This window comes from Haliaeetus leucocephalus, unplaced genomic scaffold (assembly GCF_000737465.1).
Source record: "Haliaeetus leucocephalus isolate CR32 unplaced genomic scaffold, Haliaeetus_leucocephalus-4.0 Scaffold339, whole genome shotgun sequence".
NCBI lineage: Eukaryota > Metazoa > Chordata > Aves > Accipitriformes > Accipitridae > Haliaeetus > Haliaeetus leucocephalus.
The window spans coordinates 22743757-22887559 of record NW_010972775.1 but is presented as its reverse complement, the minus strand read 5'-3'; the positions used below and the strand labels follow the sequence as shown (position 1 = coordinate 22887559).

The window sequence follows — 143803 nt, the reverse complement described above, 5'->3', positions numbered from 1 at the left end:
TGCGCAGCAACTTCTTAAATCTGTTCTCCCAGAGGCGCTACCGCTGTCGCTGATGGGCTCGGCCTCGGCCGGTGGCGGGTCGGTCTTAAAGCCGGCTGGTACCAGCTCTGTCGGACACAGGGGAAGCTTCCAACAGCTTCTCACAGAAGCCATCCCTGTAGCCCTCCGCTACCAAAACCTTGCCACAGAAACCCAATACAGTCTGCTAAACTGAGTCAATCCAGAACCGAAGTCGTCACAGCCCGGTCCTCTCCATCAGTGCACGGTTCAAGGGAGGCTCCTGCCCTGCGAAGGGCTGGGGTGCCGGGGGTCCTTTTGGATGGTGCCTTGGGGTCCCTCCGTTGCAGAGGCCTGACATGGTGGCCCCAGCATCCTCTCACTTGTGAATTTACTGGAGCTGGGTGAGCTGGGCCATGTGCAAATGAAAGACATTTGCTCTGAGCTGAGCTCAGTCGAGGGAGGGGAGATCACTCCTGCACCCAAGCCCTTCGGATGCTGCAGAAGGAGTGAAGGCGTTGCACACTCCTTTGCTCTTATATTCCACTTTGCACTTCAGCCCCCCGGGCAGCCAAACGTGCCAAGTTTGTTTTCACAAAACTTCCCAGACAGCTTTTATCATTCCCCAGGGCCGCGCAGCTCAGGCGAGCTCAGCAGAAAGGGCCAAATCCTGGCCCCTTACCTGACCTGTGTCTCCCGGCACCGAGGTCCGTCCTGCAATATTTTCGGGTATGCTTTCACATCCCCCGCTCTGGGATGAGGCAGCGCAGCCGAGCTGCAATGTTTTCTCCACAACCTCCACAAAGCACGGCAGCAGCTTCATTTCCATGTGCACGAACCTGCTGAGGAGCAAAACAGGCTGAATGCAAAGGCAGGAAGCAGATGCAGTGATGGCAGGATGTTGCCACAGTAAATTAATATTTTTTGATGAAATTAGCACTCTGTCTGGGGAACCATTGGTACTTCAGTGGGGAATCACTAACCAGGAGGATGACCTATGCCTCCAGGACATGATGGAGGCTGGACATTGAAACAACCTCCTGCTCCAGATGTCCTCATTTGTCAAAGAAGGCAGACACCTCCCTTTCTGGGTAGAAAAAAAGGAGAAAAAAAACAGCTGGGCAGTAAGTGACTCATAAAAGCATTCATTTATTAACAAACGCAGGAGAATAGCAGGTATCTGGTTTTATGAAACCATGTTTGCAGCTGTTTGTGTCCTGGGACAAGGCCCAGGGTAACTTCGGTGGCTGTACATGAGCCCTGAGCAGGACTGTGTCAGGGTTTGGAGAGCAATTTTGGTATTATTATATGATATTATTTTAAACCAGTATGCAGACTGAAGCTCTCTGCTCTGTATTAGCCTGCTCGGGGCGTGCCTGGGCCTCAGGTCTGCTCAGTGACAAATAACAGCCTATTATTAATGTCATTATTATTATACATGCATTTCTATAGAGCCCATCACACAGGCTCTCAATTATGCTTTGTGCTTATGTAGCACCTTTCGTTTCGGGTCTCATGCTGCTTTACAAACATTAAACTAATGTTGGAATTTTTGCCAAAGGCAAAAAAAAAATATTAAGGGGGGAGGGGGAAAGAGGAAATCCCAGCCTTGATGCCTCCAGTCCCTGCCTACCACAAAGGCAGCGATTGTATGCAGGAAAATACGCAAAGTGCTTTAATTTGGGGGTTCTCTGGTGTTTTTAATAAACACATTTGCCGGGGTGAAGTGAAGGCATATGGGCAGAGGGGAGGATTTGGTCTGCAAGGAGCGGCTGGCTGGGTGGACTGATGGGTGTTGGGGCTGGACCTGTCTTTCCTCCCACTACACTCCCATTGTATTTTGCACCATTGCCTTTAACAATCGGAGCAATTAAAGTCTCCCACTCCCAGCCCAGAGTGTTTTCTCTCTGCACCATCACAGGGGAAAATTTTGGTGCCTGCTGCAGGTTTTTAATCTGCCTGAAGATGAAAACACCGAGCGCTCCTATGGGGTTCATTCTCGGCGACCTTTTGTACCCAGATATTGGCAGGAGCCCCTGCTGCTCCCAGGTCCTGCCCCTCTGCCCGGCATGTGGGGGGATGCAGGAGGGATACTGTGTCCCTCCTTATTATTCAGGTCAAAGCACTGTGCCGTGTTCAAACAATTACATTTCATAATTAGTTACAATTAGCCTGCTGTGGTTTGGAAGCCTCAGCAAGGGTTTTATCTACAAGAGCCTGCTGGCAATGCTCCACTGGGAGAGATCGTGTGGCCTTCACCTTGCCTTCTCTGGGTGCCTGGGTTTCCCCCTGCCCACTCCCCATCCCCACAAATCCCCCCTCTCCCAGGGGGTTGCTCCAGCACAGCCTGAGGTTGCTCTTCACCTTCTGCTCCCGGCCAGCTCAGCCCTTTCTGCTCCCATAGCGTTGGCTGGTGGGGACCATCCTCAACCTCCAGCACTTCAAACTGACAGCCATCACCTCTGAATTCTGGTGCCTTCCCTGTTTCTGAGCTCAGTTCACCTACACAAGAGCAACCAGCTCCTATCATTAACTACCAGGGTTTTCTTCCCATCATCACACACGTCCCTGCTGGCATGTCCTCACCCGCCTGCACCGGCTGCCTTCGCTCTTTGGCCACGCAAGGGCTGGCTCCTATGGGAAGCCCCTGTGACATTTGGGTCAGCGTTGCATTCTAAATAAATAGCAATAATGCAGATTGCCTTGAAGGGGCATTTAAAGGCTTAGAAATCTCATGGCTGCCTGTGCAGTCTTATAGCATAATCCAGGGCAAATGGGGACAGATATCCCCAAACTGGATGGGGCAGGAGGGTCACAAGCACTTGTGGGCATGGCTGTGCACTGCAACGTGGGTTCGTGGTAATGGCCCTTTCTACTCCAGCCTTCCCCACCAACCTTTTGTGTCCCATTTATGAAACCCAAAGCCTTTCCCTGCCACTTTTCCTCCAGGCTGGCTGAAGAGGAGTAACCAAATGTCCTCTCCATCACAAGCGGTTGCTCATCGTGCTCCCCGGTCCATGGAACAGGGAGTCATCCCAGCGGAGCAGCGGTGTTTGGAGTACCGAGTCTGTCGGGATATCATACATCATCTCTTGGGAGTTTGCTGCAAATTGTGTGAGGCAAACAACATGCAAGTCTGCTCACGGAGGCCAGGGAGAGCATCAGGAAAATAGTTTTATGCTTATCTCCTTAATCCACAGAAACCTTTGAGAGATGCTGTGTGATGATAACCCAGCTCCTCCTGCGCTGAGCCTCTGGTCAGTGAGAAGGGGATGGTGGCACATATGTCCCCATCCCTGTCTCCCCTGGGAGACAAAGAGCATCTCCGCTGCCTGCACGAGGTCACCCCACACAGGCCGTGCTTGGGGAGGTAACTCCACACGGCAGCGACTTCGTGTACTCTGACACCAGCACCCACCATTGCGAGAGCTGGTGTGGGGTTTTCCAGGCAGACAGAAACAAGGTTTCAACATATTTAAAAGTCAAAATAGAACTGAAACTTTTTTGACTGGCCATCTCCAGAAAAAGGACAAAATATTTAGTGCTGGCTGTGCAGTCTGTGGACATTTCTCAGTGAACTAGTTTGGATATGGGGTGGGGAAGAGTTCTGGAGCAGCAAAATTGCTCATGGGTTAGAAGAAGCATCCCAGCTGGTGGGAGCTGTCTGTCACCCCCATAGCCAATATTTCCAAACTGTGCATTTTTGAAGATTTTCATATGTATTAAAGCAGAAAAATACATTTTAATGAAGAATTCAGATTAACTTTGTTTTCCAAATCATCTCTGGGCATCCCCAAGATACAATTTCAAAGTTTAAAGAACAAACGAGCATATTTCACACACCGGCATTTACACCACCATCCACCCAAACCGCTCCCATCCCCGCAGCTGACAGAGGCAAACAGAGGCCATGACTCCAGGAATCGGCTCCTCCACAGCATCCCCTTCCCGCTGCAGCGGAGGTCACACGAGATAACGTACCTCTGTTTTTCTGGTCCTGACCTCAGTGCAAGCACCGGTCTGGGCGAATACATCAGACATAAGCAGGACCAGGGCTGCAGGCTCCGGCCCTGCCTGGGCTGCTCTGGAGCCCATCCTGGCACAGCCACAAGCTCGCTGGCCAGCGTGTCAGGGCACGGCAGGGAGCAGCAGGGCAGGGCAAAAATCTCAGTCCAGCTCGCTTAATTAAGGAGTTTCACAACCGACTTCAACAGGGCCGGGGTTTCGCCGTGAAGACAGTGGGACAGCAGCTGGCGCTCGCCTTGAGAGCTTCAGCCGGCAGCTAATTAGCAGCCGCCGCTCTGTTGTGCAACCTTCCGAACGAGCACGTTTGGGCAACACCGATGCACCTCGCCTGGTGAACGCAACCTGGATGTGAAGCCATTCCTGCTGGATGCAAGAGGTTGAGGGAGGATGGCAGGAGGGCTGCAGCTCCTGCAGGGTCTTCCAGCTGCTCTCGAGGCGAGCGGAGTCACCTCTCGTCCTCTTGTGCAAGTTGCAGCCTGGCCAAATTGCAAAGCTCAGGGAAGAAATCAATGGGTGGCTTACTGCCCAAGGCCTCCCTTCTGCCCACACAGGCACAACAAGGAGACCTGCTTTGCTCTTACAGGTGCCTGATGGCCTCCCTGCTCCCGCCTGCTGCATTTTCTCATGATTGATGGATGCTCAGCAGCTCCTAACCCAGAGCATCCAGGTTAATTGCTCAATAGTAAAACACCCTTAATGTTCTTCAGGAAATATATTCTGGATGGTATGAAATGAGATGCGATGCTCTGATTCATCTCGGTGTCTACGAAAATATCGCAGTAATAAGCTGGTACAGAAAATCAAGTCCAATGCAGCTAATTCTCAACTTGCAAATTAGAGCAGCCTAGATATTAAACTATAACAAAGTTCTAATTAGCACGTCTGGATCTCAGGTCAGGGGTCCCATTTCTCCACAGATGAGTATTTCTTCCAGGCCCTTCTGCGTTTCAAGGCACTGTATGCGACTGTCGACACATGCTGCAGCCTCAGGCGCTGCTTTTCGCTCCTCCCTGGGACCTCAGTGCCAGCAAGGACCTGCCATGTGGGAGCACAGGGCATCACCTCGGCTTCCAAAGCAGCTGAAGGCCAGCCCAAACATCCCTCCATCCACCATACGCACGGTGTTGGAGCCAGCCCAGACATGCTCCATGGAGCCAAACCTTGGCCATGGGGGCCACAGGGTGGGCTCAGCAGCCATCGAAACGATTCCCATCTCTCAGCCCCATGGCTGGGGCTGAATTTCAAAGCCACAAGCTATGCTGTTACATGCAAATCCTTCCACCTGACATTAAACAAAAAGGAGAGAGTTCATTTCAGGTCCCCAAAGCCCCAAATCTCGCCACTCTCTGAGCACTTAATATGTTAATCAGCTGCCAGGGGCTGTCCGGACAGGCAGCGACACGGTGCCACTGCCATCTGCTGCCACGCGCTGCGCTGGCTGCGGCTTCTCCGGAGCTTTGGCTCCTTGAAACTTTTTGAGTTTTGAATCCCTACACATGCACTTCTGCCACGCACAGCATGCGCGTGTCTGCACGTGGCAACTCTCCACGTACGTGCTGGCACGTCTCTTGCCCGGACTAACACCCAGCAGCAGAAGGGCTGTTTCGAAGGCAGGGATGCTCGGGGCTCACAGCCGTGCTGAGCACACGGTCCCACAGAGGAAGGCAAGCGGCCGCAGGTCTGGCATGCAGGGGGCCGAAAGCTCAGCTTGAACCCATGTGATTTCTGCAGGGGGAAGGGGACGGGCTCGGAAACATGAATGCACCGAGGGTACTTCAACACAGCGCTCACCAACGGTGCTGCAACAGCAGCGAGCTGGGACGTGGTGCTCGCACCCTCACGCATCTGCTGAAGAGCAGTGCAGGGGCTCATCCCACCACAGGGCTGTCACAGTCTGTTCGGATCTCTCAAATTTACAGGACAATGCACTCTGTGATTTCAACTTTATTTCATGAGCTCAGTAAGAAATACAATAAAAAAACATGACAGGGGCTCAATTCCCTTCTCCCAGACTCGTCTATCACGTGAATTCACTCCTTCACCAGTCAAGTCATAAGGTTTCGTAACTTATAATCTGTAACTCTTAATATCGTGCACCTATGAGCAAATAAAAAAAAAGAAATCATTTCCTAGCCAAGGGTGAGAGGGCTCACTCTTCCTCCTCCGTCACGGTGTGGGCATCCCCTGTATCACACCGGGAAGCACAAAAGCCTCAGTAGTCCACCTGCCGCTGGATCCGCTTCAAAAGCTTTTTGGGTAAGCTGATGTTTTACAGCTTCCACATTGGAGGTTTGACCTATACTATTTCGCCAAGTTACCAGATTCTGACAAAACTGCCAGACAAAAGATGCTGGCTGCAGGAGATGGCAAGCTGCAGGTGATCGTGATGTGTCATGGCCCTGCATCGCATCATGGCCACCCATCCTGCCCACCTGGTGCTCTCACTTTGACCGAACGGCACTGCTTCCAGCACACCTCAGGCCTTAGCGTGAGCTGGGTTAGCCAAAACCTGAGCAAGAGTTGAGGGAACAATCACAGGGACTCAGGGCAGGAGCACTGGGAGCTGCTTGTAAACCCAAACTGGGGTGGATTTGCTGCCTTGCTCAACCCGAGCGGGCACGAGGGTTGCCAGCGCCAGCTCACACCCATTAACATGCATCGGGGACCATCATCCCCATCACCTGCGGTGTGATCGCCTCTCCACGCCGGGCAGCAAGCCTCCTTTCTCCTTCAGTTGTTTTCCCCTACAAAAAGTGTTCTCTAACTACCATTATCTAATATTTAGCAGCGCGCTGCAATAAACAAAGCGTTAGAGATGCGACTACACGTCGCACAGATTGTTACTCTGTGCATTCAGAATGAAAAGGCTGTTACCTGGATAAAATATTGTTCTCTGCATCTTTTAGGTATTTTCTGCTCTTGATCAGAGCCCAATTAGGTTCCTCTTCTGGGGAAAATGACTCTTTGAGGCAGCGGAGCTGGAGCACCTTACCTGCAAAGAGAAGCTTTTAGAATAATTGTCACTTATCACAAGGATATATTTGGTTACCCAAAAGGAAAACTGTGCAGATCGTTATCTGTCCCACTTATTTTCCTTCCACAAGATGATGAATTAAAGATGAACTGCACCGTTACAGTCTGCCTCCCAACCAGCACCAACGAAAGGAGCCACCTGGGTAGGAGGGGTGGTGTCACTTTTTGGGGACCCCTTACCAAGAACCAGGGTCTGGCACAAAGGTGTTTCCACCCCCGTGAACAGCATGGTACCCGGTTGAGTCCCCGGCTCCCCACCGTGGGCTGGATCCGGCCTGTGGCCCACAGCCCCGCTCACGTCTGGGGTGTCGATGCTGGCCTAGCTCTGATTTCCTTCAGCTGCAGATGAAAAACATCTCCTGGTTTTATGGAAGAGACTCGCGCCAATTTTTGGCTGGCCATCCCAGCCTGGCAGTCACTCCAGAGAAACATTTGGCCTCTATTGTTCCTTTTTGGTCTAAGCAGGAATTCAGATTTGCCTGGAGTCCTCCCAGTACTTTTTCTTTTTTTTTTCTGTTTTTTTTTCAGTTGTTTTCGAGTCAGGTGTTTTCCACCCCGATAACATCACCCTGTTTGCTCCAAGGTCACCTGCACAAACACGCTCTCAGCCCAAGGGGCAAGGTTCAAGAGTTGAAATCTGCACCGCTGTGCGCCTGTGTGCGAGTTTCAGCCAAACCCTGATTTGGTCCCTTCTAATTATCCTTCGCCATATTAACAGATAATAGCTGTACATTTAAGCAAATTATCTCAAATAAAAAGGGGACAATAATTACACTGTTTGTTTTTGCTCCTTTCATTGCTGGAATTATTCTCTGTTTGCCCAGAGTTAAATATTAGCGAGAACCTTTCTGCACTAATGTCTGCTCAGTTGCCTTTTACTGTTTAAAACCAGCAAGAGTCAGTAAAAGTTTGGGCAAATATTAGATTTGGCAGAGTTTGCTGTTTGTATCAGGAAACCGATTGGTGTTATTGATTGACAGATGTGACCAAATGTTTAGAAAGTCTGTCCTCTATTGGATTCTGCTAGGTGTTTCAGCAAACAGCCCTAATACAAGGCAAACAGAGTTATTGGAAGAAGTACCAGCCTGTGTTAGCACAGTAAACTGAGGGCTATGCAAACAGCTTAAAAGAATCTGGCCACCTTCATATAACCTTTGATGTAGGTATTGATCCTTCTGAAGGTGGCAAAAAGTTTGAACAGGGAGCAGATTGAGTGGGATCAGATATATATAAACACCGTCAGAATGTAAATGTTATCTTTAAGCTACACTGTCGGTTTGGTAATGGATGTCTGTTTGGAATTTATCTTCTTCCAAATCTCTAAATCCATGCAGCAATAAAAATTAATAATAACTTTTAGATAGACTGCCTCCCAAGTCTCTCTCTCCTCCCCTGGTAAGTACAGCATCAGGCATCTTTAATTCTTCTAAGCCGAGGATGGTGGCTGGCAGCGAGCAGGAGCCGTGGCCTCAAGAGCTGCTGGCCCATGGGTGTGCTAATGGGGCGGCACGGGGGTGCGCTAACGGGGCGGCACAGGGACGCTCTAATGGGGTGGCACAACATGGGGCAAACCCCACCTCTCAGAGGCTTTTCGCACGACCCCCGGTACAGCGGCGCTCCCCAGGGCAAGCCAGGGCTGTGCCTTCTCATGGGGCCCGCGGGGTCGTGGCGCTCGGCAGCCATCCTGCGCGCTCTGCAGAGGAAACTGCCCTGGAAAAGGCGTTTGAAGGTGGATTTGTCATGTGGAAAAGGGCAGATGGGGTGGTGCCCCATCAGCACCAGCGAGGGCACAAAAGACAGCACCAGCCCAGCACCCACTTGCTGGCAGCTGCCCGTGGCATTTCCCAGCCGGGACACGCGGCCGGGTGGCGGTGCCTTACGGACCCCCCTGCAGCCTCCTTCCATCTCTCCGCGGTATTTGCCAAAGTGCCTGAAACGGCCACCCCGGCCGCGAGTGGAGCCGGCTCCCGGAGGCCAGGCACAGGTTTGGCACGGCCGCCCGCGGTGGCAGCCCCGGCTCCAGCGCTGCGTGCCACGCTCTGCAGCGCAGGTTGCGCGAGATATACATTCAATTTGCATGTGCAATTACCCTGGTGTGGTATGCGGCGCGGTTTTGCATGCACAAGTGACCATTCATGCATCCAAATACCATCTGTGGTGACAATTACCACAAGCACACATGTAATCAAGGTAATTACGCACACAAATTGGGCGTGTGATTGCATGGGCATTTCTATGATTTTTTTTTCTTTTTTTTAAGTTAGGCCTCTAAAAACTAAAATAGATTCTAAGTTATGTTTTAAATTATCTGCCCATCTGGCTATGCTTGCAAATAACGACTGTTTATAGTGAGAGATATTAAACAGACACTGTTGATAGATGGGTTAATCATTGTAAGAGAAGAAAAGGGATTGTTCTATGCCTGTGTATTGACCCACGCTACATAGTAACTAATGATGGGTTTGAATACAAACAGGTAACAACCAGCTTTTTGCTTAAGAAGTACCTTCTAATAAAAATTACAATGTACACATTATAAGAACATATCTGATGAATCATTACTGCAGTACAGTGTAGTGATGGACTTAAATAAAGCCCCGATTAATTATTAAACCCGAGTAGTGTACGTTTCCAATTGCACAGAACCCACCAGGAAGAGCTGGCAGAGCTCACAGCCTGCCAAACCCTCGCGTTTTGAAAGAGTTTCCATGCTCAGAGCTTTGCCCACCCTCTGCTCCCAGGAGCTCTGCTCCTCGTCGTGCACCGTCGTGGGTCGCACCCAGCTCCCTGAAATCACTGGGAAACTTTCCAGTGACCTCAGGGAAAAAACAAGATAGGCCCAGTTTGATGAGCACGCTGTGCAAGTGAGATTTATGGCACTGTTTGAGTAGGGGGACCCATCCTTGCCATCTGAAAATGCCATGCCACCGTAGCCACCACAGAGCGATGGGCGAGGGCATCCCTGCCCCTTCCTTTCCTCCCCTCGAAGTGTTGCACGTTCACTTGGGAAGTGTCTGTTCTTCGCTGGCCAAGCAGAAGAACAAAGCACGCAGTGTAATCAAAAAAGCCATTAGCACTGCCAACTCCTAAGAAAAATTAGCATTATTCTTTAATGCTGGGCCCTACTTAGGTAGCACTCAGCAACACAGTGGGCTGCTCCAGTCACACCAGCTTATGAAGCCAACCATAAAGCAAAATGTCTCTGGAAGGAAATCCGATAATGCATCTCCCCCACTATCCCCTTCAGCAGTAGGAGCTAAGAACAAGATGATCTGCTGTTAAGGCATCTGTAAGGTATTTTGTTGTGTGCTAAAGCCCTAGCTGGGTTATCCAGGCCAGCCCCTGCACTGATGGGATCTAAACCATGCAAGCTTTGTTCCTCTCAGGAAATCACTTTCTGGGAGTTTCAAACCAAAGATGATAAAAGTTTTGAGCCAAACTGCTCAAAACGGGTGAGCATTTTGCAAAACCAGAAGCTGGGAAGAGAAGCGTGGAGCAATGGCCAGGAGCACATGTTCCTCAGAGCCACATCATGGGGACACCTCCTTCCCAATGTCCCTGTGAAATCCTACAGCAAGACAAAGAGTTTTGTCAGCATGAAACAGCCAAGAGAGGTCTGGGATGTGTCACTCCCCATGGAAATGAGCTCAGCAGAGCGCAGACACCACAAATAAGCAATGGAAAAATGAGGAGCCATCAAACTGCAGCTCCAGCTGTGGGAAAAGTCTAGTGGAATTGCAACACGCGTGGTCTTCCTTGCTCTCGCCACGTCCCGATGTATGGGGGGAGTTCCCAGGGCTGCCTGTGCTTTGGCTGGTGTCTAAGGATGCGGGTGCTGGGAGCCATCCTTCGGGTGCTAAGGAAGGACTTCGCAGAGCTGCAGCTCCTGGAGAGGAAAAGAAGGGGAATTTCCATGATTTGGAGTGAGTGCGAGCTGGGGACACCCCGGGAGGCGAGTCAGGGAGCTTGGGGTACCTGCCAGGGCAGGGTGTGTTTTCATAAAGGGCTGCTGGGTTTTTAAAACACTCACCTTAGTGGGGATGTCAGGTAAAGTGCAGCACCCAATTGCTGCTGGGAGAGATGAGAGCGAGGAGGGAAGGAAGGAGGGAAGAAAAGATGCACTACAAATACACTGCAGCAGCAGCCAGTAGCAAAACAGGAGCAAAGGTTGTCCCAGCATTTCTATTATAAATCCAATTTCCATGGATTTAGTGTATAACTAAGATAGACAGAAAAAGAATGTGTGCTGCAGTGGATGATGCTCTTATGTTTCCTAATCTGGAGCAATTTTAAATCTCTCTGGCCATTTCTGGAGCAGCCATACGGCAACAAAAATAAATAGAAGTAAGATTATTTAAATGCTTACTTGGAGCATTAAAGCCTCCAGAAAGTTCAGGCCACTTCCAGTGCTGCTGTCATGTACAACTGTCTCCCTCAGCTCTGCTCCATCTGTCCGTACCCCCCTGGCTGCTGGGATGGTTGCTGCTGTGCTGCTCCCATCCTGGCCCGACGTCCCTTGTGCAGCCAGAGAAAGCCAAGGGCAGCATTGCCGGCAGGACCTGGGAAGGTTGCCGGCCTCGCTGGCCATTCCTGAGACACATGGACGGCCACGCTTGTCTGTCTGGTGCCTTCCTGGACGGCCAGAGCTGCTGGAGCAGCACCTGCCCTGCTGCAAAACCCAGGCGTGCACAGAGCTGCAGCTAATGCACGTACCAAAATTAGGCTATTGCCTGCAAATGGTGAATCATGATAAGCTTTTCCACGCGGTTACCTGATTTACGTATGTGATTTTGGTACTTGGATATGCAGATTAGCCAGCCAATTGCGCATGTATGTGGCTAGCAGAGTTTGCATGGTTAATTCCCAGTGAATTTGAGGCAAGAGTGGTCCCAGGTGCCCGTGCCCAGTGCCGTGGACAGTGCTTCCCCCCACGCTGTCCCTTGCTCCTGCCCCGGCCCAGCCTGACTCCAGGCTCTTACCAGAAGCCCTCACTTTTGGAGATACCAAAGGGCAAAAAGAAGAGAAAAAACTTATCCAGGTGCCAAAGCTGGTGTCGGACGCAGCCTGATGAGCATCGTCTGTGCCCAGGGATGGTGAGTTCCCAGCCACACACAGAGCATGTGCAAGTCACGAAATAGATGAGATGCTCAATTCTGAAGCTTCACTTTCTTAACAAAGCCCGGAACGAATAGAAAATGGTAGGAGCTGCAGGAACCTATTTACCCTGAGAGAGATTGGAAAAGAAACAAAATGGCAGAAAATGAATTCAATCTGCTATATAGTCTGCAATTCTTGCTTATGGTTGCCTTCCAAAAGGTAGCTGGTAATTATCCTGTTTTATCATATAACAACAACTTATTACTGGAATAATGAGTGAAAATAAGCAGCAGGAACATGCTGCAGGTTCCACATCACGCTGCACTTAGTCGGCGTTGTGCCATGTTGTCAGGTTGAACCTACAGCACTTCACTTATAATAGAACAATAATTTATTAATGCGTGCGCTTTATGTTCTCAAAATATCATACATACATTGATTAAGTCATGTCTCATCTTGTCTGGCAACTAAATAAGTCTTTTAAATCTTGATTTTGCAGGTAAGTAGAGAGAGAGAAAGAGGGAAGCAACCTTCTGGTTCAGCAAAAGCCACTGGAGAGGCCAGTCCTTAGGAATACAAGGACTAAACTCTGCAAATTTTACCAGCAGGAGGACGGGGGTTTAAAGACATTCATGGCATTATCCAGCCATGCGTATTTTTTATGTGAAAGCTGGCTTCCAATGTCACACCAGGAGCAGACAGAGGCGCACATCACCCTGAAATGACAGGGCGTTTTGGGGGCAAAAGTACTTCTCTCACCACTAACAGCGCAAAGGTCAGCAGGCAGACTGAAATGCAAGAGCGGCTTCCGTATTTCCCAGGTAAAGCAGTAACCATGGATCGCTTTCTTCCAGTGACACTCTTCATTTGACAGGCTAATTCTCCCAGAGCCATAAATAAAACCATAGGGGACAACTAAGTTAGGTTTTTACAGTGTAAGCTCCAAACTGCACATGCTAGCAACTTCTATTGGTTTAGTCTTAAAGCGCGACGTTCCAGCAAAGCTTGGAGCGCAGGTAGCACTTATCACCTCCAGGGGGGAAAAGAGAAGCAAAATTTACCTTTCTGTCTTTATTCACATTCTCAATGCTTTCATTTCTAGCATCACTGATTGATGCAGTACTGGCCCCTCCGGCTGCAAGGTGAGGTGAAATCCCTCCTGAAAAATATTTCCCTTCAAAAGCAGCTGCTCCGTTTCACCGGAGGGACCTGCCATCATCCTCACACACAGAACCTGCACTCTCTTGCCGGGAATATAACGCCCTTTATATTTTCTCTTAAAATGTTTTTTTCTGTTAAAAAAAAAAAAAAAAAAGCAACGTCTGATTAGTTCCTGCTCATCCTAATTGTCACATGGGGATGCTTTAGAGGGAGTTGGGGACCACCTTCATTTTGCTGTTGTGCCAGGCGTGGCAAACTTAGGCACAACTGTGAAATTAAGACTGTTTCAAACTTTCCCACTTTAAGTAATTTATCGCGCACTCTCTGTTGGGTTATAAAATCAGGAAATTGTTTGAGTGAGCAGGAAGCCACGGAGCCACACTTTCCCGGAGCAATGAGGGTGGTTTTCCCCCCCTACCCCTCCCCAAGCCAATTAATCAGATTGCGGGGACCCCGCAGTGACTGCCTCGTAGCTCCGCTGGCTTAAACAAACCCATGTTCCTCATTTCCACCCCACGGCCAGGTTTTCAACAGTAGTATTTGCCAACATTTATCATGTATTTCTCCAGGATACCAGGGTTCAGCTAGGATGCTCACAATGGACAGTAAGCGTTGGGAAATAGCAGGTTTTCTTTTTTTTCCCCAAGGCGGCCTCTCTGTATGTATTAGGGTCAAAAGCTGCTCGTGAGGTGCAAGGTTGAGTCTCCAGTTCAGTACAGAAAACACAGGCATGGGACTGCAGAGCAGGAACCCTGCAGCCGGCCCCACGGTGGGTCAGGCAAGAAAAACCCCACAACTTTGGCCTAAATTTACCATAAACTGCTGCTCCTGGGCTTCTCACTGTAACCGTGGACATCCCGGCCGGGGCAAAGGGACACGTGCCACAGCAGCCGCTACTTTGGGTGCAGCGGGGGCTTCACTCCTGCTCCCGCTTGCTGCGGCTGCGAGGCATCCCAGCCACGCAGGACGGGGTCCAGGCACAGCATCCCCCCCGCCTTCCCATGCATCCCTTGGGAAAGGCTCCACTACTGTTAATTGCATTTTTAATGTAAGAATATCCTCAAGTGTGCTCTTGAGAAAATGCTACAGACTGGAGGAGTCCTGAACAGCTCTGCAAGGTCAAAACCTTTTAAGAGACGAAAATACTCCAACCACTCCCAGCCCCCTGACCCCCCCTTCCCAGGGGAGGACAGCAAAGGCCATGGGAACACAAAGCCACCATCAGCCACCACCCCCGAGCAGCCCGGCAGCTGGCTCTCCCCCCACCCAACCCGGCTGCTAATTGCACGCTAATTGAATATTCAGGCTCAGGACTAAACCTTTACTCTGGCTCAAAGCTGGGCTGAAAAGCCTCAGCCCAAGAAGTTTTGAGCGAGGATGCTAACAGAGGTCACCGGCCTTGACGCTGGGGTGGGATGCAGGCAAGGACAGCACAGGGGATCCCGACTGCTGTTGGGTGACCACAACCATGCAGCGATGTGCCAAGAGAAGCCCAAGCGAAGCCCAGAAGTCAAAGCCCAGCGGTCCCTTACCTGCAATACACAGGGGTGATTCCTGGTGCTGATCCAGGTCCCGGGTACCGCCGGGTCCATCCAGCACAGCTTGGTGAGGGCTTCTGGAGTGGTGCAGGATCCATCCCTTCCACCACTGGCCCACATGATCTCGCCTCCCAAGGCTCGTTTCATTCAGCACCAGGCACGCCACGATGCCTGGGCACGCCAGGGGACAGCTAAGTGCCAGGCTGAGATTTTTAAGTCAAATCTCTTTGCTTTTGTTACTTTTTTTGTTTTGTTTAATGTCATAAATTCAAACACTTAGCATACTTTTTGTGCTCTTTATTAATGGGAACATGTTTTTTTTAAAGGATTATATAATAATGCATATTTATGAGACAACTGTGGATCAAGAATACTGATATTTAAAAGACACATTTATCTTTAAAAAGTTTGGCTTTATTTTCATTCTAATGAATACAATGTTTTAAAGCAAGCTAATTGGCTTGCCAGTCACTTAGTTCAGTTGCCTGCTCATTACAACTCTTATATTTCCTTATAAGCAAATTTAAAAGCAGTCTGTTACTCCAGCTTTAAGTATTGGGCCTCCAAGGAATTTTTTTTTTTTTTTTTTTTTTGTACCATACAATAAAAATAATGCTTCCTAAACACTAGTGGCATCCTCATTAGATGAAACACCCTTTTGTTTTGATTGGAAAATCCTGAATGTGAGATTAAAAGTAAAAGGGGGAGAAAAGCAGAGAAAGTCTTTTATAGAAGCTGCTGCCACAGAAGATAACGCATAATAAGTTCTAGTCTGAAACGCAGGCTTGCTAATTAATATTGTGAATTCAGCTAGAAACTGGACTGTTCCTAATATAAATTTCACTGTAACGGGGCAAGTAGGGGATATGCAGAACTGTGCTTTGAGCAGCAGCTCCATGCTCTGGCCCCGCACACCCCGAGCCCCATCCCATGGGCAAGGAGATCTCTATAAGTACAAGCCAAACCACTATTTTGGCTAGTCTGTTTGGAAGCAGGATTGGATTTAGCTTTATCAGTGCAGATTTGATTATTTAAGAGATTTTTTTTTTCCCATTGAGTAATTATGTTCTGCTGAATTAGATTTCATTAAACAATGCAGTCTTGATGACAGAAACACATACATTATTAATTTTAAAATCTGCTAGTTATTTCATTCAATTTGCAATATCAATAAAGAGGTTTGTGGTGGAAAACCAAACACAGACAGACAGAGCCTAGGTCTGGAGACCCCCGCAGCAGGAGTGATGGGTGCTGGAGCCACTGCAGGTGGGTGACACCGAGACACTCAAGTGCCATGGTCATCGGATGCATCTGGGGGACACTGGTCTGCTACTTGGAGGTGTTGCTGATGTTAGAGCTGGCTCAGCTAACTGATTCTCTCTCCCAAATTGACTGATGGATTGCATGATTGTCCTGTTGTTCTTTCTAGAAATAGAGAAGCACAAATCATTGCTGCTATTTGCTTGGGCAAATGATTTTGCCATCGCTTGAAGCCTTTAAATCACAGCTGGGTGTCTCCATCAATGGTCCCTGCCTGAGCGCTGGCTTGAAGGGAGGAAGGTACAGGTGAGGTTTTTCTTTACTCTGCAGGTTGGATGGGACGTGCAAAAGGGACCCTGAGAGCACAGTGCTCGCCAGCTGGAAATCGTTATGCTCCGTGATTCCCATCAGCTGAGGCAGAGATCTCAAAGCCACTCACGCTCCCAACCAGCCCTTGTCCCTCTCGGGTGGGGGGTGGCTTCAGAGTCCTCCCATGCCCAGACCCCCTGGTCCTACCAGATCCAGTGGGATGCTCGGCGAGGGGTTGGTGTGGACAGGCAGCCCCCCAAGGCAGGTTGCAGGCAAGAATGCAGGCAGGAACAGCCCCCGGCACAGCCTACTGCCTTCGGTCGGGGGCAAGATGGATTTGCTGGACTAAATGAAAAGTTGTCAGCTTTTAGCAAGAGTCCAACTCTTGAATTTGGCCCATCCGAAAGGCTAGCCATCAGGGATATGAGATTCATCCCCAAGAGCCTCGAACATTAACAGATGCTGAGTGACGCCCAGCGCTCCCCCGTGCTCGCACACGCGCGTGCACACAGCTTGGCAGCCCGCTGCTGGCTTTCACCCAGCTGCAGCTCACCCGTCACCTCTTTCGTACAAATATTTACACCTTTTGGACTGGCGTCAGCAACAGAGGATAAATGGAGACTGCTCAAGAGCCCACACATCTGACAGAGGGCTGAAGGCGTTTCTGGAAGGGGAATGTCCCCTGGTGTGAGCCAGGAACCCCGTTCCTGTGCCAGGCAGATGGGAAGAAATGCTCGGGCTGGTTGCGTTTAGGTGAACATCCCGAACCTATTAATTACCGCAGCCCACGTGTGAGGTGCGTGTGCCTGCCTGCTTGCACTTGGCTCGGGTCAACATTGCACTGTATCAATCAACGTGCCTTCGTGCGATTAGAAAGAGGCAGAAAAAGCAGCAGGGGTTTGCTGCTGCTGCTGGTGACAGGCTGAGCTGCCCCCAGCCCCGGGGAGGGTGAGGGTTTCCCAAGCACGCAGCTTGTTCCTGAGCAGGGCTCTAAATCAAGGCAAGGTCACTCATCCACGGGCATCCAGCGCCGATCGTGTACCTTGAGACCCAACCTCTCCACCCTACCTATGGACATCGGCATTCCTGGTAAAAACACTATTAAAAAAAAACAAAACAAGATACTTAAATTACATATTAATTTGATTTTCCAGAAGGTTTCTAGGAAATGTTTTCAATCAAGAAGTAAATTCAGATTGTAATAAAATATTACATAAATATTTACATCAGCCCTGGCTTCACTTTAAAAGGAGGGATTTTTTCCTCTTGTACACGCTGCCAAAGTAGTTAGCTGGCAAGCCAGTGAAAAAACAAGGTCTGAGAGTCACTTTTTCCCCTAGCAGATCCATCACCAAGCGATCAGAAGGTTTATTTTTCCCATGTCTCCCCCAAATTCCATCATTTCCCTTCCTAAAAGATTCCATGTGTATCCCGAGCGCGTGGTCGCCCAGGTAAGGCAGCGACATCAGCTATTTATACAAATTAGATGGGGGGGAGGAGGGGAGGGAAAACGTCTTCAAAGCTGCAGCACATTAAAAGGAATTTATTAGATGTGTTGTGTGGGCAGGATGCCAGCTAAATTTAATATGGATCTATATACAAAGAAACTGTCTAGTTACACAGAATGAATATTTAATCATGCATGGATCAAGCAATTTCACAGAAGTAATTAAAAGCAGGCTTTGTTTATTGCCAAAAATTATAGCTACCCTATTGACCTGGTGCTGGAGTTCTTTTGCCATATTGAACATGTTACCTGCTGATATTATGTTATTAAATGGGGATTAAGACTATTTTTTTTTTTCCTTTACAGATAAGAGCTCTTAAGCTATCTTGTCTGTTTGTGCACAGAGGAGGGGAAAAAAAAAGCCCCACAGTGGAAAAAACAAGCCTGCATGAATTAGAAGGTTAGGAAAACACTCGTACCTATAATGGGAAGGCAGAAAATGATGAATCAATTAAATACTCAATGGATTAGTTTGCTCCCAGGGGAGCAGCCGGGGAGGGGAGCAGAGCATCCCAAGGGACAAGCCTGATGCTGCTCAGCTGCTGGGGGGTGCCCAGGGGTCACGGCTTGGGACTAAAGCTGGGGCAGAGCCAGGCAGAAGGATGCTCAACCAGGACATCCATCAGAGGGAAATGGTGGAAAAACATTTATGCTGGATTTAGAGGTCTGTATCCCAGCCTCTCCGCCACGCCGCAGGGAAGCTGGGGCTGTCGCTGCTGTTTCTTATGGCTCGTTGGACGTTAAATCCCACTTCCACATGCCGATGGCTCTGCATATCAAGCACACGCTGTAGATTTGCTTTGAAGCAAACTGACAACCGGGGATTCGCTGTGTGGCCTTAAACGCTCCTGTATTGTCAGGAACGTACGCTCCCAGACCCAAGTGTCCCCAAAACCCGGGTCACTCTGACCTTGAGACCAGCAAGAGGAGCCCAAATCCTCCTCCAGTTTTGCTGAGCACCCATGGGCACATGGCAGGATCAGGTGGGCGGTGGGTGAGGTGGGTTCCTTGCACAAGCAAAGGCCACTTTTGCTGGTACTCTTCAAACAAGCACATTAGCATCACCCGTAGCGGATCCCTGGGGCAACGGCGAGCCAGAGGAAATAGTCATCTGCTAATCCTGGACAGAAGCAAATAATACTTACCTGGAAGAAACCCTCAGGGGGGAGGAGGGATCAGAGCCAGAACAGGCTGGAAACAGCCAGACCTAGCCTGTGTGGTGCCTGTGTTCCCTGGGGGAGTAGCTCAGAGGAATAAGTAAGAAATTCAGTGTAAGCCACCCATTCCTGGGCGCCTGGTCCTCCCCGCGCGCAGGGTGGCATCGCCAGCCCACACTAACACCGCCAACGGAGCAAACCCCTCGTTACTTAATGAGCCACTTACTGAAGAGCAGTGTTCTGTGAGGGAGGCCACCGGTGCTTGGCTGCCCGGTAATTAGCTGATGAACAGGATCTGTTACATCTCAAAATCCTCACTGGTATAGAAAGCGTCCCCTTACCTCCTCCAGCATCTCTGCCTTGCAGGGCGTGAGCGCCAGTGGAAGAGGCTCGGGGACATGGGTCCTGTGCCAGCTGGATGCTGTGGCTTTGGGGTACATGTGTTTGAGAGCAGACTGGTGACCCCGAGGGCTCCTGCAGGAAAAAAAAAAAACTTCAACATTTACGTGTTAAGCACCCCAAGCATTTTTGCAAAGCTGATAGCTATGGACAAAATACCTGTTAAAGCAAAGCAGCTTTACCAAGCTTTAATAGAAAACTATCCCTTGGAATAATAAGTTCACTTAAGAGTGTAAGAAAAATTAGGAGCCTGGGGTGCAAAGGGCTGGAAAAACAAATGAAAGAGGATGGGGAAACACAAGCAGCAAGGAAACGTGCCCGAGTGAAGAAGTCTTAAAAGCTGATCAGCTGTCAGAGCCCATGGTGCCAGACACAAGGAGTTTCCAGGCTTCTTGCTGACCCACGCACCCCTCCCCGGCTCTGCACAGCCATTTCCCCTCTGACGAGCCGCTTGTAAGCTATTAGCAGATGAGGATATTACTATTTTACCCTTACTTTGCATAACTATAAATGACAGAGCAAATTGCCACTCTGTGAGAAAACAAGCCTGATGTATTTAAGCTGACAGCGTCTCTTTACATTATGATTATTTATAGTGCATTAGCACCGGGGCGGCTTCACCAGGCGCTACCCGGGGCCGGCAGCTCCCGACCCGCAGAGCGGCTCCTTATAACAATAAACCGCTGCCGCTTCCCAGAGTCTGCAAGAGTTCATGGAACAAAATAAAAGCCAGGGGTGATGACATTTATAAGCACTAAGATCTTAAAGACAGAAAAAATACTACCGTGGATGAAGGCTTTGAATCAAATTTTAATAAAAAGCTGGAATTCCGGCCAAGAGCTGCTCGGCTGGAATATTAAGAAAATTCACGCTCTTTACTAGCTCCATTTTTGTTATGGGACACTTAAAGACACTTCTAATTACACGTATGCATACATGCACAAATGTGCATATACATATATATGCACACACACACAAAGGCAGAGCATGTACATATCTATATTCACATGCATACGTGAAGGGAGAGGTTTACTCTGTATTCAACCAGTATCTATCTCAACATTAACGCAGGACGTAGAGCGATCCAGCTGACCCAGTGCTTTCCCAATAAATACTTCTGGCCTCTCAGACTAAGTGCTTAGCAGCGTTGTCAAATAAAACCGCGATGCCATGCCTAACAGGTGACCGTTCACCAGTCGCCCGTGTGCCACCAGCCTTGTCCTCTCCGCAGCATCCCCTCGTGTGCAAACGAAGGTGGGCTCGTTGCAGCCTGCCTGGCTCTCCCCGGCTGCATTGCCATGGCAGTGCTGGAGGAGGTTGCTCCGAGGGGTGCAGGTGAGGCATGGCCATGGGGCCATGCCGAGCTGCACCCCAGGCATGCGCCACAGCTCAAACCTAAATAAAGCACCATTAAAAGTCCCTTGTGCCTGCTACCCTCCTTCACTCCCCTCTGTTCGGGAATACAATTATCCTAACTACTATAAATAATATTAATAGCATCCCTGAGCCCTGCCACATCAGCTCCCGGCTCCCAGCTCCCAGCCCAGGCTCCCCTGCACAAGCTAACGCGGTACCACGGGCTGACGCGCCGACACCTTCCCCATCACCACCCCCGAGCGATGGCTCTCAGGTAAGCAGGAGGTGATGTCCGCAGCCTCTGCAGGGTGCTGGGGACCTGCTCAGGATAGCGGGTGCTGCCAGCCAGCACCCTGCCGTGCCCAGACCTGCAATAGGTAAATGCCACCGAAAATCCCCGGTGGGTGCAATACTGCTGAGTTAGTTAATGTGGCCTCATGAGGCAACTCCGAGCTGGTGGAAGGAGGAGCTGGTGATGGTTCCATCTCCCTGGGGCAGTGGGACTATCCTGCACGAGGATCCTTCCAGGGCGAGAGTTAGCTGACCTGCAGGTAGTTATCTTGTCTATCCCATGTGTTAACATTTGCTAATCTGTGCGTATGAAAGGGAACTCAAATCACAGAGCGTAATTAAGATGTGAATTCTGATGTGTAGGAAGAAGGGGGGGAGGGGAACATGGCCTCTCAAGGTCAAGAAACAAACGTAGACAAAAGTGTTATCTCCAGCGTAGCACAGATGATTGCATCATCTGCATATGAAATGAAATATAATTAATATTTGTCATGCACAGACTGTTGCTGAACTCCCCTCACCCCCGCCTTCCCTTCTTCATTAATCTCCTAGTAACATCCAGAAAGTTGCATGTGGTAATAAAATACCAGGAACCCTCTCTAGTGATCTGAATTGGAGATAAATCTATTCTCTTGTCAGCAAGCCTAGAAGGCAGAAACTGTAACTTCCCCAGGAGTCAGCGACCTAGCTTGCAACAATTTGCTTAATTAGGAGAAAACAATATTTTTCACTAAATTGGGTGGCTAATGTATATCATTATAATCTGCCAAGGAAGTGGATTTGCCCTTATCCGCCACGCCAAGACAGCTGAATGTTCTATTTACCTAGAAAGTATCCCTCAGCCCTATGTTAAAGAGGATGAGAGACAAATTATACCTTCATGTTAATGGTTGATGATTCTCTCACTGCGTGTCTGGAGGCCTCTTAGGTCTTACTTCTCTAAGACATAAAACAATGATTTGTCCCAGATATATTTTTCATCAACCCCATAAAAACTTCCAGTTGATGTTAATGGAGGAAGAGTTTATCTCCAATAGGTCCCAGACAGACTTATACCAAGGATATGCCAAGTACCCATTAAAGAATAAGACATAACAGGGCATGTGTTAGAGTGCAATAAAGACACACCTAGTTGAGTTAGAATGATTACGCTGCTGATGAGAAAAGCTCCTTTCAAGCAGCTTTATCCTGAAGATGGGTTTGGGGAGGGGGTCGGTCCTGCACGGGTACACACAAGAGTTCCCCAAACCCCAGTTCTGCACGCACCAAAGCTCTTATTTACAGTAACATCTCCCGCGAAGAAAACTCCAGCCCAGCTCGGCACTGCCAGCCTCAGCTCCTCCAGGAGGGGGGAAGCTGCACCCCAAGTGCTCCAACGTCCATAAACCTGCCGGCTCACACTTCAGACACACACGACCCCGACAGCCAGCACAAGTGCTGAGCACACGAGAAAGGCAGGACTGGGACCGGGTTATTTTAAAGCCCGAACTTCAATACACCACAGTGACCAAATGCCCATGCAGCTTTTCACATAGACCATCCGGCTGCTGGAGGGCTGCCGGGCACCGTGCTGGAGCACGGCCGATGCTCCCACGAGGGACCGTCCTGCCATGTCACGAACCGCTCTCCCCATCCACGGAGCTGAGCAGGAGCAGAGCAGAAGGCACCGGGGCTAGAGGAGGGAGCATTGCTCAGCGAGTTTTTTTCAGCACAAAAACCTGAATTTCTTCAGGGGTTTGTCTTAAGGTGAAGTTTAGCAGATCACATCAACATTCCCTTGCTGTCTCAAACCCGAGCACTGACGATTTCTACCTTTCATGCGGTAGTCCCTGGTGTGGTGACTCTGCACTAATTAGCAACCTTCCCCAGATGTATGCAAAAGCCAATTTTTTCCCAGACTATGATTTTTCCACCTCCTCTGCCTTTGCTTCACCACCACAACCCGCCCTCCGCTTACACCTCCCTGAGCACATGCTGGTGCACCTTCTCTCAAAGCAAAAAACAAATTAAAACCAGACCCATACCCGAAAATATTTAAAGACCTTGTGGGAAATTGGCAGGGGATGGAGCTACCCGGGGTCTGCCAGCTTCGCACACCCCCAGACCTCATGGCTTACATTGGTGTTTGCTGCACTGCATCTTGCCCATGTCTGGAGCCACAAGCTGGATTTTGGTCTGGTTTATTTAAAGCTGGGCCCAGATCTGAAGTTTCAGCTCAGGTCCTGGCTCTCACATAGCCCAATTCCACTACGTCTTTTCCTTTGCTTCTTATAACTTTTATTAGCCCAGCAAAAACAGTTGAGGCTTGGAAAGCACCACCGCATTCACCATGGCGCAGACCTCAGAGGAGACCACACTTTCTGAAAGTTTACTTTTGACTGTAGCTTATGGCTCAGAAAACAGCCCAGTCTTTTCCAGCTCATTTGCTAACTTCTCACTAAACCAGTGAAAACCCCATTTGCTGTCCTGTTTATACCAATGCCTTTTTTTATGCTGCTTTTCTGCATTTACAGCCTGTACTGGTCTGATTTCACAGTGTGCAAATTGGGTGCATTGCTCTGGGGAAGCTGGTGTTTAACCAGCGTTTTGCCAGCTGCCGGCTATTACCAAACCCCACCCTGGTGCATCACTTTTGGTGCTTGTTTTTGGGCAGCATGCAAAAGTAGGGCTGGTTGTCCGTAAAAAAAAAAAAAAATTCCCATGCTGGATATTCAAGGCCAAATTTGCACCTAGCCCTTCTCCAGCCTCAGTTTTTTAAACCCCCACCTTGCAGACAGTGGCAAGAGGAGTGGCACAGCTTGGACAGACCCAGCCCATCACCAGTGGTACTTACCAGCTGCAGTCACCCCCAGGATGGAGCAAATGGGGCCAAGCAGAGGACGTCTCCCTGAAACATGGCACATGGGCTGGCGTCAAATCTCTGCTGGGAGAGGAAAAAGAGGGGAAGGGAGGTCTGTCTGGGGAACGTGCTTTGGGGTCCGATAGGAAGCTGCTGAGCACTTGCAGGAAAGAATCTGGGGTTATGATGGAGACCAGCTGAACCTGAGTCATCAAGTGGCTTGTGGGTGCAAAAGCAAGAAAATATCATACGGGGATATGTCAACAGGCACCCATCCTGCAGGACATGAGAAGTCGCCTGCCCACCCACCCACATCCACCCTGCACCCTGAGTTGGGGCTGGGGAGGGAGCAGTCCCAGTACACGAGGGCTGCAGCACGGGGGGATGCTCTGTTCCTTATGCACACAGCATTTTGGAGGAGAAATAGCAGATGTGCAGCTGCCGGCAGAAAGACAGAGGTGGCACAGCCATGGCAAGCTGTCGGGCTGAACACAAGGTGAGCAGCGCTGCGCTGGGTGCAGGCAGGTCCTGCTGCTGTGCAGGAAAAGGCGAGCAAGCTCACACACCTCTCCGTGCACACATGCAGGGGAGCTTGCTTGAAGCAAGGACAACCCTCCCCAAGACTTTCCCCACGTTCCCACAGTTAAGAAAACCACCCCATGCAGACCCATCCTCTCAAAGCCTAGTTGCTGTCACACTGAGCCACTTAAAAACAGCACAATGATCTTCAGAGGCTTGGCAGAGACAGAAATTAAGGACTTTCCATCACAGACTGGAGAGCGTATCTCTCTCATCCCATCTGAAGTGGCTCAGAGAAGCTGCAACAAAAAGTCTCTCAAGAAAAGTGAGCACCATGCGGGCGCCATATCTTTGTAGGACTCTGCATTAAAGACAAATCAGCCCCCGAAAGGCTCCCCTGACCCATGTACCCCATGGCCCATCTTCCAGCACGTCCCAGAAGAGGCACCCGACCACCCCACACAGACCTGCTCCCCACCAGCACGGACCTTGCAGGCTCCCCAGCTCCAGCACAATTGCCAAAATAGGATGAAGTGAAAAGAAAACACACAAGTTCAGGAGAGTTAGTGCGGAGATAAACCAAAGGGAGACCAGGGGAGGGTTCATGCTTGGGGATAAGTGGTATAATCGGGAAGGAAATTGAAAAGGAATTCCTTGGAATACAGCGTGCTGCTAATGGGTTCCCTCTGCACTGCCGGAGCAGAGCCTCTCCCCATCTGGATCCAATGCCAGTGTTATCCCAGCACGGGTATGTGTCAGAGACAGCAAACTGCGCCGAACCGCTTTGTTTTACCGAGAGAAGTGAGCTGCACCAGCAAAAATTCAATTGGAAATTAATGAAACTGCTGGATCCCTCCAGGTTTAACCGCAGCTTGTGGGCGGACGTGCCGAGCCGGCCGAGCAGCGCGGGTCAGCGGCGGGACACTGGCAGCAGGGGCTTCCAGCCGCTCTCACGCTCCTGGAGCCCGGCCTCGCCATGCACCGGCTGCGCCTTGGGAGCTGCCGGGGTCCCCGCTGAAAAGGCACCCGAAGGGGATGCCTGTGGCCCGACAGGTGGTGCGGGGATGGCCTGGGTGCTGGAGTCACCCCCAAAACCGCAGCACGGTGCGATACCTGCTGCCTGCAACGCCCAGGCTGGCAGGGACCGGCACGCTGCCACGTTGACATTCACGATCTGGGCAAAGCCGTGCCTCTGCCAGAGGTAGAGCCTTGGCATTTGCACAAGAGCAGCGTTTCTAGCAGCGAAATGGCCATTTTCCAGCATGCCATTATTTCTATTTTATAACGTTGCACAGCGGCCAAAGAATGGATCCACGGAGTCTCTTTGGCACCAGGGAGGTTAACATTTTCCTCTTGGCACTTGTGCATTGATAGCTGTTAAGTGCAGGCTGCTCCTAGGCCAGAGATATGCCTTTCAATAATCTCTTCCTTTACCATTTCAAAGCCTCGACAATAAGTATTACTTCCTGGCAATTCCCGTTAGCGGCGCAGTACGTGCTCTGCCTGTGAGACAATACTCTCTGAGCAGGAGAAGGCTCGTTGCTGGAGTCTTGTTGTCGTTGCTGCTTTTGTGGTAAAGGAGGAATTCATCTGCTATTATATTTTCATCTCTTTGTCATCTGTTGGTATTGGAAAGCGAACTCCCCAGGCTTGCTGGACACCACATGAGCTAGTTAATGTTAATAAAAGATTAAATTAACTACGGGATCAGCAAGGCTTTCAAGAAACATATAACATTATATTAATCCCAGACATGCAGATTATTACACATATTACTGGATTTAAATATCGAATTGAAACTAGAGAAGGAAAAGGACTATGCAATATCTGAACTATTCAAGCGTGCCCATTACCCGGAGAGGAAATAAATCCCCTCGGCCCCCAAAGTCCTTACCATTGGAAGAGCGGGGGCCGGACTGCTGCGCTTACAGCCAGCGTTGCGCAGGGAGAGCCCTTTGTCTGCCATTAGGCATCGATCCAGCCCTTAATGAGGTCAACAGGAGGCTTTCCATGGGCTTCAGCAGCCTTTGGAGCTGCTCCTTCCTAGCAAATCCCAAACTAAGAACTCTTAGACAAGCACAGCTTCGTCAACGGGGCAATTAAGCCCACGCCAGGAGTGGAGAAGCTGCTGCTGCTACCAGCCCACCTGCCTGCAGATGGCCAAGCCAGGGAGGACAATCATCCTTTCTCCCTTTGCCCCAGGGCTGGCAGCCATGGCTGGTGGAGAGCATCATGGTGAGCATCACGGCAAACATCATGGCAGCTCTGCGGGAGGACGGGGCCGGGGCAAGCAGGAGGAGCTGGCGCGGGGCTCTAGCTACAAAGCTTGGTCCCACATTAGGAGCCAAATCTTGGTACTGAAAAACTTCTAGTGCAAAACCAGCACGATGCAGCCCCGAGTTAAATAAAACTCCCTGCTGCGTTAGAGCCGCGGTCTTGCGGGGTTGTGCCTTGCATTTCATGCCTTGGAGCCCTGGCTGTTTTCCTCGTTTGCTGTAAAACTGTATTTCTCCTAATAAGTCTTATTTCTTCCTCTGGGCTCAGCAAAGGCTCAGCCAGTGAAGCTCCTGGCTCCAAGCACAAGGCTGGCCCAATGCAAGGTCACCTCGAGCTCTCCCCACACATTGGCTTCTGGGGGGAGAATATCCCATGAAAAGGTCAGAGAAAACATTGCCCAAATTTCCACATTTGCCCATGTTTATGGAGTCCTGCCTTCCCTTCCTTATGGACCACTAAAGTCATACGGTAACCAAAAGTATCACTAAGGGGGGTGGGAAGTGGGGTGGGTTTGCTCCCTATTTCGGTTACATCTAGTGTATAAAAGACATCCAGAACTTTATTAATACCCCAGAATTTTTTCCTGCTTATTGTTTCAAGTGCACAGAATGGAGAAAAGAGCATTCGAGGCTGGATTTTTGGGGGCGAGAAAGAAATCCAAGGGAGTCAGTAGGATGAAAGTGCCCGTCAAAGGCAAGGGGAGAGACCTGGGCTGGCCAGGCACATCTGGCACTGATCTTAACACTGGAGGTGAGCGATCGTCTTTTCATGGCACTAGATCAGCGCAGCAATTCCTCCACCAATGAAAAAATTAATGCTGTGAGCTGTAAATGAGCTGAAACTTGGTGGCGGTCCAGAAGATGGCTTTCCTTCGTTTGCCTGTGATGGATTACTCGCACAACTAACAAACAAGCATCTAAACTCCTGTGCCATACTGACATCTTATGGAAAAAGCATTTGTTACAATTGCAGAGCTGCAGAAGCTGGAGAGGCACTTAAAGGGCAGATTTTCATCACAAAGGCCCGAATTTTGTCACCCACCTTGTCCTAACAAAACTGTTTCTGTTTGCCATGGTATTAGCTGTACAAAAAATCAATGACATTTCTTTGCAATTAATCTAAGTGAGACCATGAGTCCCCTCGCTGCTTGGCACAACCTGGAGGAGGTCTTGTAGCTGCAAACCTAACACTTAACCTCCAGCCTCACTTGCTTCTGATGATTTTATAAAAAAAAAAAAAAAAAGTAGTCTTTTGGTGCACTGTCCTCTACAACAAGAAACAAAATGAATTTGCTAGAAATTAATGAAGGAAGCAGGAGGGAATCTTGAGTTACCAGGTACAAGATAACAACATGCCCATGGACCTTCAGTGCACTAACGCCCACTGGCAAACAGCCACTTTGTCCTTCACTCTGTAAAAAGAAGAATGTGTGCAAGCAGCATCGCCAGCACAGGGGAGAGCTGAACACCACCAGGCTGCCAGTTTGCCCATCACATTTTATAGCCAGGAGATTTTTTGCAGGGGAGCAGAAATCATCTCTCTGCAAGTTATTGGGAAGCTTATCTGAACTTCTTAGATTGCTTTCAAGATCACCGCTTGTGAGTAAACAGGAATAATTCACAGTATTTAACAAAACTGCTTAAAATAAACATCACAGAGAGCAGCCATCCGGTTCACAGATGAAACGAGGATGCAGCACCCTCAGGGGAACCCTGCCGTAGTCACTTAGCCAGTCCTCATTACTGTCAGACCCAAGTGCTCACAAGCTTGAATGCCTTTTACCTGCAAGTCCTGTAGCAGCAGCCCGGCACAGAGGTGCCATGGGAGCTGGGAGCGGGACAAGCCTCCCACCCACAGGGCGGCAGCAGAGGTGAAGGTGCCTGGGGGGATGATGGAGATGAGAACTGAGGGGGTCCTGAAATGATTTTTCCCTTCCTTCAAAGCGCTGAGGTTTCAGACATTGTTTCTTTTTGCACAGTACAAGCTGACAGCTCTGGCCTTTCCTGCAAAGCCCCCGGTTACACAACCGCTGGCAGGACACCAGTGCCCTTGCCCCCACCCCGGCTCAGCACTACCCACACCCCCTTCACCATCACCGGCTGTTTTGGAGCGGGTGTCTGCAATCCTCCTCCTGGAGCAAGCCCGGCCTCTGCAGCCAAGCCCAGCTTCACAGGAGATGGGTCTTGGGGTCTCCCCAGACTGTGCACCCCCAGGCCACCCCCCAGCAGGCACCTGGGATTCCTCTCTTGACTAACCCTCCTCCCAACAAAAGCTGATAATAAAAGCGTTGCTAAGATCCTTGGCCAGCTTCAACACCACCTTTTTCTTTTTTTTTTTTTTTTTGCAAATGACTGCTGAGAATTAATCCTCCCTGTTACCTGCTGCAGCCACGAGCAACGCCATCACAAGTGTCCTTTAGATAAGGTTGCTGCCACTTAATTAGCTAATATTTGCACAGTGGCAGGAAGATGTAGACGGCTTCCTTGGCGCTAAGCATCGCTATTAGGTGGGAGATGATCCGTTCCTGCAGCAGAGGAAGCGCAGGTGGCTGTGCGGGCTGTTGGCAGCGGTATCACCCAGAAAGGGTGCAGACCCAGCGGGCTCTCCCAGCAGAAAGTCACCTACAGAAATTATATGTCCTCTATAGAGGCTCTGCCCAGTCGCTTCCAGCCCCGGGGGAGCTGGGGTTCTTCCTTCCAAGAAGAAAGGGGGCAAGGGCAGATTAAACACAGGTTTACCGAGCTCCTTCCATCTGCTCAGCACCACTGCTCAGGTACCTACTGCATTTCCAGAGACACCTTCTGGGCTCTGCCTTAGAGAAGCAGAAGTTGTTGAGGATGCAGCTCAAAGGCAGGAGGATGCAGAGGGGCTTCATGTCTCATCAACCCACGGTGCTAGTCCTGGCAGCGGGATGCCACAGCCCAATGCTCTGTGCATGTGGCATCTCCTCGGGCGAGGAGAGCTGTGAACACCTCCCACACTTCCCAGCCCCGTTGGCCACAGCACCTCATTCCCAGAGCCATGATGCTGTGTGCGGGGCAGCGACCCTCCCGGGACCTACAGCACAAATCCCATCGGCAGCACCCACCAGTACACTTCATTTAGTACTTCATTTAGGGGCTGCTCCTGCAAACATGAGGAAGAAAGGAGCAGAGGGGTGGGCAGCACCAGCCCTCCCGTGCACGGGGACATGCTCTCCTCCCACGGCACCAGCTGTTCCTCCCCACCGGACCATCGCTGCTGCAGCCCTTGGGTGCTTCCAGCATCCACAGACTTGGTCCCCAAGCCATTTCTTGCCTTTCCTTTCACTATTGCCACGATAACATTGCAGGCCAGAACCTGAGACTGTAAACACTTTGGAGAAAAGTTGCTTATGGTAAGGCAGTTATTAAAGATATCCGTAGCATCACCCAAATTGCAAGGAGAGCAACAGAAAACTAGACAAATGCGCAGAAACCCTGAGAAACAGCGGTCACACGACTGAAGCACGAAACAGGATGGCGAGAAATCTGAGCTTTTTCCCTGCTTTGGCCCAAAAGGGAATGTTTGGGACGAACCTACCGACTCTCGGTTTCCTACATGCATAAAGCTTTCTTGAGGGAGTCCCATTCACTGGGAGCAAAAGCTGCTCCCACCTCCCACGGGGCTCACACAAGCCATAGCTTCAGAGCTTGGGTCATGTTCCCTGCAGAGCACAGAAACACTGATGCAAAAGCATAATTAGGTGATCGTATTTTTAATAAGAAATGTAAAGAGTTTGCTTGTGGCTATGCGGGGTGGAAAGAGCTGTGCCAAACTCTATGCCATGAGCTTCTGCCGGGTTTCACCCTCAGTTCAGGGGGAACTTGTTCTCACTGGGAATTTCAGAGGGCTGAGCAAATGGGTCTGGTTTTGGTTTTATGTAGCAGAAAGCACTGGTATTGGGCTACCTCCAGCAAATCTGAGTGCTGGGTTAGCGAAGCCTCACTGTAATTTATGCGCTGGTTTGGGAACCCACAGCCCGCAAGGGAACGTCAAATCCACATCAACTGCCAGATCTCGCTGCTGGATCCCTGCTGGGATGGCTGCTCACTCCTTTCCCCCTGCATGCCCCTGCCCACCAGCTAACCCACCTCGTGGGCTGAGACGGGGCAGGTCTGAGGCCGATTCCTGACCATCGCCAGGGAATTTCCAGGTCCTGCATGAAACACATGTGAACTTTTCTTTGCTTCTTTTGGGATGTCCTTTAAACGCTGTCAGCCCTTCACAGGCCACTTTGTACCTACTGCTGTGAAAGAGAAGGGTTCCACATGTCCAGCTCACCAGCTGGGAAGGAATGGAACTCCCCCCAAAACCCCCAAGGGATCAGGGCAGCTCTCCTGCTGCCCTTCAGCTGCAGCACGGCTGCAGGACATCTGCTTGGTGCAGCATGCTGAGTTTTGGGGAGAAGTGCCTCATTCCTAGGGCTGTCATGCAGATGATGAGCCACTGCTATAACACCAGGAGCCCTGCAGCCCCTCCAGCACTGCCACGATTCCCTTTCCCAAGTCAATGAGATGGTAAATCTGTGTTCATCCATAGCTGGCAAGCCTCCTCAGGTCTCAGCTCCAGCCCTGGCAATGTGGGATGCAGACACTCATCCTCCCCAAAAGGAAGGAAAAAATAAAACACATCCAGATTTCCATCCTGCTATGTGAAGATACATCCTGGCCCCTGCAAGTGCGGATCCCTTTACAGTGACACTGCTTCATCCAGGCCTCTTGGCAGATCCAGATGGGCTCCGTGTTGACACATCTGGAGCTATTTGCAGCACCTAGACGGCACTCCAAGGATAACAACAGTAATTCGGCACGGCACGGTGACGGGGTCTGGCAAACCCACCTTTACAGCCACTCACGGGGGGGTAAAACAGGTCTGCAAGGAGGGTGCCATTCTCATACCACCAAGGGAGAAACATCAACACCCTGATTAACCAGCAGCACCTCACACCTCAGCTGCATTGAGGGAGCGGTGGAAAATGTGCCCTTATTTACGAGCACTCCTCCAGCATCCCTCCCTCTCCAGATGCCCGGTGCCTCCCAGGACGGGGGACACAAAGCGCAAGTTGCTGTTAACGTCCTGTCTAGGCAAGTGCTTTGGGAAGCTACAGGAAAAGCAGTTCCTTCTCCCTGTTTGCTTTTTGCAGCTTTTGCTTGTGCAAGGTGCTGGATTAACAACGCCAAGCTCTGCACCCCCCAAGGCCAGCGAGGACTGGTGATAAAGTGCTTTGCAGCCGCTGCGGTGCAGCCATGCTGAGCCCGAGGGGGCTGGAGAGGACAGGGCAGCTGCCCAAATCCTGCCTTTCCAGCCAGTAACTCCGAGCTGCTGACACCTGGCTCTAGGTGATTAGCAGAAACCGTCAGCCTTATTTCATGCATTTTAGCCAGACACTGATGACTTGAGGTCACAACCCCTCGCTAACGAGAGGCTTTGCGTGCCTAACCGATGCCCTGAAGCAATTAGTCCCTCACAATGCTTATTATTTCTATACAAAACGGATGCTGCATGAGTTTTCTTACTGTTGGCAGAATTTCCTCCCTGTAAAGTAAATAAGCGTGCCGGTATTTACCAAAAGCATTCCTGAGCACCATGTCCCCAGTGAGGCTGCAGCAGCTCCTTAAAGGAGAGCCAGCATGGCTCAGTCACGGCTGAGCCGGGATGCCCCATCTCTCTTCCCTGAAAGCCCTGAAAGAGATTTTTAGCTCAAACCCCACAACCACGAGCAGCCCTGCTACGGTCAGCCATGGAGCCTGCAACCTCTCTGCCGGGGATGGGGCGAGAGCAGCACAGGAGAGGTATAACCCAAATAGCAACGCAGACCCCAAAGAGCCATTAGTTATCTCCTTAGGTAGGCTGTGCTTTTCCAGCACTTCTGATCACCTCTAACCTTCAGCTAAAACACTGCAACATCTATTTATAAGACCCAGGGACTGTAAAAACCTAAATTCAAGCCCTGGAGCAGCTCAGCCAAGTCAACCACTGAAGGCATTAACACCTCCCTTGCAGCCAGACCACACAAACCCGGGCTGGCAGCATCTCCCCGGCCCACGACATGCCGACTGCACACACCACCCGAAAGGCCACGCTGGCTGCAGGGCGCAAATCGTGCCCCTGGGCTGGAGATGCAGCACCATGAACCCAGGAGCACGCCGAGGAGCCCCACACCATCCGTAAGGGACCTGCCACCCAGGGCAGGCTGCAGCAAAGCACTGCTCAGCAGATGAAAACCAGCCCAAGCAACAAGGACCCACACAGAGGTGTCCCTCCAAAGCACAACTCCCTGCAATATTTTTTTTAGCGTGGAGGCATACTTATCGGCTTGCAGTTTATACGAGACTGCGCTCCTTCAATGTCCTTTAAAGCATTTGCCTTCTGATTCGGAAGGGAGACTTGAAATAAAAATTAAAAGGCAAACAAAACCAGTGTCTCCACTTAAAAGCCCTTTAAAAGCTTGGAAATGATTAATGTGTTTAAACTATAAACTGTAGCTGTTTTAAGAGGAGATAAATACGAGATCAAGACTTCTGACTACACAAACAGTGCGAAAGCGTAAGTAAACAGCCATGACAAGTTTAGCACTCTCATGGAGACAGAGTTCTGCAGAGGACGCGTGTGTTCTGTGCCACCGCTGCAGGATTTAAAGAGGAAACATCAGGCTGACACAAAAAAAGAGCAACGCGCAATTAAGCTTTTCCTTAGCCGGCTGCACCATGCAGGGTCAGAGCACCCTGCTCATCCCGGGGTCTGGGGCGGCAGAGCAGCCAAAGAGGGTTTCCAGGGGAGACGGTCAATGGACAACGTGTGTGGCATCGTCAGTGCATCTATCTCAAGGCAGACAGTTCCTCTCCAGGCTCCTCAGGACAGGAAAATGTTGCAATGCCAAGATTAGTGGAACTTCTGCCCAAAGAGTCATTGCTGTTGATTGCCAGCTCTTGCAAATCCGCTCAGCTCTGCTCCAGCTCTCACCAGCACTAGTTTTGCTCAACCGAGGATAAAACCAGGACCGGGGTGACAGAGGGAATCCACCTCCTGCCACCACGGCAGGGGCATTTTCCACGAGCCGTGGGCTGGACCAAACCTGGCAGGGGGCTGGAGGGCAGGAGGTAATGCAGACAGCTGGCAGCACGTCCCCACTTCGATGGGAGCACGATGGCAGAGCTGCAATGTGCAGATGCATTGGCACATTTTGCAAAGCAGCTGCCAAGGCTGCTCATCACCTTCGCAATCCAATAGCAGCACCACAAGCCAGGGAAGTCCGATGGAGCACTGATGGAGGGGAGGAGATGTGGTGGGAGGGACAGGCAGAAGCCCCTGAGCAGTGCCAGGAGAGCAACCCCATGTCCCCAAGAACAAAACACATGCTCAATGGCACTGGTTGGTCTGTTTTGTATTAAACAGGCACCTGAGACAGAAAAATGTGTACATCTCCCACACAACCCTGGCGGGACCCCACCGCCCTTCTCCCCAGCCTGGCGAGCAAGAAATCTTCCCTCCAGCTTTGGCAGATGGCAAAATACTCTATAAGAGGAAGAAGGAAAAGAAGCAATTACAAGGCCATTTCTGCTACATATGAATAAAGATCCTTGAACTCCCTCCAGAAAGAGGCATTGTGTCCTCCAGGGCAGCTTGCAACACTCTGCCAGGCAGAAGAACTCCGAGCCCACTCCTGAATCATCCGAATCACCTTAGCACCAGCTCCCTTGCTGCCCACCTCATTTCGCAATTGAGAGCTGTGCCCTGGAAACTCTGGGATTTACATTCCTGCCTTGCTTAGTACCCTGGCACAGAGATGCCGTTTTGTCCCTGGAGCTGATGTGCTGAGCTGCTCACCCTCCCGGGAGCACAGAGGCAATCCTCGGTACCCTTCCCACCACCAGATTTCCCTTTAGGCCTTGAAATCAATTTTTCCCTTCAACATCTGAAGAACTCCCCACCCTCCTTTTTCCCCCCAGGAGAAGCACTAGAGCCACTCCATTTAGCACAGCCTGCTCCCCACACCTGCCGTCCAAGCCTTACCATTTGGAGGTCCCAACAAGCCCGGTTCACCGCAACACGTATCCCGGTTCTGCATGTTGTTGTGTTTTTCTTGGTGATCCAAGACAGAGCTGCAGGTACAAAGAAAAGGCAGAAAACACAAAGACCGTCAGACCTGAGCATGGAGAAACTCCCTTATCAGCTTTATCCTAAAGAGCAGGATGCAAAACATGAAGACAGAGCCCGTACTGGAAACCCCAATATGACTTCTTCCATGCAACATATAGCGACATCCTGAAATGAGCCCAGCGGGAATGATTTTGGGAAGCAGAGAATGTGCGCACACACATGGATGCAGGGAAGGGACTGACGCTGATGTCCCTTGCTGTGCAGCAAGAATAATTGCATGAGCGTGGTGGGAAGGAGGTGGCGGTTCCTTGGTGCGTGGAAGGAAAGGCAAGCAAACAAACATCAGAGAGCGCAGGAAGCAAAGTGATGCATTGGACTTTTCTGCTGAAAGATTCATGTTGAGTTCAATGGGCCATTTAGCAGGTAACTGTCACTTCAAACAACATGGATTATTCAGACAACAGGAGACAAGCCAGGGTAATGCTGCTCGTAATCCTGTGTATGTTCAAACACTTTGACGGCTAGATAAATAGACTATTTAATTAAACCAACAAGTCATCGTTTATTTTCACATCACAATAGGTTAAATGGCTTTTTATTCCCATTTTCCATATCAACAGAGCAGACTTTTTAGTAATAAAAGCTAAACTCTAATTAACAGCTGGTGTGGTTGTACTTGGCAGCATTGTGAGTAATTCAGTACAAAGCAAACACATTTACTATAAATGGCTTTTGATTGCAGAGACCAAGGTAATGGATGTTTTGTGAGCGGGTGCCAGCTACCGCCTCGTTATTGTTTCAGAGGCGTTGTGACAGGACCAAGGACGAGGTGAGAGCGGGCATCGTCCTGGCCAGGAAGATGGAAGTGAGAAAACATCTACATGATTTATAAACAGAGCCTGGGATGGGGGCAGCACCCACAGATGCTGCCGAAATGCCACTTGGGGAAAGCAGCCAGAGCCCCCACCAACTGCAGCGGGGTTTCAGGAAGAGCCCCACGGCAGGAGGGTCCCATTTAGAAGTTAAAACACTAGGATGAATGATCATCCCAACCTGCCCATGAACACCCGGTGCTGTCTTACGCCAGCCCTGTCCCCTAGGGCTCGGCCGGTGCTTGCCCAGCGAGCAGGACCACATCCCCCACGTCCCCAGGATGCTCCCCAGCGGCTTTCTGCCGCCGGAGGAACAGCCATGCCTGCTGCTGCTGCTACAAATCAACAGATGCCACTTAGGGATGGGATATAAGATCTGCCCAGCTCATCATTTCCTATCATAACTTTTTTTTTTTTCCTTCCTTTTAAATCAACATTGCTTTAATAAGCGGCTTGCTGCTGGTAGTGCCAGTGAGGAAGGGGCTGATGCTGTCAGCACGGGAAAATAAATAGTGTGTCAGCGGCTTCACCTGCCAGGAGTGTGATTTGCAGTGCTCCCCGCACCTTCCAACCCCACCAGCCCCGAGGTTTATCTAGGCACACTGTCGGTCACGTCTACCCACTTTTAATGTTTTTCATTATTTATGCAGAAATATTGACAACAGGTTGAAGTCCCCGGCCATAAAAATTATTTAAAATCAATCTCTCATGCTTCACTTACTGATTTCCCATTTAAACGGTCTCTCCGGTGATTTAAATACCACATCCTCATCCAGGCCTCCGTATTGATCGGCTGCTCAGATGGAGCGGTCCCCGTGCCAGGCAGAGTGTGCCCCGTGATTTGTCCTCCCTAAGGTGGCAGCTTTCCTATAAGATGCAAGGCAGATTTTCTCAAATTAAAATGGAGAAGAGGTTTATTCTGAGATGTTACAGCAGGGCTTTGAACTCTGAACCGAGGTACAGGTGTGAAGGAGAGATGGATGCTCCCCAGGGAGCCGCGTGTGCTCTGCAAAATGGGGTTTGGGTCACATCCACAGTAGCTGCTACATCATTTGGGCTGGGAATCTGGTTTGAGGGCAGATTTACTACAGTGCTGGGGAGTCAGTGCCGGTGTTTTACCATCCCTCTTACCTGAAAGGCCTGTCTCCAGTGCTGCCAGTGCACTCAGCTAGCTCCAGTTGCCGGAAGGAAACTGGGAGCTGAGAAAACCAACAGCACTGAGTTAACAACTCTTTGACTGGACGTAAAATTATGACACGATGGAAAGAACCTGCCTCTGCTTCTGACAGCAGCGTGAGAGAGGAGCAGCTGGGAGAGGGGAGGCACAGGGATGCGAAGCCCCTCCAGAACAAGGCAAAAACCCTGTGGGAAGCCACTCCCCGAGGCATGGGGAATCCAGGCGCAGCCTGGGAGCGTTTGCTCTCTGCCTCAAGCAATATTTAAGCATGGCACAAAGAGCAGGAGGGCTCAGTCTGGAGCAGGGTCTCCCCCAGGCTCTGTGCCCAGGGCTGATCCCCCTTGCACAAACACACGGCACTCATGCCGTCATCGGCAGCCCATCGCTTTCGATCGCAGCAGTGCCTGGACCCCCACTACGTGCACCGAGGGGGTTCACGCAGCGTCACGCCAGGACCTCCTGCGTTACAAGAGTGCCGCTGACCTCTGCCAGGCCGCAGTACCTGGAAAGCATCCAGTGTGCAGTGACTGCATGTTAAACAAGGACTTCAGCACGAGCAAATCCTTTCTCTGAAACCAAGAAAATATGCAGCGTTTTCCCTTGTTTTTAAAGGGAACATGTAATCTGATTATTTTGAGTGAGGCTGGTCACAGCAACTGCACAGAGCAAAACCCACAGTTTCTAAACCCCAAAAATGCTCACTCCTGCCATTCTGCCTACCTGAGCAAACCCAGGAGCAAGGAGCCCAGACCCTAGACGAGCCCCGCTCCTTTCCTGTGCTGAGAGTCTCCAGTATGTTTTGACCAGCTCTGGTTTTCCTAGAGGAAACCAGAAAGCTGAGAAAACTTGCAGTAGCTGAAGGGCTGCATTCAGCTGGGACGCCACCGTGTAACCCGATGGAAACCCAGACCCCATTCCCCGTGGCAGCGGTAGGAACACTTTCCGGCCCCCACTGATCGCTCCTGCTTTGCCGAGGGCCGGATGAGCAGCCAGGCAGGAGAGGAGCAATAAACCTGCCGGCTCCAGGAGCGCTGGCACAGACCCAGGCGTTACTGGGGCTCATTGGAGACCTCTCCCTTTTGCTCTCAAGTTCTTCCCCTCCACCGTTGGCGCGCTGGGGACATGTTCCGCCTGCACCCTTCACCATGGGCATCTCCCACCTGCAGCTTGGCTCACCATGCACAGCCACGGGGCCACCACTGGTGTCACTCCAGGCTGGCCAGGGGGACAAGCTGCTGTCCGGCCAAGACTCAGGACTTGGGCTTTAGGGCATCAGCCTTTCAGAAACCCTTCTCTGTGCAGGATGCACTGAGGGCAGCTCTGGCTCCCAAGCGCTGCCTTCCCCCAGTGCCAGCGAGACCCTCCTGGGCAGCCACCATGGCCAGACAGCCCTCGTTGGGACCAGGGATCGCCCAGGAGACACGTCCCCCTTGCTAACAACAGAAAAGTCACCTTGATATTAAATGGAAGCCCCAGGGGATTGCAGTACAGAGAAGAAGCTGCTTTGCGTGCACACAGAGAGAGCTCTCGGTGCGGGAGCAGGCAAGTGGAAAAAGTCAAAGGCGGCAAAACAAGCACGTTTGTGAAGCCAGCATTACTGGCCCACCTTCCGTGGAAAGCACAGAAATTGTCGCAGCCTCAGCTTAGTCTTCCTGGTCTATTAGGATAAACCTATACGGCTTCATTAGGGTTATTTTAATTTTGCCCGCACAGTAATTATGGATGTTTGAAGCCCTGGTACAGACTCATTTTGCTTGTGCCACAGAGGAGGCGGTTGCAGGGAATGCCCCTCGCCCAGCTGCCTGCTCCCCGTCCTGGCAGGACATGGGGCCAAGCAGCATCGCTGCTGCAGCTGGGGAGTGCTCTCGCACCGCTGCAGCCCAGGGGGAGAGAGGTTTGTCTCTGGTGTCCACCGCTATCAGCAAAAGTCATTCTGGATACAGTATTTGAACCCTTCATTAACTTCTGCACATCTCCGATAGGCAAGGTGCTTTTGAGCAGAGCATCTTCCTCCCCATCCTCCCACCAGCAACAGGTTAGCTCGGTAAAATAACCATGTATTTTGGGCCATGCACGTAGGCTGGCTAGCCTGGCTCTGCAAGGGACAATAACTGCTGGGCTCCAGCGGGTTCGCAAAAGGCACAGCCCTGCACATGCACCCATGCTGACCACATCTTTGGGTCGGACAGGCTGCTGCACAGGTTGCTTTCTTTCGCCATCCCCACCAAAACACAAGCTACAGGAGCACAGCAAGACTCAGGACAATGAGGCACAGATTTTTGCAAAGCCCCGCGAGCTGCAAAATCAGACAAAATGTTATTTGATCATAAAGCTCCAGTTTCCAACACTAATGTGGAAGCAGCTGGGTGCGGCATGCATGACATGGCTAGCTGGGTCATATGGGATGGAGCTGCTCCAGGGCGAGCGGATCCGAGGAGCCTCGTTAGGGTATAATAGCAGCTTTGTGGGGAAATGGCTGGAAGGGCGTTTGGAGAGCCAGCCCCTGCAGCCGAGCTGCTTGGGCTGCACATTTGCCAGAGGTAAGCGAGCCAAGAACGCAATGGGCTGTATTAGACTTGTCATCGTGGCCGGTGCTGGGGAGCAACATGCTGTAAAGAGCCATCGCTTTTGGAAACGTTTGCTCCCGGCAGCTCTTTGGGGAAGTGCTACCAGTCCCCCCCTCTCCAGCCCCGCTCCCAGTGTTTTCCCACACGTAGGCATCTGCCTCCACCACCCTCCCAGACCCCATGGTACCTGGCATGTGAGGCAGGGGGAATGTACGGTGCTGGGTGGGATGTACAGCATCACATCCTGGGGTGCTTTTCTGGGGATGCAGCTATGTAATGGAGGTGTGTACTCCAAATCCAGACCAGTCACCCAGAGGAGAAGGGGGTTATGCTCCCATTAGGGTAACTCATCAGCCACAGCTATCCTATAGCCTCACCTATACAATACCTGCTGTACGTTACAGCAACAGCTTTGAAGGCCCAGGCTGCAGATGCACGGAGACCAGACAGCAGTTTTAAGTGAAGCAAGAAACCAATGGGCAGCAACATCAACCCTCAGTTTCCCCGGGGAGAGACAGGGACCTGCAAAGGAAAGCTGCTGCCCTGGGATGGGGCAGGCGTAAGGAGCCACTTGGTATTTTCCGCTTCACCCCCCAACCTTTCCCAAGCAACTGGGTCCAGTTTCTGCTGACCTTGGAGGCTGTGCAAAGGGGGAATATAATTTTGTGTGGACGGTGTGGATTCCCTTCTTCCTGCTAAACAAGCTCTTATTTCTCTTGTCACCTTTCATGGGCTCCGTTTGGTTTTGAAAACCTGCCAGAAGAGAATAAGGAGCCGCATTCAGAGCAGATTACCTAACCTCAGAAAACAAGGCGATGCTTTTAAAGCCACCTCCACTCTGCTGACAGAGAAAGGCAAACCCAACGATGAGAGTCAACCCAGGGAAAGAAAAAAAAAAACCTGCCACCTGCATTTACTTTGTGTGACCTCTAGCTCTAACTATCGCTGGCGTAGAATAAATACAGAGGGGAGAGAAAAACACCGTGTCCTAAAGCAAACAGCAAGGACAAGCTTGATGAGAGTATTTAAGCGGTTATTAGAGAGCGCTTGATTGCAAACCTTGTAGGAGCCCCACGGAGCATGTGATGTTTGTTTTACCAGCACTTAGCAGCTGTCCTGTTAAGGAAGAGAACAAAGTGTAGGTGTTATAAAGTCAATATTGTTACAAGAAGGCGTGTGACAAAGGGCCACCGAGCTGCAGTTCAATGAAATCACTCTCTCATTGGGTTTATACAGCTTAGCTGAGGTTTATATTATTTCCCCTGAATGACTTTTCCAGATGTGTATGACATAAAAAATTAAGATCATAGACCCAACATGATTATTTCCACTGATGAGATTAATGAGTGGGTTGGGGTTTGGGGTTTTTTTTATCTTAACTAGAAGATGGATTTTTGGAATGAAACAAAAGTGTCTTTTCAAATGGTTTCACATCCCTCACAGCCCCGCTTCAGGTGGGGAGCTGCTCTCCTCCTCCCATCCCATTTTTTCCCTAAGAAATTATCCTTTAAATTGAAATTTATCCTGTTTATTGTTGCCAAGAGATGTATTGAAAAGAAAGGCCACAAATCACATTGGCATCTTCTTGACTGGCTGGCCTCTACTTAGCAACCTTCAGAAAAAATTAAAAAAAAAACCCAATAATACTTTTTTTGCACCTGGATCATTAAAGCATTAAAGCTTTTAATTGCCCATATATCCATCCCTGGGGCAGACACCTCCGAGCTGCTAGTCCATGGGGAGTTCTATTTTAACACTTGCTTTTTGATTGCAGAATTTTTGGTGGCCTTTGCCAGGAATGGTGAATTGCAGTAAAAAGAAAGACATATTCACAGAAACACCCATGCCAATAAAATGGGTATTTTCCATTATGAAAATAATTCCTTATAAAATTATGAACCAAATCACATGGAAGAAATCTGACCCCTCCTCCCCCCCAACTCAGATGTGTTGTCATCCCCCCCCACGGCAGGGCTGCTGGTTCTAAACCCCCCAGCCCTGCAGAGGCTGCGGATTCCCTGCGTGTAACCTGGAACCATTGCACAACACCCCGAAATAAAAAAGCACGGCTCGTATTTCCTGCTTCCTTCACGGGAACCGCTGGGGCAGAGCCCTTCGAGTTTTATGTGTTTAAATTCTGTTCTGACGCCACAGTCTCAGATTTGTGCTTTCAGGAGGGAGGATTAACTTTATCCTTATTGCAGCTATTAACCTCTGCCTGCAAGGACACTAGAGGTAAATGAGTAACTTCATTTCTTGGGTAACGAGAAAATATACAATACTGTCACCAATGCACACAGAGAAGTGATTTTCTTTCCATGTGTGAGAGTAAACACTTTTTTTTTTTTTTAAACACACTAGATTATTTTTTTTAAAGGAACTTCCCAGTTTGCAAATTTTCACATTTTTATTAGGCATATGCATCCATCAGGGGCTTGGCCTCCACTCCAGATCCAGAGCCACATTTTCTAATCCATAACTTATTTTTTCTCTTTATAAAACCAGAGGTGTCAAACCCAGACCTTGAGAGGAAGGTGGAAATCCAGGCTTGAATCCTAATACCGCAGCCTGACCTCTTTGCCTGTATTTCACACCTCTGGAAATACCATCAGCTAAACCCTGCTTTTCCACTTAAGCACCATTGAAAAATGAAACTATCTATAAGCTTCGCCTAGAATAACACAAAGGCTTTTGCGATACCTGCCCTGTCTGGGGGCGGGTGGAGGCATCCCACCCCAAAATCCTTTGGCCGTGCCACCTGGGGTACCGAGGTCTCCAGACCATGGGGCTGCAGGGAGCCCCTCTGAATAGCAGCAGGCAAGAAACCACAGCCCAAGAAATGGATCATTTTTTCTTGTCTGGGTTTTGCTGCATTTTCCTACCGAGTCGGTCTCCCCCCAGCTCTGCAAATAGCAGCTCTGCCTTGTTTATAAAGGCAATGTTGACATTTTGTTATAAATGGTAATGTCAATTTGATAAAGTTAATTACTTATTATTTGGAATCTAATTTGCATTGAAGGTTGAATTCATTAAAAAGCAGAACTCGTGTTTAAACAAGAGGTGTCAGAAGCAGCTGGGGGGATGTGGGAGCGGGCTGCCCAGCGCCGGCAATGGGCAGCTCCCCGCGTGTGCTGGTTCGGTGGGGTGTGCTCCAGCCCCGCTGTCAGAGGGTTTATTAACACAACAGATGAAAGCATTAACGTACTAGAGCTAAGAATTCCCAATGCAATAATGCATTCGGATAGTCCAAGCTCAAGTAAATATTTACTTTGTCTTATTTTTCAACTGAATTTCTTAAAGCGGCTGAGAAATTGCACTTTCCAACTCTGCTCTGGTTTCAAGTCCACAACAAAACACCCTTCCTGCTCATACTCATTTTAATATCAGTATTATGTTTAAAATACTTTTATTATTGCAACTTTTTTTTTGTTTTGCATTGGTTCATTCCAACGCCACTTCTTCTAAACCTCAGAAACCCAAACCCTTGCAGAAGGCCCACCCTGCCAGCGGCACTCCTTGATTTTCAGCCACCTACCATCCCTCCATCCAATAGCCCTGAAAATATTCAAACCAATTGATTTTAGCACATCACACACAGAAAGCAAGCCCCAGACCTGCTAGCCCCTAACCCAGAGCCAAAGCCACATGCACTCACCTTCCTTTCTCTAGCTAAAGACAAAAGCCACATTTCTTCGTGAACAAATTTTCTTCCTGAATCCTCTGTACTACTCAGATACCGTTACTAAAGTCTGCAGTGCATCCACCAAAATGCTGCTTAACACCCATCTCTCCTACGTGGCTAGCTGAGAATAATTTGGGGGATTCCAGCTAGAGGGTACAACAAAACCAGAGCAGCAAAGCCCCAAACCCACCACCAAACAGCAAGGCACCTCTCCAAAACTCAGCGGGCATCTTGGCAGGACCCGACCAAGCTGCCCGTCCCTTCCTCCCCTGCCAGACCCAAGGGCGAGCTGGTCCCCCCGGGCTCAGGGCAGGGGAGGAGGGAGGTATGGAAGCGCTGGTGCCCCAGCACACGACAGCCCTCCCCAGCGCCCAGGGGCCACCGTGAGGGGCTGCAGCCACAGTCCTGAGCAGTGGGCAGGGTCAGAGCTGGGGGAGACCCATTTCACCCTGGAAGCATCGAAGTGTAAGTGGTACATAGATGGGGCATTAACCTTTGCAGTGCTGACAGTCCTCCAGCCGCAGCTCCGTGTGCTGCTTTTGCTGCTCACAACCTTTCACCTGCGCACCCGAGGCCGGGGGTGCAGACCCCACAGTGTCCTAAGTGCTCTTATCCTCATCGCCTTGCACCGGCAGGCTCCGAGTCACTGCTACACCAGATTTATTGTCAAAGTGATTGCCACTGACATTTAAACCATCCTATTTTCCCTTTATCTCCTCACCCTTTTGCATTGTACCTTTTAGTGTGTAACTCCAAGCCAAGATCCTCTCACCTTGTAGCATTTAGTCTGTAGCTTGCTAGAACAAACACAACCTCGCAGGTAAGAAGCGGGTAAGTCATTTTAATGTGTTAAATACTGCCCAACACTATACACGTACAAGGCTTAACAACCGATTAGTGCAAAACAACCACGCTTAATTAGGCATATTCCAATCAGTGCTGGTAGCATGTTAAACAAGCCACCGAAAGGGAGCCTGAGCTGGTCTTGAGGAAGGGTGCAGCTGTCCCAGGGAGAAGGTATGAGATGTTTCACAGCATCACCCCTACTGCTGGAGCCTGGCCGGGGACCCAGAAGAGGAGGATGCTTCTTCAGGGACCCCCCTGCTTCTCCAGCTGCCCGCTAAAGAGGTTTTTCCTTTTCTTTCTCTTTGTTCCACACCCCACCCCAAGGAACATCAGACTCCATGGGTGCTGTCAGCAAAGGGTGCTGCAATTCACGTTTTGTGCCTCAAGTCAAATTGAGGCAAAATCCAGCTAGCTCTGTACGTGGAGCCACTTCCCTTCACTCCTGTGTTTGTCCTTGTGCTTGCTGTCATGGTTTTTAACCCGAGGGAGGAAAACACGAGAAGAACATCCTCTGCGTGCTGCCGAGGCTGTCAGACCTGAAGGGCAGCGTGCTCCATTGCAAACCCCAAGATGATGCACCTCACTCCGGACACCTTTGGCTGTCACACCTCTTTACAAGCACAGGCTTGTCTCTTCTTGCACCAGCCAGGTGGGAACATGCAACACCAGTGTTTAACCTACAATAACTGTGTATTTCCAGCAGCACCAAATAGATCTCTCCTGCGTTTGTGCCTTGGGGAACTCATGTGTCTAGAGGAGTGCCAGTAAATGATGACGCACAGCATGGGAGGTCTTCCTCTGTTTTTCCCTGTGTGCCATGAGAAGGCAGGGTGCCATGCGGCCACCCTTCTCCAGAGCATCTCCAACGCCCTCATTAACTGCTCCCAACATTTTTCTAGCTGTCCTTCAAAGGCTGCATTCCCCGAGTACGGGGGTCGTGGAGGCGTTTCAGGGCAGGCAGAGGGTTGGGTGGTGGGAGCAGAGCTGGCGACAACACGACCGAGCACCATCTGCCACCCTGTGCTGCTTGTGCGTGGACCGGCGACCATACAGGACCCACGGCACCAACATGGTGGGGATGCAGCCCCACTGGTGCTGGGGCAAAACCCCACAGCTGCTCTATGGGCTCAGGGAGGGGGGAGCACAGGGAGGGGCTGCCACGGGACCCCCAGCCCCCCTGCGCTCCCTTTGCCAGGCAGAGGCTGTACAAACTGCTGCCGGGACTTGGAGCAGCGCAAGGGAAAGGCTAATCCAAGCCCAAGAAGCTAACAAATGGTTTCAAAACATTTCCAAGTACAGCAGAAGAGCTAGTTCACTTCGAAACACAGTAGGAGACAAGATTTACTAGGCAAAGCTGATGTTACTTACTGTACACGTTCACTGTAAAGGTTAAAGCGCTGTGAGCCAATATGGGTTTAGGGGCTTCACCGTGACCCGCTGCTCCACATGCTCATTTAATTTAATTTCTCTGGCTTTTGTCTGCAGAACACCTTCTACCCCTTTCAACAGTAAAGAGCCAAAGGCCCAAAGCTAGTATATATGCCTTAGAACTCCTTGATGATGCAATCTAGTAACAAATCACTACTTAAATAATCCAGCCATTTAATCATCCAGAAATGTGTAGAAATACGAAGATTAGCATTCTATCCTAGGGAATTGTATTTTACAGGCTCTAGGTTTTTTCCTAATAAAACAAGAGCAGCTCGTGGTATTTTAAAAATAAATCCAAGTATCCAAAGCTCCAGAATAGCCAAGCTGGTAGGGCAGAAGGAGGCTTTTCCACTACCATCTAAAACTCCTTGCTCACTAATTAAAGAGTTTTCATCTGAACCACAGGTTAAAAGATAGGTTTAACTCTTGCACATCCAGTCTCAGGGACCTAACATGAATTCTTTGCAGGGGCAAACTGGGAATCAGTCTGCTGCCTTTCCCTGGGAGCTAACTCAAGGTGATCCAACTGTGCCAGTGCTAGTACCCTGCCCCTGGAAAGTGGCTCCGGCCTGGGCAAAGGACAAACTTCTTTCCTACAGAAAACAACTGTTGTTCCCCATCACCACCCAAACACCCTTTTACTCATCTTTTTATAGGTGCTTCGTCCACAAAGGTGACTATCATCAGAGACAACATAATTTTAGCATGTGGGTGGATTATTTTTAACAGCATCTGAACTCAACATAAATCAAGGCAGACATTGGAGACAAATGCTATTTCTGGGAAGCAGGGAGCAGCATGTTGGAAAAGACCATTACTTATGTGTCATTCAGACTACCGGAGCAGGTCCTGTCCGAAGGAGGATGGCCACCAGTGCTGCCGGGGGATGTCTGCACATAAGCATCTACCCTGTTTATAGGGATAAAGCCCCATCCTTCGGACAGGGGTGCTGCTGAGTTGTCACAGACGCCAGCCCTTTTTCACATCAGCTGCCCTCCCCGGTAAGATCAATGCTTTTGCCTGAAGTAGTAAGTTTCAAGGTGATTTTCATCATCCACAAGTCCTCAGACGCTGTTCCCAGCGTCGTCCCCACACAATGCCACTCTGCTCTGCCAACACAGGCTTTGCCACATGCCAGCGGTTCATCTGCTGCCATGATTTCGTGAGGGTTGCTCGTGCCTGCCAGGATTATTGCTTATAATTATTCACGCTGTGCCATGAACAGCAAGCCTCTCAGAAGAAAAGCAACTCCAATTTTTATTCCTTTGGGCAATCTAAAGCTTATTCCTGCAAATTCTTAAGAGTCAGCTTTCAGCCTTCACACCCAGCCCCTAATTACCACTCAGACCATCACCGTGGACATAGCTGGGGGGAGATGAAGGCCACCCCACCATGGACCACCCCAGGCCAGCAAGCACTGCCCACACCACAGAGCCACAATACAGGCCACACACGCTCTGCAATAATCAGGGTTGGACATGAGAAAGGGAGACCACAAAAGGGAGTGGGAAGTAGAAAACAGTTCACTGTGAGAAAGCATATTAAAAGCAAAAATAATCACTAAAAAGTGAGTTTATCCCAAGCATCCAGCAGTGGCCATTCTCTGATCCCCGCCTGCATTTTGGCAGATGCATTGTTCAGAGCCAGATGAATTCCTGCGTCTCTGTTACACACTGAGCAATGTCTGATGGAGATGGGGCAGCAGCAGAACCCGAGGTTTGTACGTCTCAGGTCAGTGCCTGCCCCTGCAGCCCATTCTGCCTCCCTGTCACACAGCGAGGACAAGGCAGCAGCACCAAGCGCCCAACTCTGCCTGCTGCCAGCATGGCTCACATGCCTTCAGGCAGCATTGCTTGACAGGCACAGCCAAAGCATAGATGTTCTGCGATGACTTCGAAGCAAAAGTTGACTTCCACTTCAGACAGCCTCCCTAGATAGTCAGGTTTTTTTGGCCATGCCTTTGATCCCTCTCTGCAAATAGCTTCCACCAGGCAACAGAGGAGGATCAGGAGACTGACAGTCCCCGATGGAGAGGCCAGGCTGAGAACAGCTGTAGCCGTTCGGGTCAGGGTCGGAGCATGTCAGCATGCAAGTGTGAAGCACGCACAGGAGCTGCCAGGTCCAAAAGCAAACAGGCTTCTCCGTATCAGCTTTTTCCTCCCCTGCTCTCTGGCAGCCTGCCTAGCACACAGGCTGGGTTCAGCCAGAACGCTTTTCACAGCGGCAGAGTGCAGGCACCTTTTTTTTTTTTTTGCAAAGCACTTGGCAAGAAGAGCAGGCAGGCTAGCGAGGTAGGCAGTAAAACCCCGTTAACTTCACTGGGAAGAGTTCAGCTAATCCTACAGGCTTCTGGTACTTACATCCTTAACAGTGATTCACTGCTGCGGACACAGAGGGGCAGAACACGACCTGGAAAGAAGATTGGTGTCCTGAACTTTCATACCCTACCTTGACCCGTTTTCGACAGCAGACTTTGGAACAGTCCCAGTCCAAGAACAGCTCTAATCCAGCTCACTGTGTCTACAATTTCAAGGTTGAGCCTGCATGTTATTCTTCTGCTTTTCATTACTCAGCAGAGGCTGCAGCCAATTAATGCCAAGAACATCCAAGCAACACAGGCAACAGAGTCCAGAGCCTTCACCTTTTGCCAGCAGGAAACTCTGACGATTCAGAACTGGCAGGAAGATCAGGCAGCGTTAGCTGCAGACTTCAGCCCGTTGCGGTAGGAATTTGTTACCTCAAAAGGTAAACATAAATTCATTTCAGTATTCCTGACAAATGCTGGCTTGCTAAGGAGCTAAAGGATAAGCAAACTGACTGAAATTCTTCTCTGACACCAGGCTTGCTCACAGAGCAGGGCATCCACTGCTCATCAGCTCTCTTCCAGAGAGAAGCAGCTGACTGGAAGTGCTGAAATTTTGCAGGCTTCCAGCTGCATGAACCAGAAATCGCAGAAACAAGCCTCAGAACAAAGGCACTGAATAGCTTTTCACCAGCAGGCTACAAGCCTTTGCAAAATAGCATGATGCATCACGCTGGAGTATGGTATGCTCCTGTTGGCCAACAGAAGGACTGGCAGAAACAAGAAGGACCTGCCATGAACCCTGTTTAAATGAAGAAAAGCACTAATCACACAGATTATCATACCTTTACATCACACTGGTTACTTTGTTTCCACGTATAACTGAGTTCTCCTCAGCAACAGGTTCAAGCATCCCAAGAGGGAGGCAAGTGGGCAGCTGCCTCTACCAAGCACAGAGCAAACAGATCCCGAGCAAACATTCCTGCTGCTGACAGCAAGACCCCAAGATGCCCTTGAGGTTAGAACCCCTGCTCTATAAATCGCTCCAGCCCAATAAATTGCTCTATTATTGGGCAATAACAAATTCAGGGCTAAACCCCCCCCCCGCCCCACCAAAAGCTTGCCCGCTAGAAACGAACTTCGAGTTACTCCGTAGGGCTAATTCCTTAACCGCTCTTGGAAAATGTTAGCAGCAATCAGTGCAAAGCTCAAGGGGAAAATAAAGGAAGGTATACATGTACTGCAAAGAAAAAAAAAAAGCTGAATTTCCAAAGATGAAAATTTTTCCCAAAAGCCCACTTGCTTCAGAAAGGCTTTTCCATCCTCACTGACAGCAGACTGGTGGGAGCCGGCTCTGGCCAACATCAAGCAGTCAGCCTCGTTCAGCTATTTCACAGAGGAGCATTGGTACAGGCAACCCTCCTACTGCGTGCTGCTGTTTGCTTTAACGCTTCCCACTGAATGTCAACGGAGACTAAAGAACGACAAGTACACAAAGATACCCACAATAAATGCCAGCCCTTGTTAGCTGAGTAAATTGTGTGCTTAGCTGAGTCTTAGAGGAATCTTTGCAGAGTAAACACTGCCAGTACTATGTGCGAGGGTAAATATGCGAAGAATACGCAAAGACATGAAGAACGACTTCAGAGGAATGCAATTGAGTGGCATGGAATGCAACTCTGCTAATGGAAAAGCATTGCTAGACCTGGGCTAGTAAACTGAGCTCGATGGGCATGCTGAGCTCCCCCTGCCACTGCTGCCGCAAGAGTCCCCGCGTCTTCTCTTCCCCCAAGTTAACAGTCTTCACGAGATGAGCGCGAGTCATCATCCAAGTTCTGTTTCTTTCCAAACATGAACCCAGGGCAGCTTGCAAAGCTCGTTCTCACTCATTAGGTTTTAATCTTTAAAGTTATCTATGGCATCCATCACAGGAGGTAATAATAGCATTTGAGTAATTAAAGACGTAACTAAGATAGGAGGGAGGTGCAGTATGGTTGTGTTGGCTGCACAGGGGTGATGACTAGTCAAGACTTCAAGCCAGAAAGAGCAGCCCAGCCTTCACCCTACCCTTAAATTCTGCTTGGAGGCACGAGGCAGCACAGTTAGCTCAGCGATAGACCTCAAAGGCAGTTGAAGCACATGAAGAACAAGTCACAGACTCGAGATGAGTTGTTACCATGCTGCCACCTTCCTTACAGCACTGGCAAGGACAGATATCTTCCTCATCAAGGTCTTATATTTGCGCTTTTGATTAACCTTTATAATAGGACAAGGTGGCTGCAGTGACCATTTTGTTTGTGCTTAACAGCTTTCTCCTTCAAAACACGAAAATTCTGAGCAAAGCTCTTGCAAAACATTGTGCATCAAAATATAGACCTTGGCAACGACTGAGAAACAAACACTTTGGCTATGTGTCCTTTGCCACCACTGATACAAAAACCAGCATTTTGAGAGCTAATTCAGAATGCCTTTCCCATTGCTTTTGAAGCAACCCAAATGAAGCCCTGCTCTGTAGCTAACTATATTTCCTTTACAAAGTTCTGAGTATCAGTTTCTCATCTCCCTCCCAGGTTTCCCCAGTAACACTTTCAATATGACTTACACTGATGACAGGATGATTGAATCCAAATCAAAGAGATAATGCATTTGACAGCTTGCTCATCATCAATAGGAGATTAATTATTTTAGTCTATGTGAAGGAGTTAATTTAAATGCCAGAAATAGGAGCATAGGCCTTGTTTAAGTTTCTTTCATCGTTATTTCTGTTGGCTGCCCCTCCTATCCCTATCCTTCCACAGGGTAGCAGCAGGGAATCACTGCCCAGGTTAGGGATGTCCTGACACCGCAAGGTGGAAAAAAAGGAATTCCCTGCCCCATGCCCAGGGCAAAGCCTACTTCCCTGCAGGGCAGAGGAAGAGGGATCCAGGCCCAGCCCCTGATGGTTATTCCACACCATCTAGTGGCATTAGCTCACCATGCAGCTCGGCTTCCCACCACTCCATTGCCAGGCAGCGTGGGATTTGCCTGTTGAGCTCAAGTTCACAGAAGCCTCTTAAACAAACCCACACGTTTCTTCAGGCTGGTTTGTCCCCTCATCGGTTTTTCTTCCGTTCTTAGGCACTACATTTAACTAATTAGTCAGGCAGTAAATAAAAGCAAAACTGTACTTCAACCAGCATCCTGAACACACATTGGACAAATGCATGCCTGCCACACAAAGCTTGTAGCTTTTTCAGGTAGGACTTCTTGTTTCCCAGACCACGGCGGAAAGCCTCTGAAACCATTAAGCAGCGCTGCCTGCTCAAGAAAATAGAATAATGATGCTCCGTCTTGTGTGTTCTCAGAGTGATTATGATCAAGCCTGCTTTTAGCTAGGTGATTGCTAAGACTACCACAGCAGACAGTGTTAGCACTAGCCATTCCTGCTGCTGTACAGCTTTCTGCTCCAGCTGCAGGCCTAGGAGACCTGTGGAAAAGATGACGTTTCTTTAGAACATAAGCCTTTTCATGGCCTACCCAAAAATAAATTTGTTTATAGCAGCTATGAACAGGCACTCAGATTGGTCATTTTCTTCCTTAAAAAAAAAAGTTTTAAAAAAATCCCCTAGGCTTTATAAAAATGCTTTTTAAACTACTTAGTAACAAAAGCATTTTCTTATGCTGGAAGAAGCTCAAAGCTTCAATATCTTTTAACAAGGCAGTCAGTCATTCAGAATGGAACCAAGTGCCCTTGAAAGCAATTTGCAGACATGAAGATAAGGTTGTCCAAAACATATCTTGGGATCCAAGCAGATTCCTTGGTTTAAACTTCAGAAGTATCCCTAAAAGTGCATTCATTCATAGCTCTTTGCACAAGACACAGTCAAGATGCTGCGACGCTTACCTTAGTTTCTGTAGCTTAGCATTCCCATAAGTAACAAGAACATGGTTTGCAAGAGCCATTGAATAAAAGTATTTATTTTAACATGTTTGCAGAACAACACATACAAAGTTCTCACCATATCTGTGAGCAAATTACCCTTTTACCCCATATCTACAGATGTAAAACATTTATTTACTTGCACTACAAAATAAAGTAGATCTGATGTCAAGTCACCATTACTCATCATATCAGTATTCTTGCTTCGTTACTATGAAGGTTTGAAGATTGAAATGTTTTCACAAGCTGATATGCATATTAAATAATCAAAGGTAATTCTTTCAAGAAGAAATCCATATTACCAAGCTGTTGCTAGTTATAATAAAATATGAAATGGCATAGAAACACGCTTAAAGTGCGTTACTGCATCTAAATAAATAGCAGCATTTATGCCTCTTCAAAACAGAGGACCTGACGAGGAAGGGATAGTAACCAGGACAGAAGTATTTTGCCCTATAAAAAGAAAAAAAAAAAGAAAAAATACGCAAGGCAAAAGCCTTGTGTCATTAGCCTATAAAGATACAGCTTAATAACAAGGGCTTCATACATACGAGACAGAAGGTGTTCTTCAGAAGTCCAGAGGACACAATGGCAGAACCTCCCTACATCTATTGAAAATATACACACCCACACATAGGCTTCTTTGGGATTGCAAGAAGTATCTCCCATTTAACCATTGCCTAGCACAGGCCGTTACATAAATATAAGCCTGTAGTGATTGTTAACAAGGCAGTTTTTATCAAGTTTATCACTGGCAGCAGATATTACATCAGTCTGATAAAATCAAGAGGATTCCAACGCAGTAGTACATTAAGTTCATGGCTTTCTTCGCCTAAAAAAGGAAAGAAAAAGCCACAAACAACTTTCAGATTTTACACAGCAGCAGTTTTCCTTAGCAGTAGTCAATAGCCTATTTACTTATTCTGCTGTATACGTCTCTCACACCTCCTATGCCAAGAAATGCAACAATTAACACAAGAAAGCTAAAGAGCTTATTTATCAAGAAACACTTGTATTTTGCTTTCTTTTTTAGACAACCATGAGCATAAAACAAATTTTTATTTAAATTATTTAATAAGTTTTTAATACAAGCTCCAACTCAACACAGAGGCAAACTAAAGGATTTACTACTGTATTACAAGGCTGTAAGTAGCAGTAGCCACCTTGAGCAGGTCCCAGTTTCTAATAAGAGATGTAATAAAGTATATGCTAGCATGATGAGAGGCACAAATTTGTCACCTTATCTGGAAGGGGGATTACTGGTTTCAGATACTCTCCAAAATATCCTTCCACCGTAGTTCTAAGCTTTTTGGATTCCAAATGCAGTAAGTTTAGTTGATTTTGGCTTCATAGAAACCTCTTTACCTCTTCAGCCCCTCTCCTGCCTGTAAACATCTCTTGCAAAACTGCAAATTTTATTCCCCTGAGCTGAATAGGTGACTTCCAGAGCACTGCCAGCATCTATGTGCAAGAGGACAAATCTGGATATTGAATTCTGTTCTGCAACACCTAGTTTAACAAAACTATCTTATCTGAAGCATTTCTTTTGTCAATAAAGTGTTTTGTTAGACATGGGGGCTCAAGTGTTGGGCACTAGCCTTACAAACTGCAGGATCATCTGGATCTTTTGCTAGAAGTTGGGACTTCTGATTTGGTAAGCTTGCATTTATGTGTGCAACCGCCACTGATCCCACCATGGGAAAGAATGGTAAGACAGCCCTGAGGAATTCAGACTGTTATCTATGCATTTGAAAAAGCAGAAAGTTTCTTCTAGCATGACTAGAGTCCATGCTTCCTTAGCAGGTGCCTTGACAATTACACAGCAGGTAGCAGCTGGAATATGAGCTACATTCAAGTATACCATTAGGTATATCCCACAGTTGCCTCGGTTTCCTCCTCCCTAAACCATATTGAAATGAATAGTAAGGTATTTGTAACCTTATTTAATTTAAATTTATCTAAAGATATAAAAATGAATACATTTTACTACATCAGCACCTGACAGAGGCTAGGGAGGCAGAAGAAGAGGGTATACAGCTTAGCACCTTGTCCTTGCAATCCCTAACCCTATGCCAGTCTGGACCTGCTAGGCATCCTACAGTTCCCACCTTTTCACAGTCAAGATAGCACAAGATCAAACTTGACATTCTGCTTACTACACTGAATGCCAGACTTTGACCCAGAAGACAAGTTAATATTTCTGCTTAGAGTCTCCTACTGATCTACCCTGTCACCAGTTTCCAACATTGAATAAGTCTGCTTATCCTACAGCATTAAGGAGGTATGCACCCCAAACCTAAAGCAGGAAGGGCAGCAAGGTCAAGGGGGGGGGGGGGAGTTCTCACTTTAGATATTGTCAGGAAAGAGATCACAATGCCCCAGCTACAAAGGAGAGCTGCACTTACTTGGGCTGAGCATGATGCTGATATCCAGGTCCAAGAGCTGATCCTGCCCTCATCTCCACTGCCACGGAACACTAAGACACAGAAAATCAGTCTTCACTGCTAACCCCCCACCTAGCTATCAGCATTACCCCAAATTCTCATCCAGACCAAGCATGAGATGTCCCCCTTCTTCCTTTTTAGCTTACCCTGGTTTCTACATCAGTCCACTCAGAGTCTGCAGCATCCTCAGGTGGGTCAGGATTGGAAGGGGATGATCTTCGCTTTCGACTGAAAGAAGTATATGGGGAAAAAAAAGAAGTTACAAGTGTCATGTATTTTGGCAGATTCTCATACAGGAGAGAATACATTCATACTTTCTAAATAAATACCTTGGTCTCAAGCAGCAGACCAAAATTAAAAGCAGCTACAGTATCTATAAAGCCTCTACGAGTTACTCTTACATGATTTCAAGTTAGATGCAACAACTTTATGTTCAATTATTTGGACCAGAAGCGGTTACATATGCACAATTGAAGTTGCATATCTCCAGCAGTGTCAGAACCTAAAATTAAGACCACAACTCACCCGGTTGGAGATTCTTGCTTTAGAGTCTCTATCTCTGTGAACTGTACAGCCTGTCCACCACCCCTGGTTTTGAAAACATCGCCCTGGAAACAAAAAGCAGTTAAAGTAGTTAAGGTACAGTCACTAGGTCAGTATGATAGCTACAGCACCGGTTTCACATGAAAACTTAGGTGCTTACAACTGTCATTTCCTTGCAGGTTAGTAGCCAGCTAGCATATGTGCACAAATACACTCTGCCCCGTTGTATATCTTCTCTTATTAAACACAGGACAATAAAGAGTGAACACCATCTATTCTGATGATCATGCAAGATACCCATAGACCAGTCACTATGATGACAAAGATTTCTGTATGATAATGATGACCAAGTAATACTACAGAAAACATGTCATAGGCTTAGTTCCATTCCACAGCATGAACAGATATGTGGTCAGCTATGCAAGCCTTTGCTTTTGGCAACATCGCTGGAATGTACAAGGTTACCTTACAGGAGTAAGAGCTTTTTTTAAAACTCAAAGAAAAAAGACAATATTGGAAGGCCTGTGACTGTAGGAAAAATAAACCAAAAGCCTCTTGCTACAAATTACGAAGAGGTCTCAGTTTGCCTTCGGTAAGTACAGTCAGTGTTTTGGGACACAAACATCGCAAGCTTTCAAAGTGTAGGCTGTCTCACCAATTTGTTTGTCAGTTGACTACTAGAAATTATGTCCTGGAGCATTCGAGCATCCATCACTGCAGCAAGCTTACTCATACTGCTAGTGGAAATCAAATAATATCACTCCAACAAGACTGACTCCACAAGATTAGCTGCAGCCACAAGTCTAAGAAACTTTCATTACAAATGGATTATTGCATTTTACTAGAGGAAAAAAAAAAAACCAACAAACCACCTTAATTACTTTCAAGGAAAACAGTGACCGAGATAAACAAGCTTGTAAAGGTTTTTATGAAGTAATGACAAAGTTCAAGAAAAGTATTTTCAGACTCTAAAAGCTCCCTTAAATCCAACTGCACAAAACTTTCAAATCAAATCTCTTAGAAGATTGAGTCAAACATACCCTTTCACAAGCCAGTAAGCCTGTAACACAAATACATTGCCAGAAATAGGTTTTGACAGGGTTATCACAAGTTTACAACAAAGGCGTTTGCTTTACCTTAATTAGTTTTGTTTCAATCTCCCCATCAGAGGCTAGCTCCTGGTGTGTCAGCATATACTTGTCACACTTAGCTAGTGCCTTTTCACTTGCAGCCGCTACTGTGATGGCATGAGGGACATGTGGCTGCATGACTGTTTCAGTGGGCAGATTAGAGGGTGGCTTATGATCTACCCATCTCTCCCCAGCTGAGCGCGACCGTCTGTGTCTGAGGCGAACTGGAGGTGCATTCTGATCAGAGTGGAAGAGAATCAGAAGAAATCAGCACACAGTAAATCTCTCGGAGGTTATCATTAGCAGAAGTGAACTTTGCAGGTCTGGTTAAGATACGTTTGTATGAAGATCAAAGCTTTATTCCTAAAGTGTTTTCAGAGTGCATCCTGAAAGGCACCATTACCAAGAGCCTTGCATAAAATTATTAACAGATTATTTCTGTGCCAATTCCCATTTCTTGTAAATTTTAGGTAAGTGTTATATCCAATCTCTTGCATTCCATACCTAGTAAGAGTTTCCTCAAGGAGGATATTCCTCAAGAATATATTATTTTTGGTAATGCTTCTCCTGAGTTTCCAAATCAAAACAGATTGCTACAAACATATTAACCGACCAGAAAAGAGACATTTGTTTCCATGGATGCATTCATGAATCAAAATGTATTTTTGAGGTAGCAAAGGAAGCAGACTGAGTATGGATTGCCAACATCTCTAAAGGATGCAAGACCTCATAACATTTCTGAGTAAATAGAGCAGAGGAAGCATCCCCTGCGCTAGTGCTATCACTTCTGAACTCAGCTGTTGGAAATCCATGAAAAATGATTGAAGTTCTTGTATTTTTATTGTATGAACATTATTGTCAGTTGCTCAGGAAAATCAGAACATTCTGAAAACTTGTTTAAAAACAAAAACCTGGGTCCCTTCAAGATCTTTGAATGGGCTTTTGAAAGAGTATTTGTAGACTCTCTCTGTTCTATTTACACACTAATTTGAGACACCTCTGAATCATGGTGAGGTCAATATCCCAAACCTATGAATGCAAATCCCATCCACTGTATTTTCAGATGATGAGCATCAATTAGGATTTCTTTGACCAACAGACAAGAGATTGGCTGCACGCTCTACAGATAAAACCTCTTACAAGGCTAAAGCAGCTCTTAAAAATTAAACATATATAGGGAAGTGTGGCTTTCAGCAAAAAATCTTCCATTAAAATAAAAAAAACCCCACAACATCCCCCGCCCCCCCCCCCCAAAAAAACCCCAAAACACAAAACACACTTCAGTACTTTCTTCCCCCACTTTTAGTGGGCAAGTACTTATTTCTGTTGACGGCTTTTTGAAACAATTCTGCCAAGGTGCCTTAGAAGTTATGTTGTAAGGAGAGGGCATGCTACTACTGGTCACATTTTACTGTGGCAGAGACCACATCCCTTACTCTGCTGACAGTGGTTCATGTATTAGTTAGTTGGAATAGCATTTGCTTAAAAGCATGCCCCTGACTTCAAAGGCCCAGCAAGTGACAGAAATCTTGAGAATACTCTCAAAAATAAATTGTACCATGATAAACTTTCCTCCTCTTTAGAAGCTCTCTCAAGAGGCTGGAGTTGTACAATTCTCTTCGATTTACCTGAGCCACTGTGACACCACTATAATGTGATAGAGACACCACCAATACAAACATTTGCATGCACCAGTTTAATGAAGAAAAAGTCTCCCACCTGTAAGCAAAGCCCCCAGTTTTAACGCAGATGTGAAAGTTAGGGAAGACTATTCTAAGAGAGTGAAAGTTAACAGTCTCACAAGTGAGATGTTTGTCCAAGCACTATGTCCAGTAGACATTTGCAGATATGGCTTATAAGACCACCTTTTAAGCTGCCCAAACAGACTATGGTAAATTACAGGCTGCAAGATAGATCTGAAGAGACAGACACAAGTTAAAACACAAGGACATTCATAGCTAGAGAAAAAGTCTAGCTAGTTCAGCATTCCTTACCAGTGCCATCTAGGTGCCAGCAAGAAATACACACACTGCTTTTAAGGAGTTTCCAAACGTCAAGTTAAGAAGTCAAAGAGAATGAGTAGACTCATTTTCGAAACAGTACTGTCCTATGAGAAATACATTTAGGGGAAAACTCCAATCTATGTTAGGGGTGCTCAATGTAAGGGAGCAGTTGTAATGAGCTTTTAAGTCAGACTAAGCAATGCTACATTTAGCTTTTGACAGGAGCAGCACTAACCCTGCAGCATTGATCCTCTTCTATTTCTAGCTCATCTCTACGCCTGGGAACCTCAATGACTCCAGTCCAGCACATCCCTCGCCTTCTGTCTGAGGTGTTATAGTCTCTACTTTGTTCTGGTTCTTGTTGTCTACTCCTTGCATTAGAAGTGCCACTGGTATGCTTGTGCGAAGGGGTTTTCTGCTCCCATTCCATAACACAGGATGCCACAGAAATGCTGCTACAAGAATTAGAACGTCTATGCACCTGCGGGTTGCTCATGTGCCGCTGTTAGAGACCCAAGTAATAAAGTTACTAGAAGGCTAGAGAGAACAGGAAAGAAATTAGCAAACATACAGAACTGTCAACTTATAAGGCAATAAAACAATGAATACTGACAATGTGCAGGATGCCAATTCAGCTCTTCAAGCTTATTGTTTTGGAGAGGTATTGTGTTGCAGTGACAGCATCAAGAATCAGCTGTTCCTCCAATACTAGAGTAGCATTAGAAGGTAGGAGCACGAATAAAGAGCACTGATAAATACAACAGGAGACAAAGAATTCAAAGCAAGTTTAAGTTAGGCAAATTCTGTGCTTGGGAACTATTTTCTAGCCTCTAAAGAGAATTGGCCTGCACTTCAGTTCATTCTTATAAATATTCTTTTCCCTATATCAAGAAGTGTTTTAAAGGCAACTTACGGGTGCTGGTGAAGGAGACACTGATCTCTGAACAGGCTTCTCTCGGTCTCTCTCCCGTGAAGGTCTCTCTGGTTTTTCATTTTTTGGTTCAGTAACAATAGCCTTCAGCTGCTTCAGTTTTTCATCTTTGACCCAAAGTTTGTTCTGCATCTCCAGCTGCTTTGCTGCTACACGACGCTCCTACAAAGACAAGTGAGGACAAGCATGAAGTACGTTACACGAAAGAACAAGCAATTGTGCTGAAGGTTTGAAGGGAATTGCATATTCCACGTGGAATGAAATTCTTCCCCACTGAGATACAAGCTATTGGAGATAACGACATATCAAGCTAAAGACTTTCCAGATTATAAAATAATACATTTGATGCCATAACCATTTTGCTTCCTAAATTATGACAAATGGAAACATGTCCAACTATAGTTCTATCAATCATCCTGAAGTAGTAAACAGTCCTGCAGTAGGAAAAGTTAATCCCTCAGATTTCCTTTCCTTATTGCTTGTCAAGTGGATAGCTGAGCAAGAGTTTACATGAGGATAAAGGGGAAACCCTGTCACTAGGCTTCTACCGAGAACCCACAGAACAAGGGAATCACTCCTTAGTTAGAGTGCCACTAACCCAAAAGAACAAATTCTAGACATTGAAATGAAGTGACACAGTGCTTAAGAGGGCTGCTCTAACTGCACCAAAAGTCCTTGAGGAATTTATTTTATCATACCATATTTATAAAATTTAATTTCAAAATGTCCGTTCCATGTCCATAATTAAAGCCAAACACACCTCCATTCTTAATGGTACTACTATATAAAAAACCATCACAAAAACAAGCCAGCCAGCTCCCCCCAGCATTGCTCCATTACCCATTTCTAATAAATATGGCAGTGTACTTACACACTCCTTCTCCCATTTCATGGTTGTTTCTGCCACCATGCCTTGCAATCGTGCCTCCAACCTACGCTTGTCAGAAGCCTGACGTTGCAATTTCTGGCTCTTGCTTTCTAGTTCTTGCTGAAGATTACGCTTGTCTTCTTCATAAATTGTTGCAGTTTTCTCCAAAATCTCAATCTGGAGGAAGAGAGGAAGGACATGGCTATGCTTTTTAGAAGTGCAACCATCTAAGCGCAGAATTGCTAGTTATATTTGACTGTTAACATATACTAGAATATATTAGCTGTTGTGCAAATACACCCAGAGAAATAGTCCACATTCTAAAAGGTTTCAGAAATTTTACAACTTTAAGTTGCCCTTCTTAATGTATTAAGAAAAGTCTTACCTCATAAGAAAAGCCAAAAAACTAAGTGTTCAGTAAAGTTCCCCACAAAATACTTCTAATCTTTTTTCTGATATCCACCTTGCAAGCAACTTCAGATGTCCAGAAGCTTGCTAAATGGTACATAGAAAATGCGTTTTGTGCTTAGTTTTAGACAATGAAAAAAACTCACCTTGTATTCCAAAGTTTTAATTTTCTTCTCCAGGCGTTCTAGCTCCATTTTCTGTCCTGCTATTGTTTTCTCTTTCTCAGACAGTTTCCCTTGAATATAGTTTTCCTTGGATACAATACTGGAGTCAAAATCTTGCAGCATTGTTTTAAATGCAAGCACTGCAAGAGAATTGATATTTTATCTTCTCACCATATCTCTATAATATCAAAAGCAGTTCTGTTTTTCTCCTACCAATTTAACACTACCAGCTATTTCGTTACCTCAAAAAAAAAGGGGGGTTTTAAGTGATCGATCTAGACAAGATTCTTATCTCATGTTGGCACAGAAGAGATCCCTTGAGTAGCAGTAATAAGGGCACCAAAAAAAAAAAAAATCTAGTTCCACACTGATATTCAAATTCTTACCGTTTTTGGCAAACTCCTCTGACAACATTTGTCGTAGTTTATGGCGTTTTTCCAGGACTTCAATAAGCTTTGGAAGTGTTTGATCATCATTAACATCCAATAGCTCACATGAAGGCAATGGAGGAAAGTTCTGCAAAAACATTTCTGAAACAGATTGCTCTTCTGTTTCTGCAAGATTAAAGCCAAGAAAGTCTGTCAGCAAGCTACAGAACAGAAAAATTCCATTTGACAATGCACACCCACAGATCATTCATTCCACAGTACCATGAAGTAGACAGAACTTAGAATAATTAATGATAACTAGAAGTTTTCAGAGGAGATAACAGTGTGGAGAAAAAAATTAAATGTGGCATTCTTGATTCATTGCTTTATAAAACTTCCAGGCAACTCTTGATTTCTAAAGTAGGCCCTAAGCATACAGAAACATCAAAATATCATCTTCAGCCCAATTTCCTTTCAGGAGCTGCAATAATGGGACCATGAATTCAGTTCATCACCAATAACAAAGAATTACCTCAATACATACACAGCAACTGGGTTTATACTACAAGTAGCACTGCAGTATGAGAAGAGCAATGCCTATTGCAGAGAAGGCACACAACTAGCAGTTAAGTGAAGTTCCTTTTGCAGTTCCAAGGCTCAAATAATTTGCTTTAAAATGGCCTTCAACTCCTAACAGAAAAAACTGTGCTGTAATCTCCTAGCATTCCAGCATTTACCTCCATTTATTGGGCCACCCCGCATCTCCAATTTCCGGGAGAGTTCCTCTCTGAAGGCCTGATTCCTAAAGCGCCGTCCTGGTGTTAAGCCACAGAGCGGTCTATCAACAGGTCTTGCAACTTCAACTTCCTGGGTCATTTCTGCAAAGCGCATGACTTGCTACAAAAGAACAAAAGCAAGCTTAACAACAAAACTAACCAGAAGCAGTCCAATGTAAGTTTGAAAGTGATATTTTTAGGTCAATATTAGAGGAGACATTATCAAGCTATAATCTCAAGTAGTTCCCAGCTAGATAGCTTGTGATTCTAAAGTGGAGCATCCAGAAACCTTCCCGTAATAGCTCCCCAACCTCAGTCCCAAGGAACCATGAAACCGACTGTGCAGATAGCTGAAGTTTTGCAAGTACTGTCATAGTAGGGATTAAGCACCTAAATATGGCTATTTGGACTTCTGCAGGTAAGAGAAACTTTTCCTATTTTACAAGCAAGTAGCAGTTGTCATTTTTAAGAGGAAAAACAAGACTTAGAGGGCACATTTGCCCTACAATATTGTATTTGATTACCTGATGTGCCCAAGCAACAAAAATTCTTTCCTCTCCTCTACTAAAGAAGTACAAGAATTCAGTGATAAACATGAAAAAGAGGAAGGAATGAGGTAAGATCTGCAAGGAAGTTACCAAGCTTTCCTCGTAGTCCTCAGCTTTAGGGTTAACGCACACAATCATACGCACTTTTCCTTCACCATCAAAATAGTTCTTGAAGAGATGAGTCAGTTTGGAATCTCTGTACGGAACCATCTTAAAATAAAGTAAATGAAAGATCTAGTAAGCTTTCATTATACCAGATCTTCATCAGATCAATAGATAATTAGATAATGGGTTGCATACCTTATTTGTTCCATACATCTGGTTTTCCCGTAGAACTTCTATACATGTTCTTAATGTCATTAGTGACTGATTAATATTACCTTAAAAAAAAAAGCAAACACACACAAGACAAAAAACTCTATAAGCAGCCATTTGGATCATGTTCCCAAATTATTTAGCAGTTTACTTAAGAATAAATTGCCTGGACTTAAGTTATTTGTAACAAATATAACTACTCTAATTAACTGAAGTATCAGAATAACTGCTACTAAAAACTTTTGGTTTCCAAACTGGAGGATTTAAGGTCATCAGATCAGACAACTGAACGTCATAACAGAACCCTTCAATTGTTCCTATGATGTGTTTACTAGGAGACAAGACTAATATGAGCATATATTAGCACATAAAATTACCAGGCTCTCTAAAAGGTGGTACATACCTGCTTCTCGCAACCTGTTACCTTCAGCTTTTGTTCTATTAGTTCTTTCACTTCCAGCCAGATCAACTAAAGACAGCTGGCTTAAAGTGATCTGTTCTTTCTCCTGTTACAGAAAACAAATTATGTTAGGCTAATGATTAGCTCTATATTCCTTCTAACAGGGTGGTGGTGGGGGAACACCCCACCCCCCAAACCTAAACCAGCATGCACACTTAAAAAGAGTATGTGTTGCGCCTTTAAATAAAGACTGAGGGTGTTTTTCTAGCCCTTAGTGCAAGAAGCTGTGCACCACTAGCTTTTTTTGTGAACAAGTTTAGCAGATCCCTTCTGTCTTGGGCCACAAGGTAGATATAACAGCTGTGCTCATTCAAATCCTTCAAGTTTATGATTAGCAGTTTTTGCTCAAAAGAAGTAGAGGTAAAAATCAAAGGAATAAGCAGCTTCGCACTCTATTTTAACGCCCTACTTTCATTCTGTCACAGACTCGAACTCGAATAATTTTGATTTCCTTCAAAGTGAAATTGCTAACGCTCAAGACACAGTAACTGTTTCAGTAGGCCATGCTGCAAGGCTCACCACCTTTTCTAACCTACATATATAGATGCATACGCGCGCAGAGCTCTCCTTTTAATGTCCTCCCCTGGAATTCACCTGTAGCACATTATCTCCATCTGCATCCAGGGGTGCCTGAGCCAACTTTATTATAAAAACACTGTGAGAGCGACTAGATTCTCGATTCAGCTGAGTGTTCGCAATACGCCGCTTCTTTTGACCTGTTTAGAACAACAAAAACAATCCCTCCAAAAAACTGTTTTATTTAACAGACTTGCCACCTGGCAAAGCCAATTCTGTTTTCAGCATAATACCATAAAGGATTACACATCTGTACTGAATTTAAGAAGTTATATTCTAAGATTTACCTCTCCAAAACACTTCAAAAGCTTCTTCTGTAGATTTCACCTCTACTTCTGTGCATCCTGTGACATACATGTTGTGATTCTGGTCCTCACGAAGTATTTTGGACTGTGGAGGTCTTAAGGACAAGGAGGAAATAAAACAAACAAAAGAACACTAAAATTGAGTGGAGTTTTCTGTACAACATCGTGCCATGCAAATTTTCTTTTGTTTAAGTACAAAATTCAGACTGGACATGTCAATTATCCATACAGCAGGTGGAAGAGGAAGTACAAGTACATGGACACACATTCAGCCAAGATTAGTTACATTTCAGCTACTGCTTTAATTTAGAAGTTAGGTTTAATTGCAATTCTCATTGGAAATCATGGGTTTGGGTGGCAGCTATTGTTTTTCTACATGCATACAGAAGCAAGATGGCTTCAACAGCGTTCGATATTCACTAGTAAAGCAAGAAGAGATAGGGAGTCTGCATTTATTTTCTGCTTCTACTAATAGGAAATTTCACTTTTCAATATTGGGAATAATATGCTTATGCACATACATAAAGTCACCATTTCGCACAGGAGTGTTGCAACTGTTCCACCTACCAAAAAGACAGGGTTAAAAATATTAAGTCATTCAGCTTGTGTCTAAAATCTTGTCATATATAATATACTGTTGTTTCCATAAATAGAAATAACCCCAGATTCTCCGTAGGCTGATTTTTGGACATAAGCACAATACTAAACCAAATAATTTTATTATTCTTTAAAAAGCATTCACAGACATTCAAACCCTTTTCAAATCAGTACCCTGGAGACAGCTTTTGAGGTTTCAGAGACATAGCATGTTTTGCTGTAGATAGTCTTTGTAAATCAGCCAACTCCTTAATTAACACATGTACCGTTGGACAGGCATAGGGCTTTCTTTAATGGACTTAGAATTTTAAAAAAATGTATTCTAAGTTCAATTTGCAGACTGTTTTTTCTGACAGTCTCAAGATTTACCGATTTTAGACATCAGCTAAATACACACCTTTCCAAAAAATACTCGGAATTTCATTTATAAGACAATTCATTTCTGTTTTTATGGAAATTACTAACATCGAGTGAAATAATATGCAAATTTGCATTAACTGTAAAGCAACAACAAAATAGCTACTTTTGCCCAATACGCTGTTTCCAGGAAAAGTGTCAGCTAAGGAGTGGCTTACTCTACAAGTTGCAGTCACCTGCTAGGAACAGTACTCACAGAATAGCACAAATAGACTTAGAATCTCAGTGGGATACAACACACTGCCTAACAAATTAAATATTTGCTTATTAATCTCCCATTATAATGGGGAAGGCAGCACCAAGTCTTAGCAGCAACAGAACAACCATCAGTACTTGGCACACTTAAATACTATTGTCTGGATTCCTTTGCCATCACCTTTTTCACATGATTTTTTTAGGTGATTCCCATGAATTGAACCAGACTCGCCAAGACTACAGCTGTAAAAACACTATAGTTCCCCCCAAAGCATAACTGAAGTAGGAGTAATAGTATTCATAAAACTAACTTTGGTTTTATAGGCTCAAAGGGAGCTTCCTCCAAGAGGTCATATATGTAGTTGTTGTAGATCTCAATATAGGAGACAAAGACACTGTAGACATTATCTTCATCAACTTCTTCCACTTTGCAGTGATCTTGCACATTGATCATATCAGCAAATTCTGGATCTATTTGCCGCCTGTTGAACACACACAATAAGTGATTGTAATGGAGCATCCACAGCTAGCTAACATGTCAGACAGGGACTATACAGTTAAAAAGCAAGTCTACTAACAGATAGCGTGATTTAAGTATGGAAGTGCTCACACTAGCAATTAACAACAATGCATCCAGTCTCATTAGATTAAAAAAAGCACTCTGAAAAGTTTAAGTAGATAAACTTTCATCTGACACTGCTGTACTCAGCTGCAGTAAGAAATGCCTTGCAAAATTCCTGGATAGTCAGCATTTCCATCCTCCATTCAGAAATCCCACTATTTAGCAAAATATCCCCAAGTTTAACTTCCCAGTATTCCTATTCAGTGAAGTCACAGCATTTTACTCATGGGTTAACAGGTACAAAAAAATAGACTTCTGTTGCCTGATTCTAAGTCTTCTAATCTAAATACATAATTATGCAATTGCTCAAACCACATGAAATATACTAGCTTTCCATTAATATTTTTATTTTCTTTCTTCAAGGGAAGGATAAAGAGACCAAGGTAAGTTAAAACCACAATTTCAGAACAACATTTACATTGACTAAATTCATTCTGCATGTTACAATAGTTACTTACTTGCCAGATGGAGTTTTTGGAACAGGCATGGCATCTCTTTTCTGGCGCTCTAATAGAGCATCTACTTCACACTGAACATCCACACCATTCTTGTCATCAAGCTTGAAAACCTGAGCAGTGAGTATGTTTAGACAATATAATGAAAAACACTAGAGAACATAAGGTGTTAGCCAGCAAAACAAACTACTTGATCAAGCTGTCTAGCAACCAGAAAATACCATGCCCCTCACTAACGCTTGATCTGCTGGCTAAAGTGGAGTAGATCTGACAGATAATAGGTATTTCCAAGATAACAGTATTTCTTAAAAGCTCCCAAGCTAGCATGCTACCAAGGAAAAGACTTTCAGTACTATTTCAAATATATTTAGATACCCAAAATCCAGAGATGTTTGACCACAAGAAAAGCCTCACGTCTTCATGCCCTGTATTATTTTAGATATGGTTTCCTGGGGCTTTTGTATCTTGTGGCAGGATTTCATTCTATAACTCAGCTTCCTCTTTCCCTTTTTATTGTTTTAAAAAAGTTAATTAAAGAGTGAGTGGCAATTATAAGGATAGCCAGACTGTACATCTTCATGAAACATCCCTCCTAGCTGCTATGCCTGCCTCCTTAGCCTTACTCTCCACATCTCATGGGAGTGGGGTTTTTTTTTTTTTTGGTTGGTTTTCTTATTAAAGTGCTCCAGTCACATGACTAGACAGGAGATAAACACTTTGAACAGAACATTTTGTGTAGGGTTTATAGGCTGTTTTAAGCAACGGCATGAAGAATTTAGTGCAAAACTACTCACAAATCGCTTGGCCTGGAATGGTCCTATGCTGTTGAAGATCATATCCAAACACCGTGGGAGAAGTCCTCCATCACCAGGAGATCCTGTCATGGTGTGTGTTTTCCCGCTGCCTGTCACACCATACGTAAAAAGGAGACCTAGGAGGGACAGGAAAGTCATGCCATCACACTTGCTGTCTCAAAAGAAAGCTCAGTTATAATTACACGCCCTGTCTTTCCCAGTGTCAAATGTATTTGGAAAAAACAATGACTCCTTTTGAACAGTTAACTATTCCAGCCCATCAAAGCCACTGTCATCACTAGTGTTTGCATCTCATTGATGGCCACTTCAACTATAACTGACAGTACCTATCATCGTCTCTGGGGAGAGAGCGTTTGGAAGCCAAAATGGAAGGAAGCCACTAAGTCCCAGGTGTAGAGGGCTCATTTGTTATGACTGTTACTGAGGAGTCTGACATAAGCCAGATACTGCAAGGACAAGCACCATGATATTGAACCATGCCCAGGAGATCAAGCCCTACAAATTAATTTCTGTGGTCAGTCTTTATGCGGGTAAGTCATCCCTTTCTGCAGAAAAAAAGCTTCTCCAATTAATGGTGTACAAAAAGATGAGACCTTGACACAAGTAACATGCACATCATAACAAAGGTAAATAGGTTTAGAAGTAATGAAAGGCAGGAAGACCTCCCAAGGATGTTGTATAAGGGAGCTATTCTCATTGCAAACAAGGTATACATGTTTTTACCTAGACAAGCTAGGAAACCTTGAGACATGTGAAATCATAGCAATATAAGAAACTGCAAGGTAGACATACAGAAAAGTGGTAGAGAATAAGGACTTGCTCACCATTTTTCCCACGAATGAGATCTTCCACTAGAGGTTTAGCCACTACATCAAAGAGCTCCTTCTGAACAACAAGGGTGCCAAACACTTCTTTAAATGAATACTGTGTCTGAAGAAAAGAAGATACAGTGTCCTAAGCCTTAAGTTTCCCTTTAAGAAGTCCATTGTTTCAAAGTGCTTTGTTGTTTCATACCTTAGAACTGCTTTCCATCAGCTTACCAGAATGATAAAGATTCTACTTTAGGATTATACCAGTGTTTGAACATGGGCAGTTTCTCCAGTGTAACTATTCTGAGAATAAGCTGTGCATAATGAAGAGTAGCAACTGTCTCATTTTCACAGAGCTCAAGTCCAGAAATAACCATAACGATCACAAAGCCTGGCATCCCAGTGACTAGAGAATCTCACAATTTACAGCTTCAAGCTTGAATTTCTGTTTGTGCTCCCACCATAATCTACACAAGCACTGGGCAAAGGAACACCCACAGTGGCCACAGTTGAGTTGTTCCAGTATTTAATCATTTTGTTTTAAGCTTGTGTCTTTTTCCAGTCTAGCCTCAGTTTCCAGTCATAGGTTTTCAGTATACTTTTTTTTATTTTGATGAATCTGGTCACTTTTCAATCAAAACACCTCCGTATGTAAATATCTGAACTGTAAGTTTTTGAGCAAAGGTTTGTTTACCAATCTTTTAATTAATCTTTGCCTATTTTATTTAAGCCTTTGAAGATCACTTTATGTACTTCCTATAAGAATTTCCCATGCTGAAATCAGAAACAAAGTATTCTACATCCCAACTAACTCCCCCCCCCTCTTAGAAACACCATTACCTTGCAACATTTTGAGTTACAGCACTGTGTTGGCAACCTGCGGTTAACTGTTGCACTACCAAATCATATTCTGTGCTACAATACTCTGGCTCCTCATTCTGTATGCATGATCTAAAGCCTCCTTTTCTAGTAAACATTTGTATTGATCAAGTAACCATATGAACTATCCCGTGACCCACTGCCTACTCTTCCACAATTCATGACATTTTACCACTTTGTGCACATAACCTACAGCTTCACCCCCCACCCCCGTATTCTGTAAATAAGGAAACATATTGCTTTTTGCCCAACTTAATTTTGGGATAAATCAACCGTTAATTCATTTGTGTCTGGTTTAGCTTAGAGCTGGTTTCTTTCAATCAATCCTACATAGAAAGGTCCTTTGAGCAGTCTAAATGCTTGCCAGCTTTGCTTTTGTTCTTCTCACCCTCCTCCTCCGCCCTGGAGAAGCAGCCTTGTCGTATATGGAGAATATATTTGATGGCTAAGGGTGCATTTTTGCTCTAGATGGTTTCCTGGGTTTGAAAATTCGCTTTCCTAAGTGCGCAAACTGCTGATTTGCACACTGCAGGAGACACCCCAAGCCAGCGGAAAACAGCCACAGCAGGGAAAAGGACCTCGATTCCCTGATTGCAGGCAGGCCCTTCAACCGCTCACAGCTCCAAGGCAGAGGGCACACGCTCACGGACTCCCCCGCTGCCCAACCCCTCCCGCCCCAGGCCATTACCTCCCGGTACTCCCCGTTGCGGAATATCCTGTATCCGTCGGGCGGGTGGATCTGCACCGTGGTCTCGTTGATCACCTCGATGCAGCACTCCTGGTGCGGGCGGCTGAGCGGCCGCACCCTGCAGTACACCTGGGGAAGGGGACGGGGCAGGGGACACACACACAGAGCCCGTCGTCCCTCAGAGCAGCCCCGAGGGGCGGCAGCAGGCCGAGCCCCCAGGGACCCCCCCACACCGGGGGCCAGCGACCCCTCCCCGCCCGGCGCCCCCGCCTCAGTCGAGCCCGGCGGCTCCTCACTCACCCCCACAGGATCCTTCAGGCTGGGGTTGGACGGCTTCTTCACCGCCGGCCTCCGCGGCGTCTTGGCCCTACTGGGAGAAGGGGGGAGGCGTGAGGGCCGGGTCGGGCCCCGCCGCCGGACAGGGGCTGGGGAGGGGGTTGAAGGGGTGGGGGGGCGACTTACGCCGCCTTCATGTCGCGGAGAGCCGCGGCGGGCGGAGCCGAAAGTCGCGATCGAGGCGGGAGGAGCCGAAAGTCGCGATAGAGGCGGGCGCTGCCGTTCAAGCTCGGCGCTGCCTCCGACCGGCCGCCCGCGCGCCCGCTGCGATTCAAATCAAACCAATCAGCGGCCGCGGCCCCCGCGAGCGTCACCGCGCAGCGCGCGCCGACGTAGCGGCGACGCCCTCCACCCCAGCCCCGCCCCCCCCCGCGGCGTAGGCTGCAGGCGTTGCCATGGCGACGTCAACGGGCGACGCCCGCAGCCGCGGGCGCCCCCTGCTGGTGCCGGCGGACCCGGGGCGGGGTTGGGGGGGGCGGCGAGCCCCGGTTCCGCGGGCCGGGGGCCTGGGAACCCCGAAATCAGGTGGGACCGGGCCCGCGGGGAGCCCCGGCGGCCCCGGGGCCTCGCTGCGGCCCGTGGCGGTCCCCGGGGCCGGGCTTGGGGAGCTCCCGCCTGGGGGTGGGCCCAGAGCTGGGCCTGCAGGCCGGAGACAGGCCTTGCCTCGGGGAAATGGCTGAAGCCGCGGTGCTGAGGGCTCTGGGTGCCCCGCAGGGGAGCGGGAAGCCGCCCCTCCGCACCCCGCCATCCCACCCCGGGGCCGCTTGTCCACCAAGCCACCATACGCTGGAGCAGGGACAGAGACAATAATGTCACTGGAGTTCAAGGCCAGGGCTTCAGGCTAGGCCAGGGGAGGCTCTCCCTGGAAGGCTGCCCGGGCTCTGGCTTGTCTTGCATTTGCCTCTTTTATTTGCTTAGTTGAAATAAAGGTTGGGGCTCAGGAGGAGAGGTGTCATCCAGCAAGTTTGCTGGGCCAGAGCCTCCCTGTGGCTAAGCCGCTACCTGCCTGGAGGTAAATTGGTTATTTCCTAGCCTGTAGGAGATGCTTAATGGTGGAAAACAAAGCCTAAAATGTGAAGTTAAGACACACATAAAATTCCTGGCCAAACAAGTCCACTGAAAGACCTAACTTCCTGACAAGGAAATGCTCTTCTAATTCAAATGGGGAAACTGGGGTAAAGGATGAAGTAATTGGGTTTTAACCCTGGGTAGCAGCTCTAAGGCCTCCAGTGGGTTGAACTCAGTCTCTCTCAAACCACAGACTCCAGTCAATTCTCAGTTTTAGTGCAAATTAACCAAATCAAGTAAGCTTACCCCCTTAAGGGAAAAAAAAAAAGAAAAAGAAAATCCAAAGAAATCCCAGCAAGCGGTCTTGTATTTTTTACTGTGACCAGTATCAGAAGAAGCTAGTGTCCCGGGCCAACCTTCACTTCTTAAACACTGTTTTAAAATACATCAAAACAGACATGTTTCTTAATGTTCTTATCGCACACATCAAAGATAGAAGTGGTCAAAATTGAACTGGCCTCCCCAGGAGCAGAACCAGAGCCCCGCGTGCAGTCCCGCTGTCACAGAGCGCCTTGCAAGCCACGACTGTCCTTCCCCTGCACCCTAAAACTGGTAAGATGGGGCTGCTGTCCTCAAACCAGACTGAATTCCCAAAGCCCTCAGAACTAATGGATAATGACACCTGAAGCTGCACTTCTCGCAGCAAAAAACTCAGCTCACTCTTCCGCTGACAGCCACGGCAGCGTCTCGCTTCTCGTGGATCCCAGACCACTTAGGACTTAATAAATTAAAAACAGCATACTGATAGCCACCTGGAAGATGATACACGCAGGACAGATGAGAGCACAATTCTGTATCGTTAGAGGAGGAAAGGTGGTTTAACAAACAAGCTAACAATTCGCACACTCCAGACGCCTTTCCTAAGACTGAAGGTATAGCAAGCCCAACTACAGTGCCTGCCTCGCCCGGGGACATGCACCAGAAGACAGTCCTGCCACAATCACTTTCATACCCTCACTCCAGCTCATTTTGGATTAAGCGTTATTCAGCAATATTCAGATTCACCTTTTACCTTAACCCAAAGGAACTCGATAGACCTAAAAATCTGCTGTATCTGCCTAGTTCATCAGGGCAGTAAAACCTGCTTGGCTGAAGAACAGATGAGTGATGTTCTCTGGGATTTGGTCATAAAGTTAATAGTTTTGTTTGGGGTTTGCTCTGGACTGGGCGCAGAGACACAATGAAACAACATGTTCCAGCAAATAAATATCCTGTATTATTTACTTGTAACAATTTAACACAGATTTTTTATTTTTTATGTGAATAAAATTTAGTACATTGAATAGCTTTTTGGAGGTCTGTCTCCAGCAGACGAAGAAATCTGGCTGACCTGTGCTGCTTCAAGATCAAACATTCACTCGTTCAGTGCATAACGTACATACCAAACAAAGGGTCCATGTGCAGCGCTGCAGGATCCAGAGGGATTATGGTAGTCTAAAATACGGTGGGGGGGGTTTAATGTAGTTTTCCTACAAATAATTTCACCCAAAGAGGATGAGAGGACTTCCAAAATTCAAAAGTTAAATGACTAAGAAAAAATGTACAATGATTCATGTAAATTTTATAGACTCTTAAATCATGTATTGCATGCAGAGCCAGATTCCTTTCCGGTCACGTGAGTACACAAGGTAAATAAGCTTTGCAATTATTATCAATTATCTCTGAAGTGATTAATTTTCACAGACGGTATTTTTATGAAACTATACAAATCAGGTTAGCATATATCAGTGCGATAGTTATATTAGTTTTCTCTTTTAATGAAATAAAACTGTTGAATAAACAATTATGTTCCAGTGCTTATAAATATTAATATAAATCTTGGTCAGCTTTCAAAAGAAAGCTATTTTTTGAAAGACTTATTTGTCCCATAGTATATTTAATGAGCCATTGTATTGTCACTCAAAAGTGCATGAATTATACCTTGATAGAAGCAATTATACACAAAACAAATTATACACCCGTATGATTATCAAGAAGCTTGATAATATTCCCTAGCAGTAATCTTTGCATCACCTGTTCCTGTACCTCCTGCATAGTGTTAGGTAAATCCAACATGACAACCTCCGTCACTGGAGCCACCAGCTGAGCTCTCCCCATGGGCTGCCTCCCCCTTGCCTGGACCAGGCTGAGACCTCCGGGCTCTCTCCAGGGCTCTCTGCTTCTGCCTGTAAAATCCAGGTGCAGCAGCAAAAGGAAGTGAGGAGCAACCGCCAGAGCACAGGGCTATTGCTGGGTAAGCAGAGGTCTAACTCTGGAAATGCTTTAAAATTACAGGTTTTGGTCCCCTGTGCATTACCAGCTCAGCTGTTCTAACTCCTGCCTTTCATCCAACAATGCTCACATCTCTATGCTGTACAGACTCCCACTTCTTGCTCAGCTGATGTTTTATTCTCCCCAGACACCCCCATCCTATTCCCTTATGAAAAGAAAAACATTCTTCAATGCGAGTGGGACCAGAAGCTAGAGAGGTTCAGAGGTGATGGCTCTACCATCAGTCACACCTTCAGACCAAGGGTCCATCTAGCCCAGTATCCTGCCTCCAGAAACACCCAGGAGAGGATGTCTTGACGTGGCAGTCATGAATTTCTCAGCCACTGCCCTCAACACAGTGTCAAACACCTTTTCTGAACAGCGCAGCTGCCTGCAGGCAGCTTCACACCCGTGTTAAACACTCGGTACCAAACAGTGCTTGTAAGGAAGCCCGTGTTGTCACCTGGCAGGTGCAGGTATTTCTTCCTCCATGTGCCTTTGATGCCACAAATGAGGTTAGAGAAAGAGCCCAGCTGTGAGTACGGGACGGAGGTGTCCAGTGCAAGGAGGAACGGATGGTGCCCCCCATGCTCTGTGCTTGGGGCTGCATCAGCCGCAGGGCAGTCACATCGCCCACACAGGCAGGAGCTCAGCTCTCCCATGGGAATTAATTTCCCAGGACTTACCTATGCACCAGAACTGGTCAACAAAAAAAAAGCTGTTCTGGAAGAATGTCCCACGGAGAGTTCCAGAAGAACTCTCTCTGGGTAATGATTAAAAATAGCTGAATTTAAAACATAGGCAAACTCTAGTCTCTCAATCCCACATCTGTCAGGCACTTGGGTTTAGTGTAAGGCTGTGTTAAATGGATATTTGAGGTTTTAATCTCCAATATAATGCCACTTTCAAGGTGAAAACCTTAGTTAGGGAGCCCCTGGGAGAGCCCTTGCTCATGCCTTTGCCAAGGAGTCTTGGCTATTGGTCTAAACTGATGACAAGGACATCTGTGTCACCAGATGACTGGTGTTATCCATGTTCACTTGCCTCCCCGATTCCTCCGTAAGGCAGACTTGATGAATGCCTATTGCTTTGGAAAGTATTAGCACTTCTCTCCCTTTTACAGAAAAAGTTAAGATTATTTTAAATATTTCTTGTGGTGAAATAGCAACTCTACTAAAAGCATTTCGTAATCTGTTCCCAGCTTTAAAGCTGTATGTACAAAAACCAGTGCAATATGTTTCGCTCTTGAGAAAATTTTAAATAAACATTTTCTCAGAGAGCGTAGGCAAATAAACTCCTCCTCATCCATACGATACATGTATTGTTTAGGGTGTCTCCCGTGGAGCAGCATAAATACTATCTAGACCTGAAGCCTAATGCCCATGTGGTTTTTCTCTGTGCAGAGGCTCTGGCATGAAGCTCAGGGACATCGAGCAGAGCCCAATAACAGCCAGGCTCACAGCCATGCAGATGCCCATCGACCCAAGGGTCTGCAGGGAGGAGGGAAGCAGCGAGGTGGGCAGGAGCCGGTTGTGGCGCTCAGCCATGTCCATCATGATGGCCTCCATCTGGAAGTGCGTGCCGATGATCCCACAGACGTGGAAAACTTGGTGGCTGTGCCCTGTAACAAAGCCAAAAGCACTCACGAAGAAACTCCTTGGGCTTCATTAAGACACCGCCGTGAGGGCTCAGCAGACCTTCTGCCTAGCATCCATTGCCTTTAAATATTTATTCTGCTAATTTCTGTGGCTTTTATCATTGCGCCACCAGAGCACAGAGATCTTCCTTTCCAAAATGCAGCCAGCTGTAATGGAAGCGAGGGACGTGCAGCTTGCTGCTGCGGTCCTGGCACACGCGATGTGCTAAGGAGCATTGTGCTTGTGCATGGCGTGGAGGGGGGAACAGGGAAAACCCCAGTGCGGCCAGGACTGCCATCCAGTCTCCTTGGTGGCTGCTCCTGCAGTGCCCTGACATGGCACTGTGAAGCACTGCTGTGCCACAGGTGAGGTTTTTTGCATGAGAAATGAGCGCTTTGTGGTCAAGAAACCCTCTGTGAAACATTTTGAAGACAGCACACTTCTGGAGCTGTTCCCACTTTACCTAGGCAGGACTGCTCTATCTTGTATGTAAAACATTTCAAATTTCCAGCAGGGAATATATTATAACCTCTGGGAGTCACTCATGCATTAATGCGCTTTCATCCTGAAAATAATGAGAAAACAATGCCAACTCACCCTTTCAGCACTTACTTACCGATATAATCAAAGTGTCCTGGCGCAAGTCTCTCTGGCAGATGGCTGGCGAAGATGAAGCAAGTGAGGAAGGCAAAGATGGTGTGCTTGTAGTGGACCAGGATCGCAGCCTCCGTGCAGCTCTCTGCCGCGCACAAGTAGAACTGCAGCAGCAGAGAGGCATCCGTGCAGGGGTACCGTGCAAAGGAAAGAGGGGAACAACACATTTCTAAAGGAGGCAGTGCCATTCCCTGAGCCCCCATCGTCTCCGGCTGCCCATCACCCAACACCAGGGCACACGGTGCAGGACCCAGGGCTCAGTACAAGAGCTGTTGCCTCCATTTCATGCAAGTCCCAGCCCCGCACATCCTGTCCTTAAGACCTCACTGCAGCAAAATTCCCACCCTGCTCCAGTTTAGGAACTGGAAAACTTGCAGCTTTCAAAGGCAGTAACTTTCCAGCATAGGCAAAGTTTGAACGTAGCGCTTTGAAGTGGAAGGAATTTGCCTATCAGTAGGTGCAGGAAAAAATAATCAAATCTCTTTTCCTGCTGGAGTTTGTTTTCCTTTAAAAAAAAAGAAGGCTGGCATATTTTCCCAAATATTTTCAGACTAAGATGAAGCAGCTGATATTTCCAACCCTGCAGCAAGCAAATGCCTCGGTGCTGTGAATATGGGCCGTGGGAGGCGTACCCTGTAGAAGAGAGGGATGCTGTCGAAGAGGTACGGGTACACAAAGGCCAGGGTGCGGGAAGCCTTGCTGAACCTGGGCTGCTCCACCTCCAGAAACCTAGAGGCAAACAGAGAAGGTATTTGACATGGCACAGCACGGCAGATTAGGCTAACGTAAGCGCTGGATTCTGTTTGTCAGTCATTTGCTGGGGACCGTGAATTGCAGTATATAGGCTGCACATACATCCTTCCACAGACGACTGTGAATTCAGCCAGAGCAGTGCGGTTTTTGTCTGCTGAGAGTATTAATGCTGTGACCACCCTCAGCTCATGTGGCTGAATCTTCCCTGGTAGAACCCTGAGCTGGGGGAGGAAGGATTTAGGGGCCACCCTCCCCTGTTCTATGCTCTGACTCTCGCAGGTGCATCCCTGCAGCTCTGAAAACAGTCTTTTTTACACTATCCTGGCATGGCTGACTTTGCTTCTTTCACCATTGCTCATTAACCATTACCCATCAGCAGCTAGAAGCAGAGCTGGTCTTTAAACAGCTGCTGCCCCTGCAGTTGTTTTTAACTGAGTTTTCACTCTTGGTTTTGAATCCAAGCCTTCTGAGCACAGCAATCAAGGAGAATACATCTGCCTTGGTTTGGAAGGCTTTGTAGGTAATGCAGCATTCAGGCTGTGATTGTCACTGTTTGTTAATTAAGCTGTATTGCAGCTTATGTCTGAAATGCACGACGTATCACAGCATCCTTCTTTTTTACATCCTGCCAAGACTTTGCGATTGTCATTTCAGAGAATGCATGGAGAGAGTTACTGAAATCACAAAGTAAATTAATTAAACAAGTTACTTTTTAATGACATCACCATTATAATGTAAGAAGCAGCCTGTTGGTTATAATCATACCATATATGAGGAGGAAAGCATATGTCTGGACAGGGAATACTATTCTGTATTTTGTTCCCCCGGAAATCACGCTGCTGAAATGTAGGACATACTTCATAGCTGAAATCACAAAATAATTGACCACCCAGGTCCCCCAGAAAGCCATTAGAGAACCTGGAGCTGGGTTGCAAGCCCTGTGCCAAGCCCCAAGCCTGCTCTTGCCACATGGAGAACACAACTCAAATGAAACCTGGAGACAGAAAGCCCAGGGGAGCCTCGGAGATGCCCAGCAGCACATGCTGGCACAGCCGCCAGCCATCCTGCTCCATGCAGCATCTCCAGCCGCCCGCGGCAAGACCGGCACAGTCAACGTGCCCCACACCAACACCTGCCCCTCCGGCCACGGGGGCAGTTGGGGGGCAGCAGGGTGGCTGTCGGGATGCTCCCTCCCATGAGGAGGGCTCCAGCAGCGAGCCCATCACCCTGCCCTCCCGCCGCTGCCATGGGAGCTCCAGACCAGGAATGGAAAACCTCTCCCTCCAATGCCTCCCTGCTGGGAAAGACCAACTTTTGTAGGGTGTTAGCCCAATGTGGAAACAGGGAGATTAACTTGAGCAGAATTACAACAGACATGCCCACAAAGCAGAAGGGCTCAATCAATATGACCCAAAATACAAGTTGAAACCCCAACACTTCAACTTATGCTCAAGAGCCACTAACTGCATAAGGGCTTTCCTCTTGCTCCTCCTGGGTTTGGCCTTCCACCATGGCTTGTGGCTTGCTCAGAAGATGTCACAATGATGCTGAAGATGCCTCCTGCTCTATTTTTCTGCCGTATTTCTGCATGATTCCTGCTGTCTTTTCCTACTGTGGTTTCACCTGCCCAGGGCTGTACTTCCGTCCTGCTCGCCTGCTGCTGTGCGGTGCTGCGCTCACCCTTGCCACACATCTTCCCACTCCTTCGGCCACGTACCGATCCAACCTGCGCTCCTCTGTTGCCAAAACAGAGCCACTGTATTGCAGCCTGAGCGCACGGCCAGGCGCACGGTAACCCCGGGGACAGTGCCCTATTCACAGAGGATAGCGTGAGATGTAGCAGAGTTCAAGCGTACTCTGTTCTCAGCGTGAAAAACCCATACAGGTTTTTCTGCTTTCATGGGGATGTCCGCAAGGAGATGTCAAATTGTCAAGCAAAAAAGAAACCTTTTGTGCAGCTGCTCATCCTGCAGTAGGGGGGGATGCAGTTGGATGCTCTCTATTTCAGTGTGACAGAGGTATCTAGCATCACGTAAAGGATAAACACACTTATTTCATCCATCTGCATACATTTCCCTGTTTGGCAATTCAATGTTCCTAGGGCACAGGATGCAAAAACCAACCATACAAAAATTCTTACTGTCGGCTCATCAACCACCCATCTAGGATTGGAAAATTTTCCTGAGAAGTTGGTAAAATTTGGTGCAGCAGCTTAGCAAATGCCTTTCTTCAGATGCCCCACTGCAAGCCCCTGCCTTCATCACATTGCTGCATCCTCCTCTGCATTAACCCATACTCCCATTGACCTTCACAGGGCGCATGCAAGAGGCTGAGCATACTCTGCTGCTGCGTTTGGCCACGGTGCAGAAGCTCAGCCGGGCTCAGGAGCCCTTCCCTCAAAAGAACCTCTCTGAAACGGCCAGGCGCGCTGCTCACCTCTCCCTCCTCAAGTGACTCCAGTCCCTGGCAGTGCCACATGCGCCCAGGGCCGCCGGCAGCCACGGACCCTCCCCGTTCCTGAAGAGAACCCTGCCCAAGGTGCGGTTGGCGGAGCAGCCCCAACAGCATTGCTGTGCTGCTGCTGCTGAGCCCTCGGCGAGCCAGGCAGGAGCGGGAGTGCCTGGACAGGTCCCCTCCGAGCACAACCGGCTCGGTAGCATCACCGCCCATTGCACAATTCGGTTTTGGGTCTGCTCCCATCCAACCCCCCACACCTCGGAGGGACCTTTTGGCTGGTGTGACACAGCTGAGATGCTCACACGTGTGGGGCGTGCAGAGGGGCACGGGGCGAGAGCAGCTGCCGTGGGGACGCTGGCAGCCCAGTGTGCTGGGGCAGCATCCCCATGGCTAACGTGGTCTCCAGACATGACCCGGTGTGCGCAGGGTGCAGTGATGAATTACGGGGGCTCATACTCTGCTCACCACCGTGGGGGCAACCCAGCACCATTGCTGCTCCCCACTGGTATGGTATAGTCAGTATTCCTGCTCACCCAGGGATGCTTTGTTGATTTTTTTTTTTAAGCCTACATTGGATGGATTTACTACTTCTCTAATGAAAATTACTGAGACAACAGGAAGTGCTATTCTATCACATAGCGATAGTTGCATGTGTTTCACATACCTGTACTTACAGTTTTGTAGTAGATAGATGCTGACAATTAAATTTGCAGATCAAGAATTTTTTTTAACAATCCAAATTAATCTGGAACTGATCTCAAGTTGCTGATATTTCCTAAGTGTTATCTTCAAGTGGTAAGTACTAGGATTAGCACATGATCAGTGAGCTTCGTTTGCTAAGCCCATCTAATGAGACAATAAAGAGACGCACAAGACAAAAATAAGAGGGGGAAAAGAGAAAAAGAAAGAGAAAGAAATGAGGAATATAAGGAAAAAAATACCAAGCCCCAACTGGCATCATCCACTGAGTGATCCAAGAGAGACCCTTGAGTTTGCAGTACTGCTCAGTAATACCAAGGATAGGTCCAAATCTTCTACCGCAGGGAGTTACTCCAGTGACTAACCCACAGACTAAAAGGCAAGTAAATCCTCCTGTACTCAACAGACACTTAAATGAGCCAAATTTGCAGGATCCGCAAGGAATATTGAGAGCTTGGCACTCTCCCTCTTGGGAAAACATGGCGATGCTCAGCTGCATCCCACCCTCTTGCAGTGGACCCAGCCAGGCAGCGTGATTTCTTCCTGCTGTGTTTGCCAGGGCATGGGAGCATCTTTCTCCCTGCCGAGGCAGCAGCATCGAAACACAGCACTGTGCTGTGGGGGTCCTGGGGGGGCTGCCCAGGCCACAGCAGCTGGGGAGGAAAAGACCCCTGGGGTTACGTGATGCTGCGACAGGTGACCACATGCCAAAGACACCCCAAAATACAATGACACCCCAAAATAGAAGGAAGGAAAAATGCCAAATTATTTGCACTGCTTGTGAAAACAGGAATTGTACGTTTTGCAAAGCAAACTGTGTGTCATTGCAATGACAGACATGAGTGCTTTACAAACACAGCCTTCGGGGGGTATCTACCATAAATTAAGCAAAACCCAATCCAGCTAGAGATCTAGCACAGCATGTATCACTGGAAATCAGCCAAAGAGTTTAGACATTTGAGTTATTCCAAACAAATTGTCGAATGCCATTCAGGAACAAAATACCATGTACACAATGCTGCTCATGCTTTAAAAATTATGCAATCGGCTGCGAGAATGTTGAAGTTCCTCCTCTGCAAATCTGTTATACACACATATAAAAAATATAAACACACACACACAAGCACATATAAACACACCCTCACGCACACAGCACTTAGGCTGATACATGCCTTTGGCAGGACTAATGTCATGTTTAAACCTAAAGACATGCTTAAATGTTGGGGGCACTGGAGCCCACCCCTTTTTGCAGGTTATATTAGAAAAACAACGGCCTGAACAAGGTGCTGGAGGTGGGTATCTTCCTGCCAGGCATACACCATACAAAATTACCTTTTGAACTTTCAAAAATTAAAGCTACTTCATTTGTTTGCATTTTTGATCATCAAACTTTCCTAGTGCCCACACGCAACACACTTCCAAAGCCAAAAGTCCTCTTCTTCCCCTTCCTAAGCCGAAGGCTCATATTGTTACAATACAGCCTGTAATTGAAAAGCTTTTTTAATAATACTAATTAATGATTATGCTGTAGTCATCATGGCAGATAAAGCAGGGGCTTACCTGGAATAGCAGGACAGACTGGTGCTAACGACAGTGTTAAACACGGCAATGGGGATGTAGCAGTGGTGGAAAGTGCTGTTGACCCATTCTGCTGGGAAAATGTATGCTGAGTATGCCAGTGCAGACCCTGGAAATATAGGAGGTGCTCAGTTAGTTCCAGGTCCTGCTAGGACCTTCAGCATTCTCATGGGCACAGCTGTGAACCTTCAAACTGGCGCTTGGCATTAGGTGCTTTCAAGAAAGGGAGATATTAATTAAGGTAGAGGAGCGGCTAAGTAGCTATGGAGAGCATCAGGCAGACGCCCCGACAGCCAGCTCCTGCAGACGCCTTTCCCTGGGGAGCTGGAGGCACGTTGTGCCATGCAAAGACCCTGGCTGCTGCTGCTTACTCGGGGCTTGCAGCCCAGCAAGGTGCCACCGACTTCACTGACAGCATTTGTCTTTAATGTGTTTTTTTTCCTTACTCTATTTACTACAAAGACCGAAGAGTGTCACACAGCCAGGCCTCTGTCCCAGGGCTGCCCAGTATGAAATCCAGGCCCAAATTATTATTTGTGGCAGCATCAGAGATGCTTCACTGTCCCTCCCAAGCACCAGGCTGCAGGGAGGAGGAAGAGGAGGAGTGGAAACTACACGCAAGCAGCCACCAGCTCTGCTTGTCTGGTGGGTACAAGCCATCTGAGCACCCGGGGTTCAGCCCCCTCCCTGATGCCTCCCTGTGCTTCAGCTCCTGCTGCCCCAGGGAAGTGCTGGGGTCTGGCACCCCACCAAAACCTCCGCAGACATGCCCGTCCCTACCCAAGCTGTACATGCTGAGAGCCGCGTAATCGAAGAAGTAGCAGATGTGCCGGGCGCGGGTGGACATGGTGCTGAAGGTGTGGGCACAGCTGGAGGCGAGGGGGTAGATGCAGCAGGTCAGCAGGTAGGCAAGGAGGGGCCAGGAGTGGGGGTCCTCCCGGCCCCCCGGCCCCCGCAGCCGCCCCACCAGGGTCCACACGAAGTACCTGTGGGTTGGAGGAAGGTGAGCATTGCACCCTGGGGTGTCCCCCGTCCCTGCTCCCCTAGCCTTGCTCCCACCACAGAGACCTACCACCTCCTCCCACAGATGCTGAAGACCCAGAGCACGGTACCTACCAGGCAGGCACAAAATGCGTCCAGATATTTAGAGTCTCATTCGTCATTTGGAAGACGCTGAGGAGGCAGTCTGCTGCCGAGCTTCTGGGGGGGCGATACCCAAAGAGGATCCCCTGCTCCTGGTACCCCTGCAAGGCAAAGACTGGCACTGGTGGCAGTTGGAGGAGAAGGAAGGAAGGCTGCTGAAAGGCTGCCTGTGATTCAGGACCCAGGACCCTGCTACGAGGACAGAACCGTGTCCCCTCTGCCATGGGAGGTGGTCCGGGGGAGGGGCTGCCCGTCACCTCCCCAAATCCCGCCAAGCTTTGGGCTTAGGGAAGAAAAGCTCTTCTCTGACCTTAGGCACTTGGTTGATGCTAAGCAGCCGGGGTAACTTGAGGCTCAGCATTGCGCAGATCAGGGCTCCAGCTCCAAGGGACGTTTTCGGCTCGGCTTCCCTGGGGACGAGCCCCGGCAGTGCCTCACACCTCGCCTGGCTGCATCTCACACCCCGCTGGGGAAGCGATGGTATGGGGACAAGGCTGCCCTGTGACGGTCGAAGCAATGCTCCTCGAGCTCAGGATGGGTGGCCTGGGGGAGATGAGCATTCGTGGGGACATGGCACAGTGTCTCCATGCAGGGTCCCAAACCCGCACGTGGCTAAATGCTTCCTGGGGGCTTCCCATGGCATGGGGAGGGGAGATGGCATCCATCCCTGCAGGGGATGTTGGGATCCCTCCCTACCACCCATACCCGAAAGGGGCAGGGGGAGAAGGACAGCATGTCCCTGTGCCCACCACCCCGAGGGACTGACCCCCGCTATTATCACCCCAACAGAGCCAGGGATGATGCAGGAACAAGTGCCCATGTCCCCGGAGCACCTCAAAGTTGCACAAAAAGCCCTGGGCATGGGCTGGGGGACTGCGGGGTGCAGGCAGGTCCCCTCAGGGAAGCTGGGAGGACACAGGGTCCCAGGCAGCACCTGGGCTGGTTCCCCTCTGCCAGCTCCCCATCGAACATCCTGGTACATCGACGGTGCAGCCCCTCCGGCCCCAACGTCTCCCTCTCTTACCTGCTGATGGCTTTGGCAGCGCTGCCTCTCCGCCCTCCGCCTCCACCTCCGGTCTGTGAAATAAAGGTGAAAAAGAAAATCATCATCTCTTGTGCCCTTCTGCAAGGGAGCACCTGGCCCAGGGGAAGCTGGGTGAGAAGGGAGCCCGAGGCTCGGCTTGTGAGATCAGCCTCCTGAGAGCTGCTCCTGGGATGGCGATTCGGCTGCCCCAGCCATCCTGTAACTTCACATCGGGACACACCGAGTTTCAGCCATCAGCACGCGTTGCCAGTGCCGCACAGAGACTGGCTAGTCCCAAATAAACCCCTTTGCTGCCCTTTCCTGGCCCCTGGCATTACCCTTCGTCTTCCCCTGCTCTTCCTCCCCACCCATACTCTACCTCTCCTCACGGCCAAGCAGCTCTGGTACAACACGGGCAAAATGCCATGGGCCACTGTGTGCAGGGAGTGCCTGGAGAGAGGGAGGTGGCTGGGAGGCGGTTAACAGAAAGGAAAAAATTAACGAGGCAAGAGAGCAATAAACCTGACATAAAATAAAACTGGAAATGCCTTTAGTTAAAGATTAGACTTAAATCAGGAGCTTTTTTCTCAGCTGTTGAACTACAAGCACGCTGCCTTAAAGCTATGCAGAGCCTGAAGCCCCCCCCTCCCCAGTATTCCTGCACTTCTCCATGGGGAAAAGGGACCTGAACCCTGCGGTGGCCTCCAGAGCCTCAGGACCCAGCTGGAGGGCAGGGAACGAGGGCAGGGAACGAGGGCTGCAGTCGGTTATTTGCATGCTCCAGAAATAAAGGGCAGCCTGGCACAGAGGCAGCCTTTGCCTATCCCTGCTGCATGGCTGATATAAACACAAATGAAGGTGATGATGGGATGGAACAAAAATAATGTCTGTTATCTCAGTGAAGCCAAGGAAGCCGCACAAGCTCTTCACAAAGGCACGTCGCGAGGTGCAGGAGCCCTGATTTGCAAAGAGCCCTTGGATGGGAGCCCCAGGCTGGGTGCACTTGGGTGCAACCCAGGCAAACCATGCCTAAAGCAGGGAGCCTGTCCCCTGTGCCCACCGCACGCCAGGCTGCCTCCACAGAAGGACGTGGGAAGCACCCGGCCCAGCCTTAACGAAGAACTTGTATTTTTAAAAGCAAAATGAGTCACCGGAGCTGCGGGGTGCAGCAGCAGCCCAGGCACACCCTGCAGTCCCGTGTTTTCCTCCTCCTTCAGCTGACTTTTTCCACCCGGAGAGCAGTGCTCCGGTGGCAGCGGTGTGGGATGAGGGATGTCTCCTCCTCCTCCTCCTCCTCATCCCCCCATGGCCATGCACAAAGCCCTGTGGGGATGTCAGGCACCGCAGGCTGCAGGTCCAGCCCAGGAGCCTTTGGTTTGCGCCGAGTTCAGCCAGGGAAGGTTCCTGCCTGGCACCGGCTTTCACCCTTAAAGGCTGCGGTTTGTCTCTGGCGAGAGGACCCCTGACACGTCCCCTGTCACCGTCCCTCCGCCGCGTGTCCAGACTTGGCTCCAGCGTGCGTGGAGCGTGGCTGCAGCAGCTCTCGCACGGCACAGCTCTCCCCGCCAGCACCAGCCGGCAGCCGGTGCCTTTCAATGGAGGGAAAAATATTTTTAGCTGTTAATTATTAACTTTTATGACTTACGGCGGCACAAGGAGAGAGACTAGTTGAACTGTAAAACTAGCGTCTGGGCTCCTTTGAGTGCTCGGCCCCAGCATCAGCAGCACGGGACATGCCAAGACCTTTTCCAGCAGAACAACAGAGGCTTTGTAGGAGGTTGTTATTGCTGCGGGTGGCTGCTGGTATCTGCTCGGGATCTGAGATGAGCAGGCAGCTCCGAGCATACGCATAAGCTCAAGGCTTTCCAAAATCAGTGCGTCTCAGGCACGTGCTTGAGCTCTTTGCCAGACCCAGTGCTTTCACTCGTCCTCCTCGGGGGACGGCCACGTCTCAGCGCCCGTCCCGCTCCTAAAACGCTGCCGAGTGAAACTTCCATAAATTCTGCAAGCGACCAGCACAGCCATGAGCTGCTGGTGCTGTAGGAGGGCAGAGAAAAAGCAAAGTCCTGCCGGCCCCCGCAGCACCGTCCCTGTCACACACAGCTCCTTCCCACCTTCATCTTCTCACGGCGCGTGTGAAAAACTCCCAGCCTCCGGGTGCAGACCCACGGGTGAGCATCGTGCCGTGCAAACCCCCAGCATCCCCGGAGTAGCGTGAAAAGCAGCAAGCCAAAACGATTCAGGGGAAAAAGCAGAGCGGCCGGTACTTACGGCGCTGCTCCCGGGAGCGGGGCTGGGTCGGATGCTGTGTTATCGCCGGCGCTGGCTCTGGGAGACCGTATTACTCATCTGTGTACAAACACAGCCCACATGGCCCAGCCGCGTTGGAAGCCTGGCCGGGGCGTAGGCAGCCAAGCGAGCGGGCTGGGGCAGGTTTTGCCAAAACCAGCAGCCCGGCAGGAAGGGCAAGGAAGCTCTGTCAAACCCCCTGCTTGCTGCTGGCACCCGGCGGGACCGTCCCCGCACCCCAGCTGGGCTCGGGGGGAAGGACGCGACGGAGGTCAGCCCCGCCGGCTGCTTTCCCAGATTAGGAGCAAATTAATTCTGGCTCGTCTTTTAGTGGAACAGGAAAAAGGCAACAAAATAAAACCGGAAATAACTGTGGCCAAATGCTCTCAGATTGTGCTCTGGATTAGCTTCAGCCGGGCTGCAAGGAAATGGAATACGGGCAGGAAAAAATATTAACTCACAGACCTCCCTGTGCATCTTCAGCTCCCAGGCCCTTCTGCTTTAGCACCGGAAAACACCCGAAACTTGCTTAACTGCCTCCAAGGAGACTGTAAAGTTAAAACCCTCCTGTAGATGAAGAGGGAGGTGCTCCCAAACTGGAAAGAGTTCTTACATAGTTCCCAGCTGGACAGAGGACCACAGCCGGCTGGGCGATGGGGGTCCCCTCGGTCACCGCGGAGCCGGAGCCACCGGCTCTCCCCACGCCTGTGCCGGCTGCAAACCCCAGCGCAGTTCCCCTTCTCCTCCCCGATAAAGCCTCTATTTTTACTGCAGCCGTTGGTAACATGTTTCACAATATCTGAATAGAGCAGTAGATTGAGTACTGCGAGTCGCTGGAGAGGGTTGCATGGGCATTGCTCCTGTATTATTAAGTAGTTGGAAGAACTGGAGCCTAGCGTAATGCACTGCTCACGGGTCACGGGGAGAAGCATTAAGGGTCATATGAAATCAGGGCTGGTGAATGTACAGCACTATCCTGCATTTTAATCACAAGGGAAAGTCTCTTGACATCAGTTTCTGGGTGTAAGCGTATTAACCCTCCTTTGCCAGCATTGCAGCACAGCTTCCCCTTGGACAACGGCTTCCCAGGGCTCTGCCATCTCCTTTCGGGTGCTGTTCCCACCATGAGGGATGCCCCAGAGCTGAGAGCATGCCCGTTTCCCCATGTCAGAGCCTCGCTGGCTGACCCACTGGCGGGAGGCAGCTATGGGATGGGCACGGGGATTTGCACCAACGGGTCCGGTAACAGGTTCCTTAACGAAGGGACCCCCATGCAGAGAGCCAGATGCCACCTGCAAAACCCAAACCCTGTGGCCATGACCTCTGCTACCATGAAATTCATCCCTGGCAGCAAACAGGAGCTCAGGAGATGAGCCAGGGATGTGGGGACGGATGGGTGCCAGCAGAAGCCGATGCTTACGCTTCGGCGTGAGCCCATGCAAGGCTGGGTTTATAAACAGCCCTTTTATTTGGATGAAGAAAGTAAAGCCGTCCCCAGGCAGTAGAAGGAAGACAATTTCATCACAGCATTGCTCAGAGGAGGAGCTGTATCATGGATAACCGGGCACCTCTGGGTCACCCACAGCTCCTGCAGCATTTTTTCCCCCTTGCCAGCAAATTAGCACAAAATTAGGATTTATTTTGCAGGCACGGGGTGGGTGAGGCCATGGCCGGGCTGCGCACACACACGTCTGCATCCAGCTGCGGGGCAGGGGACAGCTCGGCTCCTGGGGCAGATTGTCACTGACTTCATACCCTGCAGCCCCCGTCCCCGCAGGGCTCCGGGCCAGGAGAGAGGTGAGCAGGAGGAAAACGCTGCCTCTCTGCCCATTCCATGCTTTTGGCATTAAGCATGTGTTTTAAACCATCTCCTGGGCTCTTTTTTCCTCCAAACCATTGACCGCAGAGACCAAGATGCAGATTTACTCTACTTACCCCCTCGCCTGCCCGGGTTTATGAGCTGCAGCCAGTCAAATGAGCTGGAAAGGATGAAGTCTGCTGTTGCACCGTAATAAAACCATAAAAAACTTTAAAATTACTCCTGATTGTTTTTACACGATCATTGACACAAACCCATCAGATAATCCAGCCGCATTTATTCGCACTGGCAGCTCGTGCACTGGCAGCAGCTCTGCCTAGCAGCGGCGGAGGAGAGATTTTATACCCGAGTACTTTGACCCTGCTTTGGGCATGACCTCCAGCCCGAGGCAGGACTTTCTTCTCAGCACCGTGCCCGTGTACAAGCAGCCTAGGAAACCTCATGTTTCCAAAACCAGTGTTTTCAGCGCTTGCAAAGGCTGTGCCAGCCCCGTGGTGCCTCCCATGGAACTGGTGCAACGAGTTTCAAACCTTCCCGGCACTGAATGGCTGAACCTCCAGCTACGTTTTTTGCAGCAAAACAGAATCCAAGCTGAACTACAATCATGCGAGCGGGACATCCCGGGGATCTGGAAACCAGCAGCGAGCACAAACCAGCCAAGAGCTTTTACGGAGGGTATTAAAAGCCAGAGAGGATGAAAAATGAAAAATTGGTATTTGAGTAGTGGCCAGATCCTGCTGCCCTGCTCTGTCATTCATGGAGAACAGTGTGAGCTGAGTGTGGCCGAGCACAGGGAGCACCGCTGATCTGGGGGGGTCACGGCAGCTCTAGGTGCGTGCTGTGGGCAAGGGGTACCTGCAGGAAAGCCCCAAACAGGGTGCCCAGTGCAGGTTTTGGGGGGGCCCAGCTTGGCCCAGCAGGCAACTGCTGGAACTGGGTGCTGAGCAGTGCCAGTGGGGACATCCTGCGGCTTGGGGACAGGGACAGTGCTGGCTCTGCCGCCACTTTGCCAGCAGCCCTGGAGCACCGCATGGCCTGGGGAGCACTAAGGGCACACGCATACCCCTGCACATCACCCGTCCCCCAAGCTGCGCACAGACACGGCCCCGTGCAGATGTGCAGACCCACCCCCGCTGTGCACACCCAGCCCCAGATGTTCACAGCCACCCCTGCAGATGTGCACATCCACCTCCTAGGTGTGCACACACCCCTGCCTACGTGCACCCCCCAGACGTGCCCTTGCACTCCCCCGTGCAGATGTGACCACCCCACGCAGCCCCTGCACAGCCTGGGGACAGCCACCACCCAAGGGGCAGGGGATGCTGGTGGCCCCCGCGCAAGGGACCGGAGCGGAGGCCGTGTCGTGGGTGCCAGCGCTCATCCCACCCGCGGTCTCAGCTCATGAATCCAGGCTGCATCCCCCCCTGCACTCACCAGCACAGCGTGCTCTGGTTTTAATCACTCCCTGGTTTTTATTTGACTTATAACTGGGCAGCAGGAGCGTAAAGGTGACTTTTCCCTGCTGGCCATATCCCAGAAAAACTGCGTCTGTTTGCTGAACTGTAGACAAACATCCACCCTCAAAAAAAAAATGACTCAGTGGGAGCTGTGGAGGCAGCCGGACCTGCCTGTAAAGCCCTGCCAACCTGGGGGAGAGCCTCGGCAGGCTGCCGAGCCCCCAGGCACCCACACTGCCCCAGCCCTGGAAGCTGCAGGCTGAGCCCAGCTTTCAGGCTGAGCAGCTCGCAGGGCAGAGTCCGGCCCTCGCAAGGGTGTGCCTGGGCTGTACTCCCACCGCCCAGCTCTGCCCGTGTCTGACGCACAGGGGAGTGATGGCAAGGTGCTCCAAGCAAGTATTTCTTCTTTTTTTTTAGTCTTTAAATTAACTGGAGAGTCCGGGCACAGACTTTCCCAAAGTTTCTGTCGAGGGGTGAAGACCAAGCGTGGGAAAGGTTCCCCCCAAACCAGAAAGTGTCCAAGCATGTGAAAGCCATTGCACGGGAGGATTGAGGAGCATCCCTGGCCCCACAGCCATCAAGAGCTGCGGGTCAGACACACAGTTCCCCACAGAGCCAGGAACCAGCGTAGGCAGAGGTGATCCTCCAGGATCTCTCGCCCTTGCCCTGCCCAAAACCTGCTGTGTGGCCCCATCGGTCCCCCACCACCCCTGGGTGACAGGGCCAACAGTGCCTGGCACAGCAGTGGCTCCACCGGCCGGTGCTGAGCCCCTGTGCCAGATCCTGGAGGGGGGGGCACTGCGGCCAGAGGGAGCCTGGTCTCCTGTCCTCCTCCTCCTCATCACAAAGGGGACCTTGTCAGGGCAGTGCTGGCTCATCCCTTCCCTCCTGGCCAGGTTACCCAGAGAGGAGCTGCCGCTGCCTCCTCTCCGTGCAGCATCGCGACAGAGCCGCTAACAGGAGGTGCAAAGGGAGAACTAGTTAATATTTAATTTAGCCCTAAGCCCGCATGTTTAATTACACACATTTAATTCTTTGCCGTGTTATTCATGGTCTACCGCAAGTGCCGCCTTTTCAGTGCAAACCCCGCTGGGGGCCGACCCGGTGTGTCCCATCTCCTGCAGCCCTGCAGGGCCCAATCCTGCTGTGCCTGAGTGCCGGGCAGAGCACGTGTGGATGCCCATGGAGGACAAGGGCTCCCACTGCAACCTCTGCCTGTGCTGCCTGCACTTTGGCAGCATCATCTTTGCAGCAGGCATTGCTGCCAGCAGGGCTGACACTGCTGGGCACGACCACAGCGCAAATACCAACAAGGGACAATTCACAAGGTGACAACTGTGGAATAGGAATGCAACGGTTTCTTCTGCTGCTCCGAGTTGTTTTTTCCCCATAAAAGGGAGTTAGTCGTCTATAAAGTCAGTTGTTGTGAGCTGGAGCTATTCTAAATGAAGGCAATCAGTTGTTCCAGACCTTGTGCTAGCTCACAGCAAAGCGGAGCCGAGCTCATGATGTGCCTGACTTGCAGAATTGCAAAATGTCCGTAGGTGACCCGGGGCTGCAGCGTGTCCCACGGCCCCCTGCTTCGGTGGGCGTTAATGGCCTGTGCTGCCAGCGGGACCCGCACACATGAGCAGCTCCCCGAGCGCACCACAAGCCCGCTGGCACCAGCAGACCTCTGCTGCAGTCAGGGCAACTAAAGGCTTTACAGAAATCGTTGCAAATAACAGAGCAGGATGGGTAAAAGCAGGTGGCACTCACAAGCCGAGCAGGATCCCTGTCCCTACCCCCTTCTGCAACGGGCAGGGAAAGCTGGGGTGAGAGTGGCTGGGGGCTTTGCTACAGGATGGGGTCACTCTGGGAACACTGCTGCCCCAGCAATCAACAAAAAAAACCCCAAAACTTTAGAAAGTTTTAAATTCATAAAAAAAAAAAAAGAAAAAATTGGCATCATTAGCAGCTCCATCATCACTGTTAGCAGCCGTTGTGTGAGCAGAGGAGAAGCCCTGCTGCAGCCACTTAATGCCTTTGGAGACCACCCCTCTCTGCCCTCCTCTCCGGAGATGCCGTCTCTCGGCCTCCTCCGCCCCGAGGAGCTGGGGGGCTCACGGCAGCAGGGTGGGGTGGGCTTTGCCCCCACGGGTCACTGCTGAGCCTGGGAGGTACCTGCGGAGCAGCTCTGGCTTCGCTCCAGCGTTTCCTCCCCTCTTGCTCCACCATCGCCTGCTCCCCATCTCCCGCATCCCAGCGGAGACCCCTGCATCTGGAAAGCAATGGGGGAGCACTGAGGTGGCTGAGCCTGGGTGGAAAAAGGGAAGTCTGGCCAAAATCACCACCCTGGTTCATCCCAGGCAGGGAACAGGACCCCTGCCCTCTCGGCCCCTGCTTGCAACCGGCCCCTGGTGCTGGCACAGCCCAGTTCATGCAACACGTTTCTGGCTCCAGCCTCCCTTAATTAATACTTTTAATGACAAAATGAATCTGCTTACAGGGCATGTGAGATGGAGGAATGTGCCAGTGCTGACATTACTGTTAAGTTTTTGGAGGACATGGGGGTACAGCAGCCCCAGCCGGGAGCAGGGATGCTGCAGGGATGCAGAGCAGAGAGAGAGGAGAGCGGCTGCAGAAAACCAGTGGGGAGGGAAGCGGGTGCCGAGGAGGAGCCGCATCGTGGGAGAGGAGCCAAACTCTCGCTGGAGTGCTGGGACTCCACGGGGCAAATCACCCCCAGCCCTTCCTTGCCATCCCTGGCACCCTCCTCATCATCACTTCCCTGGAGCTTCACGCGCTGCTCTGCCTGCCCACGGCACCCATGGGCCCAGCTGGATACGGCTCCGCTCCACACACGCCAGGCCCAGTGCATTACAGAGAGCAATAGCCAGTATTAATATTTAATTCTCTCTAAGCAGCTCATCTCTCCGTTAAGCACCCAGCGGCCAGTCCTGCAGTCCCCGGGCAGAGGGAAATGGCATTTACCACCAGCTGCTTCTGCTGACATTTGATTGTTCAAACAAGGCCCAGGGAAAACAAAAAGCTACAGTGGAATATCGGAGCATTTAATAAGATCCAGCCAAGCCCTGTGAGCACTTGGGATAAAGATGGGATTTCAATAAAAAGGCTTCTTTATGATCAAATTAATGGGTTAGTATTCCCCACCCAAGCAATGCCATTTGGATTTTCTTTTTTTCCCCTCCCAGTAACAGGCTTTGCAGAAATAAGTCTTTTTAGATGCTTCCTGCACACAAGCAGCTGACGGTGCCGCCTCTTGCTCCATGCCCGGGGGGCTCTGGCTGATTCGGTACCTTAGAGGTCACCATGCAGAGGACGGCTTGATATCCCACCTGGAAAAACGCAAGGAAGGGAGGAAACCACTGGCCCAGGGCCAGCACAGGGTCCCTCTGGAGGAGCTGGGGAGCAGAGCAGGTTCCCGCATGGCACAGCCATAGGATGCAGCCAGCCCCAAGCCCTCACAGCATCCTCAGCGCCTGCACAACAAGCCTCTTCCCCAGCATCCTCAAAAACCTCTTTTCAACACCCAGAAAGGTTCAGCCAAGATTTTGCTCACAAACAGGTGCCTGGACCCAGGAAATGTGTCCGTGCACCATTTATGTCTCCCAGCGCTGGTAAAGAAGCTGCCGCCTCCTTCACTGGAGACCTGCTGTGCGGGGAAGCCGCTCGTATTTCCTCATCAGGGTGACAGAAAGCCACTAAACCATGATGAATCCATTCAGAAGGGAGTGCCTTAAGGCAATGGCATCGCTTAAGCTCAGGAAGGCAATCAGACTGGGCTTATAAACAGGGAAAACGCTTTAGAGCAGCATTTCTGCTGGCAGAGGGGGGCCAGGAGGCACATGAGGCAAGGGATGGAGCCCCAGCAGGATGGTGCAGAAGGAAGGCTGTACGTGGAGCTTTTTCCCACTAGCAAATACTATTAATCTAGACTAAGCTAGAAAAACAACAAAAAAAAAACCAACAGACACACACCTCACCTTCACCACCACCACGAACATGACCTGGTACCAGCATCTGCACATGTTGAGGTTAAGAGCAGACCCTCAGGTGCTTGAGGCCAGGCCAATACTTGTGTTTCTTCCCACACTTTGCACCAGAAGCCTGACCTTGCTGTAATTAGCTATCAAACATATCACATTGCCTCTTTAGGGACAGGAACAGCCAGCCCTCAGCAGCCGGTTGTCTGTGGTCACCCAAGTACGCTGAGAAATAAAGCACTGTTGGCGTATTCACAGCACAAGGGTCCACCAATTCCCTGGTCCAAAGGCTTGGTGACACCTCGAAAGGAGCAGGAACTCCTCTGCTCTGTGGATGACCAGCCTTTTGTGGCAGCTGGCAGGAGATGCACAGAATCCATCTGTCCTGGCCAGTGCAGACAGACAGACTCCAGAGCGTGTCCTGCTCCCGGGATGGCAGCTCCACTCGAGGCCAGCGGCGTGGTGGGGTTTGACCCCTTCCAGACCAAGGCAGGCACATGTACTCCTCTCCTCTGAGATGGGAAACCCCTGAGTAGCTATGAGAACAGAAGCAGAACCCCTCTGCTCCCTCCTCCCACCCTCTGCTCATTAGTGGTTATTACCATGGCACAAGGTGCTCCATCCTGTTAATTTTCAGTTCAACCCAACGCGAGCTACTCAGCAAGTTGCTCAGAGATACAAATTCAACAAGATGAGCTCTTAAAATATTTACTGTCCTAAAGATTCAAGCCACTGAGCACCAGGATGTCTTTCAACATTTGCACTTCATTGCAAAACTCCACCTTGTTGAATAGGCTGAAACATTGAGCGCTTGCCTTTTAAATAGCTCCTGCCATTTTTGGAGGAGATTAGTAAAGTATAGAAGCAGCTATTTAACATTCAGGAAATGCAACGCATACATGGGAGTTATCAGTCACTCCAGGCAGATGGTAAATGTATCTCCTTTCACCACAAACTGAGCAGCAAACATTCAAATTCATCACCAAGACAACATATTGAAATCCACTTCTATTTTCAATTCATACGTTTTTAACAAACTGCTAAGTAATGAAAATCAATATTTTCACCCAAGCAGTTGGGAGACAGTCCTGAAGCTCTGCCCAGCTGCAGAAGATTTGCTCTATGCATTTCAGTCATGCAAAATTATTCACGACCAAGTCAAACGTGGCATCCTGGGTGCAGCTCACATTTACAGCCAAGGAGGCACTGACTTTCCATCGATCAGCTCCGATTTAACAGCACTTCTGCATCAAGGTGGGAAGCATCACTTCAGGCATGGAACGGCTAAGACAGAGGTGACCTCAATCCCAATTTTGGGGGGGAATTTTGATAGGACTTGCATATTTTTAGCTGAAAAGAGGAATTAAGAAAGTGGTGCACTTCTTGGACATTACAGGCAACCTCAGCAGACCACCTGCTGTCTTTGTTAGGGTATTTTTTAGTGACCAGTCAGTTAAAATTGTTACTTAACAAAAATCATAAAAACTCAAAATGAGATGCCTTTAGCAGAAACAACTCACACCAGCAACATACTGCATGAACTTTACTCGAGCAGACAGAGAATATAGATCTGTAGTCCTCACTCCAAATCAGCAAACTCTTAACTGTTGAAAAGAAGAACGTTTTCCACCTTACTTAGAATAAAAACCTTCCAGAATACCCTAAAAGGAGACATCTTAAAACCACTAAGATGACTGCTCACCAGGGCTCACCTGCAACCACACATAGGGTAGAAGGTACCAACTGAAATAATGAAGATGCCCCACGTTTGTCTTAAGATAAAAAAATTTATTTTACAGTCTTATAAAGCAGCTTTACATTAAGCACAAACGTTGATCCATTTACTTTGTATATAAACATAGTAGAACCTTTCCCGCTGCAAAAAGTCATGTCTTGCTGTATATAAAACTAACATGTGCACATTGTGCTTAAACTGCAAAGTCTGTACAGCTTTACAAAGGACTACCCTTTACAAGAGCATCCTGTAAACAATTTATTGCATATTTAACACATGGTGTATATCCCACATGTAAAAAAAAAAATGTAGAAAAAATAAAGTACAATTACAAGGTGAATGAAAATAGCAGCTTTCAGTGAATGTCTTACACAATGGCCAAGAAAAACAGCACTGCCACACTTGTACAGTTGTGCTTGTGTGTCACTGGTTTGCATATACTCATGCGCACTATGTTTCCGATGAATTCTATGTACAGTAAGCCCCATGGAAAGATTGAACAGATCTTAGCCCCTAAGACCTTTGTCAGTTTGAAGACTGAAAAGAAACAAAAAAAACCAACTTAAGTGAATTCGATGAAGTTATGGGCACCAATGTCCAATAATCCTCTTCCACTGCACAACTCAATTAAAAAGAGTAACAGGAGAAACCCCACACTAACTCTCTTCGGTTCTACAACCTCTGATGGTGGTTGGTTGACGTCACACATGTGCTAAGGCCAACAAAAATGCAATGGAGATGTTAAGGATAAGGTGGTCTGACAGGACCGACGGCATTGGCATGGCCAACCTACGCTTCTGAGCTCACCTATCCAACAGCTGCCAGGCTGCCGCTCATGAAGCACTGAAAAATCAGCAACACTGCAATTTTTCAACTGGCATTAATTAAAAAAAACCCCAAAAACAAAAAAAAACCAAAAAAACCCCCCAAAACCAAGAGGAAATTGTGGCCTCCGTAAGGCACCGATACCACCTCTTGAGCAGTACCCAGAGAGTTTCTCTAGATTCTCCAAATCCAAAATGGGCACAAGATGGAGGAAACATGCAGGAGAAAGATGTTTCTGTGTTTGCAGCAAGGACCAGTCGTTTGTAAAGGAAGCACATTTTTCTGGGTTTTGTATGTGTGTGAGTGTGCGCGTGTGTGTACACATGTACGTAAAAAAAAATTCACCTCTGCTACCTTTGGTATTGAAATTTCTCCTGTGACATCCACTTTTCATATTAATTGATATAATCGTAGCATGCGTTTGCAAAGATCAAGTAATTAAAAAATTGCTTCAAATATCTGCAAGAAATAGAAAAAGCATCAAAAAATAGAGAAAAGAAAAAAAATTAAGATGCATATTGTCCTTGTGCCTAGCCTTTTTGTGATTTAAATGAACTTTGTTGTCAGCACGAACTTCTTAAGCTTATCCCCCACCTACACGTACAACACGTAATAGGATCAGTGGAAAAACCCCAAAGCTAATACATGTCCTTCCCATGCCGGCATATGTCAGGAGCTTTCAAGTCTGGGACTCTTAACAGAAAACACCAGCATGCCTCAACAGAGCTGATAACCCAATATTTGTTACACTACCAACCAAAACACCCCTGATCTAACGATGCTATCAGTTGGTTTTACTCTTCTGGATCAACCAGGATGCTACACACCAAGAAGGCAGACTAATGGTGGTTGTAAAGGACAGATAAACAGGAAAAAAAACCCACTTGGTTTCTTCTGCATTACAACAGTACAGTGAAAGCGTTTGGGTTCGGACGTGTGTGTTTGGTTATTGCACGGGTACCCTTGCTTGCTTGGCAGAGCCATGAAGACAAAGGACACCCAAAAAGCCAGTGCTGGAGATGTAACAACCCCTTACACTATGAGTAAGACAGTAGGCAGAGGTGAAACTTGGTATTAAAGCACAGGTGGAGCTGGAAAGCCCTCTGGGGTAATTTTAATTTTTAAAATGCTTGATACACTCAAGCAGGTTAAAAATGAAAATCACCATAGGAAAACCATAATTAATTCCAATTGCATTTCCTGCACACTACTGAAAATGAGCTCCACGTCATACTCCGGAATTCAAGACAAGTCTCCCAAAGAATGAAGTTGCCAAAGCTTAGAGAAACCTCTCAGATGTAATTAAAAAATACAGTACAAAACATCAGGCTCCATGACAAGAGATTCCAGCTACCAGGGAGAAGGCGACACCAGCAAACCTGACAGGCGATGGTAAATTTGGCTTTATAAAAAGGGGGTAGCATGGTTGCAGGCTTTGTGTAGTCCGTGAGCCCCACTGAGTTGTGCTTACGTGATGTGACTTCGAAGCCTGCACGCTGTCTGCGTGTTTTCTGTTCACATGTCTGTAAAGAAACCATACAGCTAAAGGATCTCCATACAGAGAACTGAAAAAAAAAAAAAAAGTGTATTTTTCACCCCAAGAAAAGAATCCTTATTAAAAAGCCCCCACCTTTAAAAAAGATACACTGTCCACTACCCAGGCTACAAGTAAATACACATTTACGGCGTTACACCACATGATCTGTTACGCTGTTCCAACATATACACATATTAACTCCATTTTAAAAGAGGCCACGGACTAACTTTTCAGGCAAGTGCTGGACTTTAGAGACCTGTATGGCTTCTGCAGATATTTTCCTACAAAAAGGAAAAAAAAGAAAAACAAAAAATGTCCCCAAACTCAGGAGCACAAAGGGGTTTTGCTTCGTGCAGATAGTTTCACTGTGGAGCACTAAGGACAGGTGATGTTCCCGAACCCTACCCATCAGACCCAAATGTTTTCACACTGGAATGCAATGATTTCAGGAGATCAGTTTTAAGGATCACTTCTTTGAAACGGTCTGTAAAAATTTAGGATGCAACCGTTGAAACTGTACCTCTGCGAGGCAGCAGGACCGAGGGGTTTGGTTGTAAGCTCTAGTTGTGCTTTGCCCGGCCGCCTCGCAGGTAGCTCTTCCACCTCTTGACGAACTCTTTGAAGATGGGGGACTCGTCTATCGTGCTGAGGAGCTGGAGCTGGTTGATGTGGGTGGTGTGATAGTCCCATCGGGCCAGGTTGGGAGCGGTGCCGAGCATGAAGTGCCGAAGGTCGTAGATGGTCCCTGAGCCGGTGTCGTAGAGGGGAAGCATGGCCTTCAGGGACTCCATGCCCCGCTCGTAGAGAACCCGCGCCTCCTTCCCCAGCTTCTCCCCGGCCGTTTCTTTTAAGTCATACAGCCCGATTAAGGAGTACATGAAACCGTTGAGCACGAAGGAGCTGGGTGAGGTCGGGTACTCCTCATACCAGTCGTGCCGGTTCATGAAGACGGCTTTCACTCCGCGCTGCTCCGACGGCAGCTTGTACGGCGCCGTCGCCCGCAGAGCCGAGCTGAGGAACGCGTGGTCCTTCGTCAGCAGGTACGCCCGCACCAGCGTCGAGATGGCCTGTCCTTGCGCCATGGCCGAGTACCAGCCCGGGTCCAAGGACTTAAAGCCTTCCCCCAGCTTCCTCGTCACCATGATGGGCCAGCCGCCCCTCTCGTCCTGGTTCTTCACCAGCCAGTTGCTGGCCGCAAAAAAAGCCGCCATGTGAGCGGTGGCCGAGATGGTGACGTTATCGAGGAAGCCTCTACCCTTCGCTACCAGCCTCACCACTCTCTTGGGCATGATTTTGGTCTGCTTGACGGCTTTTGTGTTCGAGAGGCCGACGCCTTTCCGTAGGTCGGTCACCAGGTCTCTGGTGAGGGTGCTCCAGCTAGTCCTGGGACCGATGCCGTAGTAGATGTCTCGGTCCTTAAAAGCAATGAGCTGGGTGTTGGAGATGTAGTGGACGGTGAAGAGCTGGTTCTTCTCCGTCGTCTCGAGAACCACGGAAACGCTCCCATTTGTTATGAACTTGAGATCGAAAGAAATAATAAAATCTCGGGTGTTCCCAAGCTGCAGAGATACCCCCTCGGTATTTTCTGCAAAACAAACCAAAAAAGCCTTGTTCAGTGGTAAAACACTCATTTCTCCAAAATGTTTAAGCTACAGAGCGCAGCTTCCAGAGGTAACCCCTCTTACCAGACAGGATCCAAAAGCTTTTAGGGCAGCCCATCAATAATTCAATCATTCTTTCTGCGCCCTACCGTGTATTATTTAATTAAGCATAAAAGTAAATCCGCAAGCGAAGGCTGACTCCCGCAGCACCGGGGAAAACTCGTTTGCCTCTTACATTAACATGCTGCAACACTTCGTTGCGGAGCAGAAGTGCCAGGGGCTCGATCGATGGCTTTATTGGAGGCTTCTGGTACCTGATCGATGGAGGAGTGCAACGGACACCAGCAGCATCTGGGGTAAGGGAAAGGGACATCAGCGGGGGGGGGTCTTACTGCTGCCTGCAGCTGCCTGCTGGCAGGATGCAGGACAGGCAGAGCTGCACTTTTCCTGCAGGATGGGGCACAGCAGCCAAGCTGCAAGAACGTAGATGCTGCGTGATCTTTCCCTTCTGTAATTCACAACATAAATGAACCACCACTCTTTTGCTCCAAACTGAAAATTTCACTTGGCAGAAAAGACATCAAAAACGCAGCGCCGCTCGAGCAGTTGCATTTCCGAATAAAGCTCTGCTTTCAGCAAAAACAAAAAAGCCAGGAGTGCCGAGAAGCAGGTATTCAGGATCCCCCTGGGACTAATATTTACATTTACAACTTTTTCTTTCCCAACCTGACAGTTCCAAAAACCAGTGCGCTGATTAGTTTAATGGGGGAAAAAAAGAAAAGAATATAGAAAGACTAATGTGTTAAAGTATTTATTAACCTCTCCATTGGCAAAACTCAGTTTAATTAAAAAAAAAATTTAAATAAAGCTCCTAGGCAATGCCACACAATAAAATCCGGTGCTCTCTTGCAGGCTAGATTTTAAAATGTAAAATCAACTACTCCCCCAAAAACCTATACTAGAAGATCAAAGGGCTAATTAGTTTGTAAAGCTGTGTGCAAATCTTGTAGCTTTGAAGGCACAGGGGGATGATAAACACTTAAAGACAGTCATCTTAAATTAACAGCTTTCCATAGAATAAAATTTGCCTGTGCGAGGCAATTGTCTCCTTTCTGCTACTTCTTGATGTGTGAAATACCCCATAAATATTTCTATGTGCAACCTTCGAGTTATGGTCAGCTTCTTCTGCAGAGCAGAGGCTTTTCTCCATCTCCCAAACTAATCTACAGCATTTTGCAATGTCTTGTGTTGTACGGTGCTATTGTACAGTACCTATTATTTTGACTGAATGTCATGTTTTCCAATCTTTTAAAGTAAAAGCCTCACTCCTTTGAGTTTTGGAGATCAGCATCTGCTTCGGGAGAAGAAACTGAGCGCTTTGTTACACAACATTTTGCTCCTATGAAAAATCTAATTAAAAAACCCCACTCACAATTCCTGTCAAGTAAGTTTTATGGTTCCTTGTAAATAAATGCTTGTGTGATAACGAAGTGAATTACAATGGCGGGGGGGGGGGAGTTTTAAGAAGCAAAGGAGAACTAAAGGCTGCCTGTTGTTTGCACTGCCTTAAGCGCCTATAAATCCATTACTTAAGGCCATCTAAGACGAGTGGATGCGTACCTCGGCCTTCGAGCCCCGCAGATTACTCTGCCATCAATAAAGGATGAGGAGAGAATACATAACAGATCTTTTAGCCTTTCCTCTCCCCATATTTATCTACTACAAAGACACAAGAGTGTTCGACAATTTTTTCCCTAGAGACTCAGGCCTAAGGTGCCAACTGAAAATTACTTCATTGTCTTTTTAAGTAATGGACTCATTAATTCTAATGGGTATTGATCGAGGAAAAATACATTACGTCCTTATTAATGAGCCTGTCCTAGCACAAAGGAAACTCTTGCATGAAATAATGAATTTCCCTGCTAAGTACAAAACAGAACACAGTAAATTGAAGAGATGGCAACAAAATGCATCTTGCACGTCTGCAGGTGAAGGAGAACGCCCGTATGCAGCCCCAGACCTTCACCGTCCTCCCCCAGTCCTCTGCAAATACCTGCGCAGCACATGGGCAGCTGCTCCCTCTTGCTGCCTTGTTTAAGGCAACTTGGGTTAGCCAGAACCAAGATCTCAAATTTTGCAAAAATACTTGCATCCCAATGAAGAGAAAGATCCAGGGTCCAACCGAAGAGTTGCACGTGCTACGCTTGCCCCAGGCTGAAAATAGACCTTATCTATCATCTGTCAACATCTGCTTATCACACGTCAGTGCTATTTCCCAGGCTTCACAACTGGGTCCATCTCTTTTTTTTTTTTTTTTTTTTTTTCTTTTTTTTTTTAGAAAAAAAGAGAAAGGCTCAGGAAACGTGACTGTAGCTTCTCACTGCCCTCCATGCATACATCCACCCACTTTTTCATTAAAATAGTGTTGAAAAAGCAGTGACAGAGAGAAAACAGAAGAAAAGAAAAACTCCAGAGGTACGGAAACAAGATGACATTCTCAGGTGAGATCTTAAGGATGGGAAGTCACACGGGATAAATGAAAACACTTTGATCCCAGCAAGTTAAAGCTCCCCTGATACCATCTGTGCAAATTAACAGACATGGCTTAGCTGCCACACATTTAGGATAACCCACCTGGAGCAACAAACTGTTTGACACTAGTGAACTTGGCTTTATCAGATACTGTGGACAGAGAGCAGCCTTTTGGCACTGTCCAGTCTGCGGACCTGCTGGTTTTGTCCTTCTCTTCAGCTGTTTCGTACACCTCGATGTGAGGTGGTTTCTCTGTCAGGTTTTTACTGTAGTGGCTCAACCCGTACTGTGCAATCTGGATGGGGTAGAAATAGCCTTGAGGTCCCCACTGTGTGGATAATGGCACACCTATGAGAGAGGAAGAAAATGAGTATTTTATCAGCATGTTTTCAAAAAGCAGTGTTTACAGCTCTGCACACTCCTCCTCCGTACCCCATCACTCCTTTACTTCTAGCAAATGGTATTTCTAGGCTTCACCATTAGCTAGACTCGAGGAAAGTCCTGTTCAAGGAGTGAATTGCTCCCATTTACACTGAGATCCATGACTAGGCAAAACTAAGCAGATCTGAGCGGCCGAGAAGTCCTTATCATGGTCTTCCATACATTCTCATTTAATTGTTTACTGAAGCACCACACTTATTTTAAAATACATTTAAAATGCCCTAACAGATTTTTTTTTTGCCCCTACCCCAGAGACCACTAAATCTCCAAACAATGTTACATCTAACACAATCCCTTTAATGCCACAGAAATCTTTGCAAATTTGGTGTATATGTTATTACTAGATTTTGGTAAGAGTTATTTGATGCTAAAAGAGCAATTTAGCCAGCATCTGCAAATCTGCTCCAATTACCTTGGCTCCCCTAAGAGTATTACAAGCGCAGTCTGAAGTGCTGCCTGCGGAAACCAGCCAAGCTCTCCATGCAATACCAACAGAACATGCCCCAGCTCTTCCACCCAAAGCTGTCCCTTGTCTTCAGAGCTACTGCTCCAGCCCAGCCGTACCCGGGATTAACCCTCCACACGCGACTCACTGTCCCAAAAGCTGGTAGCCTCGCAGGACAGCACACTTCTCACTCTTAATTCAGGGTTAGGGTGATTTTAGATTTAAAAGTCTGCACGGACCAGAAGAACCCCCTGGAGCACCACCTCTTTAGAGGATTCAAAGCAGGAAGATCACAGAGTACATCTTCCGTAGCCTGATGTATTGCATTTCACATGCAAAACCCATTGCATGAGCTCAGACAATGTCACATAGCCATGCTTGATATAAAACTTCCACCCTCCGTTATGATCGTTAGCAGAGATGCACCTGCAGAAAACCCTGCCAAGCTCCAGGCTCTCCTCTGCCTGCCCTTCACCAGCTCCCAGGAGCTGCAGCGTCGGGGTTTGGGTGGAAAAACCCTCGTGCCATAAACTGCCTATTGCATCACCGGCTGTGTGGGAAATGAAAACAAACTGTGTGGAGGAGACTTATTTATACACATACCTCCATAAGCAAGCAAACACAGGATACTTAAGATACGGATAAAACCAGGATTCTCTTAAAGTCCTGAGTTTTATGTGGAACAAATTCCCAACCTCTAAATATGAATCCAAAGTGGGAACAGATCACTGTGACCCTCTTGCAGGAAGCCAAGGATAGTTAGTACTGTAAACCTTTGCAGGTGTGTAAGAAAAGGAAAAGGAAGTTGAAAATAAACATGTTGGCATTTGCACCATTTTTCCCCTTGGCAATGTCACGCTCAGAAACCAGTTTCTTCTGAAATCTGGTACAATGAAAAGCTTACTTAAACTAAACGTAAAAAGATACATTTTCATACATATTTTGGTGCTTTGTGTTATTAATAAACATTACTGATGGAGATGTGATGGTTTACTGCTGCCTAAAGAGAAAACCATCACAGGAAATATTTAAATACCATGTATTAGCTCAACTCCTGCAAGCCAGCTTGCTCATTAATGCAAAGCATTTTCAGCTAAGGGTGCATTCATTGAGACTGAAAGATGCAAAAAAAAGAAATCTGCTATGAGACCTTTACTTGAAATTTATACAAGATGACAAGATTAAATTCTCCAGGTCACAGGACATAACAACACATTAACCTTGCAGAAAGGGAGAAGGTGAAAATATAACATGAGGTTTTTTCCGTCATGCAGCAATATGAGAATCTCTAGGGCTAGAATGATGCAAGGCAAGAGCCTAAAACTGTCTGAGAATGTGTTTTAATATTAAAACGCCTTCCCAACAAACTACAACTCCGACCTGCTTGCTGGATGCCAGTAACTCTATTGTCTTTACAAAACCCAGGCTCTGGCACCACTTTTTACAATGATAGCTCTTAAATCACATGCTGCAAAAAAGCAAGGTTTATAGATAAATAATCACATTGTCGAGTGTTAAACTCGCTGGTCTCTTGAGGCTTAAGTAGAGAGCAGCTACACACGACAACAGCCTGCAGAATCCATCCTGGTTCTCAATTAGCTCCTACTGAATTTCAGCTTTTTGCTGGAAAACATCACAAGAATTGTGGAGTCCAGTTGCAAAGGGCAAAGGGGCATCTTGCACATCCTCAACATATCATACAAAAACTGGTGGGGCTCCAAGACCTAGGTCCAAGCCCAACAACAAAAGCAGCACCCATGGCTATTATTGATATTCACAAACTGTATTTAACCAGCAATGACCATAGCAATTAGAAAGGAAAGCTATTTCCTCAGCCTCTCATGGTGGATGTAAACCCTAAGCAGGGCAATGCTCACACATAGTGGGTGTGCAGTTACCGAGATGCATTTGCACCTTTGGGAAAGCCCCAAGTTTCAGAGCCCTGCTTCCCTTCCTTGGCAGATGTAACAAGGATGAGAGTTAAACAAAAAATAATCAAAATGTGAGAGCAACCTTACAAAAAACTCAACTGACACACCCTAGGCATTTGTTTACATGAATCCTTTACAGAGAAATTAATTGCAAGACATGCCAGCTTTCTGCAGTAACCATATCATGGGAAGAGCTCATATCAACACAGCAGAGCATCACCCTTCACTGAGGTGCATGAAAATGAATGTATTTTATTCCTTAAGTGAAAGTTGGTCTTTAATTTATGAGGGGTCACAGTGTCACATTCCATAATAGTTTTATAAAGTCATTGATTTTTTAATATGAAACCTGACAAGAATTTTCTGCCATCAAATCTTTGCCGAGACGAGGGAAGACCTTGCGTCCTAATTACCGATAGCATGGTTTAGCAAAAGTGCAAACTGGAAAGGTTTTACTGTATATTAATTTTATCGAGGGACGCTTCAGTGGCTGGAGAGCTTTTTGACCCTTCAGCAGTTCTCCGAAACCTCCTCGCCTTGCTGCAGGCAGCAGCACCTTTTGCAGGACAAGGCGAGGCGATGCCCCGCCTGCCCTGGGTACGGCAGCGCGGTGGCACTGATTTACCTGGACCCGTGCACAGGACGAGCTTTGGCAAGAACAAATCCCACACTGCTGAGCAAAACCTTCCCCGCTTGCTCTCGAGCAGCCCAGCAGCGAAGGTTTTGACTGCTGTATCTCCAGCACTGCCCCGGCAATGCAAGGAGACAGGATATTGTTAAACCTGAAGACAGATACCCACTATTAAGCTGCCCGTGAGCGGCCAGGCTGTTCCACAGGTGCTGGCAGTGCTGTTTGGCTCAGAGCGTGGGGCTGTATCTGTGCCCGCAGGGAAGCAGGAGCCTCCTCAGGCAGCAGGGCCAGGCTTTTTTATTTAATTTTCTATTTTAAAATAATTTTGGCTCGCTGACGGAGATGACAAGCGTCAACAACAATGCCAAAACCTGACAGTAGCACTGTAAGAGAAGTGTCCCGCCACCTCCAGAGTTTGCTGCAACCAGTAAAACCAGAGATGCAGGATGGGAACTGGTAAACCTACTACAAAGCAGAGACTGTGCGTGATTTCTCAGAGTAAGCGTGTTTTATCAACAGTATCACGACAAAATTAAGATCACTTTGCATCTCAAATGATGACAGCAAATTTTAAGAAGCATTTCAACTATTGAAAAAAAAACCAACTTAACACAAACCTTCAACACCACTTATGCACTTCACTCTGTCTCGAACCTCTACGTTGTAGCCCTCGAAGGACATGAAGACCCCGTCGGGGTGGTAAGGTGCTCGCTGTGTGTATACTTTGGAGTAGCTATGAGAGAATTCAAACCTGTCATAACCATCGTACTGAGCAATTTTCCCATAAACCTCAAAGTATTTCTCTACCCAGCTGAACGGCAGGAAGACCTCGTTGCCTTCCCTCCTCCCTTTAACGGTGTGCTCATCATTGATCAGACAGTCAATCTCCTCATACTTCAGCCCCGGGGCTTTGTTGCCGTTGAAGCCTCCTGCGACGGGGGGAGCTTTCTGCTGCTCCTGGGGCGATGCCTCCTCGCTCTGCTGCCGGGCCAGGTCACTCTCGGAGGCTGCAGCAGCGGCTCGGCGTTCGGGACCAGCGAGGCTGCGGGGGAACGGGCCGGCTCTGTCGGAAGAGCATCGGTTCCAGAGCAGCACCATCACCAGGGTGAAGAGGGCGCAGATGACGATCAAAGTCTTGTAGTTGACCCGAGCTGCCAAGCAACGCATATTCACACCATACCTGCAAAACAGAGAGGGGAGAGGGTTTTAAGATGCGGTGCTTACAGCCGGAGCTGCTGGTTCTGCTAGTTCAGAGTCCCGCTGGAGCCCGTCCAGCAGCAGCATCGCCACGTGCGCACCGTGATGGTGTTTGGTGGGAAGGGGACAGGCGGGGGCACCTGGAAGACAATTTGGGTTTTTCCAGCTCTCCGCAAGCAACAAGATCAAACGTACCAAGCCACAATTCACCTCCCTGCTGCAATAACAGATTGTTTCACCAAATGCAAAGGATGCAAAGAAACAGCTGCAATCACGGGGCGACCGCTTCTAAATAAAAAGCGTGATGTTGATGAGATGCTCAGCAGCCACTGGGAATCAGCGAACAAACTCTCACCGGCCTCAGAGCACAAGGGGAAGAGAAATCCCCAGCAGCATTTAACCACCACCTACCCAGCACCACGAAAGAGGAATTTCCAACAAAACAGCCTTATAATCAAAACCTGAAGCCCAGAAATATTTGTAGTTCACACAGCTTAAATCACTGAGATACCTACATAAAAAGGGATGGCTATTTTTGCCTTTTTTTTTTTTTTTTTTTTTTTTTTTTAAAGCACAACCTATAAACATTTTCTGAAAAGAAACTCAGTGCTCAAGGCTGGATTGATTCTTGATGTTACTGCCCCTCAAATGCACTTCTAAAACAATAATGTGTATGAGGAGGAGTAAGCAGGCTGGTAATGGAGGACTTCAGAGCCAGAGCCCCGGCAGGGACAGTGATAGCAGCCCCAAGGCAGGAGCCTCCAGAAGAAGTGAAGGAGGGACTGGGAAAGGACAGGACCTCCATGGACACGCTCAGGGGCTCATGTGTCCTGGTCCCCCAGGAGAAGGCAGAAACTATGTAAACCCTCTCTCGGGATTTTCTTTTATTATTTTCTTCCTGCACGATAAACCTCCTGCTGCACGAAGCATGCTCCAACACCACCATTACAGCCCCACCAAGGAGCAAGGCTGAACAGCGTGAAAATAAATCCAGAAGTTGAAGTGATTTAAGCACGTTCGCTCAGAAGACCCTAGTTTTTGCTGAGGAATGAAGTCCTTCAAACAAACGATGTGCATTTTTCAAATGCGCAGGAATATTTAAGATACACTTCATAAAATCCCTATTAAACAGAAGTTTAATTTCACCTCCCTAGTAAGCCACGGCATCAGAGCCGCTGAGTTAAGTTTTAAACCCGTTGCTTAATTGCAGCCCCATCTGACATCCCCGGGGGCCGCTCGGCAGCTGAGCTAGGGGACTCGTGCAGCCCCAGGCGTGCCAGGATGGTGCAGCGGTGCCGGACCTGACCACTGGTGATTTCAACAAGGTGCTCCAGAAACAGCTGCAGATATTGCAGAGATTCTGCTGATCAGCAGCAGTTAACCATACAGCAATTAAAAGGAGTTTCACCTCGAGTTCCATCCCCCCCTTTTTAAATGGAAATAATCAATTATCTCTCACCAGTTTTATGCTTCCATACTGTAAGCACCATCTGGTCATTTAAAACTGGACTTTAAAAGATAAGTGTCTTATTTTCTGAAAGCCCAGTTTACTACAAGCTTTTAGAGAACATAAATTTATATATAATTGTGTTTTTATGGAAATGCTAACATAAGAATAAATCCAATTTTCTGCATCAGCAGATAATTTCTAGTGATGATGCTTTCAGGATGACCTCAACAAATATGCTCTGCTCTTTTTACACAAAGGGATAATTCACTTTTAAATACGGAATGACATTTCTGACACACTTCACCCCTACCTATAAAACTCAAAATTAATTAAGCCATCTGGATTACCAGGGGATGGGGAGAGAAGGAGAAACACCATCACCACACTTTTTACATGCCTTTACCCCATGCCCATTACTCCATGGTTTTAAACAGGCTCCATAGCTGTGAAAAGGTCCTGGCTATGCCATTATACACAGCTTTTATTTTATTTTGGTTCTGCTGCCTTGGACAGTAGAGAATTTGGAGCGGTACAAAGCGTTTCCTATGCTCACCTTGCAGCTCCAGGGAAGAGCAGGAGATGCTGCAGGTTGGGTCCAGCTGCATCTGCAGCTTCCTGGAAACGCTGCTGAAATATTTAGTTTTTATGAACTATAAATGAACTGAAGAGGACTCAGAAAGAAAAGTGGAGTATTTTCAGAGAACCATCACATTAAGTGTCGCCAGTCACTGAAAAATCTAGAAATATGTGAGAGAGGCTTATTACATGTTAAATGGATAGATGGATTTTTATTCAACTGCAGAAAAAAAGAATTCAGAATTTCAACAGTAAAAAGAGGTAATTTAAACCCACAAAGGGACTGTTAAATTGGTTTATTCCCTTGCTGCTCTTATAAACAGGATTTCATCATACCATACTTGAAAGATTTAAGGAGTACAACACAGGAAAGTGGTTTTAAGTTATGAAGTAATATATCCACAAGATCCATGTTTGTTTTCTCCTCATTTTTGCTGGATGACACACCTAGCCTCTCTAAGGCTGTGTACCAACACATCTCCCACCTAAATTTTAAGGTGTAGGCTGTTATCATGAAAGTCGGTCCTTATCCCGCAAGTAATACTGGAGCTACAGGTTTTAAAAGGCAAATACTTCTGAGAAGTCTGGCTAAAATTCCTTTAATTCCTATGCTGAATTACTGGGCTACAGAAATGGCTGCAGCAGAGCAATCACTGCTGTTATTTACAGCTGGGACTGACACCTGGCACTGGCCTACAGCAACAACACAAATAATCTATAAATTAATACTTGTTTAGTTTTACACTGTTTACGCTTACATAGTTGCTGTACAAATCATTATATAAATTCTAATTAAAATGCAATGAAATAGCATTTCTTACAGAGTGAACAAGTAGCTTCACATGTATCCCAAAACAGGGACGCAATTAGAGAAACTTATTTTGCCAATTCAAGTGAGGTGTCAAGACAAGGTTTTGAGACACTGTTTTTAATATAAAGGACAAGAGGGTTAAATAAAAATAAAATCTTGATACCGCTGCTTTATTAATGATGCCTGGAAAGAGGACAAATCTTTGTATTCCGTGCTGTGAATTAGGAATCCACAGTCCCAGCTGTGTATCTAAGAATGACAGATTCAGTTCTGGTACTCAGTTCTTACAAGAAACCAAATTATTCGCATTCTAAAAATATATATGTCTCTCTCTCTCTCAGGAAGTCCCTTATAAGACAGGGGGTTTTTGATCTGCAAAACTGTGTTGAATATATTAAAAGTAAGAATTTCTCTGAAGTCCAGGCTATTGCCTGTGTCCTGGTTTCAGCTGGGATAGAGTTAACTGTCTTCCTAGTAGCTGGTACAGTGCTATGTTTTGAGTTCAGTATGTGAAGAATGTTGATAACACTGATGTTTTCAGTTGTTGCTCAGTAGTGTTTAGACTATAGTCAAGGATTTTTCAGCTTCTCATGCCCAGCCAGGGCACCTGACCCAAACTGGCCAACAGGGTTTTCCATACCATGGGACGTCCCATCTAGTTTAGGAACTGGGAAGGGGGGGGGTGGGGATTCGCCGCTCGGGGACTGGCTGGGTGTCGGTCGGCGGGTGGTGAGCAATTGCCCTGCGCATCACTTGTACATTTCAATCCTTTTATTACTACTGTTGTCATTTTATTAGTGTTATCATTATCATTATTAGTTTCTTCTTTTCTGTTCTATTAAACCGTTCTTATCTCAACCCAGGAGTTTTACTTCTTTCCCTGATTTTCTCCCCCATCCCACTGGATGGGGGGGGAAGTGAGTGAACGGCTGCGTGGTGCTTAGTTGCTGGCTGGGGTTAAACCACGACAGCCTGGTTTCTGTGTACTTGGCATGGGAACCATCCTGGTGCTTCACTCGTCATTGCTCAGCTTCAAAGCCCAGGACAAACACAGGAGGCTCCTCTCTTGGATAGAGCCATCGATTTAGGCCATTTGTAAATCGAGCAGGCAATGCTGCAGTCTTTTTGCGTACAGTTGTGCTTGTAAGCAATACTCTCCAGCAGAGGAAGACCTTGGGGTGTTTTCTAGGTGGGAAGATGCAGCTCCCCAGGACGGGAAGCACTGTTTGTGCCTCCCAGGACAGTTGAAAGGGAGGATGCACTCCGAAAAGCACTTCTGCTTTCCCCATCTTAATCAACGTGATGTGGTGAATTCATTTTAAACCAACTGGCGTGGAAGAGGCTAACCTGCAGCAATCCTCGGACTTACCATCCTGATCTTGTTTCAGAAAGCGGGATTTAGTTTCTGCAGAGGGGGGAGACCGCAGCGCTGCTGCTGCCCATCTGCCTGGCGACAGCGTTTCCTCCCTCATGCTTGCACCAGTCCTCGCAGGGTCTATGTTTCCAGAACCTGAACATATTTCAAGTGGAACGGGAAGGCTCTGCTGCGAGGAGGATGCCAAAGCAGCAACATGGTCCTGCTGCCCAGAGCCCTTCCAAAAAACCACATCCTCAGGTGTTTTTCAAGTCTCCCTGGCATTCAGAGTTAAAAAAGACAGACTATTAAAGAGTGGTACGTGCTGACACTGGACACAACAGTTTGCGTAAGGGCTGATGCATGTTACCCAGGCTAGAGGTGAGAATTACTTAAAGCTTTCTCACAGCTCCCAAAGGTCCCATCTGTGCAGGTTACTGGACACGCTGCGGTGACAGTGACAGCAGGATGAATGCAGACAGGAATACTGCTGCTGGCCACACACTTGCTTTTATTTTTAACCATTATGCCCGTTTCACCTGGGTGACACAGACACAAACTGCACTTTCAGATAACTATGCGATACAAGTTGCCTGTGGCAACTTCAGTGCTGTCATTTATTTTTTTTTTTTTTGCTCACAGTGCATGGATCAGCTTTTAATAAACCAGATCAATGATCCTCCAAGCAACAGAGATGACTCACATTTAACTCAAATTAAAAGCCCCAGAGGATGCATCATGTGCAGCAAGAGCCCAACTTCCATGGTTCTGCAACCGCCCTACTAGCATGAGCAAAGAGCACAAAAAGGGTTTTAAGCTGGTTAAAAATACTAGACGTCATCCTGAATAAATAACTGACTAAGGACTCAAGAAACCACATCACAAAGTACATTTCCCAAGAACACATTGGTTGGCATGAAGTTAAAAGTATTCGCATTTAAATTCTCTGCGTTTAAACAATAATCAAAAGTTGCCCACTGAGTCCCGGAGGTCTCCCAATAGTCTAACGCACTAGCTCTGTGTTTGCTCGCTAGGAAGAAAGACAGTATTTTTACTTAAGACCAGGGATTTCTGCTGAATAGTGATAAGCTACCTATTTACTTTGAAGTTTCTATGCCAGACTAAGCTATTTAGTACAGAGAAAAAAAAAAAACCCTGAACAGCGACTGCCAATCTGAGATACACTAAATTCAATATTTAAAGAAAAGATACACCATACAATTTAACAAAAGAAAGGAACAAGACTAGAACTTCAATATATACCCAGACCTAAAAGTTATACTCAGTTACACACAAACCTCAGATAGAATTTTCCCCCATTTCCTGTTTATTACACACACCAAAATGCTATTTAGGCTAGTCATTACAATGTTATATAATAGAAAAAACAAAGAACTCAAGAATTGTTTTCAGTAACTGTGGAAAATTCTTTCTGATAATTGTAATGACATCAAAATTTCAGATCCTTTGCCAAAGCTTACTTTTGTCTTAAAATGTGATATTTATGAATCATCTAACTTCCCAACAGCTCTGCGTTTCTCAAACATGTTTTACCTGCATCCTCAATCTGCTCGTGTTGGCTCCATCTGTGGATGATTAGACAGAAAGGATCTAAAATATAAAGTGAAGAAGCTGTACCCAGCAGCTTATCCTACAGTTTTCCAGTCCAATTAGCCTAATACAGTTGTACTGGTATCAACACATCTATTATTAAGCATCAGCCAAGTCTGTGGCTACATGATAGTTAACTCAAAAAGTCAAAGTACTTTTCTCTGGATACCGATGTTATCATTTCTTCTTAGAAACTGAGATATGCATCTAATTTCAGCATTGGGCGCATTCAGTGCTGGTATCTACGCAGCTACACAACTGGCAAGGTTTTCAAACAGGTTTAGCTGCTGCCTTGAGACACGCAGGGAGTGACTGCACCCCACCCTCACCCCGCTCCCCTGTGGGACAGACGTCTTCTCCTGCCCTCTGGACAGACATACATTTCTCTGCACGCAAGACAGTTAAAACAAGTCAGAGCAAACTATCTCCCCACACGAGAGCAGGATTTTAGTGACTCATGGGCCTTCGACTATCATGCGATCAGGAATGGTTTGTGATCTAAAATTAGAAAAAAACATCGTAAAACTGGAAAAAACTTGCACGCTTCGTTGCAGCGAAGTGGAGAAGTTGCTTCAAGACTTCACCAAGGCCCTGGATAACCTAGTCTAAGCCCTGCTTTCAACAGGAGGTGGGGCTAAATGATCTCCAGACGTCTCCTGCAACCTCGACTTTTCTATGCATCTGCACAACTTTAAGAAGGCATGTTGATGTAGTCAACAGAAAACACAGGATCTGTTTATGTTGGTCCTACACAACAAGCACTGGTCTTCTTTCTAAACTCCTGCATATGCTGCACACTTTGAAAAGCATTCATCAGCCTGTATTAAAAAAAAAAAAAAAAAAAATCGAGTATAGCTTAAAGAGTAATTGTAATCTAAACTAGATAGAAAAAAAATTGTTTTTCTAAGATGCTAGGAGGGTGTTCACTTGTCCTGCACTGCAAACGATGGCTTTATCCGTGTTTCTTTGCACAACTGCTCAGCCCGTATGCATTCAGACCAGCTGGCCAGTCCCGGCCACTGCAAAAGCTCTCAGACACCAAAGAGACTAAAGGTGCCTTTGTTTTGCTAGTAAGTCTAGTACAGAATATCACTACAAAACTTTGAAGATGAAGTTACTTGTATATCATACTTTTATGCCATATCAGGAAAACCAGTTAGTAGGGACTGCTGCTGTAATTATGAGCCCATTTATTGTACAGTCTAATAAATCTACTTGCTTTCCAGATGGATTAAGCTATTAAATCCCTCACTAATGGCACAAACAATAACTCCAAAATCTAGCTGCTGCTTATGGAGGCATTACACTGCCTCTTTCCAAGCTATCAAGTATTATATTGTTACTATGCAGATTAATGAAGCAAAAGATGAAACCATTTCATCAGTCTCCCTCATATTTAGGCTTTGAAAGCAATGCCTGAGCAAGTCTCAAGACAGCAGCATTAAGGGCTGTAACAAGACTCTGAGGAGGAGCCTTGCAATATTATTTCAGGGAGCTGGGCTCTCTCTTCAAGCAGGAAAGGAAAGCCAAGCCCACCGCACCGCTGCTTTTACAGCACCCCCAGTCCCTTTTTCCTTAGCGGTACTCTGGACGGCACTAGTTATGCCTGTGACTTGACTCTCGTGGATGCCACTGCTACCACATTCAGCTCAGATTGCTTTTCAGTTAGCTGTACCTTTCTAACAGCATATCGAAGCGCTGAGGAGACACCAGCTGGGAGGGGAAGCAGGGCGGCACACGCAGCCATCGTCTTGGGCTCCTGCAGCGATCGGGTGGGGGGCTGAGGAGCTCCCACCGAACAACCCCAGCGAGCCGGTTGAGGTTCAGCAGCTTTAAGCAGTAACTGAACTGTCGGTTCTGCTTTACAGCGATCCTGGGACCTACAGGCAAAAATAACTGCACCTGCCAACTGTATTTAACTTACAGGAGCTAGCACAAGTATGTGCTCCGATTGCACTGCCAGGCACAGGCATTAGAGCTGCTCATTTTTCTGCTCAGCAACACATTATTACCTTCTTAGAACAACGTAAAATGCATCATTCCAACTATTTGTCTTCATAAAGTAAAAATACAACAACAAACTGAACAGGGGAAGCCCCACACACCTTTTTCTTTACAGTGCTGTTTGGTGAGATATGATGAGTGGACTGTCAGGAAAGGTCTCGCTGTAGGTTAATCATTCAGAGCAAACAAAAAGCCATCTAAAACGACTGCAGGCAGCATTTGCTGCTTTGTGGACATAGACATATCATCTACTCCATCCCACCGTGCAGCCTGGCTGGCAAGAACAAGCAATTGGATCGTTTTGTTCCTCTGGATCATTAGTAACTTCCTCGTAACGAGGCATCTGATCACAGCCCCGAAGAAGAAAAAGCAGACTTCACACGAAGAAAGTGAGAGCGAGCACACGTCCTTCCTCACTCTGCCTGTCCCAAAACTCCCCACGAAGCATTCAAACTATTTGAATCCTCAGCTGCAATAACTACAAGTTATCTGAAAGGTTCAGAAGAGTGTAATTTGACCGATTACTTACATTAGTAAGCTACATATTTTTACTTAAGTGAAATACCGTGATTAACACCATTTTTAGCCTTAAAAACAGCCTCCACGGTATCTCTGTTACCAGCTTCTCCAGTCCTGCAGTCTCCATACAGGTCACATTTAATCATCAGTGGTGGCAACTATTACATTATCATGTCAGCTCCTATTTGTTACTGACTTATTAAAAAAGAGAAGCATTTTATACTGATGACAGAGAGCAGCAAAACTTTAAATGAAAATAAATCCCCACTCCCTCTCTGCTCTGGCAGCAGTTCTCTCGCATACGTGTGTGAAAATAGTAATTGTGAAAATGTGTTAATATATAAAGTACACATGGTTTTGGCAGCACTATCTCTAATGGACTGATATGCTGATTTATATCCTCAGACAATTTTGCTGATAGAAAGCCTGCAGTACCTGCCTGCTGGTTAAATCAGTATAACCTTTATCTTAAAGGTGGGAAGGTATTTTACATTTAAGCTGCAGTCATGGAATAGCCAAATCATAACGAAAAGGAAGATAACACATTTAAACAGTAACATAGCACACGCTTTCTAAGTAGATGGATAATGTTCAGTCAGGTATTGAACGGAGTGCATGGATGTCCCACTGTATGTGCCATGGGGGACAGAGGGGACAGGAGCGCCCAGCTGAAGCCCCTGCCACCCCAGCCACACGGCTGTCTGGAAACACTTACTCAGATCTCAGCTTTCTGCTGGAGGCCAGCATCTAAGGCCAAATTCCTTTAATGCAGGGACTGATCCAGTACAGCGGCAGTAATTTAAATTTTGATCATGCCACTGGAGAGAGGATAAACCACATAACTCATGGTCTATTTAGCCCTAAAAAGTCAGAACATATCTACTTTGGAAATCCGTTTCTACAGCTCAACGTTATGCACGTACATCTTTAAGGCTGCTAAGGCAAAAAAAAAAGCAGAATTTCCCCCTCCAGTTTCCCTTTTCATGGCATGGTGAACAGATATCAAACCTACACACCTGGAGTAAAATTTTGGAAGGTCTTTGAGAGAAAGAGACCTGCTTTTCAAACCACAGACACAGGATTTCCAACCTAATTCTAGGCTGGATTTGGGAATCATAAAAAAAAAAAAAAAAGAGACAGCGTTTAAGCTGTGCAGACCACAACAACGCAGGACAAAGCATCTAGCATCACGAGGTTATGTATCTTAGCATATCTGTGGCTTATAGCAACAGAAGAACTTAAATAATAGCATCAACCCTGTGCTTAGCAAAGCAGGTTTAACAAAACAAAAAAGCCATGTCTCCTTTTACCCAGCCTGCTATCATCACCTGCTTCAGGACAAGTTTTGCGTGTCACACACAGCTACCCCAATCCAGGTGCGAGAAATCATCTGCATCTCTTGTTTACCTGTCTCTGTTGCAAACATACATTAGATGAACTAAAATGCAAAGCCTGAAGCTCGGTTTCCCTCGTTTTTTTTAAAAGAGAGGGCAACATCAAAAGCACCCCTCTCCGCCAGACCCGAGGAACTGCCTGGCTGCTGGCGCAGAGCATCACTTCTGCTGATTTCACAAGCAGATGTATTTTCCCTGGAAATTAATGGAAAGCAAACACACAGCCTAGGATCAAAATGAGATTTTTCACTATCACTTTACATTTTACTGGCTTATCAGAAATGCTTGAAAGTTGTCTCATGCAGTTACGTACACATTAGCAACTATGTTCTGCAACTAAATTCTTTCACCAAATGATGTGACACCATCACCCAGGCACAACACTGAGCCAGCTTGTAGCTGAGCTGACTCCTTTGCTTTCCTAATGTATTGGGAAATAATGGCTGTAAGTATCGAGCAGCCAAAGCAGCACGAGTTTCCTTCATTCTGAAAAAAAAGAGTTTATCTGTTTTGCTCTCAGCATATGCACTGGGAGACCTTTTACACGAACAGAAGAGGAAAATCTTTTACCCCGGTGCCAACAGAGGCAGCACAGCTCAGTGACCCCGACTGTGTAAGACCTGTTGACACTTTCTTGCCGCCCAGAAAGCCCAAAGTTCACTTTGTGCTTTTCATTTCCTCCCTACCAGGTTCCCTCTAGGAGCTTCCACTAAAAAATCCCGATTTAGAACATCATAGTGTTCTTCCTGCCATCAAGCAGCCTGATAGGCAACGCACATTTTGGTGGGAAAGACGGAGCGGTGTTTTCTTTCCCGACAGGGTTTCACGGACATTAATGGAGCGGACAGAGATGCAGGCACTTCTGCTGCCAACTCATTACAACGCCTACAAGAATTCAATACAAAGTGTGCTCCAAATTACAACTCGGACAGCTGGCAAGTATTTGGCGTGCCTGCTCGCATGCAGCCTTCAAATAAAAATAGAAGAACCCTTCTAGTCTGAACACTGCCACCATTTAAAAAGAGTGGGCACGGGACTTTGGAGAGTACGCACACCTCGCCCTAAAAATTACACGGTTCCTATCAAGCAGTTGAACTTTGAAGACATGGTCCAACAGCTTCACAAGACCATGTTTTTGTTTGGCTATTGCTAGTGAGCTTCATGTAATTTCTGCAGTTAATCGTGACTTATCTTCCAGTAAGTGATAGATACACAGATTCTGCAAATGACAGCGCTGCAAGCGCCAGTGTCACAGCAGTAAAGGCATTAGCAGTTCCCTCATGCACTGCTTCTAAGTGCTCCCCTGAAAGCTCAAATCTCTGGGAAGCCCAAAACCCCACAGTTTTGGTTCACCGATGTTTACAGTTTATTATTGGCATAAACCATCCACAACTGTACTCTTACATACATACTCTGAAGGTACAGTTTCATTGGCTTTTTCTTTCACTATGCAAAAAGCAGAGGTTAAGGAAGTAATGCTGCTTATAGCAGAGAAATAAATAAAATCTGTTTTAAGTTAGAGGAAATGGCTAAAAATGCCTCATTTTTTTTGCTTAGCAAACCCTGGCGCTCTGTACAGATGGTTCTCCAGGAAAGAGTTACGTATGGTAGTTACTCAATCACAGAATTAAAGGTTTCAGTGAAATTTTGCTGCTTCACCAACTAAGTATTTCTAAAGAGAATGACATGGACAATAACAAGCAATGCCACTTAAAAACTTTAATAGAGAGACTTGCCAGGAAATTTTGAAGCTTTGATTATAATTGCTTTCATGGGTATTTTCTCATAGTGTTCACTTAGGAAAAAAAACACTGAAATACTTTTCCTCAAAGTACCTCATATCATATATTAGTAGTGCCTGAACCTCAATATCGATAAACATGAGCTAAGCAGCAACATAAAGCATAAAGTTTTCCATAGGTGCTGGTTTGAACAACAAAGAAAGAGCAGAGACCTCAGCGACAGCCACCTCTGGGGTTTGCAGCCTGGCTTAGACACAGCCTGGCTGCGTAAACCAAAGCGGACAGGCACCAGGAGCGTCCGTCCCACTGATGCTGAAATAAAGCAGTACCTGTGCATGGCCCCACTTCGAACTATCGCTTTCTAACAATCAGTACACAAAAATATACGCACCAGGTAACGGTGTCCAAGCTGTAGATAATGGGGAACAGGGTCAAGGCAGAAGAGCAAATGCCCAGCGGCGGGGTCTCCAATCCACAAGACATCTATTTCTGGGGAGAGGTGCTGCCTTTCCTTCTCCTAATCCTTCAAATCAAGCTCAGTCTGGCACTTCATTCTCCAAATAACAGTCTGTCCCAGCAGAGTTTATGTTTAGACTCTGGCATTAACCCTGGCAAATGTGTTTGGAAACCTTCTGTTTCTAGATTTTTTCCATATTCAGCACGCCAGAGATTACTCAGAGGCAGCAGCGCTGGGTACTGGGGAGACCAAGATAACGTACAAATCCTGTTTTTATTGAAGTTCACCACAAAGGCTGAGCTAGCTTTTACGTAAGGCACAACAGTAACTTTAATTCTGTTTTTTAGAATACAGCCCATGAATCCATATAGGCATGTAATAAGGTATAAGATAGAGATATCCTTTTAATTTACCTTTTTTATCCTACTTTTCAGCTCCTTAGAAGAGCTGATGAAAAAGGAGGGCAGAACAAAATTAGAAGTGATATAAAAGCATGCTGAAAGCTACTTGATAGCAAACTGCTTTGGCTGTGAATTATTTTGTATAGCTATGACAGTGAATTATTTATTTTTAAGTACAGGAGGCGATTACTATTAAACATTCAATAGACAAAAAAAAAATTACCAGTGAAAGGAAAGGTCAGGACGACTGCTGAGAAGAGAAAAAAGGTTTTCAGAGAAGACTCCCCTCTTCAGGAAGAGACGCAGGTCGGTAAAGTGCAAAGAACTATTGCACGGGGAGAGATGAAATATTTTTGTCCATGGCTCCTGTGTTCCGCTGATTTCTAAGATTCTTTAGTTTTTTGCTTCCAACAAAACTGGGATGCATATCTACAGTAATTATAGACTGGTATGTCCAACACACAACCTAACACAGGCTTGGCAGGATTTGTAGCTTTAAAATTCTAGCCAACAAACTATAATTTGATCAGTCAAAACAGCTCTTCTTTGTAAGAAACATAAATGCAAAATCTTCAGAGTTCTTATTCAGGGGGACCAGAGCCACAATGCAGGATGAGAGATCAAATGCAGGGACCTGGCTGTGGGATACCCCACATGCCTGTCTGTTCTCCAGCTCTATTCGGGAAGGCCACGTCTAAGTTTAAATAGTTTTGCCAGTTGGAGCAAACAACGGATTTCATTCTTAAAGACAGCAGGAAATACCAGACATTAAAATTCTACTGTAGTGCCAGATTCTTCGTTTTTGTGACTTTTTTACGCCTATTCCTGCTTGAAAAATGAATTCACATTTTACAAGCATTCTACCCCAATATTTTAAGCATCAGGGTCTCAGTTCTTCTAATATTTGTAGGCAGCATTTCATCCATGATTTAAACCTACACTTTTTAAACCAAACACAAACAAGCCTACAAGGCAACTCCACCCCACCAGGAACAAGTCCCAGTGGTGTGTGTTGTTTGATGAAGAGCTGCAACACCGAGTTGCATCAGACTAGATGAACAAGCAGCATTTTCACAGGCAAGGCAAGGACGGATGCTGTGCACGAGCGGCTGCTCCAGCAGGAGGGTGCGGAAGGGCCCAGGGAAGCACCCGCTCCTGGAGATCACCAGCTACCAGGGGAGCACCAGCTAAAGCATCAAGGGCACAGAGCAGTGCCTGCGGGACTTCCCTGTTTCTGTTCAATGTTTTTCATTAACAGGGATTATTGTCCCCATCGTCCAGTACATCTGCCAAAGCTAGGAAAGCATTGCAAGTACAGTGGAAAATAGGATGCTTAATAAACTAAGAAAGTCACCTGGAAAAGAAAAACTTCAACAAATGCAAGTTATTCAGACAGGACTAACCAAATGCACAATGAGAAGGCAGAAGTTGTCCCACTAAACAGGATGGCTTTGGGGTTTGGAGTTTTGTTTGTTTGTTTTTTTAAAAATACTTAGAGGTTATACTGCATTGCAAATTAAACTCCAGCAGGGTGTCGTGACAAAAATCACCACAGGATGGGTATACACATGGAAAAGGCTTACAACAACCCTTCTGCTCTGCTCAGCATTTCTGGAGATGCAGCCGGAACCCTGACCTGCTGTGAGTACCACTCCAGGACACGGACGATTCAGAGAGCAGCAACAGGGACAGACCCACACCACTGTTTTGTGAAGGCGCGTTCCCAGTGGCCTCTTCAAGGCCTAGTATCATCCATTCCGCATCTCTACTGACACGCTCTCCGCTCCAGTGCTTGGATATCAAAACCAGTTGTTACAATCAAAGTTGTTTATTTGGTTGGCTTTTTATGGAATATTTATGTCATTTCCTGGAGCAGTTGATTTAATTTCATCCCAGTCTAATGGGACTTCAGCAAGTTTAAGTGGTTTGTCCTTAGGAGAGGCAGCCTTACAGAAGTGTGTCCACGCATCCCCTACAGAAACTCCTTTTTTCATGTCATTTGCTAGTGAAGAGGTAATAATTGTATTGAAATAAGAAAAAAAAAAAAAATTCACTGTGCTTTACAACATTTAGAAACATTTAATGGAGGATAGATGTTACAACAATGGCTCTATTCAGTTTGTCTAACAGCTTAGAGTGGAAGCTTGTAAAGTATCTTTTTGCACTGTGGCAAAAAAAGCTCTGCGTACATTCTGGTGGCTACATCTTTCCAGTTTGTGCTTTAGAATTTAGGTTAACTCACATTTAACCTAACAAAAAAGCCGTAACGATCGATTAAACTCTCAAACTCTCTTTCAAAGCAAGTTTCCCTTTCCTAGCTCAATCTCAAGATACAGTAATTCAATCCTGAAAAAAGAAAAGAGCCTCAGCCTTTCAAGAAAAAAAGAAGGGGGGAGGGGGGGGGAGTTCATCTGGATATCTTGGAACATAAAAAAAGGAAGCGAGCAAGCAGCTCTCAAAGTGTCAAATATTTTCTACTGGTGTGTCTCTGGACATCAAGCCTCTTCTGACTTGCCCTGCTAGCGAACAGATGCCACCACAAACCTATTTCTCCCTTTTGTGGGAGCACAATAGAGAGTCTGCTTATGCTCCCTCCCGCCACCTCCTCGGGATCAGGAGCAGGACCACTCCACTTCTGCTGGGATGAGGCGGGTTTTGATTTTGCTCTCCCAAGCGGCTGCTCTCGGGGGGTCCTGGAGACCGTCGCAAAGAGGGGACGGATGGTTTCTTCTCGGTGCAGAGAGCAGTGCCGCCCGGCAGCGTGCCGACAGCCCTCCTGGGGGTTCCCTGGGAGGAGGCCGTGTGCCCTCCCACGCACCGGACCTCCGGACCTCCATCCCGCGGAGGGAGATGGAGGCACAGCTGCACTGAATTGCTTCTCACAGGCTAGAAGAAGTAGATGAAATGACTCCAAACTCCTCAGATTCACAATAGATTCAGAAGATGAGGCTTGCGTAATTTCCATTTGGATAGAAAAGGCTTTTGATAAAGCTCATGTGCAGGAGGCAGCTCTTTGCCTACATGCAAAATCCTCAGTTCGCTATGAAAGATGAGTAGCTTCCCAATTAAATTTGCACAGTCCCTCCCATCACACCCTCTCTCTCTATGCAGCAACTGTAACGAGTGCTAGACCAGTTAAGTCACAGCAATAAAAAGAGTTCTTAAACCCCAGAAATCACAAACTTACAAAAATATCCCGACTATGCACAACCGTTCTTCCTTATGAAACTCTGTTCTCCATTAGCCTTTGTAACAAAGACTCCTCCCCACTTCCACCTCAATAATTAGGGGATTGAAGAGGTCTTGACTGCAGTTTCATATATTCAGGAAAGAAAAGAATTTGTAAAGAGACAATGCTCAGCTCCAAATGCAGATTTACAGTCAATCCAGAGGCAGTCTCTAACGATCTTCTTTGGCTCCACTTCTCGAGATAGATTTTAGCTGTTCTTCCTGTTGCAATACACCAAGTTATAATGTTACAACAGGATACTCCCTATTCTTTAAGAAGTGGCACTCAAATTTCTTCAACCTCTAAATGCTGAGCAACCCACAGAATTCTATTCTGCAGCCCAACCTTAACTGCTCTTGACAACATAATCTTTCTGCTTTTCTTCTTGGGATCAGTCGCATGCAAAAACCCCTCGAGTCAACTGTAGCATCTAGCAGTATCATTAAACAAAAAACACGGACAACAGATACTTCATGTGTTTCAAGGGAAATAACTGGCAGTGGAATAACCTCGATCCTAACAAGCACAGACTGATTTTGGTCTGCGGCTTCACGATGCTTTCTATTTCCTCTCCAGGCTCTTAGTTTGATTGGATTAACTTTAGCTACGGGCCCTCCAGCAATAGTCCCAGTTGAATTTTCACATTAAAAAAATGTGGGATGGGGCTTTTAGAGCTGCAATTCAGCTGGGATTGCAGGGTTTAATACCTTCAGTGCTACCAGGTCAGACTAAACATCATGCAGCCATCAAGTAAAGACTCTTGTGCTCAAGGATACTGTGATGCCCCTACAGCAACAATTTCGTCTTTAAACTATTTCAGCATACAAGCAGCTGCTGTCAATAAATTCTCCTAACTAACTCTCCTCCCTAAATGCTTCTGAACATCCCAGATTAGCTGAGCTCATGACATGGCTGCACATAATGCCTTTGGATTACATTTGCGCCCGTCCAAACCCTTGCACCTACCACACTACTATCACCCAGCACACACATGTCACCGCAGGATTGGTAACCTGGCACTGAATCTCCTCTGCTTTTTAAAATGTCACAAATTATAAAAAGGTGAGTAGTGGGGGGAGAAAACTACTGCCTCCTTCAGCCAAAAATACCATTTCACTGGGAGCAGGATCACACTCAGCAATGCCCTTTTCCCCAGAGCAAGCAGGCAGTTTGTTTTAAGAACCGCCACGTTACAGACCAAACCCTCAAGGAAATCACCACATATTTTTTAATCTTTGACTCTTCAGCTCCATTTATGGTAGACTTTTTATTGGCTTGCAACTTGCCATGCAAGTTAATCAAAACGCTGTGGGATACTGGTGGAGAGATGGTTACAGGAACAGACCAATTTTACCACCACAGACTGCAGATGTGCACACCTTCAGCCAAGCATCTTTGCTTCCTGACTTTTCTCTGCACCACCTCCCAACCCCAAAATTTTCTTCTTCTATTCTCTTCTTGCATCTTATTTAACCTACAGGAGTTTTGCTACAGACTTCAGGAAGAACACAATTTCACTTCTGCATTGCAAATTTTTACCGCGTACCTGTACGACAGTCACTGCCTGAAGCCTGCAAGCAATTCCCCTGTCCCAGCAGCGAATGGAGGTGTCGGCGGCTGTACCCACATAACCAGTATTCCTGCTGAAACCCAGGCAGGCACTGGCCCAGAGCTGCTGCAGACAAAGTCCTCCTAGCTCCCAGTCAGCAGGGCAGATGAGTTAATTAGACCTCGATACTCACACCGAATACTTTGAGTAGCCCCATGTAAATCACTAAAGATGCATTCAATATCCTCGGAAGACGGGGACATTTTCACAGAAGCTACACAGTGTAAATCCTCAGAATCCCAAGATTTACCTACTACTTCTTATAGAATTCCATTTATGAAAAAACAGCTATTAACATGAAACAATCAGGATAAAGGCAGTTCTCTTATTTAGTTGTTTTCCTGAAAAAAAGAGGCCACAATTCCCTCCGTCTCCCCCAGCGCTTCATGTAAAAGAGAATGATTTGCGATAGATGTGTGGTCTTTGATCACTACTCTGAGACTGAATCTAATGGACCGTAACCTACCAACCTCTCCTGCGTCAATAAATAATGTATGAATATGTATTCATACAAACACACACGTATAATGTATTAGGACAGCAAGTCAGAACCAGCAGGAAAATATTCTCTTCTTTTTAAAAATAGGTTAAATCGTCACCACTTTATGCATCTGCTCCTGTTGCTAAAAGAACTCAGTTTTGTAGTTTACCTGCTTTTTCCAATGCAACTTCTGCTCTGCAGAAGTAGGAGTTGATTTTTCTATTTTAAATAAACTGCTGTGAAACATCAACAAGCCCAATGCCTCCTCTCCCCCACAAAGGCAGGCAGCATTGCTACCACAAGCTTAATAGCAAGGAAGATTTCAAAGTAAGAAGGAACAAACAGGAAGGATGCAATCAAGTTAGCTATTCTGGGGAGAAGCAAAGCAAACTTCAAGAAGCTTTATGAACAGTCCAAAATTTAAGTAAGTTTAATATAATTGAGAATTCCTTCATTATAAAGTATCTCCAAAACAATCTGCATATGCAAAAATTCTATTTGCAAGCAAGAAAACCCAAGCCAACCCAAACCCCTTTCACAATCATTCTGAAGATTAAACCAATTCCAAGGACTCTCCTGTGCTTAACTCCAGATCAGCATCCTCAACCTTCCAAGGGTGACTTGTAGCCAATGAGGTGTCTATGACTAAACTGATGGGGTTTTTTTTCTTCCAAACCCACACATTTTCAAATGACAGAAAGTGCTGTCTTAAGATACTGGGGCAAAAACTTAAAACCCAGGCAGAGGATATTCTCCACAGTAAAGACACAAGTTACAGATACTTAAACTGAACAGAAAATACTGACACAGGAAGGTTCCCAAGCAACCCAGTTATACAACGAGCACTGACCCTCTCTCTCATCTCCACACTGTCTATTCTAAACCATGAAACATGCAACTCATTAACAGAGGAAGCAGGGAAGAAGAAGAGATGAGTCAATTAAATATTACCTCCTAATCTGAAATATTTTTCTTTAGATTTCCTAGAAAACCTTTTATTGTTAAAGCAAGAAAGAACTCATTTTGCAGCATCAGTTCCTGAAGTGCTCATCTAAATACAAATTGCACTATTTTCACATTATTTTAAATATCTGGTTTTGCTGCACAGATTTCAGAAAAAAGATAGTATTTCCAGTTTTAAACTGGCAGTAGAACGTTTTAATATCTTAGTTCAACCCTCTGATGATAGTGGTTTATGTTAACTCCTGCTGATTCACAGCAAGCAATGAGCACTCTTCACTACATCCCAGAACAGCAAAAATTAGAGATGCTCAGGTCACTAGAAGATACTCTAGCTTCACCAGAAGATACTAGAATAGCTTTGCCTCTTTGGAGGAAGAGCTTTTACCAAAATGAAAATATCTTTACCAAAAATACAAGAAAATATAAACTACTTAACATCAGCTAAATATATTCAGAATGAAGCCTCCAGCACTCAATAAACTAAAGGAAATCTCCACTTGATGAAAATTCACTCAACAAGTTGCCTTTTAGACTTTATGAAAGTCCTCATAGTTCAGACACTCAGCTCAGTTCCACAAATAGGACAGCACGAGCTGACCTCAAATCTTACTCTCCACTGAACACAGAGAGGAAAACTTCAATACTTGAAAAGACAGACCACAGTGAAAGTCAGCGCGCGCAGCACCAGTTTATCCTGGTTCCCTGCTCGCCAACTTGCAAGATGATGAACACAAGAAATGCAGAGTTGAAAGAGGAAGGAGAACAACCATGGAGGGAGGAGAGCTTTATCAATCTATTTATATACAAACATAACGATTGCTTTATAGACAAGTTATGTCTATCCTACAATGAGGTCATTAATCTAATGAAAATATATCAAGAAAAATATGTTGAGACTGACAATGATACTATACCTCATCATTAATCCTGATCATATAACCTTGCTACAGGCAAAAGAGCTATTAAGATGAAGACACTTAAATCACTCTACAGATGGAACTCATCACAGCACTGTAAAAATGGTTTATTAGCAATACAGTTCAAAGCATTATCTGAAATTTTATAACATGTTATTTAGTATGTATTTAATATTTGTTGTGGCTTTATTGTTGCATCTTAGTTAAAAGTTTGTACTATTAATGATAGGTCTGCCACTGACAAATGTAGCACTGCAAGCATAATCTACTCACAAGTGGGTTCTTTGTGGGGAGTTTGTCTTTTGAGCCACTGGCAATGGCATTGCCAAAAAAATCTGCAAGCATGCAAAGATCCAGTTAGCAATTAAGCATTAACAATAGTTTCGCTGATTATACTGTTTATGCTGAACACATTCAGCAATATGCTCTGCAGCAAGAAACTGCATATACAGACAGGATGAAGTGATTCATAGCATTTCTGTGCTAGCAGCTTTACTGAAAATTTAAATAAAAAGAATTTTCAAAGTAAACATTTTAAGCAGAAACGTAAGCATTTAGTATTCTATGCATATATAAGCATTTCTATTTTATGCCTTACAAGCATTTCTGTTCTACGCATTATAAGCATTTCTATTCTACCCATTATAAGCATTGACTAATAATGCAAAAAGAGTGGTTTTGACTTATTTCCTAACGTCACTGCTAATTTTCAGAAATGATGGTGCCTGGAAGACACCAAGTAAAGACACGAAAAGCTAAAACTACTGGTTACTTCTGCCCTTTGCATTGCGGACACCATGAGCTGCCAGGCATGACACAAAGCAGGTGGGTTCCTGATACTTCAGAAGAGAAGACATCGATGCAGTCTTCCCACTACGTCGTACAGCCAGAGGCAGACAGGGCTGTGAGCTGCCGTGCCATCACTCCGCCACAGAAAGACACATGGATTGATATAAAATTTGTTAACTGCAACCATCAAGATGTGTAAGTAGACTACCTCCATTAACGTAAGTTACTGCAGACCAACGAGTTTGATCCAAAAGCATTTCCATTTTAGCTGGAGCTAGCACTGCGTTACAGGAAACGCACTTGTAAGGCTTAATGTTGTTAGATGGATGCGAAGACAAAGTATTTGCTTGTGAGCAAGATGTACAAAATGCCATTAGCGAAACTGCCAGAGAGAATGCTAATGCCATATTCATCTCAAAGAAATTGTCGGTGGCTGTACCTTCCTATTCAAGTGGTTGCTAGCTCTTGAGAGTCACTTGCAGAAGACAGGGAAAACCCAATTACAGAAAATAGCAATATCTTTGTCAAAAAACAGCAAGCAATTAAATCTCCCCTACACATGGAAACATGTATTAAAGCTAATTATTGTACATCGGTCAATGTAATTGCAACTCAAATGCAACATGGTCCACGTAATTAGTTGGCACTAATGGAATCCTCATAATGCATCAGATCACTCAGAGTCGAGAATATTTCCTCACAGTACCAGGAAGTCATGCTACTCCTCTTGTTGAATTTAAGGAGCACTTTGCCAAAGAGAAGATGGATGGATATCCGACACCACTCCCCTCCCTTCCCCGATATCAGTATCTGGGGTTATGGAGGTCCTCACACCTAAAGGAATGTGCCCAGTTGATGGAAGGTCCCCCACACTCCAGCTGCAGCCTGTGAATGCCCCAGCCCAGAACAAGCTGTTTGGGCTCACCATTGAGCTGCCCGGGACCCGCTGCTAGAGGCTGCAGCAAGAGCTACTCTCAACAAGTTGGATTTGGGCAGATCAGGTTATCAGCTTTGATAGCCTCGTTAACAGAATCATAGAACGGTTTGGGTTGGGAGGGACCTTAAAGATCATGTGGTTCCAACCCCCCTGCCATGGGCAGGGACACCTTCCACTAGGCCAAGTTGCTCAAAGCCCCATCCAACCTGGCCTTGAACACTTCCAGGGATGGGGCAGCCACAACCTCTCTAGGAAACCTGTTCCAGTGCCCCACCAGCCTCAGAGTAAAGAACTTCTTCCTCACATCTCATCTAGATCGACCCTCTTTCAGTTTAAAACCATTACCCCTCATCCTATCACTACAGGCCCTTGTATAAAGTCCTTCTTGGGCTTTCTTGTAGGTGCCCTTTGGGTACTGGAAGGCTGCTATAAGGTCTCCCCGGAGTCTTCTCCTCTCCAGGCTGAACGAGCCCAACTCTTTCAGCCTGCCTTCACAGGAGAGGTGCTCCAGCCCTCTGATCATCTTCGTGGCCCTCCTCTGGACTCACTCCAACAGGTCCACATCCCCATGTCCTTCTTACACATGACCAAAAAAATATTGTTTTCCCTTTTGCTATTCTTGTTAGCTCAGCTTCCTTTTGTTCCATTAGATATAACCCGTGCCATCAAGAAACTGCTTACACAACTCCAAGATACTCTCAGAGAGGGCATGGCAACATTGCCCAGCCTTCAGCTGGCTACTGGGCCAGTTTCACGTCGATTTATACCGCATGGCGATGCTCAGAGACCCTCTGCCAAAGAGGGAACAGCAGGAAGATAAAGGAAGATTTGCAGCTGCAGCAAGTGCGGGAGCTCCTCCCGTCAGGACACCCAGAGCATTATTCACTCCTCAGGCAATGAGAACTCAGTGGCAGAATTTAACACCTGCACCTGGTACCTACTAAAGCACGAGATAAACCACATGCTTATGAAAGACCACACTTTACAAAGCCCAAAATGTTGGGCAGAAAACAAACACTATTTTGTTTCAAGTTTCACAGAATTAGTAATTAGTGTGAGTTAATAATTAAGTGATTTTACCCCTTCTGCCAGGTGTATTTCTCCAAGAAGAAAAAAAATAGTTTCACCTTCTGTGAAGGACATGGTTGAAAGATCAGTTTTTGACTGCAATGGCAGATCTTTTTCCAATGACAGAGGACTAATACTAGGCTGGGTGCAGCACGTACCTGTGCCCAACTGGGTAAATAAAGGCCAGCATGCAGCTGGTACCATCTCGTGACCATCAGATGTCTACTACCCTACAAGCCAAGTCTGCAAGCAAACAGCACAAGAGAGATTTTATAGGAGAAATGCTGAATTTACTAGCAAAAATTCTTTGTGGGGCAAGTTTTTCCCACAACAAATGGCCACCACTCTCCTTTGTAAAGGCTGACTATTTGCAGGCTCCAACAGCTGTGAGTCAGTTAAACATTTTGTCTGGGTTTGTTTTAGTTGCGGATACCTGCCCAGTTCCTCAGTGGTTTTGAGCTTGTAATCCAACATCATCATTTATCCATCAGTGATACACTCTGGCCTAATAAATGAGTAGTTTAATGCACATTTAGTGACTTATTTCAAGCAGGTACAAATTAACCAAACCACCTTTTTGCCATCTGCTTGGAGAAATGAATTCCCACATTAGGGTAATAAAATATGGTGATGTGACATTTCCACAGTAGCTACAGAAAGGCACGCTTGAGCACAGCCCGCGAAACACAGCCCATCTCACATCCGCAGGGAAGTGACACAAAATACACCGAGCTTGTGGAAATTTCCAAACAGAAGCTGGTTCTTTCAGGGAAAAAAAACCAACAACCAAAACCCCACCCTGCTGGGGAAGTGGCTCTGGATGTGCCAATCTAGACTCCACCACGATCATAAAATACGGAGGAGGAAGGAAAGGCTTACGCATCTGTTTCCAGCAAGGGAACTAGGTCACTCGAGAAGCAATTAACAGGCTCGCTGCAAAGATCGCCTTCCACCCAGCCATGGTGCATCAGATCCCTGAAGCGCCTGATGAACTGCGAGGTGCCGCACAGAACCACCCGCGCCAGGACGGGCACAGGACTGAAACACCCCCTTCTTTGAACAGAGTTCAGAACAGCCTTCTGAAATGAGTTTTTCTGATGCTGCTAGTTAAAAGTTAGCCAAAGTCTTAATTAACACAAAGCAGAAATATAAAACAAAAAGTTTAAAGCTCCTCTGCAGTCTAACAGCCACCTGCGTTTTACCAGGGGACTGATGGAGCTGATCTTAAACTTTAGCAGGTGTGCTATAGATGCACAGACCCAGTTACTTAAATATATGATAGATCAAACAACCTAGAAAGACTTCATCCTAATTATTACAGCTGAACAGTTACCGCTGAAGCACAAGTAGAATAAGAAACCATCACAGAATTATTACAGAAAAAGCTAATTTAACAACGAGCTCTGGAAACATTAATTGAGGCCATCAACAAGGATGAGAAGACTTCACAGAAGGGCAGCCTACCTCCAAAAATAAGCTAGAATGACCTTGCTGCTTTGGAAAGGCAATATTGACCTGGAGATGTTACATGAAAGACAGACTGATGTAGAAGTCGAAGACACAACCTGATAACCATGGCTGTATTTACCACGAGGGTGCAGCCAGCGAGTTGCCCCTGCCTGTAGCAACCTGGCGCCTCTAGTAGCACGTGAGACAAAGGAATACACAGGCAAAACATTCTGCTTTCACCAATATTGTAAAAATTTCTTTAAGAAGTTGTACCCCACACCCCCCATTGCCAGGAACAGAGTATTCTCCTGAAGTTTCTGTTCAACAGCTGTTCAATATTCAAGCATAAAAATAAAATTAATACTAACTTATTTTCTTCCGGATGCTACAAGGCTCCCTTTTTCATCTAGAAATTCAATGCATTCACTCTTTATTCTCTTTCAAGCCCACTGACAGCCTATAAATTTTTACTTTATATTGCAGGGCATCCAGAGGCTCCAGCCAGGGTCAAGGCAACACGCTAGAATGGAGACACTGGCTCCAAAAAGCTTCTCAGTCCTGGTCTATCAAAGTACCTTTCTAGCAGATGCTAAAATGCTCCCTGTCTGTATAAACTAAACTGTTCAGTCTATGTCAATAGCTTCTCTGCTGCTGTTCCCCATGGCAGATTAATTATCAGTCTACCCAGATCTTCTCCTTCACCATATTAACTGATGCAATGTCATTTAAAACATATTAAATACAGCAACATACCAAACTTGAAAACTTGCATAATTCATGAAGGGGGAGGGGAAAAAAAAAAAAAAAAGCCTACACGCAGCTACAAAATTTTGCAAACATCATTCTTTCATCTACTACCCTCCCCTGTATTTTTTTTAAACCAATACTGAACTTGGGCGCAATTAATATCCAATATAGTTCTAACAGCAGCAAAATGATTTTTAGCATCTCCTTCAAACCACTGTTTCATACCATCCATCACTTACAGGAAAATACGATCAAGACAGGAGGCTATGAATAACTCCGCTTTTTCTCCAGGATTCAATCTAGACTGCTTCTAAATATGTATAATGCCTAGACTACATTAACACATTAAAGCTTTGTAGATTGCCATCAGTGCTTCTGCAGCTTAATTTCATCTGTCCCTCACAATTCAGATCTTCAACTACTTTCATCCTAAAGAAAAAAAAAAATATCACTCCACTTTAAAAACTCATGATGCTCACATAAGCAGATTGCTAAGCATGTTTAAGAGGATATATATTTAAAATCTGGCAGCAAAACTTTATTCCCCTACTAAACAGGAGTATTCTCTCAGATTCTATTGCCTTGATGTTAATAAAAAGCATATTCTACGATCAGTTAAGCTTGAAAAAGTCTGGGAAGGATGATGAGTTTGACAAGTCAAACAATTCAGGAGTAGACTTGCAGAATATAGCAAGTGATAGAAGAGTGAACACTTTAAGCAACTGATAAAAAAAAAATCCACCACAAGGGATTCAATGTGCTTGTTTTTCACTCCAGCTGCACAAAGGATAGAAAAGCACAGTGCAGTAACACAAAATGGATGCTTTTTTGCAACCACCACCTTAATTTCCAAACAAGTTTCTCTGTCCAGTTAAAAATTCATTTCCTACTTCTAACTGAAGATTTTAATTGCTAACACAGATGCTCTTTTCTGCTCATTCAATATGAGAGAATTTAAAACATTCTGTGCCCGAGACAGTCCTGCTGCACAAAGTAATTGGAAATGACAGATCACATACACCAGTGCAGGCTTGACGTTTGTACATCGAGTTCTGAAATAAACCTCAGCAGATTCACAGGAGTACTCACTCCAAGCTGAATGAATTCAGCAGCAGAAGCCTGAAAAATAAAAAACTTACCAATTTCAGATTAAGCACACAAGAGCAGCGTGTGTTAATTACTGGGCAGAAGTTTCACGTTTTCTTTAATCGTTTTGAAATGCTTTGAATCACTTGTCTGGTATAGCAGCTCTGAAAGAGCTTTTATCTTCCAGCTGTAGCACGAGAGGCACGCTGAAAACCCCAGACAAGGTTTTCTACCTTCCAGTTTTGGCATCTCTCCTTTTGAATTAGGTTTCCTAAAGTTGTGCACAGTGAGATATACCGTAACTAGCAGAGAAGCGATTTAAGTAAAAAAATAATCACTAAATTTAACAAGAGGAGAAACTTCACTTGGAAATTAGAGTCATGGAAAGCCGAGCTTCAGTTTAATACGTGTATTTTGTATAGTATCCCAAAGCCCCTATGCAAGTACAACAGGTTAGAAATCCTGCCTCTTCTGTGCTACTGAGCTCATGCTTACAGCATGGATAATTATATACAACTTACAAAAGAAGGTAATTAACACACTTCTCACATAAAAACAAACAGCTAGGCTAATAGCTTGCAGACCTGTTCTCACACACCACCTTACCGGGAATAATTCACCATTGATACTTACAAGCGCTCACACTGGAGTAATTTATGGATACCATGGTAACATAACTACAGCTCACCAAGTCTCACCTTTCATGAAATTCATGCAACTACTACCTCTCCAAAGTGAGATTTTTTCACCACCTCCACCCTATTTCCACTCCCCGCATCCTTCAGAAGTTACCAAGCTTACTTACCATCCAAACAGGGAAAATAAAAACCTCTGAAAATTAGGTTTTAGGCATGACAGCCCTTCAGCTGTACAACAAAAACAACCAGCTCATCTCCGCCCGAGCACCACAAGCAAGCTGGTCGAGTCCCCACGCTAAGCAGCCTGCTTCCCTTCCTCTGCGCAGGCTGAACCTGGTTATTGCCAGGACACCTCCTGTAAACACACAGCCATATGCCTTCTGCAGCTGCAAGTTATTAAATTGGATGAACGTTAACCATTTAGGCATCGACAGCAGGCTACACATTTTAAACACCTTACAGAAACTCCAGCCCAATACAGACATTTATTAAGCAGGGAGCAGGGAGAATCTGCTCCTTTCTTACCTTAAGCAAAGGGAGGTCTCTGAATTCTAATGCATCTCAGATTTTTCAACTTCAAAAATATATCAGTTGGTGATTTAACACGATTTCCCTCTCCGACTTCCTACAGGGGAGATGTGGAGAGAGAAAAAAAAAAAGGAAAAATTTAAGTACTTAAGGATCTGCAACAGCCATCAGAGTTGAATTTTTTCCCCTCTATCTGTAAAAATCCTCTTATTCAGTCCTGTCTGCTCTTAAGACAGCACTGCTGATGAATTTCAAGGCTCAGCTCTTGACATGCAGAATCACTGAAGGATCAAGAGCATAAATGTCACTTCCTCTAGGCAGCACATCAACTGCAAAGGAGCCTAATCTGCTCTCCCCACCACAATCCTACCCAACTGAAGAGTAAATCCTGACATCTGCCTCATGCAGAGCTTTCATTAAATGTTTCTGAAGAATTCCAATTTAAAGCCCCTATCTAAAGGATCCCAGTTTTAGCTAAACCATTATGTAGTTTGACTTGAGAAACTGCACAAGTAGAAGAATATAAACTGAAAAGCTAATAAAACAGAAGTCAAAGACTAACCTTGAAACAAATTACAGCTGGCTACATCTGAGCAGTAACAGAGGCTCTGGAATTATTAAATGAGCTTCAGAAGAGATTTAACTAACCAAATTCCACTGCAGTGCTTTATTTATGGTATGTGTGCCGGTCCCAAAATATCTGCTAAGGTTTTTCCATCTCCTTTATTGCTTCTGCATATTTCCTCATCAAATCCAACAGGCACAAACCCTATGGAGGCTGGAAGATATTTTTTTTTTTGACAGTATTTCATAATGCAGTGGCCTAAAGTTCCTTGAAATAGAAATTAGATGTCATGAACACAACATCTTAAATACATGGTATATGTGGATTAAACAGAAATCAGGACACTAGCATCAACTTGAAACACCATATAATTAACTCCTAAAATGGCATTTTAATAGTCTCTGCCCTTCCTCAACTGGGCAATAGCGTGTATAATTACTCTCTTATTAGCTCTCTGCATCCTTCCCTTGCACTCCCAATTTAAAATTAAACAAAAACTCTTTTGTTGGAGTTTGCCTTGAAGAAGTCTTGTTTTAAAAGGATTACCCGCCGCTGAAAGCAAACTGGATTCTATAAAAGGAGGCTTATTCATGCACTTGAACTCTATTTCTTTAGGTATCTAAGACACACCTGGATCTTTTAAAAATCTATTTGAATTTTCTTACCGGATTAGCTCCATAAAGTAAATTTTATCACCCATTAAAATTTATGCCAACGCAACTTGAGCCTGCACAGTATTTCTTCCTATAATCCTCTTGCTGGAGGCTCAATTTAATAAACAAAGGCAGCTCTAATAATTCAAATCTTACTTTCAACGATGTGATGTGCCTGTCAGAAGCTTTCTACAACATAGTCAGTACATTTCTTCAGTCTCTCTCCAAGACTTTGCATACATTTAAGCCTGCGTCTTGCCTTTTGAATGCTGATAACTACTGTGTTTCTTTTCTCTCCTTTAAAGGATTAAACGCAACCACGCAGACATTTTTATTAGTGCATCATGCACCATTAAATTGTCAGCTTGTCTTCCATGATTCTCTTTTAAAAAAAAAAAAACAAACCAACCACAAACAAACAAAAACATGGCCTTGAAAATATCTTTACAACAAAATACTCATTTTCTTGGCACTTACTTATAAACTGAAGCAAACAAAGCCAAAATCCGGCCAACAAAGCACCACATGTATTTTCCTTACAGCCAGGTTGCAGAAGATGAGAACCACTCTACACACAACATGTATTTTTAAAGACTGCGCAGTGCGTTCACATAACATCTACCAGAAAGCCCTTCACTTGGCTGCCCCAAGAGATTTATTTTTATTATTGAAGAGTTTACCCTACTGCCTTCAAGTGGCAAGGTGAGAACTCCCCCATTTTGCACTCTGGTCATATGGGAACAACTCTCAGAGAAGAAATAAAAGTTTTTAACATGAGAAAGCAGTGATATTTTCATCCAAGACAGTCCTCCATACACGAAGGATGGTGCCAACATACATGCTATGAGTCCCACACCAAGAAGGTGACGGCTTAGGATTCCCTGCAGTTACTTGTTAAGGGCGCTCTGGATTTTTAATACCTCCCTTATTTTTTGTCAATATTTCTATCTGGGAGTGAATCGACTCTTTTTCACACACTGCAGCTTCCTTCTCTCAAACTTTAACCTACCACCAAAAGTGCCCAAAATTTCCTTCAACAGGGCTGTGCCTTGGCACAATTTTCAACCAGCCCTGCAACCTTAACTTGAGAAAAAAAACAGCCAGCACTGCAGAAATTCAGTTCCTGCCCAAATTGAATCCATCTAGAGGAGTCTGCCCATACAAATCTTTTACCTTGTGTCTCACTACCAAGTTTTAAAAGTAATCAACATGTTTGAGATGTTTGACTTAGAAGGCGCAAGACCCATTGACACTTTAGATTTGCACATTCCTTTTGTGTATCAGCATCAGAAGTACCCCTGCATCTCTTCATCAAGGAGAATTCCTTTCTAAAATACTGGTAAAATTCCAGAAACCATTGTAGTCCTGTTCAGCGCTGATGCAGAGATCAGTGCTGGGCAAAGGTCCCCTTGCTCCCCGCTGTCCTCAGACGGGCAGGACCAGGCTGGTTCCTTACAACAGGTCAGCAGAGAATAAACAAGGAGCATCCCCGCAACAGCTTGGACACAGTCAGGAGAGTCAATCTGGCCAAGTTATGTTTCTGTCCGCTCCTGGCTTGCAGAAAGAACAGCTGCAGAGCCTGGAAATAAACCCAGGAGATTGCCTGAAGGCTGAGCACGAAGCAGCCAAGCAGGTGCGTTACCCCCGTTTCTCTCGCAAGGCGAGAGGCAGCTCATGCAAACAGCTTGCACTGGGGGCTAGACGAGGGCATCGCTCCAACAGCAAAGAAATCCCCGCGGGTACCTTCAGAAGAGGGATCAAGAACTTGACGCAGTCAGACATTCAGCCAGCTCCACAAGGATTGCGGTAGGTAGAGGGTGAGAGGACAGAAACCGAGCAGGAGAAGGCACAAGTGACACTTAATGCAGCCCCGAGGGATGGAGAGCAGCTATTTTCTGTTCAGAGGAGCCCAAAGCCACGCTGGAAGCAGAAGCCCAACGTGGTAGCTTCCTCAGGAGGCACCTCAGCAGGAAATCAGTTGACTTGCAGGTTGAAGGTAAAATTGACATAGACAGAGTTGCACATTTATCAAGAGCTTTTACGAATACATGCATAAAATGAAAGATTTCTAACTATCAGTAGAGACAAGTTTTTGCTCTCTGGTCCAAGCCATCTGCTTCATTTTAAGCCTTGTTCCACTTAGCTTCACTCCTCCAAACTCAGCTTCAGCGCTGAAACAAAGCTTTGGATTCCTTTTGTTATATTTCTGAAATACAGTGATTCTTGCAAGGTTTGGTAAGTCATTAATGCATGTACTGGGCGATTAGAAGCCTTTGCTTGCAACCTGCAATTTCAGCACAACCACAGCAGTGTTATCAGATAATGTGTTAATAACCTGCTGTGTTTAAATACGGTGTTAGAGTGACAGGCATGTGCCGGTTTCAAAATGACAAAACAAATAGCCAAGCATGCAAATTTTACACAATCAATTCCAAACTCCCGACTGAAGATGTAATCCTTTTTCTAGATGTAGGCTAACGCTTTATAGAACACTTTGGGAATGCAATACCCTAAACCACAATTAAAACAGAAAGGATTTGCCATGCTTTTTTGAAGTTAATTTTTTTTTACTATTAAATTAATTTTTTTTTTATTTAAAAAAAGAAAAAAAAAAAAAAGGACTACTTGTAACTGCCCACAGCTTGCCTTAAGAGGTACAACCTTTCCAGTAGCAGGGTAAGGTTGGACAACAGCGTAACTCCAGCTTTTGTACAAGGTTTTAAGATACTCCCTGGAGGGGGCATCACATAAAAGAACTCTTCCATCTTTGATAACAAAAGTTTCGGCTGTAGGCAAATCTAACAGAGGCGCCAGGCTAACAGAAGCTATAGAGGAGACAAGTACTCAGCCTCACCAGGAACGACTTGCAATAGGAGAAGCAAGAGGATCTTGTCCTAAGGCTATCAGAATACATCCCAAAGAGATGGTCCAAAACCAGTTTAACTCATTTTGTTGATATTACTCTCATGAATGCACAAAAATCACATTTTCTTTTCATGCCCAGATAGGAGGAGGATTTTATCTCATTTCTATTAAACAGAACAGTAAGACCTCCTATTTTACTTCGGTGATCTATAAAACAGAATTTGTTGTTTCTAAAGCCCAAGATTGTTAAGAGAAAAAATTCTCTACTCCACTTCCAGCTGTTGCACATTTCTGACACTGAGCCACATCCACAGGCACAGGCAGGACACACAATTCCTCCTCCAAGCTGCATTTTAACATTTTGCCATCTGAGTCAAGAATCTGACAGGTTCAAGTTACACAGTTCAGATCACGCATCTGACTTGGTCATAAACCCCAAGATCTGAATTTCTGCTCTCATACAATGCCCATTACCAACATGGCTCCTCTAAATGTGTCGTGCCCATCCATCGAGACAGAGACGGACGTCTTTTCCACAACCCAGTGTTTCTGTCGCCTCCCAGCTGTACGGGACGGTGGTACGGGCAGTCAAAAGAGCAACGTGGAAGCTTGCAACCTGATGTCTCAGCTAAGATGCCAAAGGCCAGCAAAGACTCACGGGTTTAAGGTAAAGTATCAGCCTGCTAGAAGAGGGCAGAGGACAAAAGGTGCAGGCACAGCAGCCTGCCTTCAGTGCACTGAACACACCGAGTTTCACGCTGACATTTGTCATTTATTAAGAGCGCTTTTCAATTTAAATAAGGTGGTTAAAGTGATAGCACCCAATTAACTGCTCAGTAGGAGGACGGCATTAATATTCATGAAACATTCAAAGCAGACGTGGGATTCTTAATTGTCTAAACCCACACACAACAAAGCTGCACTAATACTGTACCATCCCCCCCCATTTTTTTAAAAAAAATCAATATTCATTTTAGTAGCTGATTTGGATTCCATTCTGATTTTTGCCCATTTAAACACCAGCATTCAGCTCTACCCAACTCTGCTCCTGGTGAAAGGGGAACTTTTGGTCCCACAGAAAGAGGAACCAGCCTGACTCAAGCCCACGGGGTTAAACCCAGGCGCTGGCTGTCACAGCAAGTCCCTCAATTTGAGCCACAGAGGCAGTAAAACCATCCCTCCCAAGTGCTGCCATTCCAGTGTTCAATCCCAACACAGCTGATTTTCTGACTGCAATGTAGAGCAAAGCAGTTATTTAGAGTAAAAAAAAAAAAAAAAAAAAAAAAAAAAAAATAGTGCCCACTTAAGATTGATCTCCTTGTCCTACAAGGTGGGAGCTCTGCTGGGTTACAAAAAATTGGGATTACAAAAACTATGCTCAGACTAAACTATTCTGGAGGCAGTTCTGGGCTAAATGCGAAGGACCTGCCCGCCTCCGTTCACCAAGGCTGAGCAGGAGCTCCTGCAGCTCCCCGAGCAGGGCAAACCTCCGCCGAACAGCAGCGGCATTGTAAGCTTCGCTCTTGCAGCTGCGCTGGTTTTATCTGCGTCTCGTTTTCCACCCTCATCAGCCTCGCGAGCCTCCCTCACGCAGCCCCGGCCGGCGGAAGCGGGGTGCCAGGGGCTCTGCACAGACCGCTGCTCCCCACCTCGACAAACATTAAGCTTGCGATGCAGAATGGTGGAATAAGAATTTTTTAAAGCATGTCCCAAGAGAAATGATGGCAAATCATGTAGCCATCAGGAGATCAGGATAGCAGGAGACCGAATGGTACTCGGATACCAAGGGGAGGAAAGCGACATCAGACGTCAGGCCCATCCACAGAGCAAACCTCATCCCTGGAAGGAGAGGAGCGAGTTCCAGCAGAGGGCACTCGGACGCCAAAAGAGAACAAACCCACCGTGCGCAGGGCGTGGGGATGGCTCTGCCAACACCTCCATCGACCGGGAGAGACGAGTTTTGCCGTTAGTCCTCAAGCAGCCGCAAATGCAACGTGTTCGATCCAAGGTCTAATTCCGGGCTCTCTTCCAGCCACAGCAAAACGCTTCTGCCGCCAACTCCCGTTTCAAAGGGTCTCTGCAATCCCACGCACTGGATGCAGATGGGTTTGCTTTGACAGCAAAGACCAGAGAATAAGAAACTCCACACCAGTCCCCGAGGAGTCCTTCCACCTTGGGAAACTGTTTAAGGGGAAATGTGCGCTACTGTCAGTCACACCAGCTGTTAAAATAAGGAGAAAGCAATGTCACAAGTCAAGCCAAGCATCTTGTTAGATGTTTTTTACGCCGCAACATTTTGCAAAGAAAGCTTAAATCTTCTTGAAGAAATGGCCAACTTTATAGCAGCAAAATTTGAAATTCCCTGTCAAGCAGGCAGGGAACTTGTTAAAAATCCCATGAGCATTAAAATGCAGTGCATCACAAGTCGCGTCTCAGCAAGATAACCTCCATTTGCTCAAATGGAAACTGAATGTAAGGACTGAAACCAGTAGGACCAGTTTCAACTGTAGTTACTTTGGGAAAAAAAAGTTTTACTGGTCAATGGTCCTTCTGAAGGAAGAAGCATTTTACCACAGAGTATTACAGATGGTCGTTTTAAAGTAGTTGTCACAACAAGGAATAAGCCTACAGTTACAGCATACATCTCCAAGCAAATGCAATGAGCTGTGCACCTTGGATTGTGCACAGTATAAAATATGCGGGATAAGAACTGCACACTATATAGCCCATGTCAGGGAAAATGCAAATGTTTACATGCACTGTGAAATACAGGGGAAGATTGATAGTTGTTGTTTATTTTTTCATTTACATAGGTTTAAAAGCTTATAGATAAGACAGATTTTTAGAATCACACAGGTGGATTTAAAGCAAAATCAGAATGCATGATTGACAAGAGTCTGCAAAACCAAAATCCTGTGTGCTGCTCTGCCATCACAAGAACACGCACCTGGCAAGCACTATATCCCTGGCAAATGCCAATAAAGTAAACCTGGCTGTTCCAGGGCTTGAATGTCTAGGTTTGCCAGGCACCGAGTAGATCAACTTTTGACCTCCTGATACGGTGTCCTTTTTATGAACACACATGTCAGAGATGAAGCAATTTAGTAAGTGTCAGAGAAACACAGCATCACCTTAAGTCTTCTGAACATGAAAAACAGCCATCAAAACGTGGCTGTTCTGTGAATGATCTGTAAGCTTTCATTTTCCCAAGCCACCAATACCATCAAATGTAAAAAAAAAAAAAGTATTTAGGTAAGAAACTTGAGAATTGTATCTTTAAAAAGGTGAGAACCTGATAAATCGCACTCCTGCAAGAAAGCCAATTTTTGCAAATAGCTAAAAAAAATGTCACAATTATGCATTACTATACAGCCTGTAGTGTTGTGGCAGCCCATTTGCATATCTATTACTCTATAAATTTTACAGTCCACAAATACCAAGAATACTTTACTGTTACTGAATGCTGATGCCAAGACTCGCCTTTCTAAGAAAACTCAGAACTGTGCAAAATCCTTTGTCTAAAGCATAACATTCACTGCTGGTGTTTACTGTAATTCTCAGCTCTGTGACCCACCCAGCTTAAAGTTTAAGAACAAATTCACCTTCTGTATACATAATACTTCTGTAAGATATAAGGCACCAAATACTTACTTCTAGATGTAGTTCAAAGATCAAATAGGAGTTTAAGGACTAGATATATGTGTATTGTGACCGACTTTCTCCACGTTATACCAACAGGGATACATAACCTCCTGCCCAGAGCAGTAATAAACTACGCCTTCAGTGATAAAAAAGCCCTCTATTGAAACCTCTAGTGGAAATAAGACCTGTGACTATTGAGGAAAGCATCTGGCAGACATTAAATCCAAAAGCACACCTTTTCTCGCATCTGTCCATTCTCACCCCTCAGCAAGGTGCTGATCCTAGCCCTACCAATGAGCGTTCAAGGGTTTTGATACTGCATGTCAAAAATGTTTGTGTGCATGCACAGCTTATTTTGATATAAGGCCATTTCCCTACCAGAGGTATGCAAATATACGCCTTTCAACTACAGAGGGTTAAACACTAGGGCATGAGTGTACCTCCCCTCTTTTATCCAGTGTGATGTTATTTTGTATATTATGCAAAGGAGTCCAAGTGTAGCATTAAGTTTTCCATAATTCTTCACTTTTTGTGATAACGTAACAGAAACAGTTCTTTTAAAAGTCTAATTCCCAGCAGGCTTAATATGAACATTCTCCGAGAGTGCTGTTCATGCTTAAAAACAGGCATTAAAACAGCTAAAACATTTGATGTTTGGAAACAAAGTTACCCATCTGCCAAGGGTTTTGGAAGCATTACATACCAGGAAAGATTTTCTGTTCTAAAGCCATTTCATGTTAAAGAAAAATCTCTAGACATGCAAAGCTTGAAGCTTAAAAATAATCCTTTCCACTTACTTCTAGCTCTCCCTTGCAAAAGCGTTTCTTCATTGTGAAGCACCAGTTTTCTGTTGCAAACAGCCACCCATCGCATAAGATTGAGTATTTAGATCTACCTTGCCTCTACAAAATAATGGCATTTATAAATTAATCATAGCACTTAAAAATAACTGACCTACTTTGCTTGGCCACCTAGGATTCACTGTGTGCAAGCATCCAAGCTATGAATTACCACCGTGCCAATGGAAGTGTGAAGGTACTGCACATCAAGCTGAGATTCCACGGCAAGTTGCTGCACAACCTGCGCTGTGTGCGTGCTCAGCTGCCTTCAAAACGCTGCTGCGGGGGCTCGCCAAGCCTCCCAGCGTGAAGGTCCAGGTACCTCCATCAGGTTTCCTCAAACAGAAGTGCTACAGTCCGGCTGACCCTGAGATCAGTGGCATGCTCTCATGCACCGGAGGTACTTGAAGCTTCAGCTACAGAGCATATTTGCAGAAAGCTCTCTGTCTGCTGGGGGAGGCACTGAAAATAGCTTAAAAGAAGATAAACACCACATCCCTTGGTTGCAATGCACCCAAGAAGCTAGGGACAGCCTTCCAAGCAAAGCAGCTGGAAGACAAGCCCAAGAGCAAGTTGCAGCGAGCACCCTTGCCAGGGGCAAAGACAGTGTGTTGGGAGTGAGAAATAGCCCGATGCTTGCGAGGCCACAGGCATCAAGAAGCATTTTTGCAAACTAAAGGGCATTGGCACATCCGTAGCACCACACACCGAGTGCTGGGGGTCCTGGTTTGTCCAGGCTGTGGAAGTGACCGAAATATTAGCCTTTTCTAATCCTAAAACCCTGCTGGCTTTAAGTTACCACTAACATATGGCTGAGCAGGATGAAGCTGTTCCTCCCACCTAACCAAGAGCGAGTAGCTTTGACAGTTTAACTTCCTGGGAAATTCAGATTTTTCTGGAAGAATACTCAGTACACGAAAAATATAGCAAAACCCACTAGCATGTGGAGGAAGGTGGCTGTCATTGTACAAAGCATGCAGATCTCCAACACCTTGGCTGTGGGACTGGCATATAATGGAGATTTTATCTAAATTCACCTTCTGTACAGCAGTTCCAGTGCAAATTTATCATGTGGGCAAGGAAAAAAAACACTCAAAATCAGTTATAAAGTGAATCAGAAGTGCATAACTCTATTTAAGAATAGATTAAGAAAAAAAAAAATCACAACAACTCCAATTACACTCAGCATCTTCCCTGTTCTTCCACAGATGACTCATCCTTCATTTTCTTCATCTGTAGAGCAACCGTAGTGCTGTTCATGTTGTCCTTTACGTTTTTATTATCAACCAGTAGAAAACCTCACAAGCCTAGGGAAAGTTATTTCCAGCAGTTCCTGTGGCTGTGTTTCCGTGGTTAGGATAGCTGCTCACAGCCAGCAGCACCACAGCAAACCCCGGCCACGCACCCACGGGACGGCAGGCTCCCAGGTGCACACAGGCAGCCCTGCCTGCACGTGTATTTTCCCTCTGAGTACAACCAGACTGTCCCAGAGCAGCCAGTGGATCCCACTGGCAACCACGCATCACCGAAAGGCTTGCTGCCTTTGCAGTATGAAGTATGTGATCTATTTTGGTTTCTCAGCTACATGGAGAAACACTATATCAAAAAAAAAAAAAACAAACACACCAAACAAAAAACAACCCACATTGAGGAAATTACTTCTCCCTTACTGCAGCAGAAGATGCTCTGATCTCATTTGTTGACATTTATCATTAGGAAGAGAGACATCTGAAAGCCCTACTAGGAAAGGAAAGCTTCTTAGGGTTTTTAAGAAAGCCTACATTAAACAGCAGGGACGGCGAGAGCCGATTAGTCCTTCAGCTTGAGATACACAGTACAGTTAACACAATTTTATTTTTTTAAAAGAACTTAACAAAATCAGCTAAGACAACATAACCAGCAGCCTTCTGTATTCAACTTTGTATTCAGGTACCTTTTTAACAGGAGAGCTTGATGAATAAATACATCTTGAAGTCATAGCTCAACTTCCCAAAAATCAAAGTCAACATTTTTAACAATATATGTATGCTAAAGAAAAAATTTTCTGCTTATCAAAAAGCAGAAGCATAAATCAAACAGGCACAGATAAAAAAAAAGTAAATAGAAAAGTATTTTCAAAGGCCCCTCCACTTCAAACCACAAGCCAGAACCCTATTTTCAGACGAGTACGTTCATTTGACAAGAGGCTTCTGCAGATGTATGACATCTCTCTCTAAAGTCTTGAGACGCTCAGCAAACACATCCAGGTCAGCTCACTAACTCTGCTTTGCTCGCTTTTGACAACTGGTTGCAAAAACAAACCATGCTCTTAAATAGTCAGCTCAATAATCAATTTAACAATTAATCCTTATATCTGCTCAAATGCTGCTTAAAACAAATCATTAGAAAGAAAATTAAGCCAGCAGCCATCCATTATTTCTTATTCAGTCAAAACAGTATCTAGCCATCTTGTATAACATCAAACTAAACAAGGCAATCCAACAGCTTTTCAGGGAAAATATGAATGAAAAATAAAGTTAAATATTGTGTGAAGGTCACCTGACTGGATAACCTTCAGGTCCATTTCAACAACTCAACTCTACCTAAAAGTGTGGCAAATACCACAAACATTCAAAAATTAAATGGATAGCAACCACCGAGGCTAGGAAACCTGCAGGTCCGAAAGCTTCAGGTACTTCATGGGAATGTATCCCACCATAAGCAACAAGAACTGCACTTGTAGGGCATGATTTTTAAAGATGATTTTCTTGCCACAGTTACCTTTGCAGCTTGGATGGCACTGAATGCCTGTAGCCGAGCTAACAGACTATTAACGAAGCAGAGTAGGAAGCAATAGAAACCATTTTTTATTTCTTCAAGTGTTTTTTTTTTGCAGGAATTAATTAATATATTTTGGTATTGTTAAAAAGATTTCTACGGGAAATTCAAATATACATTAAATATAATAACTGGTAAAATAAGGTCATTCTGTTCAGATTTAACTTCCTTTTTTCTATAAGAGAAGGAAAACAGCAAAAATACTTCTTCAGGAAAAGCACACCCAGGAAGAAACAGGAAAATCCCTTCACTTTCAACATGGAAACCAAAGTTTTAAGAGGAACAAAACTGCCTTTTCAAGCACCAGACACACTTACTGAAGGTGAGGTCAACCTTTGGTACCTCCAAGATTGAGAAGCACAAATAAATATCCTGTGCTTTCACCTCCAAGGGAAGCCCCACAGCCACACCGGCTCTAGGAGCTCCTGATAAACTGCTTTTGTTTCAAAACTTTCTGGAATTTCCCACATACCTTAATACAATTAAAAAGAGGAAAAGAAACGCACTAACAGCCCCATTTCCCGTGCTAGACCAGCTCAGGGACACTCCTATCAAACTTGCCTGTTCAGAAGGCTTCTCACTGAAACACACGGCCTAAACTAAACTCACAAGTACCCTACAAGGGACACAGAAAAAGT

The 143803-nt window shown here is 46.6% G+C and overlaps 3 protein-coding genes across 4 annotated transcripts; all 3 read right to left on the bottom strand.

Annotated features, from left to right (window-relative positions):
- Positions 1–52184: 52184 nt before the first annotated feature.
- KIF23 (kinesin family member 23) lies at positions 52185–69507 on the bottom strand. The gene is made up of 23 exons (XM_010572132.1): positions 69462–69507; positions 69300–69366; positions 69000–69128; positions 67448–67553; positions 66603–66739; positions 65812–65921; positions 65043–65213; positions 64044–64085; positions 63505–63617; positions 63236–63357; positions 62585–62687; positions 62167–62246; positions 61957–62076; positions 61280–61439; positions 60561–60728; positions 60157–60314; positions 59606–59779; positions 58717–58896; positions 55807–56037; positions 54653–54735; positions 54274–54355; positions 54089–54159; positions 52185–52515 (listed from the first exon to the last, which is right to left on the bottom strand). Exons 1-23 carry the CDS (start codon positions 69470–69472, stop codon positions 52500–52502), a joined length of 2634 nt encoding a protein of 877 aa, XP_010570434.1. The 5' UTR covers positions 69473–69507; the 3' UTR covers positions 52185–52499.
- Positions 69508–74026: 4519 nt separating this feature from the next.
- PAQR5 (progestin and adipoQ receptor family member V) lies at positions 74027–82036 on the bottom strand. Its single transcript, XM_010572320.1, has 7 exons — positions 81885–82036; positions 81548–81675; positions 81212–81417; positions 80414–80540; positions 75577–75673; positions 74907–75048; positions 74027–74274 (listed from the first exon to the last, which is right to left on the bottom strand). Exons 1-7 carry the CDS (start codon positions 81933–81935, stop codon positions 74027–74029), a joined length of 999 nt encoding a protein of 332 aa, XP_010570622.1. The 5' UTR covers positions 81936–82036.
- Positions 82037–96061: 14025 nt separating this feature from the next.
- GLCE (glucuronic acid epimerase) lies at positions 96062–131820 on the bottom strand. 2 transcript variants are annotated; one of them, XM_010572131.1, is made up of 5 exons: positions 131782–131820; positions 104445–105007; positions 100482–100727; positions 96767–97831; positions 96062–96274 (listed from the first exon to the last, which is right to left on the bottom strand). In XM_010572131.1, exons 2-4 carry the CDS (start codon positions 104992–104994, stop codon positions 96807–96809), a joined length of 1821 nt encoding a protein of 606 aa, XP_010570433.1. In that variant the 5' UTR covers positions 104995–105007; positions 131782–131820; the 3' UTR covers positions 96062–96274; positions 96767–96806. The 2 variants fall into 2 exon arrangements, with proteins under 2 accessions (XP_010570433.1, XP_010570432.1); XM_010572130.1 differs by lacking the exon at positions 96062–96274 and having other exon boundaries at positions 96420–97831.
- Between the last annotated feature and the right edge of the window lie 11983 nt (positions 131821–143803).

Bases quoted from the DNA above. Each gene is read 5' to 3' on its own strand.
- KIF23 (XM_010572132.1), bottom strand. The intron at 65,214-65,811 runs GTAAGTAACTAT...TGTGTTCAACAG, and splicing joins CCAAAAACTCCATCTGGCAA to GCGGCAAATAGATCCAGAAT. The intron at 62,247-62,584 runs GTATGTACCACC...TTTTTTTTTAAG, and splicing joins TAACAGGTTGCGAGAAGCAG to GTAATATTAATCAGTCACTA.
- PAQR5 (XM_010572320.1), bottom strand. From the start codon at position 81,935: ATGCTGAGCCTCAAGTTACCCCGGCTGCTTAGCATCAACCAAGTGCCT. The intron at 81,418-81,547 runs GTAGGTACCGTG...TCCAACCCACAG, and splicing joins ACGCATTTTGTGCCTGCCTG to GTACTTCGTGTGGACCCTGG. The intron at 75,674-80,413 runs GTAAGCCCCTGC...GTTTGCCTCTAG, and splicing joins AGTCTGTCCTGCTATTCCAG to GTTTCTGGAGGTGGAGCAGC.
- GLCE (XM_010572131.1), bottom strand. From the start codon at position 104,994: ATGCGTTGCTTGGCAGCTCGGGTCAACTACAAGACTTTGATCGTCATC. The intron at 100,728-104,444 runs GTTTGTGTTAAG...CCTCTCTCATAG, and splicing joins GTGCATAAGTGGTGTTGAAG to GTGTGCCATTATCCACACAG. The intron at 97,832-100,481 runs GTGGGTTATCCT...TTTGTTTTGCAG, and splicing joins CAAACAGTTTGTTGCTCCAG to AAAATACCGAGGGGGTATCT.